This window comes from Zalophus californianus, chromosome 10, assembly GCF_009762305.2.
Source record: "Zalophus californianus isolate mZalCal1 chromosome 10, mZalCal1.pri.v2, whole genome shotgun sequence".
Lineage (NCBI taxonomy): Eukaryota > Metazoa > Chordata > Mammalia > Carnivora > Otariidae > Zalophus > Zalophus californianus.
In genome coordinates, this window is record NC_045604.1 from 47,151,892 (window position 1) to 47,296,070 (window position 144,179).

Below are 144,179 nucleotides of genomic sequence, written 5' to 3' on the forward strand. Positions count from 1 at the left end.
GAGATTGGCTTATGAGAAAAGCAGGTTTGGTGTATGAGATCATATCCTGTACCCAGTAAATGTGAGTTTACCTTCACACTCCTTTATTACATACCAAAACAATAGTTTTCACAAAACATTATACTTTGCCCTTTCTCGGATTTTTAGCTCTTTCTGTGTATATTCAAGGATGGATATAATATGATCTTGTAAGAATTAACTTCTATGAATTGCCATTAGCTTAAAAACCCAAGAAAATATTTGTAATAAAATTTGTACTCTTGGAGCGCCTGGGTGGCTCAGTTGGTTAAGTGTCGACTCTTGATTTTGGCTCAGGTCATGATCTCAGGGTTGTGAGATGGAGCCCAGCATGGAGCCTGCTTAAGATTCTTTCTCTCCTTCTTCCCCTTCTTCTAGTGCACACTCTCTCTCTCTCTTAAAAAAAAAATTCATACTCTTGATCACTCTATTAAGTCAGTAGTTCTCAGTTGGACAATTTTACTTCCAAGGGAATATTTATCAATTCCTAGACACATTTTATTGTCACACATTGGGGGAAGGGGTTATGTTACCAGCATCTAATGAGTAGAGGCCAAGGATGCTGCTAAATATTATACATTGTACAGGACAGCCCTCTACAATGAAGATGTATCTGTCCCAAAATACCAATAGTGCTGAGCTTGAGAAATTGCATTAAATAAAAGTGTTTTCAAGATAGATGGTGGGCTGTTTATGAGCACACTCAGTCTGATAACAAACTCATAGAGCAGCAAAAAACATGAACGCCTTTCCTTTTAGGTGTTCAGTCTCCTAGGGGAGCAAACTAATCATTAAAGCAATGTGATACAGGCTTTGATAAACGTGTACAAAAGAAATTTACACCAAGAAAAAAAAATACTTCAACTAAGATATTAGGAAGGCCAGTTGTTAGTGAAATTGTTTATATGATAAAATGTGGTGTAATATTTAGCTGCTCTCAGTTGCAAGTAGCAGAAAAATGTGTGAATAAAAGAGATTCACATAACTGGAAAGTCTAGAGGTAAAGTTAGCTTCAATGTTGGTTTGTTTCAGCCGCTTAGTGATGTCATTAAGGGAAGACCTGACATAATCCTTTCTTTCCTCTGCCTTCCTGAATGTCAAGCTTCAGTTTAAGATCCATTTTCCTTCATGTTCTTAAAATGGCTTACTAACTACACATCAATTGCAAGAGAAGAATTCCAGAATCCCCTGAGAAGAGTCAGGAAATATTTTTCACATAAACCTCACTTTATGTCTTACTGTCTCTACTTGGGTCATCTGAACCAGAAACTCTGAAACCAGAGTGTAAAATCATGATGATTGGCTAGAGCTGAGAGCTCAAACCATAGTACCAGAGAAGTTGGATATGTAAACAAAGTGGGGGTAGCTATTGAAAGAAACAAAACAGATGATAGCAAGGCAACTACAGTGTCTACTGTATGTGGGATGAACTTTCAAGGCAGAAGAGGAAAGAAAGAGTGCAGCCTATTCAAACTGGATCTCTAAAGCAGTCGATATGGCTGGAATCCAGGGTATATGGTAAGAAGTAGGAAGAAATGAAGCTGGAAAGGAAGACAGTGGCCAGGTTATAAAAGCATCTCAATATCATGGTAAGGACGTTATTCTGTAACCAATTCTGAACTGTTAAAGGATTTTATGCAGAAGAAAGACATGATGGGAATCATGCTTTTATAAAAAAATGTCTTTGGTGGTATTGAGAAGAATGGAAAGAAATTAAAAGGAATTTGAAAATGGAAGCAAAGAGAACTCTAAGTTGAGACAACTGGCTTAAATCTCCTGTTTTATTTGTAATATAATAACAATTATATGTTCTTGTTATGAGGATTAAAGTAAATATGGAAAATGTGTAACACATAGCAGGTAATCAAAATGTTAGTGATCATTTGTTCACATACTTGTGACCACTAGTTTGGCATTTCATCTGTACTACTTACTGTGTGAACTTGGTCAAATTAATTACCTTAAATGAATCCATTTCCTCTCTAGTCCACCTTACATGATTATTAGCAGCACTGAGTGAGATTATGTTTGTAAAAAGTATAGTGTAACTGAAGGAGACCATAATAAGTCACTATAATTGATTATTTGTAATAAAGGAGATGAAGAGGGCACCTGGCTGGCTCATTCAGTAGAGCACGGGATTCCTGATCTTGGGGTTAAAAATTCAAGCCCCATGTTACGTGTAGAGATTACTTAAAAATAAAGGAGATGAAGAGAGGTACCTAGAGATTACTTAAAATAAGTAACCTAGAGGTTACTTAAAAATAAAGGAGATGAAGACATACTTTAGAGAAAAAATCAACAGGGTTTGCTCTTTGACTTGATATAGCAAGAAACCAGGTATGACTCCTAGAGTTTTTGGTGTGAGAAACTGGGTAGATTGTGAGAACCGCATTTTATTTCATGGTTTGAATGTTTTAAATTTGAAATGCTAAGATATGTAAGTTGAGATGTCAGGGAAGAAGTTGAATGCACAACTCTAGAGCTTAGAGCTTAGTGGTGACGTCTGCACCAGAAATATAGATATTAGAGTTGACAAAACATCTGTAGTAGTTACACCAAGTGAACTATGAGATAAGTTAGGGAGAGTACAGAAAGGGAGGACATCAGGAAGAGTGAAAAATCTGAAGAAGTCTACTAGGGGTTGGTAAGAATGGAGGAATCAGCAAAAGAGACTGAGAAGTAAAAGCCAATGAGTTAAGGAAAAAATATTAAGAGCACATAAGTTTCTAAGGAGGAAGGAGTGATCAGCTGTGTCAAGCTCTGATGAGAGGCTGATTAAGGTGAACCCCAAATCCATTGAATTTATTAGTATCTGGTCTCTGGTACCCTTGACAAAAGCAGTGCCAGTGGACTTCTGGAGGTGGAATCCAGGCAGAAGTGGGCTGAGATGTGAATGAGAAGAAAGGAATTGGATGCAGCTAAGTAAACAATTCTTTAAAAAAATACTGGAAAGATTGAGAAATAGTGAGAAAGGTGAGAAAGTAATATCTCTTATTTTTAAAAAATGACAACAAAGGAAAATTCTCAAGTAAGCTGAGAAATGAGGATCTAAGACAGAATGTACATAACAGGAGGATTTTATTGTTGCTTTAGGATAAGAATTCTAGAACATAATTGCCTGTTGATGGAAATGATACAGCTGGAGGGAAAGGGACTAACTGAAGGAGAAAAGACCTTAAGCAGATATGAGTTCTCAGACCAGGGTACAAGTGAGAGGTAAGTTTTTGGGGAATGGTTGCATTCTCCTTTGGAACCAGATGGGAAGAAGGAAAAGATGGCACAGAGGCAGGAAGGCTTACAGGTTTAGAGGGGAAAATAAAGGAGGGCTTGTCATCACTTAGGTATGGGTTTTTTTTTTTTTTTTTTGGAGGAAAAAAATCTGATATTTACCAACAGTTTGGGGGGAAGTGAGATGCGAACACTTAAATGATGCAGTCCATAATATGGATCTGGAGTGTGTCTATGTCGGGCAGAACTTCTCCACATTTGGGGCAAGAATGAATTGGAATATTCCACTGTTGCTGCTGCCACCAGTTTCTGTCCTCAGCTCCTCTCTGAATGAGGTAGGCCTGCTGGTCGGGGTCACTGGTTCTCGCCCCATGATGGCTCTGCATCTCCATCAAGGACTGCCTGCCTCCATCTTCAAAAGCATTATTCTCTTTCAGCAGGATTGCCAGCTGCAGGGCCAGTTGCTCCTTTTCTTCATGTATCTTCTCTTTTGCTGCTTTTTCAGCATGAAAGTCCAAACAGTAAACCTCCATCTGAGCCCGAAGAACAGTCATGGTTTCCAGGTCCTCCTCCTGCTTGGCGATGGTCTGCTTCATCTCATCCATCTGAAGCTGCTTGGAAGCCAGGGCCTTCTCTGCCAGTTCCAGCTTTTCACTTAGTTCTTGCACTACCACCTTATCCACTTTTTCTGACTCTTTCCTTTTCAGTTCCTCGAGTGTTTTCAATGAATTATTGTATTCTTGAAGAAGCTTGTTTTGTGTCAACTGGAGAGTGGCTAACTTGGACTTTTCCTCTTCAGTTTTAGCTTCCTCCATTTTGATTTCTGATCACATGCTTTCCACTTGTAGCTCCAACTTTTTGTTGTTATAAACAAGCTCTTGCTTTTCATTCTGCTCTGATGGAGCTGCAGAATTTTTCCTGTCAAGAGCCTGACATTTCTCCTGAAGTCTCTTCTTCATCAGCTCAGCCTCACTGAGTTTTGTATGAGCCTCTTGAAGCTCCTTAAATAGAGTTGTCACCTGAAGGTTCAATGTCTCCACTTCCAGCAGTTTCTGGGCCTTTCTCCTCTTCTTTCTCCTTTTCTGTGCTACCCTCCGTCTGGGTCTCAACCTCAAAACCATCACTGGCTTTCTTTTCAAAACAGGAAACTCTTTCGTTGGCTTCCTTGAGTGCAGTTTCAAGCTTCTCTGCCTTCTGGCTTTCTTCCCTTAGACAAAGAAGGAGCTGGCTCACAGTTAATTTCTAAAATTCCAAATAATTCCTGAAGCTTTCTGTAGATTTGTTCTTGTCAATGGAATCAATTCTTGCGGGCCCAGGACTCGTCCTGATTTCTCTCACCGCCACATCTGCTTCTCCTTCAGCTATCCTGATTTCAACAAAGGAGTCTTCAGAGGGGCCGCCTGAGTTCAGCTTGAGCTGGAGTTCTGACACAATCCCCAGCAGATCTGCCTTTTCAGCTTGGAGATAGGCCACCTGGGTCTTCAGCTGTTCCAGTTCCTGGTCTGCTTCTGCCCTGGGGACTTTGGGGTCCCCAATGGGGTCCTGGAACTCAAGGGACTTTTCTGTTTTCCCTTTTAGTTTTTCAAGTTCTTCCTTCAATTTTTCATTTTCATAACTCAAAGCCATGAGGCGCTCCTTGGCTTCTTGGCTCTGTATCTCAAAAAAAGGCGTTCTTCCTTCTGTTTCTCTGTCCAGGCTGAAAGCTCTTCAAATCGCCCTTTCATCGCCTGATTATTTAGCTTCATGGCTTCTTTGAGCTGATGGTTCTCAATCAAGAGCTCCTTCATCTGCTGCAGCAGTTCCTCTGGAGTGAATGTGTCCAGGTTTGGGTGAGCCAGGTTGGGGGTTCCATTTCCTGTGGTTTAGTTGGGGCTGTCCCCCTTTTCAGTCAGGCAGCTAAGCGGTTGGTGGGACATGGCAGCAGGACCCCGCGCCCACGCTCCGGACTCTCTCGGGGTCACTGCTTCCTCCGCATCGTGCCCACTGGGGGAGGGCTCCGGACCCAGATGCAGACGCTGACCAGGGGACCGGCCGAGGGCAGCTGCGCGGGCTCGGGGAGCCTCTGGCTGACTTGCGGCCTCACGACCCCGCCCAGCGCCGCTCAGCTTAGGTATGGGTTTTTCTTCATTCACCTTCCTTGGCACTTTGAGCCTGTTCAAAGTGAAAACTTGTTTTCTTTTTTAAGACAGTTTTTTAAAACAGTTTTAGGTTTATAACAAAATTGAAAGTAAAGGTTTCCCATAGATCCCCTTCCCAGACAAATGCATAGCCTCCCTCCCATTATCAACATCATTCACCAAAGTGCTACTTTTTTTTCTACCAAGGATGAACCTACACTGACACATCATAATCACTCAATGTCTATAGTTTATCTTAGGATTCACTGTTTGTGTTATACATTCTATGGGTTTGGACAAAATATATAATAACATATATCCATCATTATAACATACAGCGTATTTTCACTATCCTAAAAATCCTCTGTGCTCTGCCTATTCATCTCTCCCCACTATTCATTTCCCCACTGCTACCCCTGGCAACCACTGATCTTTTTACTGTGTTCATAGTTTTGTCTTTTTCACAATATCATACAGTAGGAATGGTACAGTGTGTAACCTTTCAGACTGGCTTCTCTCACTTACTAATATGCACTTAAGTTTCCTTCATGAATTTCCATGGCTTGATAGCTCATTTCTTTTTAGTACTGAATAATCTTACATTGTCTGGATGTACTACTGAAGGACATCTTAATTGCTTCCAAGTTTTGGCAAGTATGAATAAAGTTGCTGTAAATGTACATGTGCAGGTTTTTGTATGGACGTAAGTTTTCAGCTCCTTTGGATAAATTCCAAGGAATAAGATTGCTGGATCATTCAATAAAAGTATAGTTTGGTTTTGTAAGAAACTGCCAAACTTTCTTCAAAAGTGGCTGTACGTTTTTGCATTCCCACCAGCAATGTATGAGAATTCCTATTGGTTCACATCCTTGCCAGCATGTGCTATTGTTAAAGTGTTATAGATTTTGACCATTCTAATAAGTGTGTACTGGTATCTTGTTGTTTTAATTTGTGTTGTTCTTATGACATGATGTGGACCATCTTTTCATATGCTTTTTTGTGTATATATGTAGTATATTGTACATATTTTTATGTGTATATATACACACAATTTGCATATTGTACATATTATATATGTCTTCTTTGGTGGGGTTTCAGTTCAAAAGTCTTTGGCCCATTTTTTAATTGGGTTGTTTTCTTATTGTTGAATTTTGAAAGTTCTTTGCATATTTTGGATAAGAGTTCTTTATCAGATGTCTTTTGCAAACTTTCTCCCAGTCTGTGGCTTATCTTCCAATGCAGAGCAGAAGTTTTTAATTTTAATGAAGTCCAGCTTATTAAATATTTCTTTCATGGATTATGTCTTTGGTATTGCATCTGAAAAGGTATCACCATACCCAAGGTCATCTAGGTTTTTTTCCTATTATCTTCTAGAGTTTTATAGTTTTGTGTTTTACTTCACTCCATTGTTTTCTATGTGATCTTGAATGGCTCACTTAACCTCTCTGGACTTAAACTGTATATTCTGTAAAGCAGAAATCACAGTGTCTGTCTTGGACAGTAATTGTAAGTATTAGCAATAAAGCACTAGCCTGGTAAATTCATGGAAAACTCAGAGTAAATAGTAACTATTACAATTAACACTACTATTATTGTTAATCCTACTACTACTTCTATTAACTGGCAATTTGGGATATTTTGGTTAAAATGCATATTAAAGGACTTTCCATGTTGACAATGACCATGAGCATATTTCTAGATGTTACTTACCCATGACAAAGACTTGTCATTTTGTTTTCTTTCTAACTCATTTGATAAACTGTAAGCAAAAAGCTAAATAATCTGTCTTTGTAGCTAAAAACCGTCTTAAAAGTAGTGATTCCGTGTTTCTACTTCCCAGTTCCCCACAATTATTGTTATACACTCTAATGATATGTAATATGGTACAAAGCATGGGTATTTGTTCTTTTTTTTAAAGATCATATGATCTAAAAAGATCTATTCATTTATTTTAGAGAGAGAAGAGCACACAGAGGGGCAGAGGGGGAGTCAGAGGGACAAGCAGATACCACACTAAGTATGAAGCCTGACACAGTACTTGATCTCACGACCCTGATATCATGACTCTGAGATCATGACCCTGAGCAGAAATTTAGAATCAGATACTTAACCAACTGAGCCACCCAAGCTCCCTGGGTCTTTATTCTTTTAAATGAGCTTCTGGTTCAAATGCTTTAAGTGAGAGAACACTGAAAAGCCAATGCTGTTTCTTGTTCTCTTTTAATATTTATATCTCACCATTTAGAGTCAGTGATGGTTGCTTAGTAGATTATATTGCCATTTAATGTAAATGCATAAAATATGACTAATAAACTGACTAGACTCTAGTGAAAACCTAAGCAGTAGTTTGAGCTAGTTAAAACACTTTCCTCCCAGGATTCGTAACACTTATTATTTAAGCAATGAATCTTTAATTTATTTTTCCTCCTATCTGGAAGATTTTCCTCTGTACCTAGTTAACCTCTGTTTCTCTTTAAGATCTCAGCTCAGATGCCACTCCTTAAGGAAGACTTTGCTGACCCTCCCCAGGCTAAGACAGGTCCCTTGTTAGGCTTTCTCATAATAATGCTTGTCTTTTCTAAGACACTTTGCAATTATTTGATTACTTGATTGATATTTGTCTCTTCACTAGAACAAAGGCTCCTTCCAGGCAGAGATCACCTTTCTTAGCAAACAGTAGATGATAAATAATTTTTAAAAATATATAAATGGCATTTGACCTTTAGACTGAAGCCAGGTATCTCTAATAAAACTGTAGTGTCAATCTTGGCCTCCAGAAAGATCTTCTTACTCATGACAGTTTTTTTTAAAGATTTATTTATTTATTTTAGAGAGAGTGAGAGTGAGCACGAGTGGGAAGGGCAGAGGGAGAGGGAGAAAGAATCTCAAGCAGACTCCACACTGAGGGTGAAGCCCAATGCAGGGCTCCATCTCACAACCCTGAGATCATGACCTGAGCTGAACCCAAGAGTCAGACACCTAACCGACTGAGCCATCCAGGTGCCCCTCATGACAGTTATGTTAAAATGTGTCCCATTACCAGGCATCTGGGTGGCTCAGTCAATTAAGTGTCTGACTCTTGGTTTCAACTCAGATCGTGATCTCAGGTCTTGAGATTGAGTTCTGCATCGGGCTCAAGCTGAGTGTGGAACCTGCTTGAGATTCTTTCTTTCCCTCTCCCTTTGCCCCTTTCCCCTGCACCCCGTGTCTCCCTCTAATGCTCTCTCTCTTTCTAAGAAAAAAAAAAATGTATCTCTTTACATTAGAACGCATAGGACCAATCCTTGGCAAGCAGAAATATAAGAATCCTCTTGGTGGTTAGGAATTATACTTTGAATTCAGAATCAATGAATGTGTATTGCCCACTTCATCCCACGCTAAGCATAACTTCTAAAGCCACACCAGATATGAAGTAAGGGGGAGAACACCTCAGAAAAAATATTTTTCTGACATATCCATATAAAATACACTCTAATATTTGGGCCCTTAGTAATTTTTGTTGTCATTGTTGAGGTTGTGTTATTTGTCACTGTGATGCTTAGTAACAGAACTAAAAGAAAAGTGTCCCATCACCAAGAATTCCTATATTTCTGCTTGCCAAGGATTTGGTCCTGTGTCTTCTAACATAGTGAGACAAATTTTAAAATAAAAAAGTGCTATGAGTAACAATTTCTCATAAACCCCTTCTAGGTTAAAGAAGAAAAAATGAATCAAAACAGGTAAATAAACAAATCATTGTAGAACCACAAGAATAATTATTATATAAATATTAAAATGATGTTGTCAAAGAATATTAATTGACATGAAAAATTACCAAAAATATAATGTTACATGAAAATAATTAGGTTGTAAAATTTCGTATCCTATAAAATTTCAATTTTGTCAAATATATATTACAGTAATTAAGAAAGACTGGAAAGTAATGTTATTATGGGTTATTATTATTTTCTTCTTTGTACCTTTCTATAGTTGCCAAATTTATTAAAATTAACATCTGCATTTTGAAGCAGGTATAAAATAATGAATAATATTAACCCCTATTTCATAACCCCTGTTTCAGAAAGCCTTCTTCAGCTCATCTCAACATAATAAAAATGAATTAGCTTCTTAAACCTTTTTACCTCCTTATCCCACAACCACTTCCTCCGTGTAGATTGCTCCTTATTCATGATCTATAAAATTAATCATTTCAAAATGTAAACTACTAACTTTCCAAATTATATCCTTTAAAATAATAGCCATACTTAACTTCATAACTAAGATCTCCTCATCTCTTTAGCAATGACATAGAGTATGGAAGATAAATGTTAGACTTCATGATGAAAAAATCTTCCACGAAATGATTCATAATCTTTTTACGTGTTATCTGACATCTTGAAATATTTATGATTTAGTCTTGTGATGTTAACCACTGAGTCTAACCAGGAAGTTCAATAGTTTACCATTGCATTTCCAATAAAATGCAAACTCCTTACAAAAACCTGTCTCTGCTTTCCTCGAAGGCTCATTTCATACCTCTTTCCTTTTTGCTCTTGGTACTAGTTACCCTGGTCTCTCTTCTCTTCCTAAAATAGACTCAAATTCTTTTGCTTCTTGAGGTCTTAGCATTTGCTGTTCCCTATAAATAGTACCCTTTTATGCAGGATTTTTCACATGGCTGGAGCTGTGCCTCAATTCAAACATCACCTCTTACAGAGATTGCATGTATTACATCTCTTATTTGTTTCTTTCTTAGTTCATCATCTTGCTTAAATTTGGTGCTGGTTTACATGTTTAACTGCTTGGTTTCCTCAGTGGAAAGTGAGCTCTGAGAAAAGGGAACTTGCCCCTCTTGTTCATCTCTATTTCCATAGTGTCAAGAATATTGACTGGTAGAGAGTAAGGTAGAGACCCCCAAAAATATGTTTATATTTGAATATATAAATAAAAGTAAATTGTTTTCTCATTCATTCCCTTACCCTCTAGCACACAGATTATAAAGAATTTGAATATAAAAAGTTGCTGGATTCAGATGTAGATGAAGTTTAAATTAATTCCTGAAGTTAAGCCAAAGGATTTTCAGTTTCAAAAAGAATAAAGCTGGATCAAAGTTGTCATAAAATAAATAGAGGAAATAGATAAAACCTAACCGTTACAGCATTATTTCTGAATGTGTTAGGACATCACAGGACTCCATAGGAACCCTAATATCTATTGTAAAACACTTTTTTGCAATTAATTTTATACTTTTTTATTACAGAGCCACATATATCGATTAGAGCAAAAGTCTTTTTTCTTTATTGATTGCAAATATATTCATATTTAGAAATACTTCCCTGGGGGCACCTGGGTGGCTCAGTCAGTTAAGCGTCTGCCTTCAGCTCAGGGCATGATCCCAGGGTTCTGGGATGGAGCCCTGGGTCTGGCTCCCTGCTCAGCAGGGAGTCTGCTTCTCCCTCTTAGCTCATGCTCTCTCTCTGTCTCTCTCAAATAAATAAATAAAATCTTAAAAAAAGAAAAGAGAAACTTCCCTGCATTCTTACATGGATTTCTTTGTCTTACAATATCTATATGGGCATGATTTATACCTGTGCTGATGACTTATTTGTAACTCCTGTTTGGATATATCCTTTATTTATTTTTCAGCTACACGGATTTTTCCATCACAATGGAAGCATTTGGTATTTTCCAATCTTTAATCTTCAAATATTTCCCTTTAACTTTCTCATGATGACATAATTACCTTGTGGGATGGTCCCATGATTCCATTTTATTAATGACACATTAGACAACACCTGACAAGGAGTATTCTCAGGGTCACTAAGATCCTTCTTTATACTTGTTGACTCACAAGTAACATTTCAGACCTAAACACCAGTAAAGGAGAAGCTACCCAACTTAACTATAAAACTGTCTCGCAACTACATCTGTCTTGGCTAAATTCCGTTTTCCTTTTTATGCAAAATACATTAATTCTTAGTTTCCTATGACACTAGAGGCTTTGTGTCAGCATGCTTTATAACACAATGACTTAGTATATGTTGAAATACACCTTATGCCTAATTCTTTAACAGAGATCACCTTCCATGTTAACTATTCAAAAAGTTATTAAAAATAAAGCTTTTTAGGGAAGGTATAGACTTGGAAATTCCCATCAGAATTGGGAGTTTAATGAGAAAGCAAAAGGTAGCAAATGATTCTTTTGCCCCTGACTTGCCCTATAAAAATTAATTTATGCCATGAATTTCTTTCTGTTCATTAGAAGAAATCAACATAATAAAGATTTAATAAAGTTTCAAAGTTTGGACAATAAAATCTTTGTCCAAAACAGAAGTAAACTTAGCATTCTTACAAACAAATCTATCAAGATACATTTTTAACCCTTAAACCTGAAAACTAGTTTAATATTCTTTTGTTAAATTACATCACACTTCTCCAAAATCATAGTTGCTCAGAAATAAGACAAAGATCAGAAAGTACCCAGAACTTTAAATAAGGTAGGATTTATTAAAGAGTCTGACAACAAGTTGATTAGACATGATGACACTGACCTTGCCCCTGAGTGAACACATTAAACCTGTTGGAAATTGCCTAGTGAACCCAAACCTCCTACCCATCCTAAGTTTGGGGAATATCCAGAGACTGAAGAGCATAAAAGGACTTGTGGCTCAACAGAAATAGTTATAAAGATAACATAAAGTGGTAGCTAGAAAAACAGTAAGTTCAAAAATCATTAGAAAGGAATAAGTTTAGAATGTGAACAATTTCCTGGTGTTGATAGAGAATTATTTCTCTAAAGCCCTTGGAACATAAATATGTATTGTGTTTCTCCAGGAGAGGGCTGTAGTAAACTGATTTTTTAAAACGTAATTGACCATGGAACAATTTTGCCCTGGGACATTTCATGGGACTAGTGCTTCAAAGCATGCCGTTTGGTAAATTCTGCTGTAACTATCAACTTTTGCTTATTTAGGTACTGATTGGCCAAATTTAAGATATCCTGTCTCTTTGGTCATCGTCTATTTCATATTGCTAATCATGCCAACAAGTCATTTCAACTAAATCATAGTTAGGGAAAGGAAGAGAAAAAATATGAAGCAGCTCATTTTGCTACTTATTTGTAGCTCTAGCTTTGTTCCTTTTTGGTTTTAACTTGGTGAATAGAGCACTTACTTGCATGGCTGATTAGAAACTGCCCTGCTTTTTCTAGCAATTTTTCATTCTCTCTCTCTCTCTCCGTTTTGTTTTTGGTTTGGTTTGGTTTTTGTTTGTTTGTTTGTTTGTTTGTTTTAAGAATTGCCTCTCCCTTCTCCACTACAGCATGGGAGCTATGCTGTTTCTACAGTAAGCTCCTGCTTCCTGGCCATAGTTGTTAGATTGTAGGTAGCCACTTGACCCAAGTTGGGTCAAAAAGAATATGAGACTGTAGGAAAAAGAGAAAAGTTACTTACTGAATGACTGAATCCCTAAACTTCAACCTTGGGCTCTGTTGGCAATGGTGTTTTCTGTCACGCAGACTTAGAAACAGGAAAAGTTGAGGGAGGGAAAACAAGGAAGGAGGGAGGGAAAGAGGAAGGGGAGTAGGCAAGAGGAGAAGAGGGAGAACAATGAAGCAGTTTCACAGAGCTGAGCAAAGGTGAAAGTTGCAGGGAGACTCCTGACTGGGTTAATTCCCGTTTCTGTGCTTGTGGTAGCTATAGCCTGTCCTCGTGTTCAGTAAGAAAACCGGTTACTAATAATGCAGTTCCCTTTTGCTTATTAACGAACCAGAGTCAGCTTCAGTTACTTATAACCAAAAAAATTATAATTACTTCATCTAGGCATAAACAGTTCCATTATTGAGTAAAATCAGAGGCTTTACATCTAACTTATGGCAATCCTACTATCCATAGAAAATTCATATTTTATTTTTTAAACTGGAATTTAATATTTAAATCCAGGTCTTTTTAATGGGCAAGATTTATATAAAATCCTAGCTAAGCTTTAATTTTGAGGAAACTAATATTTTTAATCAGTTGACAAAAATATTGAGCATATACTTTTATTACAAAACCCTCAGTCTTCTGTTTAGTCTGCTTTTGCTCTCTTGCTTTTTTCCCCTTCTCCTCTTCTGGATGTGCCAGGCATTAATAATAAGATGCTGTTATATTCTAGATAAAGATAATGAAATAACAATATGTAAGCCTGAATTGGTGCAACAAGTAGCATAGATCTTTGAAAACATGGGATTTGTGAGGCACAATGGAAGAAGACTTTGTAAAGAAGGTGGAATTTGAATAGAAACTTGAAGGATGTATAGTAGAAAAGGGGAAGGAGACATTCCAGGAGAGTTGCCAGCACAAAGAAAGGTAGAAAGGTATACAAGTGAATAGTATGTTCAGGAAATGATGAATGGACTCTTTGACAAGAATGTAAGAAATTGGAATGATATGACTGTGGAAAGATTGGTTGAAAACAGATTGCAAATGGCCATTGGCAATGGAAATTTGTAATGGTTTTTAACCAATAGAGGGACACAAATGATGCATTTTTAGAAAGATAACTTTGGGGTTACTGTGAAGGATATCTGCAAATGAGAAGATACTGAACAAAAAGTCTTATTGTTGATTAAGACATGATGAGTAACCAAACTAGGGCTACAACAGTAGAATTCACAAGAAGAATGTATTTCAGAGGCACTTTGGAAATATAATCAGCATAGTGTAATAACTGATGTTGAGAATTTGATGCTGGGAGTGAGAGAGAGAGAAGGTGAAGTTGTCTGAGGTCCTTAAACAGAGAAGTATATGGATGATGATATTAATACAAAAACATAATACAGAATTGAATGAAGAAGGAAATAGAAGTTTGTTTTGAACATCAGATTGTGATGCTTTGGAGGACCCAGGTTTACATCTACAATAGGCAGCCAGATGTATAGTAATAAATATTCTCCTTGTTATAAAAATGGTCAAGATAAGAAGTAGAAACATGGAAATCATCACCCTCAACTGAGGAACGAAGCAGAAAGAAAACAAGAGAGAATGACTTTGACAAAGACTAGGGAAAACAAAATTTCAATGAGATGGGGTCAGGTATACAACAATGAGGTCAAGCAAGATGAAAACTGAAATTGTGCAGTGGTTGGGAAAGACACAGTAGACATCCTATGCTAGCATTAGGGCATTCTATAGATAATTTTCCCATTCCTGTGAAGCAAAAAATCTTAGTTTGTGGAGCCTATCTCCTGGGTTCCCAATAGGATCCCAAGAATCCCATACTTGGGTTGTCTGTAAGACTGGTTTGAAAATACCCAAAGGAGTCTATTTGCATAGGTGATTAAGGGACCATCAGAAGCAGAACTCATTCTCAGAGAAGGGTGAGTTGGTCCCAAGTCAGAGGGTCAGTGTCATAATGGAAAGGTAATTCTGCATAAAGCTAGAGATGTGCTGCTGAGCTTGTCCTTTTATTTTACCCTTGTCCCCAGAGACTTGTGCCAGAGCCCTAAAAGAAGAGATGATAAAAATAAGTGATATATTTAAGAAATTGAGGGGCCAAGAAACATTTCTTTGCATCCTATGGAAAAGCGTGTAGCTTTCGTAGCTATGGAATAAGGGAAATTTCTCCACTCAGGATTGCTTTTGGAACAGGTTGACTTACGGACCAGGCACAATACCTGGAAAGGAGAAGATGCAGGAGAGAATGTAAACACTCAGAGACAACAGAAACCAAGGAGTAGAGGAAGAAAAAGCTTTGTGTTGTCTGTGCTAATAGTGAAACACAAATGTGACAAACTCGGATGCTTCCAAGCACGAATTGAGAGAATCTGGAGCCCCTGCATTTGTGGCTGAGAGACAAAGGCAGAGAAATACCATTTCATTACTATTTTTATGGCCTTTCCTCTTTGTTTAATCTGGGGAAATGCTACACTTGCTCTATTTTTAAAACCTAAGTGTATAATTATCTTCATAGAATCAACTTAAGAACAAAAAATGGAGAATTTTACCACTTCCCTTTCTCCTGAGTCAGGAGAGACTCATACAGTTGATATATTCTCTGAAAATTCTAAGGAAATTACACTCTGATAAAAAAAAAATACTATTACTCATGTTGATGTACTTTATTTCAGTGTTGCACCTACTGCAAGTTTTATCTTCTCATTTAGCAGGTCCTTCAAAGCCTTTAGTGTTCAATCACATTGTCCCTTAGGTGTCCCTCTGGATAGTATTCTGGAAACAAATACTCAGTTCACATATTAAGAATTCCTGATGTCTCAGTAACTTTTAAAGAGCTTTACACATATTGTCTGATTAATTCCTTCAGCAACTCTGAAAAGAACACATTGTTACATACATGTTAGAGATTGAGGATTAGAAGGTGAACATTTACCCAGGGCCATGCAGTTAATAAATAGCAGAGCAGGAATTTAAGCCAAGTTCATCTAGCCCTCCATGGCTTTGCTATACTGCAGTCAGACAAGCCATTAAATGTGTCTCAAGTATGTCAAAATTCCAATGTTGCTACACATTTTACTTTTCCGCCACTCTGAAATAAGACGCTTGATCATTCCTGTTTACTGGAAGTAATGGATTCTCCACATCATTCAAGGGCACTGCTTGGGAGACACTTCCACCATTAAACTAGAAATGTGTCCCTTTCACTCTGCCCTGTTTCTTTATAGCCAGAAGTTCATCCTGTAATATCTGCATCTAAGCATTATTCACTGGGAGGTTTTCCTGACAAAATCCTGAACTATGAATATTTTTATGAGTTTTCTTATTTCCTTTAATGTTGCTTTTCAATGAGTTAGAGATAACATTATAATAATCAGTCATTGCAGGGCTCTGGATAAATATTACGGCTATTATACCAACACCACACAAATAATACATTTAAATAATATAATGCCTTTTTATTTTTGTGAAAAGTGAATTTTACTCTTCACAGTATTCTATTTCTTTCCATTTTATGTGGACCTAGCAAAAGGCAAAGGTTTCAAAAGAGCAAATTGTTGGACTTTAATAGTAGAAGCTACCCTTACTTACATGACTCAGTTGGGGAAGTGTTTGGTATTACACCAAACCCTGAAGGTTAATAAATCCAGGCTAGGTTAGACTGGTGGAGAGGAGATGAATTCCAGAGTGAAGCAAGGAAATAAAGAAAGAATGACACGAGGAATATTATCATCAGATTAGAAAATAATCTCTTCTTGCTTTCCAAAGAGGAATAGGGACTAAAAGGAGTATATGAACGGTACAATAAAGAATAAAAAGCAGGACATATAAGTAGTATCTTAGAAACCACATTAACTTTGCACAAAATAGGGAAAAATCAACAAATAAGGAAATAGAGAAATTGGGTGGAGAAATAATGGATGAACATACCAATTTTATTGTTAAAAGGTAATTTGATTTCAGCAGTTTATTTTATTGTATTTTATTTTTTTAATTACTTAATTAATTAATTAATTTAATGCTACTGGATTCCCTAGCATTAGTTACAGAATTTCCCGAGTACTCTGAATATAATGAAAACTACTGAATTCTTAGCATTTTAAAAAGATTTTATTTATTTTAGAGAGGGAGAGAGAGAGCACGTGTGATTAGGAGGTAGGGTAGAAGGGGAGGGAGAGGGAGAGAATCTCAAGCAGACTCTGCACTGAGCATAGAGCCCCAGGTGGCACTGGATCTCATGACCCTGAGATTAATGCCTGAGCTGAAACCAAGAGTCTGATGCTTAACCGACTGAACCACCAGGCACCTCAGAATTTTTTTTAAGGTTTTATTTATTTATTCATTTGAGAGAGTACGTGTGTGAGCATGGGGCAGCATGGAGGAGGAGTAGAGGGTGTGAGAATGGGACAAGCCGACTCCGCCTGAGTGCAGAGCCCAACTTGGGGCAACTTGGAGCTCGATTCCACAACCCTGAGATCATGATCTGGCCAAAATCAAAGGCTGGACACTTAACTGACTGAGCCACCCAGATGTCCTAGCATTTTTTAGATATGACGAATATTTATTATTTTTGGATGCCTGATACCTTGTTCTATTTCTAACAAGAGATTCGCTTTTAGAGAATTAACCTTTTTCCCCTTGGATATAATATGACTGGACAGTAATCAGCTTTACTGTGCCTAACAAAGGTTGAGCATCTTTTGAACATTGAACAAGTACTTGGAGAGGATTTCACTCTGTGCGCTGTGTTCTAGATGCTGGGATTTTTAGAATTTTACCCTTAACAACAGGCATTTCACAAAAATTGTGCCAATTAGATGCTTACCTTGTAATTTGATCTTGAACAAAGTGACAGAGTAGGACCTTTTTCATTCTGAAAAAAATGAATTTTCATTCATTCAACATTGCTGATGCCTTAATGTTCTAACCAGAATTTTCTATATTTCCTAGCTTTTAGCCCTCAAAAATTTGCTTTGGTTTCCAAGTTTTCCTTAGCTTTCCTATAGATTTTGTGATCTCCCACTGGCCTTACAATACATTTCATTGCTTAGTTTAAAACCCTGCTAATTAGCCATAGGACTTTGACCCTCTTTCCTTATTTTAAACCCAGAGTCTTGATTCCTCACCGTCTCCTCAGAGATGGTTTCTATACTTAGCAACAAAGAACTCCAGCTGATATATACAGTATAGTTTTCCTGACATCATGATGGTTAAAGTTTGTAACTTTCTGGGAAGATTTAGAAACGAAGAATGTGAAAAAAGAATGCATTGAGAATGACAGAGATGAGTGAAGATTCTGGGAATATAATAAAGAAAGAGGATAAAGTTTGCATGACACATTAGCAAATTTCTTTAAAAATAAAAGGAACAATGTATATAGATTCTGATAAAAATAATTATGTATTTGTGTATCTTTTTCCCAGATATGCTCCAACTTTTTCCTTCTGATATGATTGCCTTAATTCATGTTCTTATTACTAAATGCCTTATTTATTAGCTTCTTCTAGTCCAATGACATCATTAATCTATAACCAGTCCTCTCTCCACTACTCCTAGCTCAACGCTCACACCACACTCTTTCCAGGATTCTTTCTACTGTAACATTCATATTAAGTTACCTGATCAAGATTTTTCTTGATCAAGTAGTTCTTCATTGCCTTTATAATATATGTCTGGATAAAAAAAAAACAATAATAATATATCTACCTTCTTATTCCAATTTCATACCTTGACACTTTCCCCAATACACTTACATTCTATCCCTTCAAAACTAATTGAAGTTGCTTGATTTCATCTCATTTTCTCTGGCTTCCTAGCCCCCCTCAACTCTCTATCTTTGGGTTGAGAGTGAGATTCAGTTAATCTTATCACTACCATATTGTAGTATCCATACTATAGGCCAGATGGATAAAGAAAAAAGAGAGAGAGACAAAAAGAGGGAGAGAACAGAGAATCTAAATTCTACTACATTGAGGGGATAGAACTCCAAAGTAACGTATGTAGATGTTGAATTTGCCCCATCCAAGTTCAACATTCAATTCTAGAATTAGCTATTGCTATATTTACTAGATAGAGTTACAAACCTATAAACTAAGTTTTGTGTGAAACAGGCCTCACTTAGTGCAATCATCTATATCATGACTCCAAATTCTGTAATAAATTTCATCAACATCTATTGAATATCATAGAAAATTTGGACAGTATAAAATTATATTGACCATCAATTTATTTTCAGATTACCAACCTTCAAATCAAACTTAGTAAGTATGCTCTTCTTCAATAGAGTATCAAAATTGGTCAAGTTTATATGATTACTTTCCAATATACAACCAAACTAATCAGACAACTGAAAAGTCAACTAGTAAAAATTTCAGTAGATACTACACTATGGGCAATCAAAATTCTTCACAGTTATAATTAATTGGTCAAAATAAATTTTCTAGAATTTCTCCACAGCACATAGAATGGTGGTTGTATGGATTTTACAGCTAGACTACTTGGATTTAAATCACATCCTAATCCTACTAAGAAATTACTTAAAACTTTGGGACCTGGTTTCCTCTTTTTTAAAATGGAATAATAGTAGGGTCTACATTATATAGTTATTGTAAAGTTTAACTGAATGAAGACATGGAAGGTACTTGGAAAAGTCCTCCTGCTTGTGCTCTCTCTGTCTCTCTTTCAAATAAATAAATAAAATCTTTTAAATAAATAAACAAACAAAATAAATATCATTTAGAGTTTCTGGATATTTTCATTAACAGGATACTACTTTAAAAACAACAAATAAAATGTCCAGTTAAACCCAAAGAAATGGGAAATATCAATAGTTATCACAGGAATAATGGATAAAAATGCATTTGAAGAGCTACTGTCTTTTAGTCTCAAGACTGAATGTAAGAAGGCAAAGAATCTCGTTAGGTATGTAAATACTAAAGCTTATCTTGAAACTTTATTTGAATAGAAGATGAAACAGTTCTAAATCAATACATTTGAATAAAATTCAGATAGTCTTGGAATGACCATAGATAGGTCATTTTGTCAATAAAAATAAGTTCCACATCCTTGATCTCTGGTACATTTGCCCCAACCCCGCTCCTTGAATTAGATGACTCCTAAGATCCTATAGAGTTCTCTGACTTCCATTTCATTATATCTTGTCATACTTTTCAAAAATTCCTTTTGTTTCTGGATTGTGGGATAATTTCTTGAGAATAATTTATCACTTTAATTTTTGACACAGCAATCCATTATTCACTGTCTTTGGTATTATCTTAACACATTTAAAAATATTTTGAGTATAGTTGACAAACAATATTACATTAGTTTCAGGTGTTCAATACAGTGATTCAACTTCTCTACATTAAATGGCATGTTTTAGAAAAATACTTTCTCTTTTAATCCTCATTTCAGCTCATTCCCATCTCTGGACTGCATACAGAAACACTATCATGTTGAATCTTGCTGAGAATATAAATCTGAAATATTCTGAAATGTTTTTCTTTTTCTTCCAATAGGTCCATTTTAAAAGTTAGCTGTTCTGTTTTTTTCCTGAGTTATCTCTTTCTAACTGGTTTTCTCTGGTTCTGTAATATCAGTGAAGGCTTGGAAAGAAAGTTGTTTCATGACACGCCACAGCTTTCCCTCTCCAGCCTGTTTCTAACAAACACACTTTAACCAATACACTTACATACAGGATTTAACAAAAGTTATGTTGAAATGAAGTTCAAGATTCTTCATTGTGTTTTGAGAGTATTTCTGCCATAAGCACCATTTATTTTTACTTAGAACTTAATTGACCTACAAAGGAAAACCGATGGTTTTGCCAAACTCCAAAAGAATTTGACCAGATTTTATACTTTTTAAAGTTAGTTATAATAAGATCAGAGAAATCATAGTTGGGAGGGTAAATAAAGCTCAGTACCATGAGTAAATATGATTTTCTTTTAGAAATTAAACATATGTGTTTAGGGTCTCATAATTAAAGTTATATAGTAACTAACATTCTCAAAAGAATTTCATGTGAGCAGACTACTCAATTTTATGATAATCAGGATACGTATAATTTTGTAAGAAAGGACTTTCACCTCTAAACTGGCTAATGTTTATATTCTTAGGTTTTCAAAGTATCAGTCATATATCTTTTACCCTTATTTATATGACAAGATATCACAGCTAGTTCAATGCAGTATAATTTTAATTTTAAAGTTTTATTTTCTAGTATTTCAATATGACAAAGTTCATATTATTAAAATTTGTGTTCTCTGATTAATTTAATTAAGACCACATGGAAAATTGTAGGCTTATGATTTCAAAAAGGTTTCTGTGAGAAGTCAGTAATGTAAGTCTTGGCACAAATGCTGATACCTAACAAGTGTCCAATAAATATTAGCTAATATTATTTTTATTGTTGTTATTTTCTTAACCTTACAGAAGATGGACTAAATATAAGTTGAATAGTTTCTCCTTCCAGGTAAATATTTTTCTGGTCTAGACTAAATGAAGAAGGAAAAATGTTATTCACAGTAAATAGACATAATATTAGACACAAAGCTTTTTTTTCTTCCAAATTTTCATTTAAATTCTAATTAGTTAACATATAGTGTAATATTGATTTCAGGAGTAGAATTTAGTGATTCATCACTTACATACAATACCCAGTGCTCCTCATAGCAAGTGCCCTCCTTAATACCCATCACCCATCTAGCCTCCTTAACACCCATCCCCCAGCTCCCTCCCTCCATCACCCCTCAATTTGTTTTCTATTGTTAAGAGTCTCTTATGCTTTGCCTCCCCCTCTCTCCTCTCTCTTTGTTTTCCCATCCCACATGTTCATCTGTTTTGTTTCATAAATTCTACATATGAGTAAAATCATATGGTATTTTTCTTTCTCTGACTGACTTGTTTCACTTAGCATTATACACTCTAGCTCCATCCATGTTGTTGCAAATGGCAAAATTTCATTCTTTTTTATGGCTGAATAATATTCCATATATTCCATATATATTCCATTATATATATATATTCCATATATATATTCTATTATATATATAAATATACATATAAATTTATATATATATATAAATCACATCTTCTTTATCCATTCATCAGTCAATGGACAAATGGACACTTGGGCTCTTTCCATAGTTTGGCTATTATTGATAATGCTGCTATAAACATCAGGTGCATGTACCCCTTTGAATCTGTATTTTTGTACCCTTTGGGTAAATACCTAGTAGTGCAATTGCTGGATCATAGGGTAGTTCTATTTTTAACTTTTTGAGGAACCTCCATACTATCTTCCAGAGTAGCTGCACCAGTTTGCATTCCCACCAATAGTATAAGAGGGTTCCCCTTTCTTGGCATCCTTGCCAACACCTGTTGTTTCCTGTGTTAATTTTAGCCTTTCTGACAGGTGTGAGGTGGTATCTCATTGTGGCTTTGATTTGTCTTTCCTTGATGATGAGTGATGTTGAGCACCTTTTCATGCATCTGTTAGCCATTTGGATGTCTTCTTTGGAAAAATGTCTATTTATGTCTTCTACCAATTTTTTAATTGGATTGTTTGGGTTTTGGGTGTTGAGTTTGATAAGTTCTTTATATTTTGTATACTAACCCTTTATCAGAGATGTCATTTGCAAATATCTTCTCCCATTCCATAGGTTGCCTTTTAGTTTTGCTGATTGTTTCCTTGCTGTGCAGAAGGTTTTTATCTTGAGGAAGTCCCACTAGTTCATTTTTGCTTTTGTTTCCCTTTGCCTCCAGCGATGTGTTTAGTAAGAAGTTGCTACAGCAAAGGTGAAAAAGGTTACTGCCTGTTAGATACAAAACTTTTTTTTAAAGATTTATTTATTTTAGAGAGAGAGAGAGCACACACAACTGAGAGAGTGCAGGGGGAGGGAGAGTAAGAGGGGAAGGGAGAGGGACAAGAACTTTCCTCATTGAGTGCGGAGTCCAATGAGGGCTGGATCTCATGACCCTGAGATCATGACCTGAGCTGAAATCATGAGTTGGACGCTCAACAGACTGAGCCACCCAGGCACCCCCATAAAAAGCTTTTTAACTTTGGCCATTTGCACCAGGCGTAAGTCTTGGTATCAACTGGTTTTCTGCTTGCCCTATCCATGGTGCCAGGCACAGATCTCGTTATTCCGAGATCAGCTGATGTGATCCAAAAGCTGATTTAGAGAAGCAAACAAATATAAAAATTAGTAGTCTCTCCTTATCTTTGACAAAAAATATGCTGTGGGGTGCCTGGATGGTGCAGTTGGTTGAGCCTCTGACTCTTGATTTCAGCTCAGGTCTGATCTCAGGGTCATGGGATTAAGCCTTGCATGGGCTCCAGGCTCAGCGCAGAGTCTGCTTGAGTTTCTCTCTCCCTCTTTCTCTGCCCTTACCCCCTGCACTCTCTCTCTCTCTCACCGAAATAAATAAATAAATAAATAAATAAACCTTTAAAAACTATGTGCTGTGTTTATGATGAAATTACAGAACTCTGTCCAACATATTTACCATAAAGGGTTAAATGATGAATTAGCCTTGATGCATTACACAATAAAATATTCTCAGCAAAGTGTAAGTGCCCCTTACATTATAGGGGCACCTGGGTGGCTCAGTCGGTTGAGCGTCTGACTCTTGATTTTGGCTTCAGGTCATGATCTCAGGATCATGAGACTGGGCTCCGTGCTTGGTGTGGAGCCTGCTTAAGATTCTCTCTCTCCCTCTCTCCCTCACCAAAAAAAAAAAAAAAAAAAAAGGAATCTTACATTGTAGTAGTCTCATATTTTAAGAAATTATATTGTTTTCGATTGACTACATGGACACAGGCTAGTATCAGAATGTAATAAAATTCCCAGTAAGAGGGTAGCTTGTTATATGTGAAAATCTCCCTTTGGGGACATCAAGAAGAAAATGTGTTTCTGAACATTTTTTCTCAGAACTTTTAGAGAAAGTAGCACATTCCCATTTGTCCAAGGTTTCCTTTATGTACTTTTCTTAAGATCACATAGATTAGATATAGTCATATATGTTGTTTAACATTCATTTTTGTTTTAAGACGAGCCCCATAAAAACTGATTTTTCACTCTTACACACTATACACACAGCTTGGGAAACTATCTGCTTAGATTTGACTTCCATGGGCTAAAAAGTATATTCTTTTCCTGGCACAGATATTTGAGAAATTGCAAGCATAGAATTCAATTTAATCCACTATGTGTTTAGCTGGTGAAAAATAAGTTTTTAATTAAAATAATGGTCAAATGGGCTTATCTAACTAACATCTTCTCTCATTGCTCACTTCATTAAAGGGTATGATCCTTTCAAACTAACATACAGGATTTGTATCTTCCCATGAAGGTTTAATGAACTATTTATATCTTTTCTTACATTAATCTTAGTTCTTTATACCAGTGCTAAGTTACAAACTTTTTCACTCAGTCAGAATCTCTTTCTGTATGTTTGTTTCTGAGTATAGTTGACGCACAATGTTACATTAGTGTCAAGTGTACAACATAGTGGATTCTGTATCTCTATATATTATGTTATGTTCACCACAAGTGTAGCTACCATCTATCACCTTACAACTCTATTATAATATCATTGACTATATTCCCTATGCCGTGCCTTTTATTCCCATGACTTATTCATTCCATAACTGGAAGTGCATATCTCCCTCTCCTGTTTACACATTTGCCCATCCCTCCATTCCCCTCCCTCTGGCAATCATCAGTTTGTTCTCTGTATTTATAGGTCTGATTCTTCTCTTTCTATGTTCTAATCTCAACTTTAGCACTTAAGTTTCTTATGGCTTCTCAGAAGACATCAAATACCTCCTTAAATTTCTATATGACCAATCCTTTTTTTCTCTTTTACATACAATGAAACTTTTATCACTGATTTGAAACACTAGGTTAACCCTCATGTTAAAGGCTCATATAGTATCCTTAACTTTTTCAAAGTTTTTTATTAAAATTATAATTCATGCATTTCCTTCAACAAATATTCATTGAATGTCTTATGTGTCATGCATAAATCTTGGTGGATTCAGCAGGGAATTATAGTGGGAAAGACAGATAATAAGCTAGGTATATAAGCTACATATATCGTACGTTACTCAATGAAAAGAGTTTAAGGAGAAAAGGTACAAAATAGGGATGATTATCATTAATCATTTGCACAATTATATGATGGATGCTTGTCTTCCCCATGAGATTCAGAGACTGTGTTAGTTACATTCAGAGCCATATCCCTAGGACCTGGTGGGACCTCGCATGTAATAGGTGCTCAGTAAATATTCACTGGATAAGTGAAGCACACAGAGAAAAACATTTTGAAAAAGCTTGGAATCATTAACAGTGTGATTGATATTTATTATTTTGTTCTAGCCAGTCAAGAAGAGCAGATTCCAAGGACATCATTCTTGGAGGAGGTGCAGAAAGGAGGAAAGGAAAGGAACGAAGATTAGTTGAGTCCCAGTAAAGAGCAGGAACTGCCCTGGATGCTTCATATTCACTCTCACATATAGTCCTTTAACAGCTGGAGCTATAAGGTATTATTTCTCTCATTTTAAAGTTGAGGGACTGAAATTATTTTTCAGTGATTTACTAAAGATTATTCTTTAACTAGACTAGCAATTTTAACTGTCATTTCCATCTTGTAATTTCTTGCCAGATAAGTTTTTATCTCTGAAGTTTTCAGTTAAAGTTATGAAACCTTATTTCCTCATATTTGGGCTTCCCTATTGTTTTCAGCCTGAAAAATGTTTATATAGAATCTGCTTTAATTAAAGTAGAAAATGTAGCAGTTGCATTTATGAACACAAAGAAAATTCCTGCTCTCTAGAATAAGGCAGTCATGCTTCTGAATAGTAATATTTGAACCATATTTTCATGACCAAATTTTAAGAAATACAGCCTGAAACCAACTTTTCCATTTTTCTGTTGAAGCTCTCCATCTTCATATCCAGATTAGGAAGCTAAACTATAGTTTAACATTATAATTATATCATAGTGTTGATGAAAGTTAAAAAAAAAAGTTGGCAAGATTAAGGAAATGATCAGCCACAGAAAGTATATGGGATTTCCCCTAATCTCACATCATTCTGGCTGTGTTAATGTATACAGAGTTCAAGGAGTTGTTGTGTGAGGTCACTTTATGAAGCAATAGTTTGTTATTAATTTATTCCTGGAAGAATAAAGAAGGTTGGAGATGATACAGGGGATTCTGGAATTTTTTTAAAGAAAGGTGTTGGCATCTGACCAAAACATGTGAAGAGGTCAGAGTTAGTAATCTCTATGGGCGGTTTATCATGATGTTGGAAGATAGCGCAAACACAGGAAGTATGTGTATAAACATGTTTTATTGCCTTACATTTACTTGCATACTTTCTCAGGTACCTGAGAAAGTGCCATTTGTCTTTTTCTTTGCAGAGTAACTATTATTCTATGGTTTGGGATTTTAATTTTTTGGCTTACAAAATATTTTTGTTTGGGGAAGGAATTGTCCCCTAGGTATTATCTTTAAAGGGCCAAGAACCCTCCAGGGTAATATGCTCAAAACCATGAGTTCTAAGAAGGAAAGGGTCATGTTCAATCATTTCTTTCTATTTCTAGCTCATAGAACAGTGTTGACATAGGGTAACAACTCAACATATATTTGTTAAATTAATGAATAATGTTATGTGGCCCAGTTGTTCTCGAAGTGTGGCCTGGGGAACCCTGGACATACATGAGACCAAAATCATGTATAGATAAAAGATTTATTCAAAGTGCAAGGTAAACTAATGGATTTTAATATAACACTATGAAAAGTTCGTTGATATGGTTTCAGAGTTCACATTGCAGCTCACCTCAGAAACTACCATTTATCAAGTTTTAGTATAATTTCAAAGAATAATATCTGCAATTATCTTTCTTTTGTTCTTTCTTTCTTTCTTTCTTTCTTTTTCTTTCTTTTTTATTTTTTTAAGATTTTAAGCCCACCTGGGTGGCTCAGTCTATTAAGCATCTGCCTTCAACTCGGGTCATGATCACAGGGTCCTGGGATCGAGTCCCATGTCCTTGCTCAGCAGGGAGTCTGCTTCTCCCTCTGTCTGCTGCTCCCCCTGCTTGTGCTCTCTTTCTTTCTCGCTGACAAATAAATAAATAAAATCTTTTTTTTTAAGTGCTATTCTATAGAAGGCCCACTGTTTACTTTTCTTTTTTTTAAAGATTTTATTTATTTATTTGTCATATATGTGTGTGTGTGTGTATCCCACATAAACAAAAGTATTTTTTAAATTACTCAATAATTTTTAAAAATAGAAAAGTATCCCAAGACCAAAAAGTTTGAGAACTGCTAATGGAAGGCCTAAGTTAATCGTTTGCTCAGGCCCCAGTCTGGGAGTTATTTCTCTTTCCTCACTTCTCATTCTCCATGTATAATTAATCAGCAACATGTATAGGCTCTATCTTACATTCATTCTCCTTCACTGTTCACAGCATCCATTGCTGCCATTTTGGTCCAAGTCAACAATATCTCTCTGTGGATGACTGTAGTAGCCTCCAGCCTTGCATAACCTATCTCTACTCTTGACTCCAGAGAGTTTATTATATATTTTTTTGTTTTTATTAAAGTATAGTTGACACACAAAGTTACATTTGTTTCAGGCATACAATATAGTGATTTGGAGAGTTTATTTTTATACAGCAGCCACAGTGGCTTTCTAAAGACATAAGGTAGATTGTTTCATTCCTCTGTTTAAGACATTCCAATGGATTCTCATCACCTTCAGAATTACCTCCTTATTCTGCATTATCTGCTGACTACCCACCCCATAACCTATCACTCTACTCCTTTTACACCATGATCCAGCCACAATGGAGGTTTGTTGTTAACTCTTTCCCATCATTCAGATCTCTGTTCAAATGCCACCTCCTCAGAGGCCTTCTTGATCTTGCTTACCCCAATAGTTCACTATCCCGATTTATTTTTACTCTCTAGTCTCTTAAACATTCATATTTTCTTCACAGCATTTATCACTATCCTTTGTTTTATATTTATTTTTATTATCTGAATCTTTGCTCTAGACTGTAAACTCCATAAAGACTTTATTAGTCTCGTTTACCATAATATTATATTATATTAACATAATAGTGTTTAAACTAGTGGTGGCTCACAGTTGGTTCTCAATAAATATTTATTAAATAATAAATAGAAAAACAAGACACACGAGCAAAACCATAAATACTGGATGAATTGGGACATGGTTAAATTAAATAGTAGTATATCCATCAGTATCAGAATCCAGTGAGAAGAAAGAAACCACAACAGTAATTTGAACACAGAAAATCTGATATGAAGAATTGCTAACCAGTAAAAGGTCGTTATCTACTAAAAGAGAGAAAGAAAACTGTAAGAAGTAGAGAAGTAGCAAATGCTTAAAGCATCTATTATTCCTTGGGCTGAAGGAGAGTGAAGAAGGAAGGAAAGAAGGAAGAATCTAGAAGAGCATCTTCCCTCTGCTCAAGACTGAGATTCAGACCTCCAGTGAAGGTGAGACTGCCACAGGAACATGCAGCCAGCTGGTGGTAAGAAACTTGCTAAGGGCACTACTGTTGGTCCCCAGACCAACCTTCAGGGTGGCAGAAAACCTTGTCAGAGTGTCCATGAGGTGAGCTGCTGATACAAGCACTTGTAGGCCTTTTCCAGGCCCATCAACTGGCTGCCATGCCAAAATGACACTCAGGAAGCAGGAAGAGAAATCCCTTCTTCCTACTCTGGCCTTGAGGTGTCTCTCCAGCACCCTCTATTGACAGACCCTAAAAATTGAGCCAGCTATCAAAAAGAAATGTTTAAAGAGAGACAGCTTCAGTATCACAAAATAGGGCAAAGAGTGGTCTTCGACCTGAAAGGCAATAAAATTGATAACTGGCATGGTATACTGTGGAAGGAATATGCACTTATTAGAAAGAAAATGTTATAGAACACATTTGGCATGTTTCAATGTGGGGAGCCAGCTCACCGGCATGATCCTGTTTTTGTTTGAGCAAACAAGAAGCTAACTGTGTATGTACTAGGGGATAAAATTAGGGCCTAAAAGGGGAGAAGAGTAATTTTACTATAGACACTACAGATGTCTTACATTGCAACGATGAGCACATATTGATAAGGAAAAATCTGTGTCCTAAGATGGCTGAGGGAGCCAGCAAGGGAGTCCCAGCCCCTGCCCTGGGGCTCTTCTGGGTTCTTCTCTCTGCTCTGCTTCCCATGGACGCCAATCCGGTTTCCTCTCCCTGCCCCGCTTTGCGCATGTGACGTGTGCCCAGTATGCAGAAGTGTATAAATTACCCCATTTGTTTGTGCTCGGGGCTCAGACCTCTGGAGATCACTCTCCTCTGAGCCTGCCGGCGTTAAATAAACCTCCTATCCTCCAAGATCTCCGAGTGCTGCTTGGTTCTTCCATCAGGCAATCCAGTCCAGGTTCCCTAACAGTATTACTTTGGAAACACCTACAAAATGTACAGACTTCATTTTTTGCCAGCACCAAAGCTATGTACACCCTCCCCTCCCTACCTCTGCCTTCATATTGACAGGGTCCCCAAAATGTTAGAAAACACACCCTCCTCCTTTGAAAACGTCTTGCTTAGTCCTTTGAGAATTGAAGTGGTCTCACTCTGATCCAATTCTGACCAATGATAAGTAGCAGTAATTGGCTTGGGAAAGGAAGGATTCTGAGAAGACTCTTTGTTTTTAAAAAGAGGAATCCTTGGAAACAGAATATCCCTTTTTCTGCCTTTACGCCACTGGTATGTGAGGACGTGCTGCTAGGAGCTTCATCAATCTCTTGTGACCATGAAGAGAACTAACTCACCCTTTGAGCATGACAAAACAGAAAGATGGCAATACTTTGGATCCTTGATTACTTGTTTTAGCCACGGATTTAACCGTTTCCTTATAGCCACATGGCTTCTAGACTCCTTGCTATTGTGAGATTAAAAATGCTCTTAAGTTTATTTCACTCTTGGGTGGACTTTCTGTAACTTGAAGGAGAAAATATTGTGTCTTATGACAATCATGCATATGGCCTTTTCTGTACATTGACTATACAAACAAAGCTTATTTCATACTACCCTTTTCACTCTATATGTGAAACAATAATATCAGTAATGATAGCTAATATTTATTGTCTGTTGTGTATCTGTATATGTGATAAGTGCTTTTTATTGAGATATAATTGACATATAGCATTGTGCACAACATAATGATTCAATATTTGTATATATTGTAAAATAATCACCACAATGCCAGTCAACATCTATAACCATACCATTATAAAATATTTTTTCTTGTGATGAGGACTTTTAAGATTTATTCTCTTAGCAACTTTCAAATATACAACACAGTATTGTTAACTATAGTCACCATGCTACATATTACATCCCCATAACTTATTTATTCTATATCTGGAAGTTTGTACCCTTTGACACCCTTTACCCATTTCGCCCATCTCCGCCTGCCTGTGGCATCCACCAATTTGTTCTCTTTTTCTAAGAGCTTGGCTTTTGTTTTGTCTGTTTTGTTGTGTTTACTTTTGGTTTTGGTTTTCTGTTTTTAGATTCCACATGTAAGTGAGATTGTACGGTATTTGTCTTTTTCTGTCTGATTTATTTCACTTAGCATAATGCCCTCTAGGTCTACCCATTTTGTCATAATTGGCAAGATTTCATTCTTTTTTATGGTTGAATAGTATTATAAATATCATAAATACGTTATCTCATGAAGTTCTCACAAGAACACTAATATGAGTATATTTAGTGATTGGATTACATAGTTAAAACATAATGTATACCCTGAAAAGGCCCACAAATCAGTGAGCAAACACACTATAATAATATAGTATGACAAGAGTTATAGTAGACTTATGTACCCTTCTATGTCCAGCACATTTCTGGTGGATTAGTTTCTCTTATTCTCAGTTCATAGTTAGGAGGACACTGACTCTACCTCATACTCCAGCACTAAGAGTGAGTATGTGACCTAGGCCTCGTCAGTCAGGTTATCTCATTGTCCTAACTAATGTGAGTGTTCAGTAAAACAGGCAAGTGGCCATAGCTAGTTCAATGAGAAGCTATCTTGGGATTTTTTTTTTTATCTTAGGAGTTTTGATGGAAATTTTAAGAAAGCAGCTGGTGACCTTCTTTTTTACCATGCAGTGATAGCCTACTTGAGAATAAGGGCAACATAGGGAAAAATAAAGATAAAGATGGAGAAAAATACATGGATTCCTGAGGACATTGGTGAAGCCACTATATTCAGCTATGCTTTAAAATTTACTTCCTGGTCTTTCCACTGGCTTTAACTTTTTTTAAAAAGAAGATTTTATTTATTTATTTGAGAGAGAGAGAGAGTATACAAGCTGGGGAATGGGCAGAGGGAGAGGGGGAAGGAGAGGGGAAAAGCAGACACCTTGCTGAGCAGAGCACCTGATGGGGGGCTTGATCCCAGGACCTCAAGATCATGACCCAAGCTGAAGTCAGCTGCTTAACCAACTGAGCCACTGAGGCACCCCTCCACTGGCTTTAACTTAATGCATTTTCTTTAATTCCCCCTTCCCTATTTTTAAACCTGTTTTGGGTTTAGTTTCAGAACTTGCAAACAAAAGTCCTGGCATAACAAATGTAATAAGGGAGGCAAAGATCTATGGATTCCCGAAGGAACTCGCCTATTTTAATTCTGGGTAATGGGGTTAGGGAGTTTCCAATAAGATAAATTTTGATAGAAGTGAAACAGATGTTTTCAAAGAAGAAAGACTTAACTGAGAAGAAAGGAGAAAGGGAAAATAATGGAAAGGTATGGGAAGAGAAAGTATGGCATGTTTACGAAACTACAGATTGTTGACTGTGGCCAGATCTTAGGATGCCTGTGGCATTTAGACAGAAGATAAGACTGGGAAGGGAGGTAGTGAGGGACCAGATTTTGTACAGCCTTAGGTTTGGATTTTATCTAGAAATTGGTAGGGAGTTACTGATTTGTGCGTTAGAAAGTTTGTTGTGATGGCATTAGGGAAGTTATGTTGGAAGCAATAAAACTAAAGGCAGAGGTCCAGTGAGACTATGATAGGAATCTAGATAAGAAGTGAAAAAGCACTAAAGTAATATTTAAGAAGCACTTAATAAATAGAATTGGCAAAACTTAAAGGTTAATAGATATGGGAAATGAGGGAAGAGAAAAGTTCTAGGAGGACTCCATGTTTTTTATCTGGGCAACTCGGCGGTGCCGTTGGCCAAAAGGGGGGAACATAGAGAATAAGAGTCTGTGGAGTCACGGGATGAGTTCAGACTGGCATTCAGGGGACAAAGGTCAGCTTAGTCCCGAAGGTTAGGATGCCAAAAGGTAGAAAAATTAGTTGAGGCCTTAACCAAGGAAGAGATGATCAGGGTAAGTGTATAGATCAAGAAGAGAGAGGGGCCCATGATGGAATTCTGTAGAGCATCAAGTTTAAATGACGTGTGTCCAAAATACACAAAAAGGAACTGGAGGTAAAAGGAGAACAGGAAGAGTGTGATTTCACAGAAGCCAAAGTAAGAGTTTCAAGAAAAATGCAGTGAAGAGTTGCAAAATATATGATGCTGAGAAATTCAGGTAAGATGCCTGAAAATGATCCCTTGGGTTTAGAAAAATGGATGGTCATTAGTGACCATCACAAAAACTTACACTGGAGTGACTGAGGCCAAGCCCTCAATGCTATGGCTTGAGAAGAATGTGAGAGTGAATAACTTAAGAGATGAAGATTGCTTTAAAAATGGAAGCAAATGATTGGTCAGAAACTGGAAAGTGATATAAGGATCTAGGCCTTCTATCTCTCTCCATAGACATTGTCTTTGTCTCTCTGTTTCTGTCTCTCAAGTTTCTATGGGAGAGACTTGACTTAAATTTAAATGATGAGGAGCAAAAGCTGGGTGAAAAGAGGGGCTGTTGATAGTGATGAACAGATCTAAATAGTGGAACAAGTTTCTGAGAGGGTTGGGAGATTAATCTTGGACCAGAGGGAGTTACCCTCTTATTGAATGAAAGAGATGCAGCTAAGCCTCTGTGCAGATACAAGTTGGAGGTGGGGAAGGAAGTTGTGAGTGTTGCTGTACTGGATTTTCAACTTGAAGTAACAACACTTTTTTTTTAAATCTGTTGCGTTTCTTTTATTTATTTATTTATTTATTTATTTATTTATTTATTTATTTATGAGAGACAGAGGCAGAGGGAGAAGCAGGCTCCCCGTGGAGCAGACAGCCTGATGTGGGACTCCATCCCAGGATGCTGGGATCATGACCTGAGCTGAAGGCAGTTGCTTAACCAACTGAGCCACCCAGGCGTCCCGTAACAACACTTTTAAGATCTGATATTCATTGTGACGGTAATTATAGGCAAAAATAATAAATGGTTATTTTCATTCCAATGCAAGAATAACTTATAAAGTATGTGAGATACTTTACATTCAAAAGTTACTTACAGAGATAAAATGACAGATGTACTGTTAAAAGAAGGAAGAAGAAAAATTTCAGGTGATAAGTAAAGCATTTTCTAGTAACTTCTACCACTGGTGAAATTACTGAAAAGTTTTAGAGATTTATTCCAATTGGCAGCTAACTATAAGAATGGAACCTCAGCAGTGAAATTTTGGTAAGTATGCAGATTTCTTCCCACAGAGCCTAAGTAAGCTTATTATTTTGAAATAGACTTTGGAAACATTTTGAGGTGTCTATATCCTATAAAAGGAGTGAACTGTTACCTGTAAAACATCCTTTAAAAATTACAGTGCTTGGGCGCCTGGGCAGCTCAGTTAGTTAAGTATCTGCCTTCAGCTCAGGTCATGATCCCGGGGTCCTGGGATTGAGTCCCACATTGGGCTCCCTGATCAACGGGGAGTCGGCTTCTCCCTCTGCCCTTCACTCTGATTGTGCTCTCTCTCGCTCACTCTCTTCTCAAATAAATGAAATCTTAAAAAAAATTACAGTGCTTTGGGGCAACCTCCTCGGGTCCCCTCCCTCCTTGGGAGCTTTGTACTATCACTTTGCTATCGCTCAATAAACCTTGCTTTGCTACCCCCCCCAAGAAAAACAACAAAAAATATATAGTGCTCTGAATGAGAGACAAGTCTGTGACAGTTTTGACTAAAATCGGCATTATCCAGGCTCAGTGGCAATTTCATTCATCAGCCACGATGACAAATGCCACTGCCTAGTTAAAAAAAATCCCCAAATTAGAAATCTATACTCTCATCGGGGATATTCAGAAAAACACAATGTTGCCTCCCTCTCTGATGAGTACTGGGTGTTATACTTAACTAATGTATCATTGAACACTACCTCAAAAACTAATTATGTACTATACAATGGCTAACTGAACATAATAACAAAAAAAGAAAAACACGATGTTGGTTTAGTTGGCAATTCTTTTTTTTTTTTTAAAGATTTTATTTATTTTTAGAGAGTTAGCGATAGCGAGAGCAGGAACACAAGCAAGGGGAGTGGGAGAGGGAGAAGCAGACTCCCCGCTAAGCAGGGAGCCTGATGTGGGACTTGATCCCGGGACTCCAGGATCATGACCTGAGCCGAAGGCAGTCGCTCAACCAACTGAGCCACCCAGGCGCCCCCTTAGTTGGCAATTCTTAATGGTGTTTATCAAAAATGTTTTTTTAATCGTGATTGGAATAAGGATAATACCTAGCCAAGTATCCTTTTTTTTCTTTCTTTTTTTTCTTAAAGACTTTATTTATCCATTTGTCAGAGAGAGAGAGAGAGAGCACAAGCAGGGGGAGCGGCAGGCAGAGGGAGAAGCAGGCTCCTCTCTGTGCAAGGAGCCCTATGCGGGACTTGATCCCAGGATCCCAGAATCATGATCTGAGCCGAAGGCAGACGCTCAACCAACTGAGCCACCAACCCTACCTAGCCAAGTTTCTATTTTCATGAATATAACACTAATTTACTTAAATTTCCAGTTCTGGTATGCTTGTTAAAATCATTGTTTTTATATAGTTATTTTTTCCTATTTATTTTGTTTTTAAATGTGTAACTTTGTTTTAAAATGTCTTTTAAACTATATGGATATATAAATACATGCTTTGTAAGACTTCAAACCATGTGTAGAGAGAGAGGAAGAACAAGAGCTATTATTTATATATCTAGCATATAGTTTTAATGTAGGTGATCATGCTACATGTTTTGTTCTGCAACTTGATTTTCTACTTAATATTATGTCATCAATATAGTTTCATATTATTATATCTCCTTATTTATTCATTTATTAAGATTTTATTTATTTGAGAGAGAGAGCATGGGCAGGGGGAGGAGGGGCAGAGGGAGAGGGGAAGCAGACTCCCCACTGAACAGGGAGCCCCTCAGATCATGACCTGAGCTGAAGGCAGATCCTTAACTGACTGAGCCACCCAGGTGCCCCTAGACTTCCTTATTTTCAATGGCTACATAATTTGCTAGAAATTATTTCACCACTCTTTTGCATAATTAAAAAATTAATATATGTTCACTCTTAAAAGAGTGCCTGGCACATAGTAAGCATTCTGTGTGCTAGATCTTATCAAACTATGTTATATTTTATTATGACTTATTAACACATTAACACAATGCAGATGAGAAAACATTGGAACCCAGGACTTTAAACTTTTACAAGAGGCAATAGTAATACCTTGTGTCAAGTTAGAAGGAGGGGGGGGAGGGGAGGGGGGAGGGGAGGAGGAGGAGGGGAAGGAAGAGAAGAAGAAGAAGGAGAAGAAGAAGAAGAAGAAGAAGAAGAAGAAGAAGAAGAAGAAGAAGAAGAAGAAGAAGAAGAAGAAGAAGAAGAAGAAGAAGAAGAAAGGAGAAGGAGAGAAATAAATGGAGAAAATGAAAGAAGAAATCTAAGCCAGAGTATGGGTGCACTGAGAGAAAAACAATTAAGTGCCTGATGGAGTGAGGAAAGGATTTCATCTGAGTTGGTGACTATTTCTCTGAGACTAAAATAAAAGTTGAGAAAGTGCATGTACATCCAGAGTGTTTTGAAGTAGGATAGACATCAGTGGATGGGGATTGTCAGGGTTTGGTGAGAAGAGAGGGAGCTGATTTGATTGAGGGGAGATTAAAAAAAAAGTGAGAGTTTTGTGGGGAATTGACAGGGATTCCATAAAAGATGAGAGAAGATTCCAAACAGCAGGCAAGGCAGAAGATGGGCTTGGCAGGACCTGTGTTTGAGGCAGGCAGAATCTAACACAGGCCAAGAGATGATCTAGGGCGAGGGCGGGCAGGTGATCTGCAGGCAAGGCTTTTAATAAACCAGTTTTGGGGAGTGCCTGGGTGGCTCAGTCAGTTAAGCATCCGATTCTTGGATTCAGCTCAGGTCCTGATCTCATGGCTTGTGAGATCCAGCCCCACTTGGACATTCTCTCCTCTGCCCCATCCCCCGTGCTCTTTCTCCCTCTCTCAAATAAATAAATAAATCTTAAAAAAATAAAAATAAAAATAGTTTTGGGAAAATACACTTTATCTAAAGCTGAATGTATTTTTAGATAATTGTAGTTTCAGGATTTCAAATTAGATTTTCAGGATAGAGCCGTGGTGAGTCTGTTAGGAGCAGACTCGGTGCCAAGTGTGGTTCCACGGCCTTTGGCAGGTGAGACACGCATTACAGACAAGATGCCTCTCCTAGCACATGATGCACTATAAAGGAAATGGAGGCAACCCATGGAAGGGGGAAGTGGTTAAGTGATTGAAAGCAGTTCAGGACTTGTGCAATGCAAAGCCATGGTCACAGAAAACTCCAAATGCGTTTTAATTTTCAAATGCTGGATTACACAGAGAATTGCACAAGGACAGTCTCAGAAGGCCCCCAGCCAGACAACCATGATCATCCTGACGTACCTTGATTCCCACTCCTTTTGCCTCCAAGAGCACATTTGGGACATTTTAAAAATCTGCCCCCAGAGACAAAGAGGAAGCATTTTGTTGTGAAAATCTGGCTTTTTTTTTATTGGACAAGGAGATCTGCATGTACATTTAATTCATGAACTTAGTATCATCTGTCAAAAACATCTTTCATATAGTAGGGACTGAGGTTTATTGTTTTTTTTTTTTTTAAAGATTTATTCATTTTAGAGGTGGGGAGAGCCAGAGGGAGAGAGAATCTCTCTGAGCTGAGCACAGAGCCCCGATGCTCAGCTCAATCTCCAGACCCTGAAATCAGGACCCTAAGATCACAACCTGAGCTGAAACCAAGAGTCAGGCACTTTAACCAACTGCTCAACCCAGGAGCCCTGGGATTGCGGGTTTTTAAAAAACATTTCTCTACGGGCTTAACTAATGATTCATTTTATTTATTTTTAGTGCCCTTGTTCATCCTTTAATTTATTAGTGATATACTCAGAGATGTTGGCTCGTCACATCTTTCTTTCTCAGAAATAGCCCAGCTTGCCTCAAGATGAATTAGAGCGTTCACTATTTGAGAGTCCTATTGATTATAATTTTTTTGTTTTTCTTTTTTTTTTAAAGATTTTATTTATTTATTTGTCAGAGAGAGAAAGAGAGCACAAGTAGGGGGAACGAGGGCAGAGGGAGAAGCAGGCTCCCCACGGAGCAAGGAGCACAATGTGGAACTCTTTCCCAGGACCCCTGGATCATGACCTGAGCCAAAGACAGACGCTTAACTGACTGAGCCACCCAGCCATCCCAGATTTTAATTATTTTCATCATAAAAATTATATATGCAAATATAAATGATATATAAATTCCTTACACTTCACTATAGCTTTTATATAGCATGAAACCAAAATATTAAATCTATAAAAAGTAAACTCAAGCAAGATTTCAATCATTAATTTAATCAGATGAACAATGTTGTGTTGTGCACAATGGAAAATCAGTGCTGATTGCTATGGCCCAGGTCATTTTGCATTTGACAGGCTTAGACTACATTTTGCCGTCTGTTGAATCAGTTCTGCTGGAGCTTTTCTCCCATTGTCTCAAAGAGAGGTGACAAAGCGTAATGGGTAAGGGCAGAGGCTCTCGAGCTGTATTTCCCAGGTGGTTTAAATCCTCCTTCTGCTACTACTTATTGGATCTATGACCTCAGGCAAGTTACTTAACCATTTTGTGTTTCAGTTTCCACATCTGGAAAAAGGGAACAATAACAGTCCCTACAGCACTGGCTTGTAATAATTCTGTGACTTAATGCCCAAAAAATAGAACACACAAAAAAATGCAATAAATACACTAGGCTGTGATGTCATTTGGCAAACACACATAACTTAATTTTCATAAGCCAGTGTGGTGGCTTTGCAATGTGTCAACTTGGCTAGCTTGAACTACATTTCCCAGAATGACCTTTCTTGTATGTCTGTGGTTAGGGTAAACCACAAGGGATATTCTTGTGCAAGATTTGGAAGGCAGGAGTGAAGCAGCAATTATTTTGTAGCTCATGTACATCATCACTTATAGGCTGGCTCACGCAACTCGTGTAAGCCAGGTGCTGGGTCTATAACTCTTCCACCTCCCGTTAGATCCTCCCATAGCTTCTCTGACTCCTGGGACAGATGTATTTGCTTAGCTTCATGGTGGAGTCCCCTAACCACCCCAGTGATATGATACCCATATCACTAAGGGCAGAGGAACAAAAACTGACATCAGTTTCAGTCCAACTTTGCAGATTCTTGCTCGTGCTTATGGGTGTTAGTTTACTCTTGGTCTCCCTGACTTTACATCCATCTTCTCTTCCTGACTGCTTGCCTCGTGGATGTCAAGCTCCAGCACTGGATAGAAAGACAACAGACTTATAGAGACTGTTTTTAACCAGCTCCTACAATTGTGTAGGGTCCAATCTCTATAACAAATCCATAGACAGACAGATAGATAGATAGATAGATAGATAGATAGATAGATAGATAGACAGACTCATAGACAGGTCCCTAACGGCCCCGATTCTCTGAATGAATCCCTGTCTGATAAAGCCAGGAATAATTAAAATAGTTCCACTTTACAACAACATGGTCATAAACACAAATGAAAACGTGAACAATAAAAACACATGAATATCTGGTTATAAGTAGATCATTTACAAAATTTGAGTAAAATTAATTTTTAGGTTATTATGAAAATGAAACTTCACATTTAAAAAAAATTCTCATAAGGTGTCCTAGATTTTATTACCTTTGTAGCAGACATTGTAACCTTGAACTTTTCTAAAAAAATATCATAAAGGGGCACCTGAGTGTCTCAGCTGGTTAAGTGTCTGCCTTTGGCTCAGGTCACGATCCCAGGGTCCTGGGATCCAGCCCCACATAGGGCTCCCTGCTCAGCGGGAAGTCTGATTGTCCCTCTCCCTCTGCCCCTCCCCCTGCTTGTACTTTCTCTCTGTGTCAAATAAATAAATAAAATCTTTAAAAAAATATATATATATATATATCATAGATAAGATTCCTTGACTTTTTCTGTCTCCAAACTTATCTCCTGAGTCAAAGGAATCTCACCTATCTCTCACTAACTCTCTCATTCTTTATTCATCCAATCATTTAAATAAAACATTTTCGAGGATTTGGTATGTGCTAGACATGGGGTTGTTGCCACATATACAAAAACAAGTAACAGTCTTTTCCTTAAAGGATCTGAGTTTTTAAAAGGGGACAGAAGCAAGCAAACTAGCAGTGTGTTGAGTGCCATGATGGAGCTGGGCAAAGGACTCTCACTGAAAAGCCTGTCAACGCACAAAGGGGAGTGGGAGCAAGCTATCTAGAGAGGAAATATTTAAGTTGACTATAAAAATATAAATAACGGTTAGACTGTAAAGGGGAAAGATAGTTCAGATAGAAGTACATGACTATGAAGTTCTGGAGGCTCATGGAAACATGGACTATTTAGGGAAATGCCTTAGGAGGGAATCATGAATTTGAAGGTCAGGAGCAGGATCAGGGTTAGAATCACAGCCATGAAACTATTGTAACTCTGGAGACAGTTAAAGTTATGGATGAGAGAATACAGACTGAGCACGTATAGAAGAAAGATAATTGTAGCCAAGGATGGCACTCAAAAGAACCACACCATTTTGCAAGAGAAGCGAAAAGAACCCTTAAAGTAAACAAGAGGGGCCAGACAGGAGGCAGGAGAGAGTTATGTCCTAAAATCCAAGGGATGAGAGAGATTTAAAGAGAATGTGATCAACAATGTCAAATAGTGAAGAATATGAAGATAAGACATGGATGGATTGTAAAGGGAAATCATGGGTTATGGGTGCCTTTCAGGGTGTACTTTCAGTAGAATAGAAAGACATGAACAAGTGAGCCTGAATGATCACCAAGAAAACCGAACTACTGAAGTAGATAGGAGCTGTGAAAATGTCTTACCTTGTCCTGGAAGCATTCTTTTCCCTTCAAAATTTGCTATGGTGATCAGTCTAACACAAACGTGAATCTGCTGCTACCCTTACTTATAGAAACCATTCATTAACTCCCCAAAGCTTACAGTATAAAGTTTCTGTGTTATCAATCCCAGTTGCATACTTCCCTTTCTTGTAAAAGGATGATATAACCCACCATTTGGAAGTGACTTACAGTGCCTTCTATAGGATGAGTTTACATGCCCAGTCCATTATGTTGGGCTTGCTCATGTGACTTGCTTTGGCTACCGAAATATGAGCAGATGAAATGTTTACTTCATTCAGGCAGAAGATTTAAGAACCATTGCATGTGTCCAGCTTCCTGCAACGAGAGTGCATGTCCCAGATAAGGACTGATTCTTAATCCTGGGTGCTCTGAGAGGCAGCTATGTGGAACAGAGCCATGGCAGATGACCCACAATCATCGATATGTTACACAAGGAAAATTTAATGTTTGTCGTTGAGCCACTGAGACTTTTGAGTTGCTTATCACTTCTGCAAAGCTGATTAATACATAATTTGCTAATGAATGTGGAGTACTGCTATTACAAAGTACCTAAATAAGAGAGTAGCTGATGCAGAGTTATATTTAAGATTGATCGCATTAGCAAATTTTGGACACAAGATAATGCTTTGATAGGATGAAACATCTTTATTTATTTTTATATTTTTTAAGTAGGCTCCATGCAGCTTGGAGCCCAGCCCTGGATTTGAACTCACAATGCTGAGATCAAGAGTCAGATGCTTAACCAACTGAGCCGCCCAGGCCCCCAGGATAAAACATCTTTATAACCCTCTCTCTATGTCAGTGGTTTTGTATCTTCTTTTTTTTGTTGTTTATTTTTACAAACCCTTGTGTCGAGGGCTGACTTTCAATAGATCACAGCGAGGGAGCTGCTGGTTTTGTCTCTTAACTATGTAGATTCATTACCGTGTGGCGTAAAGAGACAAATTCATTCTAGTTTTTCTAATGGATTTTTACCCTCATCCTCTTCTCTTGAGTAGTGATATTTCAACATGACAATTATTTTTTTTTAAAGATTTTATTTATTTATTTGAGAGAGTGAGAATGAGAGAGAGAGAGAGAGAGCACATGAGAGGGGGCAGGGTCAGAGGGAGAAGCAGACTCCCCGCTGAGCGGGGAGCCTGATGCGGGACTCGATCCCAGGACTCCAGGATCATGACCTGAGCCAAAGGCAGTCGCTTAACCAACTGAGCCACCCAGGCTCCCAACATGACAATTATTTAGTTGTCATGGACATATAGACTTTCATATTGATTTTGCAACCACAAAATTTAGGTACTCATCTTTTAAAGTTACCATGTAATGTATGGGTGGCTAGCTGAAAATTAATAATATATGACTGTTCTTAGACTTTGCCCTTTTCATGTACACTAGAGAAGGCTCTCACCCACTCTACACATGGAGAGCATTATGCAGAATTGGAATTGCCCTTAAGATTTGGGAAACAACATAAATAAAAATCAGAATTCTTATTTTCCTGTTCTTCTACGAATACAACACTGTTCCCAACTGAACCATGTGGGTAATGGTTTCAATATGGATTAATATTCATGATAGCCTACCCCTTTATGACCCTCAGCCCATCTCTGACCCCCACTGTCCCTGAGCTTTACCTGAGCAACACCTAGTCTCTCCTCCTATCTCCAGGTAGAGCTTCATCTGCTCCCCTCCCTATTCCTGACCCTACCAGCTTCCCAAGTCTCACTTCATTTCACAAATTTAACCATGTCTTAATGGTGAAATTTAAGAATGGGATTTAGATGTGGGTAGAGATGAAGGTGTTTGCGGCATACATTATTGAATGATTTTTTAAAGTAGTGGGTTTCATTTAAGGTTTTATCAAAATACGACATAAAATTCTTGTTACTGTGTCAAAACTGTGATATCAAATACTTTCTATTTCTTTCTGCTTTCCTCCTTGTAACCATTTTTGATAAATCAGGGATGCTTCTCTGTAATTTGAAATAAATCTTTAAAGGAACATATCCGAGGTTTCTGGATTTTGTCCTTGGCCTCTTTAATGCCATTAATAGTGAGTTGGTCTGAGATATAAAGCTTAGTACAGAACAGAGCCATTCAGATTGGATCTGAGAACTGTTAAATCCCAACCAACAGATTATGGATTGGTTAAAAATTTTTATTAAAAAAGAAATTAATGAATTCCCTTTTTTTAAAAAAAATTTTATTTTATTATGTTATGTTAGTCACTATACATTATATCATTCGTTTTTGATGTAGTGTTCCATGATTCATTGTTTGTGTATAACACCCAATGCTCCATGCACTCTGTGCCCTCCTTAATACCCATCACCGGGCTAAACCATCCCCCCACCCCCCTCCCCTCTAGAACCCTCAGTTTGTTTCTCAGAGTCCATAGTCTCTCATGGTTCATCTATCTTCTTCTTTTTTTTTTTTTTTAACGTATAATGTATTATTTGTTTCAGAGGAATTCTTAATCTTAGGAAACAAACTGAGGGTTGCTGGAGTGGTAGGGGTGGGAGGGATGGGGTGGCTGGGTGATGGACTACTGAATTTACTTTAATTCTAAACAAGTTACATTACTTTCAGCTAATTATCTGGGTTTTATATAGTCAAAGTTTAAGCAATAATGTTCAAAGAATAGTGCAGGAAAATTATATTTTATATATATATATTTTTCCCCCTAATTACACCATTTAAGAGTCACAGATTTAGAAAGGTTTTCCCTGCAACACCTCTCTCTCAAAACCTTCTCCATCAAAACTTCCTCCCTTCTTTCCTTTCTTCCTCTGTAGCCATCCCAAGAATTAAATTCTAAGCAAGCTTCTTTTGCATTAATCTCTTCTCCAACTGAGCTTCTGCAAATTTCTTATCTGCTTGCCCAGAGTGGCACCGCAGTTCAGAAAAACCTTGTTCCTTAGTTTGTCTATTTCTTAGTGACATAGAGGTATTAAAATCTAAATACAAATTCTCAACATAGCCTAGGTCAATGAACAATATTCATACCAATTAATTCCCAGCGCTGTGACTCTAGTTCTCTGAACTTGGCTGCAGTTATTCTCAATTATTTTTCTGATTGTGAACTCACATTTTATTGCTCTTCTGCCACTGCTTATAAAATCATTTCATAATCACTTTATAGATGCCTTGAGCAGTATCTCTTCGATTAAAAATACTTCTTTTTCTAATTATAATATTTTATTTTTAACCCTCCCTAATTAGGGGCATTTAATGTTGTTTATCCTTTTTTGGGATATTCAGTAAAACTGGTATGCTATTGCTATTTTAGGGCAGCCCCACGTACAGTTGCTCAGCATGTTTATATGACCTAGGTTATTTGTGCTTCATTGACAAAAGCCAGACCTGCTCATATGTTCTCGTAGGAGATGCCAGGGCTCTTCAGCCTTGATCTTAAATTTACAGTCAAACAAACCTGGTATTTTTCAGGGTAGATCACAACAACTCTTACAGATTTTAAATTCTTTTCTGAAATTCCTTATCTCTATGATACCAAAACAAACAGTGATACAATGAACCAAGTAATTGGTTTAATCAGGAAAATTGATTTGACTACAGTTTTTACTTTCAAAATGATGGGAAAATATCAATAAAATAATTCACTTATTATGTATTTTGAATAGTTTGGGATCAAAATTACTGAACATTTCCTGTCTAGTTCTCTATGTAAACTAGACAAGAATTTTACTAAAGTTGTTCATGGAAGCAGGATTTTTTTGCTTTGATGAAATATGACTCAATGAATGTATTAGTTTTTCTTTTAAGCCATCAATTTACTTTTTTCTCCTGAGGAAAGACTTGATTTTTTTTCTTGATGATGATTTTACTAAATTTTTTTTTTAGAATATAAAAACAGATCATTTATTTAAACAAAGTTTTTATAGAAGCCAATAGGAAAATATATACACCTTTAAGTACTTTATTAGTTTTAAAATAGTTATTAAATAGCATAAATTCAGTGTAAAATATAACTGAGAATAAAGCTGAGAGTGGAAACAAGTTTTTTCCCTATCAATCTAGTGAAAAGTTAAATGTGCTCCTAATACAACTTAATAACAGACCTCCATTTCCCCCTTTAGGTCTTTTATTATCATATTCTTTCTAAAGAAATGTATTAGAAAAATAAACAGAGTATGAAACAAAAACTAAGTGCAAAACAGTTTTCCTAATTTTCTTCCATTTTTATAAAACTTCCTAAAAGTATGACATTTCTCATATCTACTCTCCTCTTGCCTCAGAGAAACTGTAATGTGTGTGAGAGAAGGCCAGTTTCTATCAGTTAGTGAAAATGAATATTTCTATAATCATCTATTATTTACACAAGACTCGTATGTGATAGTACTGAGATACACACCCATGTCTTCTGATGGCCCTCAGGCTTTTCTCAATACTTTTTTTTTTAAGATTTTATTTATTTATTTGACAGAGAGAGACAAAACAAGAGAGGGAACACAAACAGGGGGAGTGGGAGAGGGAGAAGCAGGCTTCCCGCTGAGCAGGGAGCCCAATGCGGGGCTTGATCCCAGGACCCTGGGACCATGACCTGAGCCGAAGGCAGACCCTTAATGACTGAGCCACCCAGGCGCCCCTCAACACTTTCTTATCTCTGCATTCATTGTTTTGTTTTTTGAGAAATATGCGATTATCATGGCCTGTATACAAAAGTAAGGTTCAGCTATAGACTTAGGTAAATAAACCCTACATACCCTCTAAACTTGTTATATTGCAATCCTTCGGGGGTCAATGCAGTAGAAACATGTTACAAGTGAAGCAGTGTCAAAGGAAAGCCATTCAAGAAATTTAGATCAGGTCCAAAAATGGACCTTTTACTCCTATTAGGATCTATTTATTGCTTATTATATCCCAGGCAGTAGACACTAGGAAACCCATGATGAACAAGAGATTGTTTCAACTGCCTCAAGGGGATATATTCTAATGAAGAAGATGCATAAGAACACAAAACTAAAAAAAAATTATGATACAGTAAATTAAGTATTATCATATGAAATGCAGAAGAGTAGCAGGAGAAAACCTTGGGTGCTCATGGCAGTGGGGAAAGGGAGCCACTTCTAAATGAGTATGGGAAGAAGAGGAGCTTTAAAGAGGATGTCAGCAGCGCCTGGGTGACTCAGTCAGTTAAGCGTTTGCCTTTGACTCAGGTCATGATCCCGGGGTCCTGGGATGGAACCCAGTCCTGGGATCAAGCCTGCTTCAGGCTCCCTGCTCAGGGGGGCTCCTGCTTCTCCTTCTGACCCTCCCGCCCTGCTCTGCTCTCGCTGACTCTCTCTCTTTCTCTCATGAATAAATAAAAAACCTTTTAAAAAAGGTAATAAAAAAATAATGATGATGTCAGCAGAGTCTGTGAATGGGGTGGGACAGAGTATGGTGGGCAAGAGGAATTGCTGGGGGAAGGTACTGGGTAATGGGAGACTATGCTGTAACAAAGACCAGGCAACAGTGACTGAAGCAGGTTTAATCCATTTCTCTCTCATCTAAAGTTCTAAGGTGGGTGGTCCCTAGCAAATAGGGCAGCTTGTACCATGAAGTTCACCCGAGGACCCAGGTTACTTGGGCATGGCTTTTGTATTGTGTTCCAAGGTGACTGTTTCACATTTGACCAGCAGGAAATGGAGAAGAAAGTTGGGTATACTCTGTTTTTTAAAAACATGAATAGAAGCTTCATACATTAATTCTGTTCACATCCCTTAGCAGAACTTAGTTACATGGCTGACCACACCTAGCTACAAAGGAAGCTAAGAAATGGAATCTTTAGCTTTGCAGCCATGTTCCTACCTGAAATTTCTATTGCTATAGAAGAAGCAAAGAACAGGTATCAAGGACACAACTTGCAGCCTCTGCCAAAGTCTGGCACTTTGGTGACCCAAAACTCTTGAGTGTACTAATTTTTTTATAAACAGAACACAGTCACCCCTATGCAAGAAAGAGAATCCCTAAGTATTATCTGTTTGCTGCATTAGTTCAAAATCCAGGATTGCTGAGTAATACAAAATCCAGTCTCTGGGTGTTATGTGTCCTTTTAATTAGGACTGAATGTGGATTTTATGATCCAGTGACCTAAAAACTGAAAAAAAAAAGTTTTCTCCATAAACCTCTGCCCAGATCAGTATACAAAGACGGGATAGGACTCAAATAACTACAATAAAAACTCCTTTTCAGAAAATGAAAGAATTGGAAATGCATGAAAATCATGATTTCTGCAATTTTCAAATTCTAGTGGCAGAAATTAGAAAAACTCCCTACTCCGACAGTAAAGTAAGTTTGGTTATTCTATCTTTCAACCCCCATTCTGCTCTCTGAGAGGGATTCCCCTGTCCACTGTTTTCTGTGGTTATAATTGAAGTAGGTAGTGGGGCCATGCCCTCAGTGATTAGGAGGCTAAACATCTTTCACACCTGCTTCCTGATGGTGCAGATTTGGAGATCCAGAGTTTGCTTTAGAGATTAAAAAAAAAAAAAATTACACACTTTTGTGAGCCAGGCTTACAAGTTATTTTTAGCAATAAATTTCCCTCAAAAACTTGGTGTGCTTCTTGTGTTTCTAGATAACCACAGCAAAGCAGATCATCTAGGCATAGGGTGATTCCAGTCTCTGGTCTGCTCTTCGTGCTCACTCCACACCTGCCACTTACCCCCAAATTGATGCTGTCTGGATCAAAACCTTCAGTTGGAAGGCAGCATTTTCGTTCTGGCTTTTGTCACCAGGAGGAAGTTCCCATTATCTGCCTGCTAAGTCTTAATGGGGATGCTTGAGAAAGGCTGGGCTATGGCTTAGTTTTCTCCATGCCTCCTCTTTAGAGCCAGAACCACCTCTTCTAACTAGCATAAATTCATGACTCTCTCACTTTGGTAAGAGGCAAGAAGCAGCCAACTTGCATTAACAGGAGTTTTTCCAATTATTTTCACTTTAATTATAGGCTCTGTCAGCATATGGTTGGTATGGTTGGTATGCAAGGTGTTGCAAGTGACAGTTTTACAAAAACTTTTTGCACTATAAAACAAGTATGCCTAAGTTTTCACTCTGTGATATCTACCATTTTTGTCACCAACTATCCAGCCACCAAGCTAGTACTACACATTTTCATTTTTGTTGCAATAATGCCCAGATTCTAGGATTCAAATTCTCTGTCAATAAAGTTTTAATGCAAGAAGCAGAAAACATTTAGTTATTTTAGACAGAAAGGGGTTGAATCCACTTAATTAGACAAGACTCAAGGAGATTAACAAATCGTTATATTGACTAGAGAAATAGATTTCAGGCAGAAATGACTTTCTAGAGAAGCTCTTAACTCTGATGAAATCAGGAAGAAATTAAAGAGATCTCTCTCTCACTGGAGATCTTGAGTCCAAGAACACACCCTTCTATCTGTAATCCAGAGATAGGAAACCAAAACCAGGAAGTTATCAGTACTGAGGTCACATTGCTTCTCATCATCTCTGGAGCTGGAGGGATGATGCAGAAAAACCAGAAGAAACCGTCAAAACCGCAGAGGATGGTTTTCACCCACTTCTGCCTTCTGAATCTCTTGCTAATGCATTTATTTGGTGGAACTTAACGCACATATAAAACCCAAGAAGCAAGGGAGTCTGGGAAATTATTTACCTTCCAGCCTCTGTGGTACACAGAGACACACTGGATGATCCCTTACATATCCCCTACTTGGCTGATGAATGGAGGGCTAGATGCTGACTGAAAATTATAATAAGGAAAGTATGAAAAAAACTTTAGGTAAGATATGAGAACCATCAGCAAAAGGATGGTAACTGAAGCCAAGGAGAGGATGTAATCAAGGGAAAGAGGGCAGTGGAAGGAAAGTATGGAGGACAGAACCAAACCAAATTTAAGGGATGAACAGAGGAAGAGAAACTCCCAGAGAAGGCTGGAATGGAAAGGCCAGAGAAGTGGAAAGAAAACCAAGAAGAGTGTGTTGTCTTTGTATGTACAAGAAGGGAGCATTAAAAGAAAACGTTGACAACAGAGTCAAAGACTGATAAAAATTGAGTAAGAAAGGATTGAAAATGGTAACTGGATTAAGAAAAAAGGCATAACCTTGGTGGTGATGGTGTTTCATTGAGTGATAGGAGTAGGAGAGTCCCAGACTCAGTGAGTTGAAGAAGGAGAATCAGGAGTCAAGGAGTACAGACAACTGTAGTATTAACTTTGCCCATAAAACTATAGAATAGATGTACGTATTAGCTCAAAGTAGATTTGGGGGAAAGCAGATAAATATTATTTTTCTTGCTCTTTTTAAGGTAAGAGAGTTGAGAATATTTAAATATTCAGTGGGAATGATAAGAAGAAATTGAGAAGTTGAAATATAGAAGGAAAGGCAAAAAGTAATGGAAGATGGTTCTTGAGGGCAAGAAGAAATAGAACCCAGTGCAGGTGTGGAAGGAATGCTGTGGGTGAGAAATAAAACACCTTTTTCCAGCCTTTTTTCCATCCAACACCAGACTTGAATTCATAACATTGAGATAAAGACCTGAGCTGAGATCGAGAGTTGGCTGTTTAACCGACTGAGCCACCCAGGCACTCCGTGGACACCTTTTCCATTGTTGTAGAAGAAATAGTAAAGGATGGGTCTAGATGCAGGCAAGATTGGATGGTGACGCATGAGCTTCAAAGAAGCCCACTGGGCAACCTCCTTAGGGCCCCTTCCTCCATGGGAGCTTTGTACTATCACTTTGCTATCACTCAATAAATGTTGCTTTGCTGCCCACGACAAAGAAAGAGAAGAAAGAAAGAAAGAAAGAAAGAAAGAAAGAAAGAAAGAAAGAAAGAAAGAAAGAAAGAAAGAAAGAAAGAAAGAAAGAAAGAAAGAAAGGAAGGAAGGAAGGAAGGAAGGAAGGAAGGAAGGAAGGAAGAAAGAAAGAAAGAAAGAAAGAAAGAAAGAAAGAAAGAAAGAAAGAAAAAGAAAGAAAGAAAAAAAGAAAGAAAGGGAAAGAAAGGAAAGAAAGAAAGAAAGAAAAAAAGAAAGAAAGAAAAGAAAGAAAGAAAGAAAGAGAAAGAAAGAAAGAAAAGAAAGAAAAGAAAGAAAGAAAGGAAGAAAGGAAGGAAGAAAGAAAAAGAAAAAGAAAGAAAGAAAAAGAGGAAAAAGCTCACTGATATTTCCTTTTTTCCCATATGTATAAGTAGAAAAGTCTCTTTGTTAAATTGAGGAGACACCTAGTGAGTTACAGTATTCATGAAGAGTTGAGAATATTTGATTCTAAACTAATATCACAGATCAATTACTTTCTGGTGAAATTGACTGAAGTTCCACGAACTAGATGGTTTTAAACAACAGAAGCTCATTGTCTTGTAGCTCTAGAGGCCAGAAGTCTAAAATCAAAGTGTCAGCAGATCTGTGTTTCCTCTGAAAGAACTAGGAATGGATCTGTTCTAGATCTTTCTCCTAATTCCTGGTAGGTTCTTGGCTTATAGCAATGTAATTCCAAGCTTCATGTGGCTTTCTTCCTGTGTGTGTCTCTGTCCAAATTTCCCCTTTTTATATAAGGACACCATATTAGGGGCCCACCCTACTCTAGTATGTTCTCACCTTAACTAATTTTATCTGCCATAACCTTAGTTTCAAGTAAGATCAGATTCTGAGGTACTGGGAATTAGAACTTCAGCATATGAAATGGTGGGGGCGGGGCACAATTCAAACCATAACAGAATGACACTCCCAGATGCCAGGGGATGGAAAGTTGCTAACAGCAAACCCTCTAACTCAGGAAGGGGTGAATACTGTGTTAGATGCAGCTGAAACTAGAGTGGCAGAAGTGGAGAGTGGAGTCATCCCTTAAGAATAATAATGCCAAGTCCTAGGGTTATTATGAGGATTAAAGGAGATAATACATATAAAACATTTAGCACAAAACCCAGACTATATGAAAAGTCCTCAATAAATGGTTAAGGATCCTGGCTTCCTTTCGATAAATAACAGTTACTACTATAAAAATAACACTAATAGGGATGTCTGGGTGGCTCAGTTGGTTAAGCATCTGCCTTCGGGTCCTGGGATTGAGTCCCACATTGGACTCCTTGCTCATCAGGGAGACTGCTTCTCCCTCTGCCTGCCGCTCCCTCTGCCTGTGCTCTCTCTGTCTCTGACAAATAAATAAATAAAATTTAAATAAATAAATAAATAAATAAATAAATAAATAAATAAATAAATGACACTAATATTAGTAAAAGTATTCTTCAATTTATTTATAATTTATAAACTGCCATCTGTCTAGTCCCTGTTTTAAGAGTAAGAATATAAGGTAGAACAAAGATGCAAATGTAGGAATCTGAAGGGGTACATGCACCCCAATGTTTATAGCAGCAATGTCCACAATAGCCAAACTGTGGAAAGAGCCAAGATGTCCATCGACAGATGAATGGATAAAGAAGAGGTGGTATATATACACAATGGAATATTATGCAGCCATCAAAAGGAATGAGATCTTGCCATTTGCTATGATGTGGATGGAACTGGAGGGTGTTATGCTGAGTGAAATGTCAATCAGAGAAAGACATGTATTATATGACCTCACTGATATGAGGAATTCTTAATCTCAGGAAACAAACTGAGGGTTGCTGGAGTGGTGAGGGGTGGGAGGGATGGGGTGGCTGGGTGATAGACATTGCGGAGGGTATGTGCTATGGTGAGCGCTGTGAATTGTGTAAGACTGTTGAATCACAGATCTGTACTTGTGAAACAAATAATGCAACATATGTTAAAAAAAAGAAAAAAGAAGATAGCAGGAGGAGAAGAATGAAGGGGTGTAAGTCGGAGGGGGAGACGAACCATGAGAGACGATGGACTCTGAAAAACAAACTGAGGGTTCTAGAGGGGAGGGGGTGGGGGGATGGGTTAGCCTGGTGATGGGTATTAAGGAGGGCACATTCTGTGTGGAGCACTGGGTGTTATGCACAAACAATGAATCATGGAACACTACATGAAAAACTAATGATGTAATGTATGGTGATTAACATAACAACACAAAAATTTTAAAAAAAGTTTTTATGTAAATTCCAGTTAGCATAGGGTGTTATATCAGCTTCAGGTGTACAATATTGTGATTCAACACATAACCCCGTGCTCATCAGACAAGTGCACTCCTTAATCCCCAGCAAAGCTTGTGTTCTTGACAACATTGATTGTTAAATGTTCAAAATGAGAATTGGATTATAAAAGGCTTCTTCTCTTGAAAAAAAAAAAAAAGAATATAAGGTAGATTAAAATTAAATATTTGTTGAATGAATGAATGATCTTATAGTGTAATGGGGCAGAAAGTCATTATAGACAATTATGGGCCAGTGAAGAAAATGCAAAAAGGCATACAGAGTCCTCTGGGAAGGATTGGAGGGCTAGGGATGGCTTCAACAAGAGATGATAGTTGAATAGTTACATAGGCCTGCACACCTCTGGAGTGGTAGAAAGTAGGCACCACAATGATCATAATTTTTACATCATTGACTCAATTACCTCATTGAAATTGACAGTGTGGCATCTCTCCCCAGACTATGTTAGCATGTTTTTATATTGGCAGTTGCGTAAGGCTAAGGGATAGATTTTCCAATTTTGGAAGGTCTGAGTCAGAATATAGCTTCAAATTATAAAGTATTAGAAGTAGAACCCATACATAATTATAAGTAATATTTAATGAGAATCATTTTGAAACATATCAAGTTTTAAAAGTTTAAGGTTTTGGGGCTCCTGGGTAGCTCAGTCGGTTAAGCAACGGCCTTCGGCTCAGGTCATGATCCCGAGGTGCTGGGATCGAGCCCCGCCTCAGGCTCCCTGCTCAGCAAGAAGTCTGCTTCTCCCTCTGCCCCTCTCCCTGCTCATGCTCTCTCTTGTTCTCTCTCTCTCAAATAAATAAATAAAATCTTAAAAAAATTTAAGGTTTTGATTACAAAGAAACAGGGACAGATGATCATGTTTATAAAAACTAAGAAATAGTGAATAACACCTAGAACTAACTCTTAAAATAAAGACAAGAGGAATATTCGTTATTTCTCATTTTCATCCTTCCCTTCCCTACCTCTTGAAGCCACACATGGAGTATCCCTTACTTGGCTGATGAAATCTGAGTAGAAAGGATACTTGTCATTTCCACACTGATAAGTCAGTGTGTGATAAACCACAATGGCTTTTCCTATCTCAATGATCAGAAAACATTGCCTAGATAGTGGTGCCCCATCAGCCTGTGTGTCTGAATGACAGCAATCACCAAAGACATGTACAAACCTACACTGCACAGGTAAATGAGAAACTTTTCTTATGCCAAGCCACTGAGATTTGGGTACTGTTTGTTAATACAGCATAACCTAGCACTTTCTACTAATACAATAATTGAGGTTTAAACCAGCATTTAATGCATCAGTATCTTCAAGGGCACAGTTAGAAGCTGTTTTCTTTCCTTCCCTCTTACCATGAAATCTTTGTCAATTAATAGACAAATATTCCTTACTATAGAAAGGACCTCTTAATATCTTGTAAAGTATTTCAGAAAGTTTGTCACCTCCCTAAACTATAAAATTTGTTTTTGAGTTTTGTGGCCATGCAACTTTTTTTTCTGGTGAGAACTGTTCATAATTTTTATCTAGTTCCTCAAGCAGCCCACAACATATACAAGATTAAGAACAGCCACTATAGAACCTGATATTTATAAGTTCCTACATCAGTGAATATAGTTGCATGACAACTTAACATTAACCAGTAAACAGTAGCTAGTCAGGATGTGAGTTGGAGAGAACACTGTTTTGGAGAGTTTAATAAACAGTAACCATGTACAAATTTCTAAATTAATTAACACTCTGGTTTTCTGATCTTTAAAATTGTTAAGTTTTTCCATCATTAATAGCTCTCCAATTTATGGTAACATTTCTTTAAGATGACACTGGAGTATTGTTTTATCAGTGGATTCTGCATACCAGTTCCTGAATTGGGTCTATGCAAAACACACATGAACACACACACATATGTACACACATGCATATGCATACACATGCACCTGGTAGAAATTCAATCAAAAGGTTAAACTGAAAACTTCTCAGATATTACTGTAGAGTTCATGGTATGTTCTGTGGAGCTCTAGGTGCATCATGGGCAAGAGAAAGGTAGGTCTGGGGGCTCTCTGTGCTCCCAGTCCTACTCCTGCTTCAACTAGAGCAGCTCTTCTTGTGTGTTTTACCCTCTTCCCCCACCTCACCAGAACTCCTGCTTTAAAAATGTTCAAGAACCACTAATGTAAACTATACATGAGAGCATAGTGAGCTGTCTCCAAGAACTTGGAAATGAGGCTGACTTCTGAGAGTTAAACTATGAAATCCAAACTGAGGAATGAGACAAAAAATAAAAATCATTTTGAAGAAAGAGGATGGTTCTCAGGTCTGAATAATATTTGACTCACCCAAGTAATAATATTTATGTTTCTAAAGAAATAATGTGCCCCTCAGAAAAGACTGAAGAAAGGATAGGTGATCAGTAATAGACCATGGAAAAAATGAAAGAGAAAACCTCTCCCTTTCCAGTCTCAAACAGAAAAACTAAACACATGGATCCATCAGGTTAAGTTTGTTGAGCTCAAAATTCTCTCCCTACCTCCTGACATACTGCTTTGACCCGAAGTGAAGAAATTTTTCTACCAAAGGAAGAAGGAATTGATAATTAGATTGGTTAAAGTCATCTTTCATCAATTCCCAACGCAATGACCTGGGAATGCATCTTTGGGACAATTAGGGCTCACTGGCTCTGTGCACATATGTGACAAATGGGAATTAAATTCTGAGAGATTAGCTTGATTTGCTAGTGAGCCCTGACTCATAAAGTTATTAGGTTGAACCATATGAAACTGCTGATATCCAACCATCTTTAGCCTATAAAGCTGGAGGTTGCATATGGTTCTACATAGTACTCATATGGACCGAGTTCAGATTGAGTCTAGCTCCAAAGCTTGGCTCTTTTCACTGTGTAGCATTGCCGTTTCTGCAAAATGTCTGAAATGTATTCACTGGCGATTTTTGAGAAGTATATTTTCTTATTCTCTGTGGTTAAATAAGGAAAATCTTGAGTTAGTCTTTTTGATATTTTGCTTTGCAGTCTATAGGACCATTGGAAGAGGCAAAGAGGTGTTTATAAAGACTCATCTGGAAACAGTGTGTAGGATGGATTGGAGAAGAGGCTTATGTAGAGAGACTAGGTATGAGAGGAACCAGTAGACTGGGGGAAGCAATGAAACCAAAGGGAGAGAAAGGACGAGAATTCAAAGGGGAAAAAAATGACCAGGAAACAACTTCTCCACCCTTGGCAGAGGGCCACTAAGGAGATCACTCCTTGCCTTTTGGGACAATCCAGCCTTGCCCAGGTCTTTTTAAAGTACAATCAGTAAGTAATCAGACCTGATATCCCATCTGATGACTCAGTTATTATGCAATGAGAGTGAGTCACTTCTCTCCTGTCTACATTTTCTCTCTGGGCTGTCTTTTCTTATTCCATAGCCTAGACTGCCAATTGAGTGGCAATGATTTGCAAATCTTTATCTCTTGCCCAAACCTCTCTCTTGGCCACAGATTCCACCTAAAGGACAATGGAAGAGCTTCACCTGGTTGTCCCAGAAGCACCTCCAACTAATAGCTGAGCTCATAGATTTCCCTACTAATTGGATCTTTCCTGTATCTCTGTAATTTGTTAATAGCATGCTAGGGCTTCATCTTAGATGATTCCTTCTCCTCCATCCTCAACATCTAATCTGTTCCTCTAACCTGTGTTTGTTTGCATTTTTAAATCTCCTAAACATCTCCTTCTATTTCCATTGCCAATGTTCAGTTGCACACTAATTTTTACAACGGCTTCTTTACTAATCTTTCTTTTAAAATACACTCTTCAGGGGCGCCTGGGTGGCTCAGATGGTTAAGCGTCTGCCTTCGGCTCAGGTCATGATCCTGGAGTCCACTGATTGAGCCCCACGTCGGGCTCGCTGGTCAGTGGGGAGTCTGTTTCTCCCTCTCCCCACACCCCCAATCCCCAGCTCATGTGTGCTCTCTCTCTCAAATGAATAAATTAAAAAAAAAGTCTAAAATACACTTTCAAATAAACTACAACTAATTCCACCTTTAGAAATCATCAGAGACTCAGTTTCAAACTCCTTACCATGCCTTATTTTCACCACCTGTTTACTGCTAAATTTTCTAGCTTCATCTACGTGAATTCTCTCCCATATATTTTTTTATTTCTCTTGTGACTTCTAGGCAAAAAGAATTGTCAACTCCCCAAACGTGTATATTTTGCCATGCCTCCATGCATGTATGCAGATTTTCCTTCCACCTAGAATGTCCTTTCCTCCACCTCTGCCACACCTCGTACCCTGCCTCGTCCACCTGGTTCTCTTAGTCATATTGAAAACAGCTTTTCCATCTTCTCCTTTGAATCCTTCCCACACCTCCTTCCTTTTCCCCCAGGCAGAGTGACTTGCTCCCTCTTCTCTACTCCCAAATACCTTCTTTAACATCTATATTGCATTAATTACCTCATTATATAATAACTCTCTGCTCCATAGATTGTATCTTCCTGAGAGTCAGATCTTGAATGGATGAATGAATGAGGGAGTCTCAGCCAATTTTATTTCCCTTTATGATATAAAAGTAGTTTAAAACTGAACCGTTGAAATGTAACTGGTATTTTCAGGAATCTGTGATCTCTTAGTTACTGTCAGTTATGCTGATTTTTACAAAGAAAAAAAACAAAAACATTTGATTTTTGTCCTTTTCTATTTCATGCTGTCATAGAGAAGGTCTTCCATCTTTGTATATATAAAAATATTCATTGATGGTTAATAACTGTATTTCTTTGATTAGTTGAGAGCTAAACCAATAAACAAGATCTTTCAAAAAAAAAAATCTATTCATTTCTATTACCCAGAGTTCTCATTTTCAGGAAGAGAGATAGTTTCAAAAATGTTAGGCTTTTCTGGTTAGGTCCTAAAAACATAATTTTTTAGAGTGCTTAAAGGCAAGAACTCAAAATTTCATTATTATTTTTCAGACATTTTTGAGCAATTATTATTTCTTGATTTGTTATAGAGCTACTTTTTTTTTTAAGATTTTATTTATTTATTTGACAGAGAGACACAGCGAGAGAGGGAACACAAGCAGGGGGAATAGGAGAGGGAGAAGCAGGCTTCCCACGGAGCAGGGAGCCCGATGCAGGGGCTCGAACCCAGGACCCTGGGATCATGACCTGAGCCAAAGGCAGACGCTTAACGACTGAGCCACCCAGGGACCCCTAGAGCTACATTCTATTTGTCTCTATTTATAGGCTCAAAAGGTTCTTGAATCACTGTTTGGGAAATAGAGTAGAGAAGGATCTCTTCTTCCTTCTTCTAAAGAAATGCTAATCTTCCAAGGGAATATTAATCTAATTGGAGCCAAATCTTAAACACTGTTGGACCACATTTTCTTGTTTTTTTTTTTTTTTTAAAGATTTTATTTATCTATTTGAGAGAGAGCATGAGAGGGGGGAGGGTCCGAGGGAGAAGCAGACTCCCCGCCGAGCAGGGAGCCCGATGCGGGACTCGATCCCGGGACTCCAGGATCATGACCTGAGCCGAAGGCAGTCGCCCAACCAACTGAGCCACCCAGGAGCCCTGTTGGACCACATTTAACTAGAGCCAGAGAAAGTGTTGAAGGGTCTTTTCCAAAGGTAATCCTAGTCATCCTACTCTCTTTCTTTGCGGCAACCACAAACATTCTCATCTCTTTAATCTTTTGTACCAAGTGGTCAACCTGAAGTTAGTAAGACACTAAACTATGGATCTATACTTAAACTAGTGAAAAAAGCACTTAAAAGTAATCCTTTTTACCAGGTCACATTCATTAACACAACTAACCAGAGATCTCTGCATTGGAATTTAAGTACGGGACCAGCTAATAATAGACTGGTAACTTTTTTGCCATTTCCCCTGGATCCTTGTGAATATTTCTTCTATGTGGAAATCATGGGAGAAGAAACAACTAGACAAAGACTAGGTTGAAGCATTCCTGGGTTTCTTGGCTATAATACCATATAAGAATCCCCCGAACTCACATGATCATTCATAATAAGTTTTTGGGGATGGTTTTATTTACTTATTTTTAAGATTTTATTTATTTATTTGAGAGAGAGAGAGCACAAGGAGGGGGAAGGGTCAGAGGGAGAAGCAGGGAGCTTCTGGGCAGTGAGCCTGATGCAGGACTCAATCCTGGGACTACCAGATCATGACCTGAGCCAAAGGCAGTTGTTTAACTGAGTGAGCCACCCAGGCTCCCCTGAGATGGCTTTAAGTGTAAGGCTACCAGGAAAGGATAGTGACAGAATAATAATGGTAAAGATCATTATCATAATAACATTAGCAGCTGACACTTCTTGGATATTTAGTGTATGTCAGACTCTGTGGTCATTGTCTTATATAGGCAATTTTACTAAATTCTCAAAACAACTCTATGAAGTAGGTACTATTTTTTCCATTACATAGATTAGAAAACTAAGGGCTAGAAAAGTTAGGTAATTTTCCTAAGGTCCAAAATGACACTAATGTTCAGTATTATGTTAATTTGAGCATTTGAAAGGAAAGTGATGACTTTATAAATCTTGTTTTGAGATGTATGTTCTCATCAATAGTACAAGCACAATTTGGAAAGGGGCTAAACACAAATATAACTTAGTGGAATGTTTTGGTAAGACATATTCATTCAAATAAAATACTGACTTAGGTATCTACCTTTATTTGGAGATACAGTATTCTTTTATTTAGACTTATATCCTAATTAAAGTTATAAATTGTTGAATTTCAATTTTGCCTCTAGCTCTGCTTACTATTAAAGCCTATGGGTTTCTTTTAGTGCATTGTATCTGAACTCCAAAGCATTTATTAATATGTAAAAACATCATACTCTTTGCTATACGTTTCTGGACTATTTTCTTTTTTTTTCTTTTTTTTTAAGATTTTATTTATTTATTTGAGAGAAAGAATGAGAGAGAGAGAGAGAGCACATGAGAGGGGGGAGGGTCAGAGGGAGAAGCAGACTCCCCGCCGAGCAGGGAGCCCGATGCGGGACTCGATCCCGGGACCCCAGGATCATGACCTGAGCTGAAGGCAGTCGCTTAACCAACTGAGCCACCCAGGCGCCCTCTGGACTATTTTCTTAAGAATATGTAGTCTGTGCATTTTTAAAGACTTTTTTTCTTTGGGTGAAACCTTCCAGATTTACCAAGTTGATCTTTGGAATTATACATTAGCCTACATTGAAAAATATTAACAAAGCATTCCTTTTTTGTCACACCACATAGGGTTCACTTATGAACTCAAAACCAGCAATAGTTGGGCCTTTCTTGATTGGAGTTTTATAGCCATTAGGCAGATTTATAGTGTCCCAGTGTTATTGTGTACCAGTAGTAGGAGAAATGGAGTCATGGAATATTTTGGTACTCTGGACTCTGGTAGAAATATTTCTAACAATTATTTCTTTGACATGTCAAGATCTTGATCAGTAATGCTATCTATGATAACTTGGTGAAATGGAGAGATTCTTTAAAGGTGCAATATAGTAGAATTATAGAGATTATTTTTAATAATGAGTTTCAAGTTCTTCATCTTAGAAGCTCCCTATAAACTCCATCGCCTCCACTGCTGTATATCATCACCTATTAACTGTTTCCATTTCCAATATTCCAATGAATATTGTTAAGAGCCATTAAATATACTTTTTTTTAGAAATATAATAAATGATCTTGTGGAAGAAACAACTGAGAATTGGATACGAAGACATGTGCTTAACTACAGTCTAGTGTAGGATTTTCATCAAAGGTCATTTTTCTTGTTAGGACGATCATGCATTGATGAATAACATAAAGCAGCCAGGGCAATGTTTGTATGTTTACATTTTATATTTCAACTTCTCTAACACCACTAATAGAAATTTTTATCATGATTTTTTTTGCAAAGGGATTTATCTGCATAAAAGATATGCAAAATAAGGTTAATAAAATAGAAAATCAGAGCAAAGGGAGAAAAGAAAATGAAAATATCCTAACTCTATAATAATTTACGCAGTTGAACTTCACATTTATTTCAGAGCTTCCTGACATACAAGGGGAAAAAAAGGAAAATATGGTCAGTTACAACAGGGCTTTTTACCTATTATATCAAAACTGACATTATATTACAAAGTGAACATTATAATTATTTTAAGGGACATGGCAGGAAACAGGCGCCTGCATTATCTACCCTGGGATCCAGATAACCTGAGGGCTGAAAAGATCAATATTTGGGCACACCTCTAAACACTCCAGGGTATACTCATGAGCCAAGGCATTGTGGTTGGAAACTTTGTTACGTAGTTTATATTATTAGAGAAAAAGGTGTCTCCTAGTTTCCCTAGGGGGAGGGATGGAAGTACTTTTCCTACATCTAAATTCTAAAATGCTACATTTATCACACTGAGAATAAATTAGAATAGATTTCTTAGATTCACAGTTAATATCTGCACAGTCATTCACTTTTGGTGTTACTTAATGTTATGATGTGCCATTAATAAAGAGGATTTTGTTTACATGTTTGTTTGGCTTTCACTGTTTCTAGGCACGGTCTCATTCTATGTGGCAGGTTACAGCATCATCCAGTTCTCCAAAGGAATTTCTTAGAGTAGGGGATGTAGGACTTCCCTCCTTGCTTTCTGATAGAAGACACATGATTTCCCTTGGAGAGTGTCAAGACCAGCCAGTTCTTCAGCTATGGCAATTATGTATGAGTATGTGTTCTGCCATTGCCCTACACTTCCAAACCTTATGAATGGCGTGAAAGGGCAGAGCGCTGCAACTTGATGCCTGCAGGAAAAGGGAGACAGATTTTCGTGTAAATGTAGACTTTTGCATAATGAACTGATATGTAAGCTTCCAAGTTGTGCAAGTTGTAACGGGTAGTATTTTGAAAACAAACATACAGGTATAATCAGCTACTAAGATACATAAGCAGAATATGTGGAAAACGTTTTTACTCCTAGAGGGCCTTGTGAGGGGCGTGGAAAGGAGCTTTTAAAATGAGGGAGACACTAAATCCTGTTGCCATGCAGGATTGAAAAAGTAAACAGTATACAGACTCCCAAGGGCTTTTCTTTAAAGAATCTGCATTGGAATGAGAACAGCAGATACCACAGCCAACTGTCGCCATGAAAAGCAGAGGAACTAACCCAAGCCAAGAAGATTCATGTCAACTGATAGCTTGGCTAAAAGTTAAGGGAACACTATTATAAGAGCTAATATTTATTAGGTAGATGATATTTCCTCCCAGATATTTTTTAATAGTTTGGTTTGAAGTAATGTGATTTAAAAAAGAAAAAAAACCAACAAGTTTTTTTTTTATTATTAGATTAGAAAACTATCTTCATCCAGTTGGAATATCCACTGCTCTTTTGAATCATCTTAACTTGACTGTACAAATCACCACATTCTGAAGAATTGGTGTTCAGAGTGTTAAGGCCTACACTGTGTTGCTCCCAGATTCATATGTTGAAATCCTAACCCTTAGTACCTCAGAATGTGACTGTATTTAGAACTAGGACCTTATAGAGGTAATTAAGGTAAAATTAGGTCAGAGGGGTGGGCCCTAATCCAATATGACTGGTATTTTTTTAAGAAAAAGAGATTAGGACACAGACATGTCCATGCAGAGAGGAAAAGATCAGGTAAGGACTCAGGGAGAAGGCAGCCATCTGCAAGCCAAGGAGAGAGGCCTCAGAAGAAACCAAACCTCTGGCACCTTGATTTTAGAATTCCAGGCTCCAGAACTGTGAGAAATAAATGTGTGTTGTTTAAGCTACCCAGCATGTGGCATTTCGTTATGGCAGCCTTAGAGAATGAACACACAGGGTGTGACATAAAAAAAAAAAAATGACCTAGCAAGTATTTCTGATTTTTAAAAAGAATAATTTTCAATATGTCTGCTTTAGAGAATAAAATTCATGGGGCGCCTGGGTGACTCAGTCAGTTAGGCATCTGCTTTCTGCTCAGGTCCCTATCCCAGGGTCCTGGGATAGAGCCCTGCATCAGGCTCCCTGCTCTGCGGGGAGCCTGCTTCTCCCCCTCCTTCTGCCTGCTCTTCTCCTGCTTGTGCTCTCTCTCTCTCTCTCTGTCTAATAAATAAATAAAATCTTTAAAAAAAAAAGAATAAAATTCACAACTTTCTTCTGAAGTTGGCTAAAGATTCAGAGCTCCTCAATTTAAATAAGGGTTTCCCTGGCTGGACTGTAAGTTCCTTCAAAAAAGGAGCTGAGCCATGTTCTTGTTTTCTGTGCATTCTCTAGGTGATAGCATATAATAAGATCTCTTGAACTTAATTCCTTGATTTTTCATAAAGAAGAAAGTGAATTCTGCTAATTATAAACCAAGAATCTTGCCCTCAATTTGAATCAGGAATCAAGAAAGAATTTATACAAAGATGATTAAAATTTAGCATGATACCACTAGTAATAAGGAGTGTGAGCCCAATCAATCCTTCTTTGGGTAATTCATTCAATCACATTGGACATTACTGTCTAGCTCTTGAAAGACTCTCCAACTTTGACTTATACAACATAGTTTTGATCTCTCTTACCTCCTTGACAAGAGCTTCTCTGTCTCCTTCCCTTGCTTTTCCTTTTCCAGGCTTCTTTTCTTCTTCTTCTTTTTTTAAACATTTTATTTTATTATTTATTTGAGAGAGAGAGAGAGAGAGCACAAGAGGAGGTAGGGTCAGAGGGAGAAGCAGACTCCCCGCTGAGCAGGGAGCTCGATGCGGGACTCAATCCCGGGACTCCAGGATCATGACCTGAGCCGAAGGCAGTCGCTTAACCAGCTGAGCCACCCAGGCACCCCTTTTCCAGGCTTCTGTCAAAGCTGTTGGAATAACCAATACATTGAATAAGCACACCACTTGGCATAATCAAAATATAACTTTTGTTATTAAAAGAACCTCTAACATTTACTTGTAGGGCAATCTTCCCCTATCCTGGATGGAAATTGATGGTGCTCACACCCCTTTTCTGCTACGTCTTAGAATTTTAAGTACTTAGAAGGTGAGCAGTGATAATGCTGGGACTCACCTTTTCCTACTTGATTTGTTCCACTGTTCTCTTTGGTCAGGCTTTTCCATCTGCTTCCTGCACTCTGAGATCAATCCTTATGGCCCTAGGAGTTGAGAGAAAAAAGACATTCTTATTGATCTGGATTTACAAGCCAATTCCAGGTTAGGTCATATGCCAGGTTTTTAGCAACTCTAAACTTAACATGCTGCTTTGAGGTGTGGGAGCTGGGACTCAGCAAACGACATTTCTCAGATTCTTTTGTCAGCTAGTTTCTTATCAGCTTCTCTGAATGAGAGGCACTAGAGAACATTAGAAGGTAACAGGAGAGAAGAAAGGAATTTCTTCCCCTTTCCCCAGTTGCCATTTCATCACTCCAGCACCTGGGGAAAGTGGCTCCAGCTTCCAGCTTCTTTCTGAACTCCCTTCACTGTGTTCCTTAGAGGAACCAGCAGCTACCAGGACATATTCCCTCAGTAGTAGGAGCTAACAATTGTTCTGCTTCATGTTATCTACCAGGCCAGCAGGTGCGGCCAGCCAAATCTCAAAAGTCCACACCCTAGTTGGAGATCTTCTCCCTACAGCTTAGAGCACCAGGTCTACAAAGTTTCCTCCTGTGAACTCCTGTGTCTCTACTCCTCACCCCCTTTTGCTTCTGCAGACCAAGAGTTATTTGCTCCATGCTATGGAAAGAGTTCTCTGGGTTAACTCCTCTCTCTCTGAAATACCCAGTGTGGTTTCCGATTACTTTATTGGCCTCTGAGTTACACGGGTCAAGGGGCCAATCACCAATTGCTGAAGCCAGAGAGTGACCACAGTTGGTCAAGCCTGGGACTTCTGTAGCTGAGAGCATGATCTTTTATTAGGAAAAGGTGGCACTAGAGGACAGCTATGAGACAGAAACTACAGTTATCATAGTAAAAAATAGCTTTGTATTTTTTCATGGTAAATGAGGGAAAAGAAGAAGGAGAATAGTAACTGAAAAGTAGAGAGTGAGAGTAAGGGAAGAGTTCTGTTCTGAGATAAACGCGGATAGGAAGGACTAAATTACATGCAGAGACAAAAGGACCAGAGAGAGAAGAGATAATGGATGGTGTTGAACTCAAAAGAGAGTGGGAACCTAGATTGAGGCTAAGCTTTGAATAGGAAACGGGGCACATTTGCTGAGATAAGAGTGAAGAAGGAGGTGCAGGGACGATTTCTAGGTGCAGGAACTTGCTGGAGCTTACCTATACTGACCTCTATGTTCTCTGTTAAGATGAAGGTAGGTCATTTTCAGGGAGGAAGGGGGAGGGTGGGTCTATGGCGGAAGTTTGAGGAGAGAGAAGGTATAGAAAAACCCTCTTGTAAAGGAGAGAGAAAGGTGGTCAGAGAAACACAATGGGGTTACCAGAAATAGTGAAGGCACCTTTAAATTTAGTAATCATAAATTTGTAAGAGTACCAGCTTTCTCTCCTGTGTACCTTTTTCATTTGAATTCTGGTACGTGAGTGTGTGGAGTAAGTGCAGAGAAAGTATGAAGAAAGTGTGGAGTTAGCATGGAGAAAATGTGAAGAAAGTGTGGAGAAAGTGGATATTTAGTTTCTTCAAAAAAGGGGGATGGAAAGGGACAAGAGAGCTTGAGGTTTTGGCAAAAGAATTATTGAGGTGGCAAACCATTATATTCTGGAAAAAGGGAGAACAAAAGGCAGAAGGGAGCTGAAGAAAAGGGGTACAGCAGAGACTCAAAAGACTGGAGAGCCCAAAGAGATAAGCAACCTGGAAGGATAAGAAAGGATAGGGTCACAGAGCACAAGGACTTTAAATGATGATTATGGAAATGGGCCACTAAGGTAGAAGAAAATTTATTGAAGAAGAGAATGTCAAGGAATCAAGAAATATATATTTCTTTTTTTTTAAGATTTTATTTATTTATTCATGAGAGACAGGGGGAGAGAGAAAGAGGGAGAGAGAGAGAGAGAGAAGCAGAGGGAGAAGCAGGCTCCCAAGGAGCAGGGAGCCCGATGCGGGACTCGATCCCAGGACCCTGGGATCATGACCTGAGCTGAAGGCAGACGCTTAACCATCTGAGCCACCCAGGTGCCCAAGAAATATTTATTTCTAATTGCTGGGATAAAGCCTTGTGTATATGCTCATTGCTTGATACATCCAATATTAGTTTTCTCCTGTTAAACTGTGAGCTTATTGAGAGCAGGGTCTGTGTCTAAAATATGCTTTGCTCATCTAGAGCCTCACAAAACATCTTTCCCATAAAATACTTTGAAAGAACAATAGATATTTTTTTAATTTTTAAATTTTCGTTCCAGTATACTGAACATACACTGTTATATTAGTTTCCGGGGTATAATATAGTGATTCAACAATTCTATACATGATTCAGTGATCATCATAACTGTACTCTTAATGCCAATCACCTATTTCACCCATCCCTCTACCCACCATATATATATATATATATATATATATATATATATATATATATATATACACACACACACACATACACTCATAGCACACTTTTATCCCTTCATCTATCAGTGGACACAGGCTGCTTCCATAGTTTGGCTATTGTAAATAATGCTGCAATAAACATAGGAGTGGTAGCCCTTCAAATTAATGTTTTTGTGTTCTTTGGGTAAATACCAAGTAGTATGATTACTAGATGATAGGATAGTTCTATTTTTAATTTTTTGTGGACCCTCCATACTATTTTCTATAGTGGGTGCACCAGTTTGCATTCCTACCAACAGTGCACGAGGTTTCCTTTTTTTCCACATCCTTGCCTACATTTGTTTCTTTTTTTTTTTTAGATTTTATTTATTTATTTATTTGTCAGAGAGAGAGAGAAAGCACAAGCTGGGGGAGCGGCAGGCAGAGGGAGAAGTAGTCTCCCCGCTGAGCAGGAAGCCCAAGGTGGGATTCGATACCAGGACCCCAGGATCATGACCTGAGCCGAAGGCAGATGCTTAACTGACTGAGCCACCCAGGCGTCCCTCAACACTTGTTTCTTGTGTTTTTTGTTTTTAAACCATTCTAAAAAGTATGAGGTGATATCTCATTATAGTTTTGATTTGCATTTCCCTGATGATGAGTGATGTTGAGCATCTGTATGTGTTCTTTGGAGAAATGTCTATTCATGTCTTCTGCCCATTTTTTAAAAATATTTTATTTATTTATTTATTTATTTATTTATTTATTTATTTGAGAGAATGAGATAGAGCATGAGAGGAGGGAGGGTCAGAGGGAGAAGCAGACTCCCCGCTGAGCAGGGAGCCCGATGCAGGACTCGATCCTGGGACTCCAGGATCATGACCTGAGCCGAAGGCAGTTGCTTAACCAACTGAGTCACCCAGGCGCCCTCTTCTGCCCATTTTTAATTGGATTGTTTGGGAGGTTTTTTTGGTGTTAAGTTGTATAAATTCTTTATATATTTTGGATATTAACCCCTTATCAGATATGTCATTTGCAAATATCTTCTCCCATTCAGTAGGTTGTCTTTTAGTTTTGTTGACTGTTTCCTTCACTGTGCAGAAGCTTTTTATTTCAATGTAGTTCCAATAGTTTATTTTTGCTTTTATTTCCCTTGCCTGAGGAGACATATCTAGAAAAATGTGACTACAGCTAATGTTAAAGAAATTACTGCCTGTGCTCTCTTCTAGGATTTTTATGGTATCAGGGCTCACATTTAGGTCCTTAATTTTTTTTTTTTTAGCTTACTTTTGTGTATGGTGTAAGAAAGTGGTCCAGTTTCCTTCTTTTGCATGTAGCTTTCCAGTTTTCCAACATCATTTGTTGAAGAGACTGTCTTTTTCCCATTGCATATTCTTTTTTTTTAGATTTTTAAAATTTATTTTATTATTTTTTAGTCTTTTAGATGAGGTTCTAATTTTATTTATTTATTTTTTATTAGTTTCAGAGGTAGAGTTTAGTGGTTCATCAGTTGCATATAACACTCAAGTGCTCATTACATCAAGTGCCCTCTTTAATGCCCATCACCCAATTACCCCATTCCCCCACCCTTATGGTTTGTCTCCCTCTCTGATTTTGTCTTAGTTTTTTTTTTTTATGTTATCTCTACACCCAACATGGGCTCGAACTTGCAACCCCTAGATCAAGGGATATCTGCACGCTGATTTTATATCCTACAACTTTACTGAATTCATTTATCAGCTCTAGTAGTTTTTGGTAGAATTTTTAGGTTTTTCTATATATAGTATCATGTCATCTGCAAAGAAGTGTTACTTCTTCCTTACCAATCTGGATGTCTTTTTTTTTTAGATTTTTTATTTATACATTTGACAGAGAGAGTCACAGATGAGAGAGGGAACACAAGCGGGGGGAGTGGGAGGGGGAGAAGCAGGCTTCCTGCGGAGCAGGGAGTCTGATGCGGGGCTCGATCCCAGGACCCTGGGATCATGACCTGAGCTGAAGGCAGATGCTTAACGACTGAGCCACCCAGGCACCCCAATCTGGATGTCTTTTATTTCTTTTTCTTGTTTAATTGTTGTGGCTAGGATTTCCAACACTGTGTTGAATAAAAGTGGACATCCTTATCTTGTTCCTGATCTTAGAAGGAAAGCTCTCAGTTTTTCACCATTGAGGATGACATTAGCTGTGAATTCCTTATATGTGGCCTTTATTATGTTGAGGTATGTTCCCTCTAAACCCACTCTCTTGAGGGTTTTAATTATGGAATGGTTGTATTTTGTCAAATGCTTTTTCTGCACCTTTTGAAATGATCATATGGCTCTTATCCTTTCTCTTATTGATGTGATGTATCACATTGATTGATTTACAAATACTGAACCACCTTTTCATCCTAGGAATAAATCCCACTTGATTGTGGTGAATGATTTTTTAATATATCATTGCATTCCATTTGATAATATTTTGTTGGAGATTTTTGCATCTACGTTCATCAGAGATATTGGCCTGTAGTTGAAAGAACAATATTTTAATAAAATAGTGAAAATGGCAATTCAGGGAATTTTTTTTTTTTTAAAGAAGGCTCCATGCTGGGGCTTGAACTCACAACCCTGAGATTAAGACCTGAGTTGAGATCAAGAGTCAGACACTTAACTGACTGAGCCACCCAGGCGCTCCTAAGGGAATTTTTTTTACCTGTTTCATTGCCTTCAGGATGATAAGATATGAATATTCTCTGCAGCTTTAGCAACTGAAGGTCTAGATGGGGTCAACTATTTACCCAAGGTGAGCTAAAGTTAACTTCAAATATATAGAAACTTCATTGAATTAAAAGAACACATTCTTCTGAATTTGTTATAACACAGAGCATTTCCTTTTTTCATTTGTTTGTTTTCTTTCCATACATGGCTTTGTAAAATCAATAATGCAATGGCTGTTACTCGGCATAAACTGCAGACTCAATGGGGTGTGGCACTGAAAGGTAATGACAGTCCAGCCACTTGTCACTTGAGGGAATTGAGGTGTAAATGACTCCCGTGTTGTCATCTTTCCTGTTTCAGAACCACAGGAAAGATGGTGCTCTGCTCATTTGCACACATTTCTCCCTGTCATTCCTCCTCCTTACTCCTATATAACATTTCAGTTGGACCAGCCCTCTTTCCCTCATGCCCACCATCTCTGGTCCACTCGCTGCACAGCATCCTGAGACTTGACACATAGTTTAGGATTAAGCTATCAACTAACTGGTGCATAGAGAATTAAAATCCCTGTAAAGTCATATTTACTCAGTGACATCCCATGTGATGCTCCCACTTCTGACTGCATTTATCTTGCTGAGAAACTTTTTTTTTAAAGATTTATTTATTTATTGGGGGGGGCAGGGGGAGAGAGAAACTTAATCCGTCTCCTGAGCATAGAGCTCAGTGCAGGGCTCGATCTCACAAACCTGAGGTCATGACGTGAGCCAAAACCAAGAGTTGGATGCTTAACTGCCTGCACCACCCAGGCATCCCATTGCTCAGAAACTCTTAATGAATCTATCACCCCTGAGGTGGATTGAAAGTTATTTACAAAAGTGAAAGACCCAAGGTTTACAAATGATTTACTTTTTAAAAAAATAAATTTGAAATGGAACAACTGAAATGTCTTTCAGTGGGTGAATGGTTAAGCAAACACTGGTATATTCATGCAATGGGATACTGCTCAGCAATAAAAATGAATGAACTATTGATACATGCAACAATGTGGATGGATCTCAAGGGCATTATGCTTAGTGAAAAAAAGCCAGTCTTAAAAGGCTATATACTAATTTATGATTCCATTTACATAACATTCCCCATGTGACAAAACTATGAAGGTGGAGAATAAATTAAAGGACAGGGACAGAGTTGGAGAGGTATGACTATGAAAGAGGGGCATGACGAATTCCTACATGCTGATGGAACAGTTTTGTATCTTACTGTTTTTCATCATCACACATAGTTAGAAATTTTTTTCTTGTGATGAGAACTTTCAAGTGCTACTTTCTTAGCACCTTTCAAATATACAATACTGTACCCCCTCCCTCTGGCAGCCACCTATCTGTTCCCTGTATCTATGAGGTCCTTGTTTTTCTTTTTAGATTCCACATATAAGTGAGATAATATGGTACTTGTCTTTCTCTGACTTATTTCACTTAGCATAATGCTCTCAAGGTCCATCTATGTTGTTGCAAATGGCAGATTTTTCCTTCCTGTTTTGTGGCTGAATAATATTCCATTTTGTGTGTGTGTATATATGTTTGTGTGTGTGTGTGTATTCCACATTTTCTTTATCCATTTTCCATCACTAGACCCATAGGTTGTTTCCATGTCTTGGCCACTGTAAATAATGCTGGAATGAACATGGGGCTACAAATACCTTTTCGAGTTAGTATCTTTGCTTCCTTTGGATAAATATCCAGAAATGGAATTGCTGGATCATATGGTAAGCTGTATTTTTAATTTTTTAATGAAACTTCATACTGTTTTCCATAATGCTGCACCAATTTACATTCCCATCAACAGTGCACAAGGCTTCTTTTTTCTCCACATCCTCACCAACACTTGTTATTTTTTATCTTTTTGATAATAGCCATTCTAACAGTTGTGAGGTGATATTTCATTGTGGGTTTGATTTGCATTTCCCTACTGAATAGTGACGTTGAGATCATTATATGACAATGGTCATCTGTATGTCTTCTTTGAAAAAATATCTATTCAGATCCTCAGCACATTTTTAATCAAATTGTTTTTTTTTTTTGGTATTGAGTTGTACAAGTAGTTCTGTATGTTGATTTTAACAGTGGCTACATAAATTTGTTTATGGTATCAAAGTTACATAGAAGTAAACACACATACATAAACACACACATACAGGCAAATGAGTGCATATAAAAGCTAGTAAAAACTGAATAAGTTATGTAGTCCAATTAGCAGTTGTATTAGTCAGGATTCTCCAGAGAAAGAACCAGTATTTATATATTTCACATATATGTATGGGAGCTGGAGAACCAGGAAAGCCAGTGATGTAGTTTGAAGGCTTGGGAACCAGGAGCACTGAGAACAGGAGGGTCTTGTCTTCAATCAGCAGTCAGGGAGAGGGAGGGTGAATTCCACCTTCTTCCATCTTTTTGTTTTATTCAGGTCCTCAAGGGATTAGATGATGCCCACTTATGTTGGAGAGGGTCATCCGTTTTACTCAGTCTACTGATTTAAATGCTAATCTCCTCCAGAAAGACTAAAGAGACACACTCAGAAATAATTTTTAACCAGCTATCTGGGCATCCTGTGACCCAATCAAGTTGACACATAAAATTAGCCATCACAGCAGTATTGTACCAATGTCAGTTTCTGGTTTCGATATTGTGTATGTAAGATATTTATATAAGACGTCACCATTAGGGGGTGTTAGGCAAAGGTTACACAGGACTGTATGTACTATTTATGCAACTTCCTGTGTCTAGAATTATTTTTTTAAAAGTTTACAAGTCAGTTTGAAAAGAGTTAAGATTACTTCCAAAATAATATCATCTCATACTCTGGTTTCTCTTCAAAACGCATAAATCTTTCGCCTTTTACAAAATAATATCATCTTTACTTATTTGCATTCTGATTGAAAGGTAAAGGGCCCCACTCTTTTCTAAGAACAATTCTCTCTAAGATTATAAGAAAGTCCAGAGAATAGCTCTCAGTAGAGCATTGAATGAATCTTGCTCTTAGTTACACTCTGATCCTATTAGACTGGTTCCCTTTTAATTGGATTCCCTCATTTACTGAATTTTCTGCTCCCAAACTTCCATTTGCCAATGTCTAGGTGTGATTGAACATTCCAGACACTGACCACTCATCTCTCTGGCTCTCAGCTGATGCTTCATTATTGTTCCATCTCTACTAGGCTGGATAATGGAAAGTACAAAGTTTGTACTTTCTGATTATGTTATTTGCGTATCATCCCCAGCTTAAGTGGCTTTCCTTATAGGGCCTTTCCTTTGTTTACCATTCTCAATTCGTCAATTCTGCCCCATCATTCTCTCTTGGAGTAAGAGTACAGGTATTTTCTATCATCACACTCACCACACTTTGTACTCATATCATACTTGTTTGTTTATGTATTTAATGCTCATCTCCTCACTAGACTATGAGCCCAGTGAAGACAGAGACCTTGTCTATTTCCTTCCTTAAGGGGGGAGGAAGCCATGTTTATGCATGGGCCTACAGTGCTCTTGGCCAAAAGTGGGAAAAGCAAGGACAAAGAATCTGAGGTAGAAGATTTCTTGGAAGTTTGAAGAAAAGTAATGAAGCCAGTGTAGCTGTGTAAAGTGAGCCCAGGGGAAACCATAGGAAATGAGAGCAGAGAGACAGAGACATAACAGAGATTGGGGAGTGGGGAGGATGAATTTAGGGCTGTGTAGACCTATAATAACTTGGCTTTTACTCTAGCTGAGTTGAGAAATCTCTGAGGCTTTTAAGCATAAAAATGACTTGACATGTTTTTTAAGGTATTTCCATTTTATGATTCCCTAATATCTCTTTAAATTAAACAAACTTAAAAGGGGAAAAGAGGGATGCTATTTATCAATTCCCTAAAATCTCATGCCTGGTACCTAGAAGACCCCATGCCAAGTGTTTTTCTTGCATCATTTCCTTTGGTCCCCTTATTTACCACATTTAATGAATTAAGAAACTAAGGCTTAGGGAGGTTACAAAAATTACCTAAAGTCATAAATAGTAAATTGCAAATTTCTGATGCAAACTTAGATTTGTTCATCTCAAAGCACATTCCATGAACTATTCTGCTATACTTCCAGAGTATGATATAATTCTGGAATGGAAGAAAATAAGGCTATAGAGGTAGGCAGTCTTCAGATTGTCAAAGATTTTGTATGCCATATATAGTAGATGCTTATATATTTCATCTGTCTAGTTTTCCCTCCCCTTCCTGCTCAGCTATCCATCATAGTACCTTCTTCCCAGGGCTGGGTTGGGTACTTGACTTGTACCTGGCCTCTCAGAGTGACTCATTCATTCCTCTAGCTCCAGTGATTGAGCCAAAAATGAACATGTGATCCCAGCCAGGCCAACCCAAGGCTTTCACTTGGGAGTTTTTTATTGAAACTAGAGAAGAGGATTTCTCTTCTGGATCTTGGAGATGGAAGTATATAATCAGGAAATACCATCAATCATCTTTCTTGCCACATGGAAAAACTAGTCCACAACAGGAAAAAAATAATTTGGGTGTAATACTCTTTATTGTCAGTCAATTCAAGAATGCTTTGTAATATAACCTAGAGCAGGGTGGAAAGATGGAATGAATTTCCTTTTCATACTTATATGAGGCATATTAATATTAGCACTCACAATATAAAGTCAAAGACTTGTAAATGCGTAGAATCTCTCAATCAGCAATAAGTTCCCTAAAGAAAATCAGTCTTCTCTATTCTGAGCTATTTGTGCATTAAGACAAAATGGTCCTCCATCTGGACTGAAGACTTCCATCTACCGTTCTTTCTCTCCTCCAAAATCACCCTATTAAATCAACAAACATTAAGATCCTTCTCTTTACAAAGTCAGCAGAAACAGGAGAGAAGAGATGTCAGAGGCTGTGATTTGTGAGAATTAAAAAAGTAGATCCACAGTGTGTAATTGGTGCTTGTCACACCTCCATTCAAAGCCCCCAGACTCTCCATTACATTTAGGATAAATCCAAAGTCTTCACCATGTCCTACAAGGCCCTAGATGACCAATCTGCAGCTTCCTTTCTGACCTATCTTCTACTGGTTTCCTTCTTGCCCACTCCACTCCAACCAACTGGGTTCTTGCTGTTTCTCAAACACTCCAAGCCCTCCTACTTCAGAATGTACACTCTGTTTCCTCTATCTGAAACCCTCTCTCTCAAACACCCACATGGCACTCTCAACGTCTTTCAAGTCTCTGTTCAGATGTCACCAAATCCTTAAGGCTTTTACTGTCCTCCCTAAATAAAAAACCTACCCAAACTTATGCACTATTTTCCTTATAGTACTTATCACTACCTATTTGTTTATTTGCTAATGGTCTGTTTACCTTCACTGAAATGTAAGCTCCATAAAAGCAAGGACTCTATTGCTTTGGCCATGATCCGCCCCCTCCCCCATTTTATGGCACATAGTAGTAAGTGCTTGGTAACTACTCTTTGATTGGATAAATGAATGTAATTTGATATTTATTGTGATAATGTGCTAATAATTGATTTGTAATTATTGCTGAATTATTCAGAAGTTCCTTGAGTCTTTTTATTCTTTTTTTTTAAGATTTATTTATTTGAGAGAGAGAGAATGAGAGATAGAGAGCATGAGAGGGAAGAGGGTCAGAGGGAGAAGCAGACTCCCTGCTGAGCAGGGAGCCCGATGCGGGACTCGATCCGGGGACTCCAGGATCATGACCTGAGCCGAAGGCAGTCGCTTAACCAACTGAGCCACCCAGGTGTCCCGAGTCTTTTTATTCTTAAATTAACATCACTAAACGTTTTCATTTTCTAACATGAGTCATACACACACACATACACAGGTTTAACAACCACTGGTTTCTTAGAAGGGTAAACATAGTTAAGAACACTTTGGTGATTAAATGAAGGATAGAATTGAGGGAGATAAAATTGTTAACAAACTGTTGTAATTCAAGCTTTGAATGTATAAATATTGAATTAGACAAGTGAAAATGGATAAAGGTGCATATTTTTAAAATGTAGGTAGTAATATCAACAGAACTTGGGAAATGTCTGTCAGGAATGAGTTAAAGGGAATAGTTAAGGATGACTCCATATTTCTAGGTCGGGGTGGGTGGTTGGTGATAATGCTACCAGTTGAGAGAGAGAATACAAGAGGGGTGATGTGCAGGTGGTAATAATCATCAAGTTAGTTTTGGCAAGACAGACTTGAGATAATGGTGAAGAAGACATTCAAGGAAATATGGCCAGCAGACTACTGGACATATAAGGGTGAAGGTCAAAGGCATAGTCTGCAGATTTGGATTTTGCTGTCATGTCCAACAATTCCAACCTGTGAAATGCCCCCCAATGAAATCATCACCATTCCTCTAAAATTGCCCTTGCTCTTCCTTCTGTGTTACTCTAGAGCAATATATTCAGGTTTCACCATCTTATGAGTGGAAAGATATATGAAGTAACTTTAAAAAAAAACAAACTTTTTTTAAGTACTCTCTACACCCAACGTGGGGCTCAAACTCATGATCCCAAGATCAAGAGTTAGATGCTCTACTGACTGACCCAACCCTTCCCCTGAAGTAACTCATTTTTAAATTAAGTATAGTTTTACTGATAATGTAAATGCACAAAGTTTGCTTATCAAATAAGAAGTCACAAAGAGAAAAACTGTGTCCCTATCTGAACCATTACTACTCCCCTGAAACAACCTCTTTTAGTTTTTAGTTTTTAATTATAGGATTAATCTTTAAATTTCTAGATATTATACTATTTCTTGGTTTATCATTTTACACACTTTCTATTAATTTCCTGTAATGCAGTCCCATCATCCTAATCTAACTTTATCACAATTTGTGGTCACATCAACAGAATGTTTACATTTTTGTGACTATATAAAAACTTCAGAACCAAGCAGTGAACATACAGCATAATTAGCTCTTCTTGTTTGGTCCAAATTTAGCTTTTCTTTAAATTTACTTAGCTTTTTCATTTGCTTAGGTTTTTTTTTTTTTAAATCTATTCTTCATTTTTGTAAATATTCCATTATGTTTATTAAATTTTTACTGTCCTCTCTAAATAAACTGCTATTAATATTATTTTTCAAAATCTCCAACATGTCATATAATCTCTCAATTCCATGTTTCTTCTGTAGACAACCCCCAAGTCCTTTGTCATCTTGTTCCAATTTAAGTATTTGCTTCTAGGCCTGCTGAGTGTCTCATCTTGGCCCTTTAAGCTTTATCTTCAGAGTAGAACTGAGTTTTGTCATTTTGCTATATTGGATATCTAGTTTAACAAGACCCATTGTATTCCTCTTTCCTGTTTTATGCCCTTATTTTACTGTAGCAATTGTCTAATAGCTTCTTATAAAGGAGTACTTAATAGGTCCATTTTTTTTCCACTTCTGTTTTTCTTTTTTGGTTCTTGCATGTCTGAAAAAGCCTTATTTAGCCTCACATTTGACTGGAATTTGGCTAGCTATAGAATTTCATTTTGGAAATAGCTTTCCCTCAAGTTAACAGTACGTTTCCACTGATTCCTCATGTCTAATGCTGTTTCTGAGAAGTCCAATGCCATCTGATTTTTTTTTTCTTTTAAAGATTATTTATTTATTTAGATAGCATGAGCAGAGGGGAGGAGAGAGAGAGAATCTCAAGCAGACTCAGCGCTAAGCATGGAGCTTGGAGCTCAGAGCCTGTCTGGAGCCCAACATGGGGCTCTGTCTCACCACCCTGAGATCACAACCAGAGCTGAAATCAAGAGTTGGATGCTTAACCAACTGAACCACCCAGGTGCCCCTGATTTTGTTTTCTTTTAATTGTAACTTAACTTTTCACCTTTTCTCTGGAAATTTTTAGGTTCTCTTCTTCATTACTTCATTCTTCATCACTTCATCACTATGAAATTCCAGAATTTCATAACACTATGGTTTGGGTCTGTTTTCATTTCTAGGCTGGCACTCATTAACCTCTTGTCACTATAGGACATTTTATTTATAATTTAAAATTTATAAAGTAAAATTTCCCTATATTGTTGTTGCTTTCTCTTTGCAAACTTCCTATTTATGAGAAATTGGATCTCCTGGATTTCTCTAATTCTTTCATCTTTTATTTCCCATCTCCCTCACATATCTTTTATGCTACTTTCCAGAAGATTAGATTATCTTGAGTTTAGCTTTCTACACATATTGAATTCTTTTTTTTTAAGATTTTATTTATTTATTTGACAGAGAGAGCACAAGCAGAGGGAGAGAGGGGGAGAAGCAGGCTCCCTGCTAAGCAAGGAGCCCAGTGTGGGACTCGATCCCAGGACCCTGGTATCATGACCTGGGCCGAAGGCAGCCGCTTAACTGACTGAGCCATCCGGGTGTCCCCACATATTGAATTCTTTACTGCAGGCATCATGTGGTTTGTTTTTACAAAGTCTTTTTTATTTGATGCTTGGTTCATTCTATAGCATTATCTTTTATTTTAAGAAAGTCAAAATTTCTCATCTGAGCATATTAACTAAGGTAGAGGTTTTGCTAAGGGCGGGATGGTTGCAGAGGGTAAGGAAGTGAGCCAGTTGATGTCCTATTAATCTGCCTAACCTATGCCACCTCCTTCTCAGCTGCTTCTCAGCTATTAGCTTGCAAAACAGTTTTCTCTCAATGAATTCCTGATGTGTTGAAGGCCCACTTGTGAAATCCTATCTCACCCCAATTAGTGGGATAAGATGTAGACTTTACAGTTGAGGTAGTTTTCATCAAGACTTAAAATTATAAGCAATAAATAATTCATGGTTTCGAGTTCATAAAAAAGAAATAAAATTTCTGTTCAAGTTAAGATACTACTATAATGTCCTTATAGACCAAAATATTAGGAATAGTTATCTCTGGGTGATGAGAATGCATGATCAGGAGGAAAAAAAAACTCAAAAGAAAATTGGCCAAATAAAATCAAGGAATAAGGGATGAGGCCTACATGAGGTAAGAATGTAATGAGGTATGAGTTAAGGTGGGAGAGAAGTGGTACAGAAATCAGTGGAAAGATCATGGTTTAAATCTGATGAGCTAGCGGGCGCCTGGGTGGCTCAGTTGGTTAGGCGACTGCCTTCAGCTCAGGTCATGATCCTGGAGTCCCGGGATCGAGTCCCACTTCAGGCTCCCTGCTCAGTGGGGAGTCTGCTTCTCCCTCTGACCCTCTTCCCTCTCATGCTCTCTATCTCTCATTCTCTCTCTCTCAAATAAATAAATAAAATCTTTTAAAAAAATCTGATGAGCTAGTAAGAGCTAAATGATGATAATGGTTGCCTTGTGGGGGAGATGGTGATTGAAATGGAGTAGTATTGAAAACCATGGACCATTGAATGGGTTATCTGTACAGTCCTTATAATCTTCTAAAGAGTGGGCAAGAGTTTTGGTGGAGGGGTAGGGCAGATGTACAAGAGTCTGAGCCATGTATTAAAATACTTCCTGTCTAATTAAGAATTGTCCAAAGATAATGTGGACTACAGAGATGGTAGACCACACCTCTAGGATTTGCTACTTTATTCAATGAAATATCACATTGTACTCACCTGTAACTAAAGTGGGCTGTTTGTAAGTGGCAGCTCTTAGGATCAATTTAGGAAGAATCATATTTTTAACAAAGCATTATTATTATATTTCTCCTCATTTAGCTTCATCTATGTGGTAGACATTTTATGTAGTGTTGAAAATCTCTACTTTCAGGGTGCCTGAGTGGCTCAATCGGTTGAGCATCTGCCTTCAGCTCAGGTCATGATCTCAGGGTCCTGGAATCAAGCCCCACATCAGGCTCCCTGCTCAGTTGGGAGTCTGCTTCTCCCTCTCTCTCTGCCTTTTCCCCATTCATGCTCTCTCTCTCTCCTTCTCAAATAAATAAATAAAACCTTTAAAAAAAAAAAAAAAGGAAAATCTCTACTTTTTTTTTTTAAGATTTTATTTATTTATTTATTTGACAGAGAGAGAGAGAGAGCAGCAGGTAGAGGTAGATTCCAGGACCCTGGAATCATGATCTGAGCCAAAGGCAGCCGCTTAACTGACTGAGCGACCCGGGCGTCCCAAATCTCTACTTTCTTACTAAATTGCTCTTTAGTATTTCAGACGCTTAATTTGCGTGCATACCTAATTGCATCAATGAATTCAGGGTAAAGGAAAATGAAAAGGTGGGGACAGGCTCTGAGATATGACGAGCAACCTTTCAAGTCTAAGAAATTTTATAAGTCCCCTACTGATTTACAGAAGTCTTTCAGTTGTTTACAATACCAACTGATTGTCTTGTCTGCCCCAGGTCTGGCTGACCCACTTCCTGGTTTGATAAAGATTGCTTGGAAGCCAAGAAAACATTGGCAAGATTAGTCAGATTCATTCAGAGGAAGTTACTTAAGAACTCATTTTATTTATGTTCCTTTATAAATATTTCCACACCCACCCTTTACCTAAACTGTTCACACTGCAGCCCCTCCAAAAAAAACACGAAACCCTGGAGTTATAATGAAAACAAATTTATATTCTGGTTCTCCATGGGTGGTCCTATGTTTGTGATCAGTGCCCACAATTAGTGCAGAGTTTGGGACTGTTTTTTTCCCCTCATCACATGCAGTAAAAGTAATCCTGCTAGTATACCCCTCCCTTCAGTCCTGAAGTTCATTTTTTCTTCTGATTCCATAGTCCTTTAATATTCACTCAGTATTTTGTAGGCACTAGGATTCTGCCTAATGGGGTCCAGGAACCCATATGGTTTAAATAGATTGAATTACCTGCTTTAAGTTAGGAAAACATCCAGAGGAGACGATTTGCTACCAGAATTCTTTCAATTCCACTGACTTCGAGTCCCCTAAATTCATGAAAATGCAGACTGATTTTCATATGTAACACACACACACATACATGCATATGTACATACTTTTTTTTTATTTGAGATAGAGAGCGTGCATGCGAGTAAGGGGAGGAGCAGGGGGAGGAGCAGGGGGAGGAGCAGGGGGAGGAGCAGGGGGAGGAGCAGGGGGAGGAGCAGGGGGAGGAGCAGGGGGAGGAGCAGGGGGAGAGGGACAAGCAGACTCCATGCTGAGTGCAGAGCCCAACATGGGGCTCGATTCCACAACCCTGATAATGGAGGAGAGTCAGAAGAAAGGCAGGCAGGGGAGGGCAAGGGTTCCCCGCCCCGCCCCACCCCCGGCCTAAGAGGAAACTATCCTTAAAAGGAAAAAGACCCCATCCTGTTATTCTATACCACCCTGGAAGGAGCCCTCCACTCTTTCCCATGTAAATAACTACCTGATAAGTAGATGAGCACGTGGACAAAAACAAAAACCTGATTGGGTGACAGGTGCAGGGAGGGTTAATCAGATTAAGACAACCCCCACCCCAGCATTCTCATAAAAACCCCTAGATTTAGAAGTGCTAACGGCAGCCCTCTCTGGTCCCCTCCCTCTTAGGGAGCTTTGTACTGTCACTCAATAAACTTTGCTTTGCTGCCTACCACTCTTCATCTGGTCCACTTCATTCTTCCAAGCAGCTAACGAAGAACCACAGGCAACAAAGGAAAAGAAATCCTGAAACACGGAGATCATGACCTGAACTGAAATCAAGAGTGGGATGCTTAGCTGACTGAGCCACCCTGGTGCCCCTATGTACACATTTTTTCAAAAAGCAATTTTTAGCTTCTGCACGATAGAAAATTAATAGTCTGCCAATATCCCCTCAATATTACAACTATGTTTTTGTCCTTGACAAAATGTGAGTTTGAGTTTCTTAATAGAAGCACAGATTCAGGGGAATTATATTAATATGGCATTCTGGGAATATAACTTCCCAGTGGGTCAGAGTTCTGTTTTACCTTAAAACTGTGTCAGTAATGCTGCAGACACATTTTTGCTTGTCAGGTCACCTCTTTCTGAACTATAAACAGAGCACATCCCTTTGGTTGATAGAGTCTCTTCAGTAATTTAGAAGCATCAATTAGGCCACAGGTTTCTGTCCCATTTCTTCATATTTTATGAGATTTCTATGCCCTTGCTTTCTTGTTTCTGCAGTGATTTGTGCAGATAGCAATTTTTACCCAAACAGTAAGTGTGAATTTCATAGCAGTATTTCATAGATTCTTAGATGCACATTGTATGTTTGCATTTTACATATCAGAAACTAGTATTTATGTTATGGTTGACTGGCATTGTTTTCATTTTCTTGGTTATACAGAAAATAATGGTGCATCTTTGATTCCATAGCATCTTAGGTTCTATGAAACATGGCATGTATTAGAAGGTGGTCTTTATTACCAGTACTTGGATCTCTTTTCGGTACCTTCGGTTCTTCAAAATTTTAGGGTGTTACAGAGTGTGATAGTTAACTTTATACGTCAACTTGACGGGCCTCAGAATGCCAAATTAAACATTATTTCTGGTCTGTGAGGATGTTTCCAAATGAGATTAGCATTTGAATTGGTGGACTCCTTAGATTGCCCTCCCTCATATGAGTGGAATCATCCAATCTGTTGAAGGCCTAAATAGAACAAAAAGCTGGGGAAGGAGGTATTTGCCCCTTTATGTTTCTTGCCTGCCTGCTTGAATTGAGAAATCTCGTCTCATCTTCTCCAGGCCTAAGACTGGAATTTACACCTTCAGCTTCCCCGGTCCTCAGGCCTTTGGAATCAGACCGAATTACATCACGGGCTTTCCTGGGTCTCCAGGAATAATATAAATATAATTTCCTATTGGTCTGTGTCTCTGGCAAACCCTGACTAAAACAGAGAGGATACAAATTTGATTCACAAGACCTTGGATACTTTATTGTTGTTATAATGCTGCTTTGCAAGAGTAAAGCCACTGATATTTCTTGCCAAGCATCATAGGCATATATACTTCATAAAGATTTATATGTTACAGAAGCTCCATATCTCATTTCAACAATGCAGAATTCCTTTCTAGTTTGACTCCTTTCTCATATAATTGAGAAATAGGGCATCAACCTCTTCCTAATTTAGAAATGTTTATTCTTGGAGATCTATGTACCTGGACCATACAACTCTAGCTCTGGATAGAATTACTTTAACAGAAATAACTTTTAATATTATACAGATAATTTTTGCTCTGAAGTTTTCTAAGCAGCAACCATCTTTGGACAGTCTTTGTCTTTGGTGAAACTCTTTCCCAGACCATCACAAATTAGGTTGTTCAAAACCACTTAATGGTGATGTCTGGGTGGCTCAGTTGGTTAAGCATCTGCCTTCAGCTCAGGTCATGATCCCAGGGTCCTGGGATCGAGTCCCACATTGGGCTCCTTGCTCAGCAGGGAGCATGCTTCTCCCTCTGCCTGCCATTCCCCCTGGTTGTTCTCTCTCTCTGACAAATAAATAAATAAAAATCTTAAAAAAAAAACTTAATGGAAAACATACTGAAAAAATTCTGTCGAAGAGTAGAGTTAGCTTAATTTTGTTTTTTTTTCTTTTTCTTTTTCTGTGTTTTACTTTAGTCTTGTATTACTAGTTTCATTTGCTTATTATTAAACTTTTTTTCATCATTCCTAATTGTAAGTGGCATCAAATTATCTTTGGGAACATGTTGAGGTTATTTATTTATTTATTTAAGAGAGAGAGAATGAGAGCACGAGCTGGAGGGGTAGAGGAAGAAGGAGAGAGAAGCTCAAGCAGATGCCATGAGGATCACAGAGCCCGACATGGGAATCAATCTCATGACCCTGAGATCAGGACCTAAGCCAAAATCAAGAGGCAGACACTTAACCAGCTGCACCACCCAAGTGCCCGGGAACATGTTGAGTTTAAATCAATTAATATAGACTATAAAAAATTTCACACAGGGGTGCCTGGGTTTCTCGGTCGGTTAAGCATCTGTCTTTGGCTCACATCATGATCGCAGGGTCCTGGGATGGAGCCCTGCATCAGGTTCCCTGCTCAGCAGGGGTCTGCTTCTCCCTCTTCCTCTGCCAGCTGCTCTCCCTGCCTGTGCTCTCTCTCTTTCTGTCTAATAAGTAAATAAAATCTTAAAAAAAAATTCACACAAAGCATGTGTAAATCTATATATCACCCAATGTATAATGAAACTTTTATAATAGGACAAAACAAAGTCAAATTATTTTTCTAACTAATTGAATTGTATAAATATTGAATAAAATTGTACATGTGGACACAGCATTTTGTTAATTTTTCCAACAAACTTAGAGGTGCTTTCTGCCGTTTGAACAGAGATGTATGTCCTTTTTTACTTTTCCTTCTATTATTTTTTTAATTCTTTTTTTAAAATATTTTATTTATTTATTCATGAGGGAGGGAGAGAGAGAGGGAGAGAGAGAGAGAGAGAGAAGCAGAGGGAGAAGCAGGCTCCCAAGGAGCAAGGAGCCCGATGCGGGACTTGATCCCAGGACCCTGGGATCATGACCTGAGCCAAAGGCAGATGCTTAACCATCTGAGCCCCCCAGGCACCCTCCTTCTATTATTTTTGTGCATAGTTATAACTCATGAGTCATATGAGTTCCTCAACTCAAATGAGGAACATTGACATAATTTTTGTATTTATTCTTATGAAGATGTCTTTATAATTAGTGGTTTTATAATTTTTGTGTGAAATTATGTTTTTTCTTACTTTATGTGAGAAAATAGACATTATAATCAGTATCTTTTTTTTTTAAAGATTTTATTTATTTATTTGAGAGAGAGAGAGTGAGAGACAGAGAGCACGAGAGGGAAGAGGGTCAGAGGGAGAAGCAGACTCCCCGCTGAGCAGGGAGCCCAACGTGGGACTCGATCCTGGGACTCTGGGATCATGACCTGAGCGGAAGGCAGTTCGCTTAACCAACTGAGCCACCCAGGCGCCCTCCTTCTATTATTTTTGTGGATAGTTATAACTCTTGAGTCAGGAACATTTGACATAATTTTTATATTTATTCTTATGAAGATGTCTTTATAGTTAGTGGTTTTATAATTTTTGTGTGAAATTATGTTCTTTTTCTTATTTTATGTGAGAAAATAGATATTATAATCAGTATCTTGTCTTATAAAGGTAATGACAACCAAATGTCTTATTTTGAGTGACAAAGTGAATGTCTAGGGTATAAAGATATTCTGTAGGCTTACTGCTTTATTCAGGAAGTTGGACAATTTTTGTCATCAGGTTGGAAATTTGTAGTGAAAGTTTCACACCCAAAATTTGAAAAGATTTAGAGAGGTGAAAATATAATTGTTGAGGCCATTTTACAACCCAAAAGTTGTTGGCATAGTTCAAGGATGTGTTTTAGCAATATAAAAAATTTTTTGTTTTAGATTTATTTTCTCAAAATGCAAAGAAAAAAAGAATTTTAAGATATTGTCAAAGTAGCTAAAAGAGGAGGCACTTGGTAGCGTATTAAATGTTGCTCATTTTATTGGTGTCTTTTCTGTAACAATAATCTTTTTCTTTTTTGGGGCTATCATATTTTCCTTAATTTAAGGCATTGGGATGTCCTAACTTAGCCCTGACTGTGGATGTAAGAACAATACTGTTTTTCAACTTTTTGATCACAAGTGCCAAGGAGGAACAGTGATCCACATTGCTTTATTCAGACCACTGTTTTAAAGTGATACATTGAAAGGCATTTTAAATGATGCTTTCTTCTCTCTTAAATGATCATCTTTAGTCAATCTAGTACAAATTTTTTTCTTAATTGGTAAAAGTACATTCAGAGATAGGAAAGTTTGCCAAATATAGGAAACCTAATACGTGATACCCCAAGGAGTCATTCTGCAAAAGATGCAAAGGATGCCCATCTCTAGTTGTTTCTTACAATGGGCCTAAATTGGACTGTTTAGAGATTATGGAAATAGGAATGATACTAAAACCTTAGGGCTTATCCAAACGTATTAGTCAGCTTGGACTGTCATAACAAAACACTACAGACTATTTTATTTTATTTTTTTAAAGATTTTATTTTATTTATTTGAGAAAGCGAGAATGAGAGAGAAAGAGCACATGAGGGGGGGAGGGTCAGAGGGAGAAGCAGACTCCCTGCTGAGCAGGGAGCCGATGCAGGACTTGATCCCAGGACTCCAGGATCATGACCTGAGCCAAAGGCAGTTGCCAAACCAACTGAGCCACCCAGGCGCCCACAGACTATTTTAAACAACAGAAATTTATTTCTCAACATTGTGAAGGCTGAGAAGTTCAAGGCCAGCAAATTTGGTTTCTTATGAAGGCTTTCTTCCTGGCTTATAGAAGGCCACCTTCTCATTTAGTATTATGCATTCAAGTTTTGTCCATGTTTTTTCATGGCTCAATAGTTCATCTCTTTTTAGCACTGAATAACATTCCATTGTCTGGATGTACTGACTATAATCCTATTAGATCAGGGCCCCAACTTTATGACCTTGTTTAATTTTAATGACTTCCTTAGAGACACCATCTCCAAATACAGCCCATTGGGGATTAGAACTTCAACATACAGATTTTTGGGGAAATACATTCAGTCCATAACACCAACACTCTTATTTTATAAAGCAGAAAAAGATCCAGAGGATGATAGAAACTCAAGATTAAAAGAGACCTAAAGATTATGAAGATTCACCTTTCCTCTGATGTTTTCTACCAAAACCTTTTAAATAACTTGTTAAATAAATTCATGGCAAAACTGGATTACTTAGTTACTTGATTCTCAGTTGAAAACTTTTTCTGTGATATTACTACCCTCTCTCCTTGGACATGTCTCTTAAGTCTCTTCCAGGTTGTTGCAGATTCCCGTTTATGGCGGGAGAATCCACTGCTCTGAGGTTCTTAACTTGGATCATGTTCAGGGGCTTAAAGAACTATTTGAAGTTTTATGACAATTTTTGTGTTGTTGTTATTTTTTGTTTTCGATATGTAGCTTTCATCAGATTTAAAAATAGTCAATGATAACAGAAGAGTCTGTCCACTAAGCAGTAACTTTCTCTGTCTTACCTGAGTGACTTAGTCTTCCAATTTACAAGTCTCTTGTTGCTAGATATGGCATATCCACTCAAAAAAAACAAAACAAAAAACAACAACAAAAGCAAACTAGTAAGAAGTATTTTGGATGTTCAAAGTACTGAGCTTCATGCTAAGAATAGAAAAATGAATACCACAATTCTGTAATAAAGACTTAGTGAAAGACAGAATAAGGAAGTGTTGAAGAGAAGTAAATTTATTGAACACACAAGTTTTTCTGGCTCTAAAAACTGTTTGTTTGTTTTTTTTTTAATTTCACCATGTTGTGATAATCCCCAATTTGACTTGCCTCCTCCTTCTGAACCTTATTAAAGCTGCAGGCAATCGGGCATGAAATATCTAACCAGTTTTTTTCTCATTCTGAGCTGACATTATGTTGGGGAAAGGATGCAGTTTAGTGGTGTTGCATTTATTTTGCAAGTGGACAAGTGGAGGCTTTCATTTTCAATCTTTTTTTAATTTGAAGTATAGTTGAACACATAATGTTACATGAGTTTCAGACACATAGCATAGTGATTCAACAACTCCATACCTTATGCCATGCTCCCACAAGTGTAGCTACCATCTGCCACCATGCAATGCCATTGACTACATTCACTATGTTGTACCTTTTATCCCATGACTTATTCATCCCATAACTGGAAGGCTATATCTCTCACTGCCCTTTACCCATTTTGCCCATCCTCCCCTCTGGCAATCATCAGTTTGTTCTCTGTATTTATGGGTCTGTTTTTGCTTTTTGTTGATTTGTTTATTCATTTGTTTTGGTTTTTAGATTCTACATATAAGTGAAATCATGATATTTGTCTTTCTCTGTCAGACTTATTTCACTTAGCATAATATCCTCTAGGTCCACCCATGTTGTCACAAATAGCAAGGTCTCTTTTTTATGGCTGAGTAATAGTCCATTGTGTAAATGTACACATCTTCTTCATCCATTCATCTATTGATGGACACCTGAGTTGCTTCTATACCTTGGCTATTATAAATAGTGCTGCAATAAACATAGAAGCTTTCATTTTCAATTTTAATTCCAAGAAAGAAATTATATGTTCTTTTTAAAAATATCCAATGCATGGGCGCCTGTGTGGCTCAGTCATTAAGCATCTGCCTTCAGCTCAGGTCATGATCCCAGGGTCCTGGGATCGAGCCCCGCATCTGGCTCCCTGCTCCACGGGAAGCTTACTTCTCCCTCTTCTACTCCCCCTGCTTGTGTTTCCCTCTCTCACTGTGTATCCCCGTCAAATAAATAAATAAAACCTTTAAAAAAGATAAAAATCTCCAATTCATACACAATAGACTAGAGTTGATCCTGACAGAGTTACAGCAGAGAGTGAGCATACAGTTAAGAAAGATAATCAACTCTACAGCCAGTATTTGCAGAGAAAATCCAAAAAAGGGGAAAATTTCTGAAGAAATTCAGTGATGATTATATTAACTTAAAGACTGTACTTAAAGCAAATGTGTAAGCCAAGATCTAAGACAAATAAGTAATAAGGGCCTTGAAGCAAGATTCACATACCCTGCCAGTTTATTGGGATGCCAGAAGAAGGTTCAAAAAGGACCAAAACATTAACATGTACTAGAAAGAGACTGAGCTCAAAATGCACTGTATAATTTGTTGTACATATTTTCCTCGACTTATAATGGAGTTACATCTAAAAGCAGCAGCTCACTGCTGCTGCCCAGCATCACAAGAGAACATTGCTCAGGAAAAAATCAAAATTCAAAATTTGAAGTGTCTACTGAATGCACCATCATAAAGTTGAAAAATCATTAAGTTGAACCATCGTAAGTGGGGAACCATCTATATATACCTATGTTGAGTAATGTATATGCATACTTTCCAGTCTAGGAGGTGGGTCCCATTACTCCCAATCTATCTTCTCTTGTCCTCATTAACTGCTAGGACTAACTAACTAACTAGGTTAGTTTCCTATTGCTGCTGTAACAAGATTACCTCCAGTTTGGTGGTTTTAACGATACAAATTTCTTATCTTACAGGCCTGTAGTTTAGAAGTCCTAAATGGGTCATGTTGGGCTAAAATCAAAGTGTGCCTTCCTTTCTGGAAGCTCAGTGGGAGAATAAGTTTTCTTGCCTTTCTAGCTCCTACAGGCTTCCCAACTTCCTGTGTCCTGGTTCCTCCCATCTTCAAGGCCAGTAATAGCTGGTTGAGTCTTTCTTACATTGCATCACTTTGACACTGACTCTCCTGCCTCCCTCTTTCACATACAAGGACTCTTGGGATTACATTGGATAATCCAGGATGATCTTTATTTTAAGGTCAGATGATTAGCAACCTTCATTCCTCTGCAGCCTTTGTTATGTAAAATAGGACAGATTCCAGTAATTAGGACATGGACAGCTTTGCCGAGGTGGGACGCATGATTCTGTCTACCACAACTACCAAGGTAAAAAAACTTTCTAAGTAATGTTTCCTATAATAATATGACAGGGTAAACCTTTCTGAGCTGTAAAGCTTCTTATCCTCAGTCTCTTATACCCATTAAACTGACTGAAAAACAAAGAACTGCATTGTTACCATAGGACACGTAGATATTAAGTTAATTTAGGAGTCAGATGTGAGATGAGTTATGTAGCCTTTTCTAAAACTTCTCATACTGTAATTGAAGAAAATGAAACCCAGAGGGATTTCTAGTTCTTCATGTCACAGATAGTCAATGTTAGAGCCTCAAATTACTTCCACTTTCTCTGATTTATTTTCTCAGTACAATATTATCATTAACACTATTTATTATATGACTGGAGAAATGAAAAAAAAAAGAACAGTCATTTGCAGTGAGTTACAGTAGGCATTACTGTCTCCATTTCACCTTTTAAAGGTGAGGAACATGGGACTTTTATTAACCACACTGCCCAGAAAGTGGCCGAGCCCAGATGTGCCCAATTCCAAAGCCCATGCTCTGGATGCAAGCATCTAGCAGTCCACCACCATGTCATTATCATCAGGAATGTGAAAAGTCATGTTCTTGACTTGTAAGATCTAAGTTAAGTAAAATTTAGTCTAGAAATTCACAGTTGTTTTATAATTCCCATGCATATCTCTAGGTATTTCAACTGATGCTGTAAATTTCTAAACATAAAATAGAAATCACGTTCTAAATTAACCTATTTATGCAAATTCACTTTTTAAAAAATATTTATGATATATATCACATTTTAAATAATAAAGAGAATTAATATGAAAAAAGGGAGAGCTGCTGCATCAATCTATTTGGTGTTAAATTCCTCAAAGTTGGACCTTTAATACAATTATACTGTTTCTAACATTCAAAGGCTCTCATTCCCTCTCTCTCTTTGAAGCAGCCTTCTTCCAACTTAAACAGCATTTCAGGTAACCCAATGTTTAGAACATTACTCAATAGTGTTAAGTCAAGTCTAAGTAAAATATACCATGATAATGTTACAGAAAATTTACATTTTAATGGTAAGTTTCAGGGTGTGGGTGAAAGAAACATTCTTGTCCTTTGCATCACCTCCAACTGTGTTTTGCTTACAGAGAAAGATTGTTTATGGCTTGGACTTGCTTCCTTGCTTCTTTCCGAGTACTGTGTGAGTGGAAAACACTCCTTCAAGGGCATGTAAAACATATCCCACCCTGGGTTTTGTGAATGTTGTCACTGTGCACAGGTATTGAGTAATAGCCAGGGAAAGTCACGCAATGATGCTTCTATCTCACCTATTAGGAACAATCAGGAACATGAAAGAGCAAGTGAGTGTTCTCTGGACAGAGTTCACTCACACAAAGACACAGAGGCAGGGAGAGCCAAAGCAATAGAGGCCCAGGCACAAGACCAACTCAAATCTTAAGCATCTTCTGTTTGGTTTCAATGATGAGATATATACAAAAGAAATGGGGACATAAACTGAAGATAACTCTTCCTGTGATCTTTATTTTATCAAATAATGATCTTTTCTCTGAAGTTTTTTCCATGGCTTCAGCTCATAGGCAGTGTGACCATTTCTTTTTCTGAGTGAATTTACATAGAATGCTGAAATAAATTTTACTTAATTTAGGCATTTAAATTAATTATTATAGTGAAAGCAATATGATCACTTTTGAATGCCAGTTGTGTTTATTGGGGGGTCCTTGAAAGTAGTGATTTATGTCTGGCTTAAAAAACAGAATGATTTACCAGACCGTTTACTGTTTATCTTAAACGACTCCCCTCTCCGTCAGAGCCGGTCTGTGGCTAAACTCCACAAAAGTTTTGAGTCCTTAATAGTACATTGGAATTGGAGATGGAGTTGGCAGACAATTGTGATTTCAAACCTTTTTTTTTTTTAACTTCAAGTATATAGGAAATAAAACAGCTCTGAGTTCCCTAAGTCTGTGATATTAAGTTCTTGAAATATAATTATTAAATAAATTTTAACACATGTCAAAGATACCTATCTATATCTATGATTGAAGGAAAGTGAGGGAACATCAGAAGGTCAATTTTGAAAGTGATAGGTAACAGTTTCTTGATTACTAAAGTGATCATGCAGATAGTGTGAAATATGGAACAGCCACATATAACTCTAGATTTTAATTTTGAAGGGTGTATTTACTTTTCTTTTTTTAAGTCTTCCTAACTACCAGGCTACCAGCAAGTGCGGCATCCAAACAGAAATTGCCTTTCATTGGGGTCCTGATGTGCCTTCTTGTGAATAAAGTACATGAACTGTAGCACATGAAATTTATAGCAATTATTTTAACTTTGTAACAGTTTGCTTTGAATTTTCTTTATTCACTCAATTAATTGTTGTGATTATTAAATAAGGTGCTTTCATATAAGTGATGTGCATACTTAAATCTATATACAGGAATTGGTTACAATATGCCAGGAACATTTCCATTTATAAAGAATAAGGTGGCCCATGTACATGCCACCTAATCTTAGCTATAGGTCTAACATACTACAGTTCTAACGTTTCACATTAAGAAAAAATGTCTGCATAAACTGGAAATCTAATTGATATTTAGTGTATAGTACATCCAGGACACATAAAGTACAGATATTAATCCACATGGTTTTAGAAGGAGGGATAGAGAAATAAGGTAGGACCCCACTTTAAGTTATGGAGCTAAGCTTTTTGGAAGAAGGCCGATACTGGGGACATAATTCTGTGTGTGTGCCTATGTGTTTTAACTCATTTGTTAAGCTGTGTTAGGGAAGGTAAATGGATATAAAGCAGTCACATTTAAATAATGGAACCTAAAAAAAAGATAGAAAAGGAAAATCATTATTTCTCCTGATAAGAAGAAAACGGAAAGATATGATAATAGCTGCATTCAAATATATAAGATTTGCATTTCATTGACTTCCCTTGTTAGCTATTTTTTCATATCTCTAAAGGCAAAATAAAAGGAAGTGGTTTGAGGGATGGTAAGTCTCTTGTTAGACAAAGTTTTAAAAACCGATGTTTCCAGTGACTGAAGGAAGTCATGTCATCTCTTTATTCAATTATCTTTAATACAGTCATACAGTTACATAATTGTGATATTTCTCAAGAAAAGAAGAATGCAAGGTAAAAACATGATCTTTTTTTCAGGCAGGGAAATATTTATGTAACTATTGAAATATTAATAAAGGATCAATTTTGTCCATGCTGTGCCTTGTAGTTGAAAGAGCTTTGAAATTAAACAGATTTGAGCTCTGTGGGTACTTGGGTAAGTTACAGAATGGGTCTAAGCCTGTTTCCACCTTAGTAAAATGATAGTAACAATATTTTCTCCATGGGACTGTCATGCAAAATAAAAATAGCATTTACAATAAGGTGATGAGTATAATAGATAGTAGGAAATAAATGTAGAACAAAAAAAGTATTGTTTGGAATTATCCATTAAGTCCCAGCATATTTTCATTTTTTATTGGGGTATAATTTACATTCATCAAAATGCACATGGTTATGTGGACAGTTCAATGAGTTTTTAGGACAGATATACCCATATATACTGCAGAAAGCTTTGTTATTTATTCACCTTCCCAAGTAATCCTTGCTACTCCCTCTTCCCTCAACCATGATTCTTGATTACTTTCCTTCTAGATAGCTCCTTATAGAACTTTATATAACTGGAGTCGCACAGTATGTATTATTTTGTGCCTTTTTTTTCCCTCTACGTGTTTTTGAGATTCATCCATGTTATTGAATGTATCAGTAGTTCATTACTTTTTACTGATGAATATCATTCCATTGTGTGGAGATACCACCACTTATTTATCCCTTATCTTGTAGATGGAAATTTGCCTTGTTTTCAGTTTTTTGATATTATGAAGAAAGTGGCTATGGACATTCCTGTGCAAGTCTTTTGTGTATACTTCTGTTCATTTCTCTTGGGTAAATAGCTAGAAGTGGAATTGTTAGATCATAGGGTCCAATTTTGTTTATGTAAAACTGCCAGATTTGTTTCCAAAGTGACTATAATATTTTATACTACCATCAGCAATTATGAGAGTTTCATTTATTCCAGTCTGCGAACATGTGGTACTGTCGATGGACTGGTTGCAGTTCTCCAGAACCAATAATACATATTGGTTCTATTTCTCTCTCTTTCTCAATCTCTCGCTTATTTGCAAAATTGCGAAGGAAAGTAAGGGAACCTCAGGAGTTCAGTTTTACAAATAAGAGACAGAGACAGAGATTTTAAGGGATTGTGGAGGCTAGGTTGTCTGAAGTCAGCAGGGCAGGCCAGCAGGCTGGAAATTCAGATACAAGTGGATGTCAAATCTAAATTCTTCAGGGCAGCAGGCTGGAAACTCAAGTAGAGCTCCTATGCTGCAGTCTTAAGGAGAATTCTCTTTCAGGGAACGTCAGTCTTTGCTTCTTAAGACTTTCAACTGATTGCATGAGGTTCACCATATAGTATAGAGAATGATATGCTTTACTCAAAGTCTACTGATTTCAATGTTAATGACATCTAAATATTCTTCCACAGCAACATCTAGACTGGTGTTTGACCAAATGGGTGCCATATCTTAGCCAAGTTGACATATAAAATTAACCATAATGGTTAATCTTTTTAAATTTTAGTTAATCTTTTAAATTTAGTTAATTAATTAACTAAATTAACTAATTAATTAATTAACTAAATTAATTAATTAAATTTAGTTAATCTTTTAAATTTTAGTGAACCTAATAGTTGTCTAGTAGTATCTTACTGTGGTTTTAATTTTCATGTCTCTGATGACTAATGATGTTGAACATATTTTCATGTACTTATTGGATATTAATATATCTTCCTCAGTAAGTTTCTGCTTATGTCTTTTGTTTATTCTTCCTGTTATTATTTTTACTATTTAGAGTTATTTATATGTTCTATATTCCAGTCCTTGTTAGACATGTGTGTTATGACTATTTTCTGAGTCTGTGGCATGTCTATTCATTTTCCTAGGATCATCTTTTGATGAGCAACTTTTCTAATTTTATGAAGTAAACTTCATTAATCTTTTTATCTTTTAGGGTTAGTACTTGATTATCTTAAATTTGTTGCCTACCCCAGGTTCATGAAGATATTATTCTGTATTTTTTTCTAGAAACTTTATAGTTTTCATTTTTACCTATAGATCTATGAACCATCTTGAATTAATTTGTGTGTGTTGTTAAGTACAATTGAGTTTCCTTCTTTTTATGTGGATGTTCAATTGTTCTCAGGCCATTTATTTTTTTTTTTAAAGATTTTATTTATTTATTTGAGAGAGAGAGAATGAGAGATAGAGAGCACGAGAGGGAAGAGGGTCAGAGGGAGAAGCAGACTCCCTGCTGAGCAAGGAGCCCAATGTGGGACTCGATCCTGGGACTCCAGGATCATGACCTGAGCTGAAGGCAGTCACTTAACCAACTGAGCCACCCAGGCGCCCCTCAGGCCATTTATTGAAAAGACTTTTTTTTTTGTTTATTCATTAGATTGCATTGCCACCATTGTCAACTACACAATTGTCAGATGGATCTAGAATCTCCACCCTAATTCTAAATTTTTTGGAAAGAGAATTTTATTTTCCCTGCTTGTTTGGGTGTCCATTCTAGGACAGTCTATTGTGGCAGTTTGGATAAGGGTCAAGGAAATCAAATGATACAAAAGTGGCCTATAAACCTATTCTTGCCACCAAGAATAGCATCTCTTCCTTTAAAAAAAAACTTTTTATTTTGAAATAACTATAAATTCACAGGAAGTTGCAAAGAAATTTAGAGGGAGGTACCATGCAACCTTCAGACCACCTCCTCTGATGTTGACATCTTACATTATAGTCCAATGTCAAAATCAGGAAATTTACCTTAGTACAATCCATAGAGCTTTTTCATATTTCACCATTTATACATGCATTTGTGTTGAGTGTGTGTGCATAGTTCTATGCAATTATGTCACATCTGTAGCTTTTTTAACTACCACCTCGATCAAGTTATAAAAATATTCAATCAGCACAAGGCTCCCTCATGCTACTCCTTTATAGCTATAGATAGCTATCCCACAATTTCTTTTCTTTTTTTTTTTTTTTTAAAGATTTTATTTATTTATTTGAGAGAGAGAGAGAGAGAGAGCGAGAAACAGCATGAGAGGGGAGAAGGTCAGAGGGAGAAGCAGGCTCCCCGCTGAGCCGGGAGCCCGATGCGGGACTCAATCCCGGGACTCCGGGATCATGACCTGAGCCGAAGGCAGTCGCTTAACCAACTGAGCCACCCAGGCGCCCTATCCCACAATTTCTAATCTGGTAACCACAGATCTGTTCTCCATCCTTATAGTTTTGTTATTATTTCAAGAATGCTTTATATTTGGGGCGCCTGGGTGGCTCAGTTGGTTAAGCTGTTAAGCAGCTGCCTTCAGCTCAGGTCATGATCCCAGGGTCCTGGGATCGAGCCCCTTGTCTGGTTCCCTGCTCAGCTGAGAGCCTGCTTATCCCTCTCCCTCTGCCTACCACTCTGCCTACTTGTGCTCTCTATCTCTCTGTCAAATAAATAAATAAAAATCTTAAAAAAATGTGTTTTTTATATATATGTATAAATAAAGAATGTGTTTTATATATATATATATATATAATCATAGAATAGGTAACTTTAAGAGACTGGTTTTTTTTTTCACTCAGCATAACTCCCTTGAGTTCCATCCAAGTTGTTTCATGTATGATTAGTGATTAGTTGTGTTTGTTTTGCTGCATAGTACTCCGCGGTATCGATATACCACAATTTGTTTAACCATTAACCTTTTGAAGGATATTTGAGTTATTTCCAATTTTGTGCTATTATGAATAAAGTTGCTATGAAGCTTCATATACAGATTTTTACATGAATATAGATTATTTTTCTGGGATAAATGCCCGAGAGTACAATTGTAGATTGTATCATGTGGTAGGTAAAATAATGGTCCTCCAAAGTTTTCCATGCCCTAAGCTCTAAAACCTGTGAATATGTTGCCTTACATGGCACAAGGGACTTTGTATATGTGGAAAAAAAAATTATGGATCTTGAGGAAAGGCGATATTCCTGGATTATCTTCATGGACCCAAAGACCCTCCTTATGGGAGGGAGGCAAGAGGATCAGAGTCAGAGATACTAGAAAATGCTACCCTGCTGGCTTTGAAGGTAGAGAAAGGGACCATGAGCCTCTAGAAGCTAGAAGCTAGAAAAGGCAAGAGACAGATTCTCCCCTAGAGCTTCCAGAAGAAACACAGCCCTGCTGACACCTTGATTTTAACTCATAAGATCTATATCTTACTTCTGAACCTCCAGGACTGTAAATAATAAACTTGTGTTGTTTGAAGCCAGTAAGGTTGTTGTGGTAATTTGTCATATCATCAGTAGAAAACTAATATACATGGTAAGGGAATTTTTAGTTTAGAAGAAACTGCCGAACTATTTTTCTGGAGTGGATATCTCTGTCTTCTAAGATCTTACTCTTTCTTCAAGTATCGCCACATATTCTACTTCTTTCATGAAGCTTATTCTTATTCATTTATTGAGTATTTTGTAATGCCTTTTAAGTACCAGATACTGTTCTGAGACCAGTGAATAATGCAAACAAGGTCCTTGCTTTCATATACACAATTCTACTGAGAGAACACAGATAATAAATAAACATACAAATCAAGGTAATAACAGAAATAAATGCCATAAAGAAGATGAAAGAGCTTTAGTAGTTGGCTTTTAGGTGGCTGGAGAAGGCCTTTCTGAGAGGGGAAATTTGAGCCAAGATTTGGATGTTGAGAAGGAGCTAGCCTTGTGGAAATCTGAAGAAGGAACATTAGAAACAGGAGCAATAGCTTGAGAACCCTGCTGGTAAGCAAATCAGAAGAAAGCAGATGTGGCTGGAGCACAGTGAACAAGGGTAGGAAATTATGGTAAGTGAGATTAGATAGTTAGGCAGGGGACTGATCACTGAGACACTCTGGGATAGGATAAGGAGTTTAGGTTTGTCCATTGTGCAATAGAAAGCCAATAGGAAGCCATTCAAACAGGAGAGGAACATTATCTGATGTATGGTTGAAAATGACCCCTCTCATCATAAGGAGAATGGTTTGGAATGAGGCAAGAAGGAAAGCCAATTGAGAAATAATTACATCAACTAGGTTGGTAGTATTGGAGTTAGAGAAAAGGTGACAGGTGCAGAATTTGCGGGTTATAGTCAACAAGATTGCTGCGTGATTGGCTATGGGCATGAAGAAAAGAGGGGATTCTGCTTGAGAACAAGGAGATGGTGGCGTCCTTAACTTTGGATGATTATTATTTTGGGTTTAAGGTGCACAGTGGGCAAAGACTGTAAAATAAGCCATTAAATTTATTTGGGTAAGTTGTCAATTGAGATTGTTCTGGAGAAATAAGTTTGGGAGTGATAATGTTTCAGTTTATGAGCTTGGATTAACCTGGAAGAGAGCAGATAAAGAGGGGGATCAAGACACTTCAATTTATAGATACAATGGAGGATGAAGAGATTTTTAAAAAATCTGAGAAACAGCACTACATGAAGGCAGAGAAAGACGAGGAAGTATCAAACCAAGAAACCAAGAACAAAATACAACCTTTCAGTAAAGAACTATTGACATTTGTGCTGAATGCTACTAAGTCGTCAGATTAGGAGGATGGCTGAAAGGAAGTTGTGCCAGTTAAGTACAATGGAGGGAGAGTAGACAGGGAATGAAGGTGTGATTGTAAGGAAATGAGATAAACGGGGTAACGAATAGTAAAGAGGTCAATGGATCAGTAGGCTCAGTGAAACTAGAGTTTACATGTTGAAGTGTGCGTACTAAGATAGGTGAGTTAGGTGAGTCAGGAAGATGCTTGAAATCAAGATTTTGGTAATGGTATAGCAATTGACAAGATGAAGGTATATATAGTCATAGGAATATGGTAGAAGCCATCACAGGAATGAAGTCCAAGGAAGAGAAAAGCCAGGCAGGATGTTAAATAGGTGGTTCATGTGGATAGTGCTATACCGAAATATCAAGATTAGGAGTACAATGGAAGCCCACAAGCCAGGTATCAGTGGTTTGCCCAGCTCTTTGAACTTATAATTTTGTACCGCCTTAGCCATTTTATCTTATTCTTTGCCTTCTGTGTGCTTGGTTTTTTCCTTCTTCCAGATTAAGGCAATGAAAACAAGTTTGTTGCTATCTCCTACACCTCTTCCTCTAGGAAGCCTCTCTATGACTGAGGGAAGAACCATTTCATTAATAGCTAGTCTAGTCCAAATGGTATACATACAGTGTTTTAGAGAAATCATAAGTCATATGACAAAGATACACAGAAACAGCCAAAATTTATTTTAGAAGAGATTTTTCCATTCTTAAATAGTATAAAAATAAACAGGCATTTGTTTCAACACTTACATTTTACATAAGTTAATTTAAATACACATTTGTCTGAGGCACCAAAACATTCGTATTATATTCCAAATTCCCAGGTTCAGTCAGCAGGTTATGTTAATACAAGTTTTTTAATCAGTGAAGTTAAAGTTTTTTATATAAATCTAATATTGACTATTTCTTAACTAAAGTTTTTATAAACATAAAATCTTAAAAATTCCCCTGAGTTATTTCTTTTAAAGAAATTTCATTTTCTCTACCTAAGACACTGCTTTTTCATTATTTACAAATACTGATGTTATCTGTAATCAGTGCTTGATTTAAAAATATTAAAACCCAAAAAATATTAAAACCTACAGTGCTCTGCACGTGTCTCCTCAGTAAGTTATAGCTGAATTAATGAAGGATCCATTGGTCCTTCAAAAATATATAAAAGGTCAGTCTTATGGTACATCTAGGCTAATGAGACACACTGTTTCTCTGTGAGCTGGTATATAGGTAAATCTTCTGTATTTCAATTCCAACTTAATATATTTCAATATACCAGAGTTGGGTTCCTGAAAATCTATTCATGAATCTTAAACTAATAATTTTTTATAGTTTACATATTAATTCAGAGTTAATCTCAAAGAAGATATGCTGATTCTCACATAATGCAAAAAAAACCCTAATTTATATGTCCTAACAAAACATAAATAATAATCCTCAATAAATTAAGTAGTATACAGTACCAGCAAATGTCAGCTGACAATGAGATGTGGAAAAGAAACATTATCTTCCCGGGAACTATTCAGGATTTGTTTGGTTTTGCTTTTAAATGGGAAAGGACATTCATTAGAATAGAAATACAGCTTTCTTCTATCATCAACCCCCTACAGTTCTTTGTAAGGCATTAGTCTCATTGCAGGCTTCTTCTGTTACAGTTTATAAAGTTCTCTGCCTTTCACGTAAAATGCCTCTGGGTAGAGGCCTTTAAGGGCTGGGTTTTTTTTTTTTTTTCTTTCATTCCTCTTAAGAGGAGCTAAATTACTAGTAGTCCTGAGTTGAGGTTTTCCTGAAAACTTGCAAAAGTTCAGATAAGTACAGAGAGTCTAAAGAAAGATGAACTCAGATCTTAAAAACCAAGAAAACAAAAAAGAAGTAAACTAATCAGAAGAGAGTTTCTCCCAGCGCAGTGGCTAACAGAAGAAAAGGAGCAGTGTGCAGGTAGTTGCTTCTAACGTATCATGGAAGATACACTAGAAAATCCCGATAGTGTGGAAAAAAACTTGCAGCATTTTGCCATCTTGGAACAACGTTTAAATGTCCAAACATCTTCCCTTTCTTATTATATATAAATAATATAAAAAGAAATTCAAGTAAAAGGATGTCAAACTCATTTACAAAACAGAATGAAAACTGTTTTCCCCTTTAACCTGAAGACATCTTTAAAGTAGTGACATGAAAATCTTCACCAAGTATGACCCTTCTCTTCTTAATAGACGATGTTAAGTAACATAAGGAGTTTAACATAAATATTAAATAATTAAGTTAAAAGAAATCGTCCATATAAATAAATAAATATGATTAACAGGCTTTTACAGTTCAGTGGACCGTTCTTTTAGTAGGACTGTGGGATTGATATCATCTAGTCCGGAGTGTGAAGAGCTTGCATTAATGGTGACTGTTTTGGTGAGCTGTGGGTCTTGAACACTGAATGCAGTAAAAGGACAGCCCTTCACGTTATTGCAGATGAGAGACTGAATTGAGGCAGTGTTGATGATTTTAAAGCCTACTTCTCCACCAAAAGTGCTAGGCTTCCAGTAGTCAGGGGAACAGATGGGATTACCCATAAGTCCTTTCAAGGAGAATGGCGCTCCCATTTCTACCATGGTCTCACCAAAGATGGCATCTGGACGAGGCTTTTCTAGCAGGAGGGCAGGATACAGTTCCATGGCATCAATATCACCATAAAGGGCTTCTAACCCCGCAGCCATTTCCTTCTCTCCTGTGAAGGTGACAAAGACGTACAACCAATGTAAAAAACTTTACAGAAAAAGAAAAGTTTTAACCCTTTGCTCAGTTCCCTTTCAACTTCTCTGTTGTTTCCATTTGACCCTTGATGCTTCAAAGAAGTTTCTCTCACCTGTAAGTTCTTCGAACGAGGCATAGGGCTTCAGCCGAAAGCGTTTGCGATACTCATTAAGAGACTGGTATTTCATCTGTCTGCTCTGGTCGATTGAGGCCTTTGCTACTTGTTGTACTGCAGCTGGAACATTCCTACCACCAGCAACCTGTGGAAAATAAAATGGTAGAACAACTTAATGATGATTTCTACTTTTAAAAGAAAGCACTCACTCCCTGGGTCCAGAGTAGTGAAGACTGATGTTCCCAGCTGAGACCTAAACTATCCAAGTTAGAAATATTACTCGTTATTGGTAAGTCTGAGAACAATCATTTCAATGGCGGAAATTCTAGTTACTGAGTAGTCCTTTGTTTTGTTTTTCAGTAACAAGGCTTACCCTGCCGGCAATCTGCCTGCTGAATGACTCCACAAACTGGGTAAGCCCATGTTCCAGCAATATAGAGTTGTTGTAGATAAACTGCTGGAAATTGTACTCCTGGTCATCTATTTGCAAGGTGTCAGGCAGAAGGGGATGCCAGTGGTAGAGTGTGTTAAACTCAGCAGCAATACGGTTTTGGTACTGGAATTGTTGGTTGAAAAGCAGCTCTGGGTCAAACTTCAGCTTGAAGTAATAGCCGCTCAAGTGCTGTACGTAGTCTTCAATCACAATCTTAATGGTTTCTCCTAGTTACACAAAATAAAAAGAAATTTAGAGCATTAATTCTCTGATTACCAACTTTCAAGCAACTGAAATGCTGTGAATCCGCTCTTCCTTCACTTCTATTTTTGTCCTTTATACCATCAAAACAAAAGGTATTCGTATTTCCATTCATGCTCAAGGATTGAACTGAATTAATATGGAGGATGTGACTTTACATTCACCATGTTCTCCCAGAATTACTGAAAACATATCAAAGGTATCAAGTTAGTTTTCTCTGCAGAAGAGGGTTTTATTTAAATATATTCTCTTCTTGCTTACCTATCAGTATGAGCCTGCTCGTCTGGAACAGTCGCTCATCATCCCACTCTGGATGCTCCTGTTTAAGCACATCGCACACTCTGTTGTGTTCCCGTAGCCAAATTGTGGCGTACATCATCAGACCAGGCACCAGCCCGAAGACTTCCTGGCCCACAGCAAACCGTAGGTGTTCAGGAACATGGGGTGGGTAGATCATCTCCACCTGAGTATCTTTGACTGTGGGAGGATACACCTCTCCATCAATTACCTAAAAAACAACAGTAATAAAAACATTAAATTTTAATCAGTATAAGTTTTTTAAGTGGGTAAGTCGTGAGTCATAACTAATTCTTAATATTCAAATAGAACAAACCTGATATTTCATTTTGCCATCCTTGAAAAGGCGCAGTTTATGTTGTCTATCCAAAGTTTCCCCATAAATATGGCTTAAGTCCACCTAGAATATTATGGAAAAATTTTAATTTGTTGCTGTTGAAGTGTCTATACTATACCATTAAATAATTTGATAACATATTGAGATACTAAATACACAAGAGACATAGGTTGGTAGTGTCAGTGGATAATAAATTTAGTATTTTGTGGCTGTGAGAAAAATATGTTATCAAATTATTTAACTTGTTATCCACTGACACTACAAACCTGTCTCTTGTGTATTTAGTATCTCATAGTGAAGTATAGTATATATTTAGTGAAAAGGTATTTAGTATCTCATATGGAGTTATAAGTATCTAATATGCTTCACTATAAACTATTTCTTTTAACAAGAATCAGAAAATATATTATTAATATAAAATTCTTACTGGCAAATTGAAACTGTCATTGAACTCCAAGGGATAATAATGCTGCAAAAATCTCATAATATTTAAAGTAGTATAATCAGGGTACAAATGTTTTTGAAGACACCACTTTTTGCAGGGCTAGTATTTTAAACTAAAATGTAAGAGCCAAATTACAAATATTATGTCTATGTGTGTACACATGTGTATTTTTACTAAACCAGTGAATCAAAAATAGAAATTCCATTAAGGTTTTTATAGACAGAGCATTTTTTTAAAAAGAGGGTAAATCTGGTATAGCAAATACACACACACACACACACACACACACACAGCACTCAGTTATGATTTTTACTATAATTTCAGTTTAACTCTGTCTTACCCCATGGCCCAGTCCTTTGGTGAAAGCTGGCCCTCGCTTATGATCTGTCTTGAAAAATTGATGGGTGAAGTGCTGGGCAAAGAATGCAAACATCATATTTGTGCCCTGGGGATCAGGAATGAACTTTCTTCTTAGAAGAAATTTTTCCACAATCTCTTTTGAATCAGGAAGCTCTTTCTTGCCTGAAAAATGAGAAAAGCTTAAGATAAGAATTCATTTACAAATTCAAGGAAGCAGCTATTTCCTATGGGGCCTTCTTCACTTACAGGAGAAATACAAGTGTGAACAGGATTAGAATATAAATGGAAGTTCTAAGAAATGGGGAAACACCTTCTTAATGAATAACTTTACCTATTTTGTTTAACTAGCAAAGTTAATTTGGTTTTAATGAAAGAATTTAAGTGAAGACATTATACCAAAATGTCCATTCACTGGAATAGTTTACAAAAAAAATCTCCACAGATAATCCTTAGGAAAGCCAACAATATGCTTTTATTAACAAGAGAGTTCAGGGCTGAATTTTCTAGGTAGCAATCCAATCCCTACTGCAGTGCATAGGGCTGGGACCTGCCTCCCGCACACTCACCTTTCACACCCATGGGTGTTGGACAGTCGTCAGCCACAGGGGGAAGAGCTCTGGTGTAGTAGGAGAGATTGGAGAAGGCTTCCCAGCTTTTATAGCCATAGTCCACGTTGTAAGTTGGTGGACTCTCAATCAAATGTGACCTGGCTGAAATTTAAAGAAAAAAAACTTTGTTTTATTTGTGCCCACATCAATGTTCCTTTTTATTGTAAAATGTGCAAAGTGGCACAGAAGACTGGATTTAATACCAACAAAGCTAACCTACTGTAAAACAGTTACACTTCAAAGTCTGCCACTTCTACTAAAAAAAAAAATCAGAATGATTCATTAAAATGCATCTTTAATAAAGTAGATATACTTTTACATAAAACATGATCAAGCCGTCTTGATTTTTCAAATAATCATCCACCTACTGCTTAAGAGGCCTATGAAGGAATGTCTGGGCAAGACACTTGCTTTAGTAACAAAGTTATTTTCTTGCTGACCCAAATCCAGATTAACCAGATTATTTTACTAGGTGCAATTCTGTGATCCATGGACGTTCAGTAAACTGGACCACATTTCCTTCACAGATTGGCAAAAGCAGTTAATTTAGAAGAGGTGTACAGGATTTAAGTAGAATTCTGACTGTGAGACAGAACTTTACAAACTTAACGGGACTGAGATGTATTTTGGACCGTGAAGACAGAAGGCAAACTAAAAATATCTGTTTTAAAGTAAGTCATTTTGACAAGGTTGAAAAGAGATTTCGGGATTAGGTTTAATAATCTCAAGTTTTATAAAGAACATTTTTCCTTGAGGAAACTGAAAACCTTGAAAGAGACTTGTACTTACATGTCAACACGTATTTCATAATTACATTTCGCAGGAAGGGAATGTTATTGACAATGTTCCAGACTCCCTTGAAGTGGGTAAGTATGTAGTGCACTGTATTTGGAGTGGGTTTCAGGAATAATTTTATTCTTGTCAGAAATTCAGCTGCAAAGAGAAAAAAAAAGGGGGGGGGAAGATTAACAGGACCCATTCTAAGACACTAGAGTGTAAAGTGATAACTACATGTATCCCCAGTCCAAATAAGGGCACCCAAGGGCAAACTTACGTGTTGAACAGTTTTCGCCATAGAATCCGGTTCGAGTGCAGTCACATCTATACTGGTCAAATCCTATGCTCATACATACACCTTGGTTTTGACATGGGTTGGAACAGCACGGATTAGCTACAATAAAAGTAGACAGTAAGAAGTCATTCTTTACTTCCATAATCTTGATTTAAACATTTAATTGCTTTATATAGTATGGGTCAACTTTACATAAATTCAAGAAATATACAGGTAGTCATGGAAAACAATTTCTTTAACCTGTGGCACAGAATGATTATAATGAATAAAATACCAACTTCCTATTCTAAATAAGGATAACAATATTCAACCAGGGAAGTGATGTTGCTCAGTTTTTTCTTTAGTAACTTTTCAGATGTTCAAATTACCATTTTTAAAGAGCTCAAAGAAGTAGCAGTTTCATAACTAAAGTGGACGTATCTAGTACAGTAATCAAATTTAGGGGAAATTTCAGTGTAAAAACATATCATTGTTAATATTTTGCTTATCTTAAATAACCTGGGTTTTCCTGGGTCAGAAAAGGCACTAATTTTTTTTCTCATTCAACTTTTGTTCTAATGGGTAGAAAAGCACTAATTTTGAAACAATGACTCCCATTCCCTAATAGTGGGCACCACACACAAACATTTCACATATATTGATCGATCGTGTCTTATCATAATAACAACCTGCAAATTATACACTGTTCCTATTTAGCAGATGAGAAAAGTGAGATCCACACCGGTTAAGTTACTGGCTCAGGATGATCAGAGCTGGTGGCAAAGCTGGGGTATTCACCCCTTTCTTTTGGACTCAAAATGGTCCAAGCTCTCTACCCAGTCGAACATCGTCTCCTTTCCCGGACTGTTCAAAGTACCGGGAGGATCCGGGAGGTCAGAGCGGAACCTCGGCGAGGAGTCCCCGCTGCGGGGCGCCAGGTACCCACCTGCATTGCAGAGCGCCAGGGCGGCGAAGAGCAGCAGGGCGCGAGCAAGCATCTCGGCGGCGGGAGGAGCGCGGGCGGGCGGAGGCGTTGCCGTACTTGGGCTCTGGGCTGCGGAGCGGGAGCAGTCGCTGTGCGAAGTCCCCGAGCGTAACCCTGACGCTTGCTGCAAGTTGTTTGACAACTGGAAGCTAACGGAGAGAACCTTCCTTTTATGCGTGAAAACTAAGCCCACGTGACAGCATGACTGTTTCTTTCCGCCTTTTTTTTTTTTACCCACTCCCCCCACAACTCTCCCCCTCCCCCTGTCTACTTAAATAATTGCGTAAGACCCGGGTGGGGGCAGGATTTTTTACCCACGCAAATGAGAAAATCGGAAACCCGGGAAGCTGCCCTCGGATTCCCCAAGGCGGGTGCAAAGCAAATTGCCCCCCTCCCCGCTGCGATCTCCTGGTTCTCCTCCCCCAGTTCCTTAGCTCCGGAGTGCGATTTGCGCCAAATTCCCTTTCTCCCAGTATTTGACCCGGAGCTTTCGAGAGAGGGTGCCTCGGCGGATCCCACTGCGGGGAGGGACAATACTACACTTCTCCCGGAATCCGAGCGGCCCGAGGTCCCAGAGCGCAGGGAATCTCCCTGCGCGGCCGTCCCCATGTCTCATCCCCAGGTCTTTGGGGGGCCGAGGAGTCACGGTCTGGACAGACTGGGCCAAGAAAGACTTTTTTACACGTCATGTATTTCAAACATGTCATGATTTTAGTGACCAGCCATGACCTAGTGTATATGCAGCACATACATACATTACATTTTTTTTAATTGGCCGAATTAACTATAATAGCTATCGTCGATGTACATATCTGTAAAATGTGAATTCCTCTCCACAATAGCTTCTTACCAGTTATCCTGTAAATAGTCCATCTGAGGCTTGAACGACCACCATTATAACGTTTCCTCTCCTCTGATGAACAAGGGAAGGGAAAGGGCCCAGGATCTTTCTGGGATGCTAAATGTCCAAAACATCTGCTTTAATGCATTTCTTTCTCTGCTGTGCGGTTTTTACCACTTTGGTCACCCACCCTCCACAGGAGATACACAAAGAAGACACTAGGTTTTTAAAGTTTCGGTTTTTTTTTAATCTTTTCTGCCCACTTTTCCAAGATGATGAATATGGCAATGGATCAACCTACAACATTGCATTTACTTTTAAATTGTCCGGGCTTAATAGTGCAAATTTTCTATTCTCATTTTGGAACAGAGTTTGATGAGGAATTGAGTGGAATGGTTGGAAAAGATGGATAAGTTTGACAATTTTGAATTTCATCGTCCTTTGCCTTTATTTAGTATCTTTCGGTGGTGTGAGTATGACATTCAAAAAAAAGAAAGAGAAAGAGAGAAGAAAGAAGAAAGAAAGAAACAAAGAAAGAAAGAAAGAAAGAAAGAAAGAAAGAAAGAAAGAAAGAAAGAAAGAAAGAAAGAAAAAGTGACCAGCATCAAAGTGGAGAATAAAAAGTTCAGTTAAGCCATAAATTCTTAGTTCTAATGGAAAAACTACACCAGATACCTCAATGTGTAGAAGTCTTAAAGAAAAAAAAAGACTCACTTGGAATTTTTTTTCTTACCATTTTGCTTAAGGAACACATTATCTGATTTTACATGAGACACAAATGACTAAAATTCCATCTCATCCAAGAAACCTTTCTCCTCCTCTAGTCATATTTAATCATTCAATTTGTGACACTCCCATTTATTGTGCTAAGTCCTACATGAAACTTTAACTAAGAGCATAATTTTTTCATAATAATTCAATTTTCTGTTAAATGAGTAAGTTGTATCTACTCAAGTTTTAAAGTGATATTTAGTACGATGCATTTGAGTTTTTTAGGTGTCATGTAAGATTCCATGCTCTGACTCTGGTACTGCACTCAAATTCTACATTGCAATCCTGAACTCATGTTGAAGTCATCATCATCGATATCCTTGTTATCAAGTCTTAATTGTATACTTACTGTGTGCCATTTCTTGTTCGCAGACAGACTGAATTCAAAGGTGAGGACAAAACTGTGTAGAGAATAATCACATTTAGACTACTTGGAATGTAAAGAAATTGAACTCTCTCTCATAGTGAAAATTCAATGAAAAAAATCTATTTGGCTAACTTACTTGGTTAAACCTGTAATTTCAATGACATGGTTGAGTGGAGAGACTTCCATGTACTTACACAGTCAGAAAAGAGTTCAAAGAGAAAATGACACTTTAAGGATGGGCACAGTTTAGAAAGGAAGTCCAAATATGGGCTTGAGGAAAAACCATTATGATATGATTTATTAAATAATTTTGACAAGTCTGAGACCATGAAATAGAATGGATAGTACATTTGGGGATGCTGATCATGAGGAGATATTAAATGTCCCAACCAAACCCAAAAGGCTAAACCTGTTTTATGTGGAAAAGTACCAGGATTGTTGTGCCTTGATATATCACACCATAAAAAATAAGGTCTTGATTATGTAAAATCATAGCTCTCACTTTTATATACATTTAGTGTTTCTGTGTATATTTTAGACAAATATATATATCTATGGTACAGTCTTTTTTTTTAAATTAGTCTCTAAAATGTGTTGGGAAATTCTCTGTATGAAGGAAAAGTAAGAAAGCATATTAGAAATCTACCAGAGCATTCTGTTGAGTTTTACTGCCCCCTTCTGCTGCTTTAATTTCTATCAACTTCTTTTTCTTTATTATGCTGTGAGGATTGCTAGGTAGATTTTGGGTCTGAAATTATAATGTTCACAAAAGTCCACATGTGCAAGCTCATTTTAGATTTAACTCATGAATATACTGAAAAGGAATGAAATATTAATTGAAGTGATAAGCCATCTATATGAATTAAAAGAAAATAAAAAATAAAGACTCTTAATACCCCAAATTCCAAATGAGCTAACATTTTTTTTAAGATTTTATTTATTCATTAGAGAGAGAATGGGGCCGGGGGGGGGCGCATACAGAGGGAGAGGGAGAAGCAGACTCCAGGCTGAGCAAGGAGCCAGCTGTGTGGGGGTGCTTAGATCCCAGACCCTAGGATCATGACCTGAGCCAAAGGCACACGCTTAACTGACAGAACCACCCAGGTGCACCCCAAATGAGCTAACATTTTTGAGAGAGACATTTCTTACTGTTGAGCAGGGTTCCACCACTCAGACATGCAAGAATTCTCTGATCCACTATCTCAGGCATGGAGCCTCTTCCCATTTCCCTCCCTTCTGCTTTGGTTGATTTAGTGATTCATTCAGAGGGAGTGGAGATTGCCCCATGTCTTTTCATTCATGGCATGTTGGCTAGAAGAGTTTTGCCATCCTGCATCAGGGTTATCCTTAGGAGATATTTTAGCAAAGTTATGCCACAGAGTATATCTGTACCTTGAAAGACAGAAATGCTACTTACAGAAGGCCTGTAGTTTAGTCTTTTAGTAAATCCTGGTTGTGCACCCATTCCTGGCTATATAAGATAGAAGTTTCAAAAGCTCTAAAGCACTTTTTTTAATTAAAAAAATTCTTGTCACATAAACCAATGAAGAAATACCAGATACTATCCATTTCTGAGTTCTATTAAGAAAAAAAGGTTGGGGGTGCCTGGGTGGCTCAGTTGGTTAAGCGACTGCCTTCGGCTCAGGTCATGATCCTGGAGTCCCGGGATCGAGTCCCGCATCAGGCTCCCTGCTCAGTGGGGAGTCTGCTTCTCCCTCAGACCCTCCCCCCTCTCATGCTCTATCTCATTCTCTCTCTCAAATAAATAAAATCTTTAAAAAAATTTAAAAAAAAGAAAAAAAGTTGGTCTCCTTTATTTTTGTCAAATAACTCAAGTCCCTGATAGATTTTTTTTCTTCATTTTTCATGGTTGCATAGTATAAGTACTCAGACGAGCCAAGGTAGACTGAACACAGTCCTTGTGTTAGAGTTAGAAATCTCAAAGGAGACTAAGGAAGTGCAGGGGAGTGTGAGCAGGGTGAACAGGGGTGGGCACAGTGAGAACACACTCACCAATTAAATAGCAGGATTAGGACTTCCAGTCTCTGTTACAGAGGAGAGCTGGAAGGAACTTCAAAGTTGCCACTTCATCCTAACAACAAATCAAAACCTGAACAAACTGAAAGCTCAGTACTTTTCTTTGATCTCTTAGAGCAGTGAGGTGACAGACTAAAATGCTGCCCCCAACATTTGAGAGATAGTCCATACAGAGAAGCACAACTTAGCAGAGCAGAAACTCATAGGCAGAAACCTCCATGGAAACCAGTACCAGGATTGGAAAACTCAAGGTGTAATTGACAAATTCTGGGTGCTCAATGTGGATAAGTCTGAGAGTTAAAAAATCCAAGAGAAGGGGACCCATGCTTTTGTGTTTCACTTCCTGAAGCTCTACCAGGTTCCCACAGTGACTATCAGAAGAAAAAAAACAAAAAACAAAGACCTTGAGAACCCTTGAGAGATTGATAGGAAAAGAGGAAAAGTAACCATTTTGAAATATGCCAGAGCATTCTGTTCTTTTCAATAAGGCCTGCATTGGAGAGAAACTATTTCATCAGAACCAGAGCCTAAACTATTGGGATTGTATCAGAGTGGAACTAACCTGGGGGAAAGGAAATACCCACCTCCAGCTGCCTCTAGCCTTCCACCCATCCAATTACTCAACTCCAGCCCTCGGGCCATCCTTCCCCTAAGATGTGGGATTGGGGGCCTGAAAAATGCTTCTGACATTTACAGATGAAGGGCATAGGTTCACTAAAATACTGAGCCCTAATCATAGGACTATAGATCCCTTCTCCTCACCTCACACCTCACCACCACATTGCTAAGGTCCTATTTACCAGGGTTCCTTTCACCCCACACACCATGTCCAGCTCTCAACAAAAAATTACAAGGCATGCTGAAAGGCAAAAAACACAGTTTGAAGAGGCAGAACAAGCATCTGAACCAGACTCAGACAGAATAGAGATGTTGGAATAACAAATTATTAATTTGAACAACTATGATGAACATACAAAGGTTGCTCATTAAAAACAAAGTAGATAATATGCAGAAACAGATGATATAAGCAGAGAGAAATAAATTCCAAAAAGAATCAAAAAGAAATGCTAGAGATCAGAAAACACTGCAACAGATATAAGAATGCCTTTGATGGGCTTATTAGTAGGCTGGACATGGCTGAGCAAAGAATCTCTGAGCTTGAGGATATGTCATAGAAGTTCTCAAAATTGAAAAGCAAGGAGAAAAAATACTGGAAAAAAAAAACAAAAAGCAGAATATCCAAGAACTGTGAGACAACTGCAAAAAATGTAACATATGCATAATGGGAATATTTTCCTGAAATTAATGTCAGACACCAAGCCACAGAGCCAGGAAACTCAGAGAACACCAAGTAGGAAAGTGCCAGTCAAACTACACCTATGCATATCATAGACAGAAAATAAAAGAGAAAAAATTTTGAAAGAAGCTAGAGAAAAAAACACCATCATTTAGAGGAACAAAGGTAAGAATTACTTTCTACTTCTCCTAGGAAACCATGTAAACAAGAAGGGAATGCAGTAAAATATTTAAAGTGTGAAACAAAGAAACAAAATCACCAACCTAGAATTCTGTACCCTGAGAAATTATCCTTCAAAAGTCAGGAAGAAAAAATTTCTCAAACGAAATTTGAATAGAATTTTTGACCAGTAGGTCTGCTTCCAAGAAATGTTAAAAAGTGTTCTCTAGAGAAAAGGAAAATGTTAAGTCAGAAACTCAGATCTACATATAAGATATATAAGATTATAAGATCTATATAAAGAAAGGAAGAGCATTAGAGAAGGAGTAAGTGGGGGTAAAATAAAAACTTCTATTTTTCTTATTCTTAATGGATCTAACAGATAACAGTTTGTTCAAAATAATAACAAAAATGTATTTGAAGATCAGAGCTTATGTAATAGTGAAATAAATGACAGCAATGATACAAGAGGAGCAATTAGGAATATTTTGTTATTATGAAGCACTTGTACTACCCATGAAATGGTATAATGTTATTTGAAAATGGAGTTGGATTAGTTGTAAATGTACATGGCAAATTCTAGGGCAACCACTAAAAAAATTTTTTAAGAAGCATAATTGATACATTAGGAAGAGGAAATAGAATCCTGTAAAATTCTCAATTAAAATCACAATTAGCAGAAAAAAGAGTGGAAGACAAATATAGTAATACAAAACAAAGGCAGCAAGTAGTAAACAGCAACAAATATGGTAGATATTAATCTAGCTACATCAATAATTACTTAAAACAATAGAGATTATCAGGGTAGATCAAAAAAGAACAAACTATGTAATTTTTACAAGAAACCCATCTTAAATGTAAAGACACACATATAGGCTAAAAGTAAAGGGATGGAGGAACATACAGCATGCTAATGCTAATTAAGAGAATGCAGTAGTGGGGCGCCTGGGTGGCTCAGTCGTTGAGCGTCTGCCTTTGGCTCAGGTCATGGTCCCAGGGTCCTGGGATCAAGCCCCGCATTGGGCTCCCTGCTCTGCAGGAAGCCTGCTTCTCCCTTTCCCACTCCCCCTGCTTATGTTCTCTCTCTCGCTATGTCTCTGTCAAATAAACAGGTGAAATCTTAAAAAAAAAAAGAGAGAGAGAGAGACAGTAGCAGATATATGAATTTCAGACACAGCAGACTTCAGAACAAGGAAAATTATCATGAACAAAGAGGCACATTACACAATGTAAAGGAGTCAATTCTATAACAGGATATAACAATCCTTAATGTGTATGCACCTAACTACATAGCTTCAAAATACATGAGGCAAAAATTGATGGAACTGCAAGGAGAAATAGAGGAATCCACTATTATAGTTGGAAACTTTAACACTCTTCTATTGAAAACAGATATTCAATAGATAAGAAAATCAGTAAGAGCAGAGCTGAACTCAATAGTACCATCAATCAACTGAATATAATTGACATCTATAGACTTCTTTATTCAACAACAGGATACACATTCCTCTCATGGTCACATGAAAAATACACAAAAATAGACTATATTCTGGGCCATAAAGAAACACCTTAACAAGGGTGTCTGGGGGCTCAGTTGGTTAAGCATCTGACTTTGGTTCAGGTCATGATCCTGGGGTCCTTGGATGGAGCCCTGCATAGCAGGTTGGGTCAGGCTCCCTGCTCAGTGAGGAGCCTGCTTCTCCCTCTCTCTCTCTCTCTCTCTGCCCCTTCCTCCCTGCTCGTGCTCTCTGTAGTGCGTGCTCTCTGTCTGTCTCTTTCAAATAAATAAATTTTTAAATAAAAAACCTTAACAAATTTAGAATAATATAAATCATACAATGTGTGCTCTCACACCACAAAGGAATTAAACCAGAAATCAATAACAGATAACTGGAAAATCCCCAGATACTTGGAGATTACACAACATACTTCTAAATAACACATGAGTCAAAAGAGAAATACCAAGAGAAATTTAAAAATATTTTGAAGTAAATGAAGATGAAAATACAATTTAAAACTTGTGAGATTCAGCAAAAGCAGTGCTTAAAAGGAAATATATACCATTGATTACATATATTACAAAAGAAGGAAGATCTAAAATTAATAATCTAAGTTTCTCCCTTAGGAAACTAAAAAGAAGAGCAAATTACATCTAAAGTAAGCAGAGGACAAGGAATAATGTATATTAGAGCAGAAATCAATGAACTTGGAAATTGGAAATCAACAGAGAAAGTCAATGAAACCAAAAGCTGGTTGTTTTAAAAATCAATAAAATCAATGTCTCTAGCTAGGCTAAGAAAAAAGAGAGAAGACACAAATTACTAATTTTAGAAATGAAAAAGGGGACATTACCACGTATCCCATGGAAATTAAAAGGATAATAAAGGAATACTATGTATGACTTTATGACCACAAATTTGAAAACCTAGATGAAATGGACGAATTCCTTGACAGGCACATCTACCAAAACTCACACAAGAAGAGTTAGACTATATGAATGGGCCTATATTTACTAAAGAAATTAAATCAATAATTAATAACCTCCAAAGCAGAAAACACTAAACCCTGATGGATTCACTCATAATTTCTACCAAACACTTAAGAAATTCTCTACAATCTTTTCCACAAGACAGAAGCAGAAGAAATACTTCTTAACTCAATCTATAAGGCCCACTTTACCCTAATACAAAACCACACAAAAACATTACAAAAAAGTAAAACTACAAACCAATATCTCTCATGAATATGGGTGCATAAATTTGCAAGAAAATATTAGCAAATGAAGTCCAACAACATATAAGATAATTATATACCATGATCAAATGGAATTTATCCCAGATATGCAAGGCTAGGATCTAAACAAAATCAATATCAAGAAAACTACAAAACTATGATGAAAGAAATCAAAGAAAAGCAATAAATAGGGGAATATTCTGTGTTCATGGATAGAAAGACTTATTAATGTCAATTAGTCAGTTCTTCCTAACTTGATCCATAGATTCAATGCAATCCCAATCAAAATTTCAGAAAGTTATTTTGTGGATATAGACAAATTGATTCTAAAAATTATATGGAAAGGAAAAGGCCCAGACTAGCCTGCTCAATACTGAAAGAGAACAAAGTCACAGGACTAACACTATTGGCCCTCATAAACTTACTATATAGCTATAGTAGTCAAAGCAGTGTGAGATTGGCAAAAGAATAGACAAATAGATCAAGAGAAAAAAATAGAGAGCCCAGAATAGAGCCCCACAGAGTATACTCATCATTGACAGGGAGTAATGGCAATGTAATAGAGAAAAGATAGTCTTTTCACCAAATGATGCTGGAACAACTAAACATTCATATGCAAGAAAGAAAGAAAGAAAGAAAAAAAAAAAAGACTCCAGACACAGATTTAATTTCCTTCACAAAAACTAACTCAAGGGGTGCCTGGGTGGCTCAGTCGTTAAGCATCTGCCTTCGGCTCAGGAAATGGTCCCAGGGCCCTGGGATCGAGCCCCGCATCAGGCTCCCTGCTCAGCGGGAAGCCTGCTTCTCCCTCTCCCACTCCCCCTGCTTGTGCTCCCTCTCTTGCTGTGTTTCTCTGTCAAATAAAATCTTTTTAAAAAAAACAACTAACTCAAAATAGAGCTAAATGTAAAATGCAGAGCTATAAAAGATAGATATAAAAGAAGATATAGCAGAAAACTGAGATGAATTCTATTATGTCAATGAAAATCTAGATGACCTCTCTTATGTCAATGATTTTTTAGATACAACACTAATGTCATGATCCATGAACTCAGAAATAATTGATAATCTGGACTTTACTAAAATTAAAAACTCCTGCTTTTTCAAAAGACACTGTCAGGAGAATGAGAAGAAAAGCCACAGACTAGGAGAAAACAATTACCAAAAGACACATCTGACAAAGGACTATTATCCAAAATAAGAAGTCTTAAAAATCAACAATAAGAAGACAGATGACCAGTTCAAAATATGGGTAAAAGATCTGAACAGATTCCTCACCAAAGAAGATATTCAGATGGCAAATAAGCATGTGAAAAGATGTTCCACATCATATGCCATCAGAGAAATGCAAATCAAAGCAACAGTGAGATTACCCATACACATGTATTAGAATGGCTAAAATTTAGAATCCTGACAACACCAAACGCTGACAAGGATCTGGAGCCACAGGAACTCTCATACATTGCTGTTGGGAATGCAAAATGGTACAGCCACTTTGGAAGACAGTTTGACAGTTTCCTATAAAACCAAACATACCCTTACCATATGATCCAGCAATGACACTCCTTGGTATTTGCCAAATTGAGCTAAAAACTTACATCCACCCAAAAACTATATGCAGATGTTTATGGCAGCTTTATATATAACTGCCAAAACTTGGAAGTAATTAAGATGTCCTTCAGTAATTGAATGGTACTTCCAGACCATAGAACATCATTCACTGCTAAAAAGAGGTAAGCTATCAAGCCATGAAAAGACATGGAGAAAACTTAAATGCATATTACATTAAAGGAACTGATCTGGAATGGTTACATACTGTAAGATTCCAAGTATCTGATATTCTGGAAAGGCAAAATTATGGAAACAGTAAAAGAGTAGTGGTTGCCAGGGGTTAAGGGAGAGGTAGGGATTAATAAGCAGAGCACAGAGGGTTTTCAGGGCAGTGAAACTATTCTATATAGTACTACAATGGCGGATTCATTCATTAATGTCATTCATTACACATTTGTCAAAATCCATAGAACCTTCAAGACCAAAATGAACCCTAATGTAAACCATGACTTTGGATGATAAGGATGTCTCAATGTAGGTTCATCAATTGTAACAAATGTACTACTCTGGTGGGGGATGTTGATGGTGGAGGAGATTGTGTGTGTGTGTAGACAGGGGGTATAGGGGAATTCTGTGCTTTCTGCTCAATTTTACTGTGACCTTAAACTGCTCTAAAATTTAAAATTCATTAATTAAAAAAAAGAACCTCAGCCTATAAAAAAGGGCTTTTGATTTTAGCTGTTTTCTTTTTTACTTGTTAACATATTAATTCTACTCACTTCACAGATGTTTCACCTCATTTTTAGTGTTATAAGAAAACATCCTCCACCACAGGAGCCACAAGACTGTTTTGCTGGAAGCAATGCATATTTGTTTACTGATTATTCATTATCATTGGTAAACATCTTCAAGGTTGAATGTTGCAGGATGAATAATGTCAGATGCTCATTTCTTAACTAAGATCTCTCTCTACCCTAGGGACAACGATTCCCTTGCAAATATCTGAAGAATTTGTTCCTTCTTTCATTCCTTTCCTATCCAGAGATAGCATTCACAAAAGGCCCCTTTCTCCCTTTGTTGAAAATCTATTCTCTCATCTTAGAGGTTTGCTTCCTTTCCAATTGCTTCCACAGGAGCTTCAGTTTCTTGCTTCTAAAGCTATAGCTTTACCTCGTAATCGAATCCAAATCTCAAACCCACTTTTCCAACTGGATCTTTTCATTTGACCATACTAAAAGCCAAACTTATCCTCAACAAAAAGTTGTTTTCCTTTCATATTCCCCATTGAAGTTAACAGGCTTACAATCCACCCAGGGTTATCATTTATTAGCATTAATCAACATCTCACATGCTACATATTTTACTTGAATATGTTGTTTACTGTCTTTCTCCCCCACCAAGTATGTGAAATTTATGAATATAGATGTTTGTCTGCTTTTTTCACTGTTATATTTCAAATGTGTAAAACGGTGCTACTAGTAATCAATACATTTTTTGTTAAATAAATGGGTGAATCTATCTTTTGTGAAATCACCTTTAAAAATGAGATGACCTTTATTTTGTCTTGTAATCATTTCCTAAAGTTGGAATTTCCAAATCAAGGGAATCTACATTTTTTTTCAAGATTTTATGTATTTATTTGACAGAGAGAGATACAGCGAGAGAGGGAACATAAGCAGGGGAGTGGGAGAGGGAGAAGCAGGCTTCCCGCAGAGCAGGGAGCCCAATGCGGGGCTCAATCCCAGGACCCTGGGATCATGACCTAAGCCGAAGGCAGATGCTTAACGACTGAGCCATCCAGGCACCCCAAGGGAATCTACATTTTTAAGGCTTTTTGTAAAATGCAATGGTTATGGCAGACACTGGGGGAGTCATCTATCTGTGTGATACCTGGAACTGCTTCATCTTGTACAAGTCAGTATATATTAATGATATAACAAAGGGAGGTTAAGAAGAACCTGGGTCCTTGATGGTATTATTGAGATAGAGTCCTGGTCGATTTCCCCTAGAGTTTGCCCTACCAATGGATTTCTTGCTAAATGAGTTCCAATAGCTACACATATGAACTGAATTGTGTTGAACTCAACATACATCAATTTTACTATTCCTTGTTCTTAAATATATAGTCTTAAAAGTGATGATAACCATCATGTCCCATCTGTTAAGTCTCACAGCTCTTCATTACTCTTGAAATAAAATCTAAACTCTTTACAATGGCCTGTAAACTCTTTCTCACTCACTATGATCCAGTTACACTGGTTTTGTGTGTCTTAACCACATCTAACTTTGTTGCCCAAAGGCCTTTGCATTTGCTGTTTTTTACCCAGAGTGGTTTTCCTCTATATGGCTAGGTTTTGGGTTTTTTTTTTAATTCTCAGCTATCAGCTCAAATATTGTACCCCCAGTTACTTCCTCCATTATATGTTCTTGTTTTTTTCATTATACTTTTTACAATCTAACTTTTTAAGTTTACTTAGTTGCTTATTGTCTTCCTCTCTCAAATATACTCATTATAAGAGTATCATCCTTGTCTCTTCAGTTCACCGCTGTATCTCTAACACCTAATACATATGCCCAATTCATGGTCTGTGCTCAAAATATTTTTTGAACAAATGAATAATATGTGATGATCAAGACAAAGGTTATATGAAAAACATGTTAACTAGATAAAATCATTTTAAATACTTAATGTATTTTTTAAATGCCCACAACAAAAAAAAAAAATTATGCTAAGGAAATTTTATCTGTTAAATGTAATATTTAGTAAAGAGAGTACACTCACAAATGAATAAAAAAATCTAAACATACCAATAGGTATACAGGCAAAAGCCACGATCAACTAATTCAATAAAGAATTGCTTAGTGATCATAAGAAAATATAGTTTGCACTAACAAAGAAATGCAAATAAAATTAAGAAATCATTGTTTGAAAAATTAATAATTTAGTAGTGTTCATGTATTGAGTTGTCACTATATTCCAAGAGCTATTTAGTCTTTTTTTATTTTTACATACATATCTTTTTTTTAGAAGGAAAGCAATTTTTTTTTTAATTTTTAAGAGATTTATTTATTTGTCAGAGAGAGAGAGCAAGCACAAGCAGGGGGAGCATCAGGCAGAGGGAGAAGCAGGCTCCCCAATGAGCAAGGAGCCTGATGTGGGACTCGATTCCAGGACCCTGGGATCATGACCTGAGCCAAAGGCAGACGCTCAACCAACTGAGCCACCCAGATATCCCTACATACATATCCATAAAGGAGAGAAAATGGTCGCTGTTAGAAATGTTCAAGGAACAATAAGAAGGCCAGTATGCCTGGTAGGCAGGGAGTCGAGGAGATCTTGGGAGATGAGGTCTGTGAGATAGTGTTATATATGGTAGACAGTGAACACTTAACGTTGGTTTGAGGAGCAACTATCTCTTACTGGTGCTACTGAAGGTAATTTTAATTTTTATCTTTTTGCTAATCTTTTTATATATTTTTTAAACAAATGCATATTACTTTTATGATAAGAAATAAGTATTTTAAGAAAAATTTATTTAAAAATGAAATATCAAAAGAGTGTGACACAGTAGATTGTGTTCTGTTAGATACTAAGAATGCGTAATTTTCTTCATAGAAATTCTTCTATTCTTCCTCATAGGCAATTCTTTTTCTTTTTCTTTTATTGGGGGGTGGGGGTTATTGCATCTTTATTGGGCTGCAAGGATAATTTTTCACGGTAATGGACTTGAATGGTTCCACTCACTATAAACACATATATACACCAGAATTTTTAAAATTCCAGTATAATTAACATACAGTGTTATATTAGTTTCAGGTGTACAATATAATGATTCAACAATTCTATACATTACTCAGTGATCACAATAAGTGACTCTTAATGTCCCTCAACTATTTCACCCACTGCCCCGCCCACCTCCCCTCTCGTAACCATCGGTTTGTTCTCTAGTGTTAAGAGTCTGTTTTTTGGTTTCTCTATTTTTTCTGTTTTGTTTCCTTTTTTTAAAGATTTTATTCATTTATTTGGCAAAGAGAGAGCACAAGCAAGGTTAGTAGCAGAGGGAGAGGGAAGCAGGCTGCCCGCTGAGCAGGGAGTCTGACACAGGACTCAATCCCAGGAAACTGGGATCATGACCTGAGCGAAAGGCAAATGCTTAACTGACTAAGCCACCCAGGCACTCCTCTTTTGTGTCTTAAATTCCACTTATGGGTGAAATCATATGGTATTTGTCTTTCTCTGACTGCCTCATTTCACTTAGCGTTATACTGTCTAGATCCATGTGTTGTTGTAAATGGCAAGAGATTTTATTCTTTTATGGCTGAGTAATATATACACACAACACCTTCTCTATCCATTCATCTATTGTTGGACACTTGGGCTGCCTCCATATCTTGGCTATTGTAAATAATGCTGCAATAAATGTAGGGGTACATCTGTATGTCTTCTTTGGAAAAATGTCTATTCATGTCTTCTGCCCATTTTTAAATTGGATTGTTTTGGGATATTGACTTTTATAAGGTCTCTACATACTTTGGATACTAATCATTTATCAGATATATCATTTGCACATATCTTCTCCCATTCCACAGGTTGCAATTTAGTTTCACTGATTTTTTTCCTTTGCTGTGCAGAAGCTTTATTTTGATGAAGTCCCAATAGTCTCAGTTTTTCACCACTGAGAATGATGTTAGCTGTAGGTTTTTCATAAACGGCCTTTATTGTGTTAACATATGTTCCCTCTAAACCCACTTTGTCGAGGGTTTTTATCATGAATAGATGTTGTACTTTGTCAAATGCTTTTTCTGCATCTATTAAAATGATCATATGGTTTTTATTCTTTCTCTTGTTGATTTGCAAATATTGAACCACTCTTGCATCCCAGGAGTAAATCCCATTATTTTTTTAAATATATTGTTGGATTCAGTTTGCTAATATTTTGTTGAGATTTTTGTATCTATGTTCATCAGAGGCATTGGCCTGTAGTTCTCTTTTTTGTAGTGTCTTTATCTGGTTTTGGTATCAGGGTAATGCTAGTCTCATAGAATAAAACTGGAAAATTTCCTTCCTCTTCTATTTTTTGGAATAGTTTGAGAATAGGTATTAACTCTTCTTTAAATATTTGGTAGAATTCACCTGTGAAGCCATCTGGTTCTGGACTTTTGTTTGTTGGGAGTTCTTTTGATTCCTGATTGAATTTCATTGCTGGTAATTGGTTTGTTCAAATTTTCTATTTCTTCCTGATTCAGTTTTGGGAGGTCATCTGTTTCTAGGTATTTATCCATTTCTTCTAGGTTGTCCAATTTGTTGGCATATAATTTTTCATAATATTATCCTCTAATCTTTAATGCCAGGCAATTCTTTGCAGTATATTTACATTTTGTCCTTCCATCTTCTTATCATGTATTCCTTATTTTCATTGCCTAATTTGATGTGATCTAAAATATTGAAATCTTCTTTATAGCAATGACCCCATCATTATTTCCAACACAGTTTAATGAAAGAAGCATTTAATTTTAGAGACTGGCCTTACAACCTTGGACAAATCTTTGTTTGTTAGTCCTTCGTTCTTCCTCTACTCATAAGTTGGTAATGAAGATAAATAAAATATGTGGACTTCTTTGAATTATCAGAAGGTATCTAACTCCAATACATTTAGGTTTTCTGACATCCTTTTCTTCAAATGCAATCTGGTTATTATTGTGCCCTGCCATTGAGACTTTACATGCCTTTGCATTTCCATTGTTCCATTTTCATGTTTTTAATTTTATACTTTGAACTATTCTCAGATCAATCTTTGGGCTGCTGGCTGTTGTAAAAAATTTTTTCTACAGAGATGATCATAGGCTGATATGATGTTCAACGGTCCGGATCATATCTCCTTTTTGCAGTTTAACTTGATTCCATTTTGGTATTATTGGAAGAGTTGAAAATACTGTTTTTAAATTTACATTTTCCATTTGGCATTTAAGCAAAAACTTGCTCTGTATATCAGATGTCTTCACTTATAAGTGATGCATGTAATCTATTTTAGAAGCAAATGGAAAAAAATCTATTTAAAGAAGATATCCACCCCCAACTTCCTTACCAATTTTTGTTAGTAAAAAATAATTTAGGAAAACAAAATAAAAATGGTAAAGTGACATAATGGGTACATTTCATATTTACGAGACCATTTATTAGCCATTCTCAAAATTTAACTTTAAGCAATCCTAACATTAAGCTAAATCTTGTATCTATTTTATATTTCTTCATTGTATGCAATAACTGTTCTTTTTGATTGCTGTATATATTTTCACAAAATACTTATGAGATGTATTATGTGCATAGGAGATACAAAACTTTTATCTGAGTCAAAATTCAGAACTTGGTTTTGAATCCAGCAAATCAATCAGACAGTAAAGGACTGCTTTTATGAATAGATATGCCTGTGGGGAGGTGGGTAGTTGTAAATCTCTGGCTCTTTGTAATTACTCAATAGATGTTTGGCAAATAAGAGATTATGTTGGCTTTTATTCTTCTGTATTTATTCTTGGAACCATGTTCACTCAGTCATCTATTCGATTATCACTGTTATCAAAAGTAAGGGCCCAGCTTATATTATGGAGGGGAAGGCAGAAGGTAAACTAGTAAGGAAGAAATACATATATTTACAAATTAAAGTAAGGTATATGAAGACCTTGAATAAGTTTCAGTGATTGAGAATTACAGGTTGGTCAGAGATGGTCTGTTTATGCAGATAACACACCTTTGTTCTCTGATGAACTGTATTATGAACAGATGAGCAATTGAAACACACTATATGTGGCCATTTTAATACAAAGTTTTTGAACTAAATTTATAGTAAGAAGTTATGTAGTTAGAAGACAAAGAAAGCTATCAACTTAAGTCACAAAACATCATTCCTTCTTTCATACTGTTTCATAGAAGACACTTAAAACATTATTGTCATGGAGTCGTCACTCTTCTCTAGGCCAGTAATTGTTGAGAGAGAAAAATATCCAGTATCAAGTGTTTATTGTGTTCCAGCAATTTAAAACAATTTAAAGAAGTTAGTCAGGATCATAGTGCTTTAATGAACACTTGTGTAATTATTAATTTCATTATACTATTTATTTGTTATTTATTTATTTATTTATTTATTTTTAAGTAGGCTTCATGCTCAATGTGGGGCTTGAACTCATGACTGCAAGATCAAGAGTCAGATGCTCTACTGACTGAGCCAACCAGGCACCCCCATTATACCATTTATTGAATATCTATTTGAGATGAGGCATAGTATAGAGCATAATTTTATCTTCACAATAGCTCTAACAGATGCGTAATTTAAAGTGCATTCTATTGGTAATAATACTGGGCCTCAGAGAGGACTAAGACCACATACCTAGTGAATTATTTACATCTTTGTTTTTCCAGCTCTACAAAATTAAGTACCTACCAGCAGGGCCCTGTATAGTTAAGAGCGTGGGCTCTGGATTTAGGTGCTGCTAATTTCTTGTTGTCTGGCCTTTGAAAAATATATACCTTCTCTGTCCTTTAGTTCTCTCCTCTGTAAGTTTGGGATAAAAATATAATAATACACATGAAACACCTAGAACAGTGCCTAATACAGAGTCAACACTCTAAATCTTAGGTGATTTTATATTTATGTGCATTATATGTAGGTGTTATTAATGTTCATCACAGATGAAATCTATCTTACTCTTTTTGCATGCAAACTATGGATAAGGCACTCTATACATGTGTTCTAATGTCCTTAATGTTCAGTATCTCTCTGCATTCATGGGACTATGTTGCAGGTGCAAACACTCTAAGAAGCGTCTCACATGCAAGAGATTCCAGGAAATTCATACCATGTAATATTGAGTGCAAACACTCCCATTAGCGTCTCACATGGAAGAGATTCCAGGAAATTCATACCATGTAATATTGATTTGGGGATTACATCAGGCTTTGCTAGAGGAACTCTCCTCCTGCTGTATTAAATACACAGTGTTTATGATTCTCATTATTGTTAATGTCATGTAAATTTTCTAGAATTGCTCTATAATAAGGTAAAAAAATCAAATTTCTTTTGTACTGAATGATGAGTTTTCTGAGAATGTCAAGTTATCACACGTAGGGACTAACCTTAAATATTTTTTGAGTAGACAACAACCAGACTGTACAAACTTGGGGTTTCTCTCTGTGTCTTGGGAGGAGCCTATATGAGTGAGGGACACTAAAGCTTAAACTTTGTTATCTTCACAGTAAGTCAACTTTGGTGTAAGGCCACATAATTTAATTTCTGTGTTCTAAAAATTATTTTGGGTAACCGGACCGAAAAGGATTTAAGATTGTGGAGCAAGAAATGTAGTGGTCATGGATTTTCTTTGTTCCTTGCTCAGGAACTACATGTCCAGTCCAAGCCTGCTATTTCACAAATTTACAGTCAGGGGTGAGAAAGGAAATTAAGATGATGCTGAGCAATTTCATCATTAGGGCTTCAAAAATTAATTCCATCCATGTAACTAAGGGTACTGAGTAAAGATAAAGAATGCACATATGTTGGAGATGAGGAAGACTACAAAATTGGTTATTCTCACAGAGGGATACATTTGTCCCAAGGGTGGTAACTATTTGGAAACAAGTAGGTGCTCAATAAATCTTTATTAAAGAAGGAATAATCTGGACCACTAGAGACCTCTCCGGTTATTGTATACATCAAGAGCATGGCCACGTCTCTGCCCAGCTGGCCTTTACTTAGGCTTACAGTCTAACGGGTCCTCTTATAAGCTTCCTCATATTAACTCACTTCATTTCTAGAACAACTCATAGAGATAGGTAATATTATCATACACATATTACATATAAGGACACTGAGGCATAGAGCGGCCACCTCATTTGTCTAAAGTCACACATACATTAAGTGGCAGAACTGGGATTTGAACCAGAACACTGTGACACCTCAGTATGTGCTCTTTAACATGTGCTAAGAGACAAGGGCATGAGCTCCTTGTTCTTGATTATAAAATAGGCTTTGGGCCCTGTTAAGTTTTTAGAGAAAGCTTTAGAGATATATTTTTTAAACATTCTATTTAAACAGAAATATAAACTCTTTTAGGGAAAAAAGTAGAGCATTTACCTAAGAATTTAATAGAGTCCTACTAGAACACTTAATTTTTCTCAGGATGTTTGTATCATGACATAATAGTATTATATTATATATATTATGTTATATTATTATATTATATTATTATATTCTCACTGGAAAAATCACCCTAGATAGCCCAGGTATAAACTACACAATGGGTGATTACTTTGGCCATGTTCTCTGAAAATAAATTTATACTAGATGATTAATATTTGTCTTCTCACCAAACCACAATTTAGTTCTAGCTGGTGAGGAAACTCATGCCAGATGGAATCTAACTGAAAGACTATATAATACCGAAGACAACCCTTGACTGCTTGCTAGCAGCCTCTAGTCCTAAGTAGTGCTAAATCTTTGAGAATGCTTTTAATCTCTATGGGCCAGAGTCCTCACATCAAAAATGTTTTCTAAAGTTTATTTCAGCTTTAAAAATTCCTATGCCTCTACTAGAAGTAAATAACCACCGATTAAAAATATTGATAGATATTGGCCAATTGGTTGAAAGAATTTTTTTTGGAAAAAATTTCAATTTTAAGGAAATTAAAATTTAATTGTCTTATTTGTTTATTTATTTATAAGGTTTTATTTATTCTACTTTATGTCTCTTTGGCTATCATTTTCATTATACAATTCTACACTTTTAAGTTTATTCATAGATATTTTTGTTGTTGCTATTGTAAATCAAATCTTTTCTTTTACTACATTTTCCTAATAGGTTATAAAGAAAGTCATTGTAGGGAGCGCCTGGGTGGCTCAGTTGGTTAAGCAACTGCCTTCAGCTCAGGTCATGATCCTGGAGTCCCTGGATTGAGTCCCTGGATCAAGTCCCTCATCGGGCTCCCTGCTCAGTGAGGAGCCTGCTTCTCCCTCTAACCCCTCCCCCCTCGCATGTACTCTCTCTCTCTCATTCTCGCTCTCTCAAATAAACAAATAAATCTTTAAAAAAAAAAAAGAAAGTCATTGTAGGAAAGCTGTTGATGATATTTGCAAATTAATTTGTTTGTAGCCAGAATAATTATTTTTATTTACAACCAAATATCAGTTGATACCCTTGAGTTTATAGACATACAAACTTACCATCTGAAATAAATGACATTTTATCACTTGTTCTTCAATTTTTATGACTCCTTTTTTCTTTTTTTTAAGATTTATTTCTTTACTTTAGAGAGAGCGAGAGAGAGCCAGGGAAGGGGCAGAGGGAGAGAGAGAATCCTGAAGCAGACTCCTCCATGAGCTCGGAGCCTAACACGGGACTCGATCCCAAGACCCAGAGATCATGACCTGAGTGAAATCAAGAGTCCGACGTTTAACGAACTGAGCCGCCCAAGGGCCCCTCTTCCTTTTTCTAATTACTTTGTCCAGTTCTTCAAAAATTATGGTAATAATTAAGGCAGTGGGCATGCTTATCTTGTTTCTGATGTTAGTGAGAGTAGAATATAGTTTCCCTGTTCAGGTATGAGGCAATTTGAGTTTGCAAAAAATATGTTAAAAAAATATATCCTTCAAGATTTATGAAGATTGCATTTTAAATCACTAATGGATGTTTAATTTTATCACATGTCTTTATGGCATCTATAGTGATGATTAAATGGTTTATTTCCTTTGACCTTTTAATTATATAAATTATAGCTGATTTCCTAACTGAGAAATCTTTGGGAAAACCCCTCTGAGTCATGATGAATTATTCCTTTTATAAGCTGCTAGATTATATTAAATGATTTTTACATTAACATTGATACTTGTATGTGAGATAGATCTATAGTTTTAAAAGATATTTCTATCAGCTTTTGTTACCAATATTTTATTATGCAAGTCTGGATTTTTTTTTAATTTTAAAGATTTTTATTCATTTATTTGAAAGAGTGAGAGACAGCATGAGTGGGGGGCAGGGGCAGGGAGAGAAGCTCCCTGCTCCCCACTGAGCAGGGAGCCCAATATGGGGCTGGATCCCAGGACCCTGGGATCATGACCTGAGCTGAAGACAGAAGCTTAACCGAGCCACCCAGGAGCTCCAGAATCTAGGTTTTATACCAGCTCTAGCTGCAAAGGAGCCTGGGAAAATGAATGACTGGCGTTTCTGGTTTCTATAGCAGAAGTGGTTGGTTTGGTGAATGGAGAATGCCACAGTCAATGCAGAAGGTTACAATGTTGACTGACAAAACCAGAGGCCCTGGTCCATGAAAAGTAGGAAGCCTATTTTCTGTTATTCTCTCTGGAATAAGTAAAATATTACTGAAGTTATTTGAAAAACTGCTAATTTGTTTAAATTATGTGAGTGATTTGTGAAATAGTGTTTATCTGCTACCGTTTTAGGAAACAGGTCTTTGACCATTTGCTCATTTTTTTCTATTATAATCTGAATTTGCTGTTTTTTTATTTCAAATATGGTTTATATTTTCTGAACCCAACAGATTTTTAAAATTCAGATATTCAAATGTTTTGAATAGAATCAAGTATTTAATTTTTATTATTGAGATTTCTAGTACATAAGTGTGGTTATTTTTTCTCTTGTTTAGATTTTTTATTGTTGTTTGGGGGATTTTTCCTTTGATCAGCTATGCTCGCTAATGGTTGATTAATTAGTTTTTGTTTATAAAAGTAGATCATGGGCTTATTATTTGTTTTTCCCTTGCTCTTATCTGGTTATTATTTCCTGACTCTATCATGTTGATTTCTTCCTTCTGCTTTCCCCATGTTTTTGCTATTAAGTCTTTTTCAAACTTATTGTTTATATTAATTTATTTGAATTTGTTTTCTTATTTGCCAAGAGTCTTTATATGTAATATTTATACTATCCTTATCTTTTAAATATTCTGCAATTTTGATTCTGAGAGCTTTTTTCTTATTTAAATATATTTGTTAGTGTTTTGGAATTTTTAAGTTTCTGTTGGTATTATTTTTAATTTTATTACATTGGGATTAGAGAATGTATGATAAGTAGTACTGAACTTTATCATTTATTGATTTTTGTCTATTTTTTAACACTTTATTATGAGAATTTTAAAATATACAGGGAAGGACCCATTATCTAAATTCTACCATTTTAATATACTCGCTTTTTCACATATCTATTTATCTATAAATCTATCTATACATCCATCAATTTTATTTTTCCATGCATTTCAAAGTAAATTGTAAAAATCAGTCCATCTAAATACTTCAGCATGCATTTCATTAACTAGAGTTCAGCTCTCATTCAAAGACTTTTTTTTCCTCTTGGGGTAAAATTTACCAATAACATATTTCAGAAGTTTTAATGTACTTTGCCTAAAGTTTGACAAATTGATACACTGGTGTAAAGCTGACCATATTAAGATACAGAATGTTACCGTTCCCTTAGAAATTTCCTTCACGCCCCTTCCCAGTTAATTTCCATCTCCCACCCTTAGAAGCAGCCATTATTCTGATACTTTTCTACCACAGTTTAGTTGGCCTCTTGTCTAAATGGAATTAAACGATGTGCTCTTCTATATATGACTTTTTAACGCTGAGCATGTTTTGGAGATTCACTCATGTTGCTGCATGTATTAATAATTTCTTTTTTATTGCTATGAACTTTCCATTATAGGAATATACCAAATTTCTTTATCCATGCTCCTATTGATGTACATCTGGATATTTCCAGTTTAGGGAGATTATTAAGTCAGCTATAAAACATTCTTATACAAATCTAGTTATGGGCATATGTTGTCATTTCTCTTGGCTTTTGTCAACTTCTTTAAATAATTTTTTTTTTAAGATTTTATTCATTCATTTGAGAGAGCACAAGCAGGGGGGGAAGGCAGAGGCAGAGGAAAAAGCAGACTCCCTGCTGAGCTGGGAGCCAGACATGGGGCTCTATCACAGGACCTGGAGATCATGACCTGAGCCGAAGGCAGATGCTCTACCATCTAAGCTACCCAGGTGCCCCAAGGTTTGGTTAATTTTTATAAATACTGCATTACCACTTGAAAAAGTCATATTTTATACATATTCTTGTTATTTAGTTATATTAGATGGTATCTATATATCTTTAGCCTGTCTATTATAGGTTGGGTAAGTGTTACTGGTTGGATTATATCCCCTATGAAAGATGTTGACGTTCTGAGTTCCAGTACCTGTATGTTTGACCTTATTTGGAAATAAAGCTTTGCAGGTGATCAAGTTAAGTCTCTAAATCCAGAATGACTGTCCCCTTACCAAAGAGGGAAATTTAGACACAGAGGTAAAGACACAGGGAAGATGCCATTTGAACATTGGAGGTATACTGCTACAAGTTAAGAAACACCAAAAGACTTCTGGCAAACCACCAGAAACTAGAAGACAGGCGTGGAACAGATTCACCCTTATAGCCTTAAGAAGGAACAAGACTTCTTAGACTTCTTAGACTTCTCTACAACTGTTAGATGATACATTTCTCTTGTTTAAGTCACTCAGTTTGTGGTACTTTGTTACAGCAGTCCTAGAAAACTAATACAGTGAGCAAGTTAAAGTTTCTTAATATTTCCTATGTATTCATCCTTGCATTAAATTTATTTTAATTTTGCCCTATAACTTTCAACACTATTTTATTTCATGTATAAAGTTTCAAAACAAATGAATCTTCATTTTTACTTGGCCTCTGTTATAATGAAGTTTTCTTCTTTTTTTCAGTTAATGCTTTCTGTCTTGTATTCAATTTTGGTTGATATTAATACCTTGACCAATTCTTTTTCTTTGCATTTGCCCGCTATGTCATTCCCGTCCTCTTAGTCTTCCTTAATTACTCTTGTAAAAAATATGTGTTTTACATATTGCAAGTAGATGGGTTTTGTTTTTATAATCTACCTGAATTTTATACCTCTCACTTAACTTTTAGCTGACAAATGTACTTATCACTGAGAAATTTTGAAATCTCTTCCCACATGACATTTTACAGTTCAGGGAATCTAGGATTCTGTGCATGTGGTATTAGCAGCTGGTGAGAGAATTCATTGTCTAATTTGAGAAGTATAATCTGGGAGCCTGGCTTTCTATTTTAGTTGGTACCTCTCAGGATCCCAAAATTCCTTTAAGTTTCACATGCCTCGATAACCATAAAACATTTTAGAAATTAAATATATGGATATAAATCTTTATAGTAATAAAAGAGGCATATATTATGCAAGATGGAGTAAAATAATATATCAAGTTTGCACATTTTTGAGACCTTATGATACTCAGTAGTACAAGTTGCTGTCAATCTTTTTCTCTTTTATTTTTTTAAAGATTTTCTTATTGGGCAAAAAAAAGATTTTCTTATTTGAGAGAGAGAGCAAGCGCTTGTGCGCACATGGGGGGTGGGGAGGAAGGAGCAGAGGGAGATGGAGAGATGCGGGAGAGAGAGAATCTCAAGCAGACCACCCCCTCCAACCCCGCCGAGTGCACAGTCTGACATGGGCTTGATCTCAGAGCCCTGAGATCACGACCTGAGCCAAAAGCAAGAGCTGGACATTTAACTGACAGAGCCACCCAAGAACCCCGATCTTTGACTCTTTCAAATTGCCTTTTGAAACAACTCTCATGGCTTTTCTCCTCTTTCTCTGTTCCTCCTCATTCATCTTTTTAAATTCATCCCCCCTTATCCTAATTTGTACTTCCTCCAAACTTGATCCTACACCCTCCCTTCCCCCTTCTTTGTTCGCTCCCTATGCTCAATTATTTACAAATGGCTCAAGACTTCCCTGAGCTCCAAACTTGAATATATGAAGGCCTACTTAGTTCCCTTGAATGTTATGATGCCACCTCCATCTTGGTGTACCCCAAATGGGACTCATTCTTTAAGCCTCCTGTGCCCTCTCCCTATCATCAAATCTGCTTGTCTTTTGTTCCCCTTTTGAGTGAATTATAGTATGATCCATCTAGCTAGAAAAGCCTTCTTTTATGATTTTACTTCCTAAATATCTTCTGTGTTTGTGTAATTGTTCCAAATCCACCACCACTATTCTGGCTCAAGGCATAATTTCCTCTCACTTATACCTTCCTTTTGTCTCCTTTCTCTATGTTCCCTTCTGCAGCCAGGATGATCTTTTTCAAAAACAAATGTGACAGTTCATCTCCTTAAAACTCTTCATAGATGCTCTTAGGATAAAGAAAGAATTCTTCACATAGCTTACAAGGTTTGTATAACCTGGTCTCACCTACTTCCCACCTCAGCTTCCTCTCTGTTACTCACACTTCCCTTTTTTTAGTTTTTTGTTAGAAATGAGCATTTACACAGACTCTTCTTTTTGGCTGCATATTATTCCTATCCCTCTTTACTTGATGAATTTTATTCATCTTTTAGACCTCATTTAGTGTCACTTTCTCATGAAAATCTTCCAATTATAACCCCTCATATTAGTTGGCATTCTCCAAGAAAACAGAACCAATAGGACACATAGGCCCTCACTGGATTAAATGCCCCCACACTGGGGAGGGCCATCTGCTTTACTCCATTCACTAATTCAAATGCCAGTCTCTCCCAGTAACACCTTCCTATCATACCCAGAAATTGTGTTTAATCGAATATCTGAGCATCCTGTGACCCTATCACGTTGACACATAAAATTAACCATCGTACCCTTCATGGTACTGTATACCTTTTCTTTATGGTACTACAAAATTACATTTAACACTTATTTGTGTGATTATTTGAATAAGAACCATCTCTCCACCTAGACTGTAAGCTTCATAAGGAGGACCTTGATGGTTTTATTCATCATTATATTCTTTTTTTTTTTTAATGTTCTGTTAGTCACCATACATTACATCATTAGTTTTTTAATGTAGTGTTCCATGATTCATTGTTTGGGTATAATACCCAGTGCTCCATGCAGTACGTGCCCTCTTTAATACCCATCACTGGGCTAACCCATCCCCCCACCCCCTCCCCTCTAGAATCCTCAGAGTCCATAGTCTCTCATGGTTCGTCTCCCACTCTGAGTCCCCCCCCTTCATTTTTCCCTTCCTTCTCCTAATGTCCTCCACGCTATTCCTTATGTTCCACAAATAAGTGAAACCACATGATAATTGACTTTCTCTGCTTGACTTATTTCACTTAGCATAATCTCCTCCAGTCCCATCCATGTGGATGTAAAAGTTGGGTATTCATCCTTTCTGATGGCTGAGTAATATTCCATTGTATACATGAACCACATCTTCTTTATCCATTCATCTGTTGAAGGACATCTTGGCTCTTTCCACAGTTTGGCTATTGCGGACATTGCTGCTATGAACATTGGGGTGCATATGGCCCTTCTTTTCACTACATCTGTGTCTTTGGGGTAAATACTGAGTAGTGCAATTGCTGGGTCATAGGGTAGCTCTATTTTTAATTTCTTGAGGAAACTCCACACTGTTTTCCAAAGTGATTGTCCCTGCTTGCATTCCACCAACAGTGTAAGAGGGCTTCCCTTTCTCCATAACCTCTCCAACATTTGTTGTTTCTTGCCTTGCCAATTTTTTTTATTCTAACTGGTGTAAGGTGGAATCTCAATGTGGTTTTGATTTGAATTTCCCTGATGGCTAATGATGATGAACATTTTTTCATGTGTCTGTTAGCCATTTGTATGTCTTCTTTGGAGAAGTGTCTGTTCATGTCTTCTGCACATTTTTTGACTTGATTATTTGTTTTTGGGGTGTTGAGTTTGAGAAATTCTTTATAGATCTTAGATATCAGCCCTTTGTCTGTAGTATCATTTGCAAAAAACTTCTCCCATTCTTTGGGTTGCCTCTTTGTTTTGTTGAATATTTCTTTTGCTATGCAGAAGATTTTTATCTTGATTAAGTCCCAAAAGTTCATTTTTGCTTTTGTTTCCCTTGTCTTTGGGGATGTGTCTTGAAAGAAGTTGCTGTGACCGATGTCAAAGAGGTTACTGCCTATGTTCTCCTCTAGGATTTTGATGGATTCCTGTCTCACATTAAGGTCTTTCATCCATTTTGAGTTTATCTTTGTGTATGGTGGAAGAGAATGGTCAAGTTTCATTCTTCTGTATATAGCTGTCCAATTTTCCCAGCACCATTTGTTGAAGAGACTGTCTTTTTTCCATTGCATATTTTTTCTTGCTTTGTCAAAGATTATTTGACCATAGAGTTACTAGAACTCATATAGCAATTCAGTAATGTTGCAGGATATGAAATCAATGCACAGAAATCAGTTGCTTTCTTATATAGTAACAGTGTAACTGTAGAAAGAGAAATTAGAGAATCAACTCCATTTACAATAGCACCAAAAACTAAGATACTTTGGAATAAACCTAACCAAAGAGGTAAAGGATCTATACTCTAGGAACTACAGAACACTCATGAAATAAATTGAAGAAGACACAAAAAGATGGAAAAACAGTCCATGCTCATGGATGGAAAGAATAAACATTGTTAAAATGTCTATGCTGCCCAGAGCAATCTCTACCTTCAACACCATCCCGATCAAAATACCAATGGCATTTTTCAAAATACTGGAACAAACAATCCTAAAATTTGTATGGAATCAGAAAAGACCCCGAATCGCCAAGGTAATGTTGAAAAAGAAAAACAAAGCTGGGGGCATCATGTTGCCTGATTTCAAGCTATATTACAAAGCTGTGATCACCAAGACAGCATGGTACTGGCACAAAAACAGACACATAGACCACTGGAACAGAATAGAGAACCCAGATATGAACCCTCAACTCTGGTCAAATCATCTTCATCATTATATTCTTAATATAATATGTATTCTCCATCTAATGATGACATGAATAATTGAATGAATGATAAATGAGTTCTATCCATGTAGACATTAAACTATCATGTTCAAATTTAACATCAGAAATATCTCATTGTAACAGTTACACTTTCTACAAAAATGGTACTCTGCAACATGAATTATAGGTAAATTACTACACATTTTTGTGATTGTATGGATGAGATGTCTCTGCCTATAAGATATGATTTTATTAAAAAGGGTTAAGTTGTTGAAGCTTCTACTTGAAAATTACATCTATACTAAATATCATTAGAAGAGATGATTCACGGGCGCCTGGGTGGCTCAGATGGTTAAGCGTCTGCCTTTGGCTCAGGTCATGATCCCAGGGTCCTGGGATCGAGTCCCGCATCGGGCTCCCTGCTCCTTGGGAGCCTGCTTCTCCCTCTGCTTCTCTCTCTCTCCCTCTGTCTCTCATGAATAAATAAATAAAATCTTAAAAAAAAAAAAAAGAAGAGATGATTCACTTTAGGCAAATGATCTACATTCAGAAGCCCAGTCTTGAGAAATAAGTAAACAACCATGGTCCTTAAAAAGAAAATCTAACGATTTACACAATGCTGTATATTTCCACTCTATTCACCTCATGTGGCATTAATCAGAATCAACAATTTTATGGTTCAGAAGTACGTCATTGTTATAATCACATTAACTTTTGAGAGCAGTTTCAGTGACAACATATGTTATAACTGCAGCCAATATGAATATGTGGAAACATGGTATGTGAAGTGAAAATACATAGACTGACTTAAGTTCTAGTTTTGGCTCCATTGTTTATAAATTCACTAAGTGTTAGTTTTCTTTAATTTGAGAAAAATAATTTCTATCTCATTGTGCTGCTGTGATAAATCGCTGCTGAGTGCTTGGTCTGGTTTCTGTCTTATAGGAACCATTTACTTCTCTATATTCTTTCTATCATCATTTCAGTGCCAAAGCAAGAATAAAAGACATGTTTATATTCTATGAATTAATCAAGGATTTCCAAATCTGGCTGTTCATCACAGTTACCTAAGGAGTCTTGTAAAAAGACAGATTCCCAGACTATCTATAGGTTCAGATTCCATAGGTTTGGGTTGGGGCCCAGAGATCTATGGTCTTCCAAAGCTCCATAATGGATTCTGATGATGAGCCAGAGTTTTCCATCTCTTCTGGGGTAGTTAGCTCTTTTTATAACTGCCATTTAGTAAGTGATGAGCCAGGTACTTTACCTTTACTACTCACTACTGCTTTAATTCCATGAAATTTCTGTGATACAGAAAAGTTGAATAATTTGTCCAAGTTCCCAGAATTAGGAAGCTTAGGAGATAGGATGTGCATCAAGTGTTAACAAAGTCCAAAGTTCATTTTCTTTACTATACTATATAGCATCTCCTCTCTCACTCACTTAAAAACATATTCTTGAGGCACCTGGGTGGCTTAGTGGGTTACAGCTCAGGTCATGATCCCAGGGTGCTGGGATCAAGCCCCACACCGGGTCCCTGGTCATTGGGGAGTCTGCTTCTCCCTCTGCCCCTCCCCCTGCTCGTGCTCCCTCTCCCTCTTATCTCTCCCTGTCTCTCAAATAAATAAATAAAATCTTTTAAAACATTAAAAAAACATATTCTTGGTAACTTGCTCAAGTTCTCTACAATGTGTAGGTTCTAGGATGATGTCTGAGAAGCTGCTGTTCGCTGGGAACATGAGGCAGCCTTTAGGGAATTAGTAGTACCAGACTCTGGGCAGAAGACCAGGAATGAGTCTTACTCCTGACACTCTAGCTTTGTGGCTTTAGGCAAATTTATTAACTTGTCTGAGTCTTAGCTTCCTCGGTTGTGAACATAGATAATATATGAGATTACAAAATTTTTCATGAAGTTTATTGTGATCATGAGAGAATGACACATGAACATAAGGTGTATTATTATATGGGTCTGTAAATCTTACAAAATATATACATGGATCCCTTGCATTAGCTTGGGAATTAAGGACTAAAGCATTATAATTAAAATAAACTACACATGCAAAGCAATATGGCTCCTTATTTACATTTTCATTTATTCAGGCATTATTCTAATATGAAAAGTGTGTGTGTGGGTGAGAGAGAGAGAGAGAGTGCACGTATGTATATGTGTGTGTTTTAATTAGTAGCTGGCAATTTTACATTCTTTCAGTTTCCTCATCAGTAAACACTTCCTAAGACTTTAGAAATGGGCTGGTTAACTGAACATTTAAATACGTTTTTACAAATCATCATCTAGCATTTATTTTCAGAGACCTAAATACAAACTCATGGGTGTCCAGGGGTCTTTCTTAAACTTGAAATGATAACAGAATTCCTGCTGTGTATGAAACTAGTGACCCAGATGGGAATGTTATTTTTGCCCCTGAGATAAACAGAAGCACATCCTTTCTAGATAAAGAATGAGGAAGGAAGTTAACTGGGGAGAGAGGGGGTAACTACACATTTTACATTAATAATTTAGTACTAAGTTTATAAGGAGAGAAGAAAGCCCTTGGCTAAAGTCGCCACCTTTTGTGATGTGCTAGAGATTGGCCGTCATAGATGGTTTAGATTTTTCAGAGGCTTCTTGAAGGTTTCAGGAGTGAAATCATCTGGTAACCTTAAGCTGTATTTACTATTTAACGTGTATATTCTTGTCTCTGTGTTAAACATTATAAAGTATTATAATTGTTTTTTAAATCGATGGATATAAGCAACAGATTCAAACTTTTGAGCCCTCTATATCGAAAGCTGTTTTCAGATCAGTTACCACCATCCCTAAGAATCTAACAGCTTTATGTAAAAATTTAGAATGATTGAAACCTTTTGAGAAACTTGGAAATATGATCCTTAATATTTATCTGACTCAGCTGATAGGCACCAATTTCCTGTGATCTACTGTGTCCTCTTTAGAGAACATAATGCAGTAAACCAGCTGGGATTTTCCTTCAAGTATGATCGTTCTGATGGGACATTAATCTCAAGATAAAATTATATGTAAAAGTCCAATTAATCAGAAATGATGAAACAGAGAGGAAGAGGCTCATAAGGGGAATAAGAGAAAATTTTCTTCATACACTAAAATGCTGATAGATCATTGTTGAAGGATATAACCTTATAATACTGAATAGTAAAGTTGAACATGGATATTTTTCCTATTATGGCTTAATTTTTTATTAGAAGATATTGTGACCGACTATAAAATATTTAGTCTCTCATAATATGTATCAAATGCATTAATCTGGTTTCTAACTTCTTAGAGTTTTCAATGTCTAAGAAAATATATCTTAAGATTTCTTAGGTGATAGTAAGAAAATTTTAAAAATAGTTGTTTTCATTGTGTATGAAGTTTAGAATGAGTTTTATTGCAGCATATGTTAATTATGTGGCAGGGAGACACTGTGCTTGTCCTATAAGCATTAATACAAAGTTCAATTTTTAAGCAAGGTATGGTGCCCAAAGTGTATGGTATCAGAACATAGATTTTTCAGGAAAAGAGCAACACAGTTTTAAACACCAGGTCCTAATGCATGAGGAGTGAATAATGAGAGAGAATTCTAGGGGATGCTATATTTGAAAACCTTGGCTGCCTAGCAATTTTTTAGGGCAGGAAAATCAGAAAGCAGGAAGTGAGGCTTTAATTCACTTAGTGGATAATCTTTCAGGATCACAACACTCTGAGTAGAGGGCATGGTTAGCAAGAAGAGAGACTTAGGCCTAGGATGGGGATGTCCTAGGATAATGTTGTCATTATTAGAAGGCAGAGTCTGGTCCAAAGTAGAAGTTTAGCTATAGGGTGCTGGCCATAAGGTCAGGTATAGTTTACCAGTAAGAATGGATTGTTGTGGGCACCTGGGTGGCTCAGTCGGTTAAGTGTCTGCCTTGGGCTCAGGTCATGTTCTCAGGGCCCCGGTATTGAGCCGCGCATCAGGCTCCCTGTTCAGCGGGGAGTCTGCCTCTCCCTCTGCCCCTCCCCCCTGCTTGTGCGCCTGCACGCGCTCTCTTTCTCTCTTTAAATAAATAAATAAAATCTTTAAAAAAAGGAATGATGCAAAATCCAACCATGTATTATACTCGTTTAACATAACAACACCTGATTTTGAACCTTGGCTCCACCAAATCACAAGCTGGTCCCTTCAGACAAGTAGCTTGTCTTTTTAGCCTTATTTTACTCATTTGAATTCCTCACAGTAATCTTTAGATAAATAACTATTAATTTATAATTCCTTTTTTGCAAAATGTAGATTATACTTTACAGAAATGTCTTGAGTCTTAAATGTCATAATACATGAAAAATGCCCGGTGCATAATAGACTCAATGACTAGAGTACCCGTCCTCTTTTCTCCAACACTATTTGATCTAGTCAGCTTAGTCCTGAGGAGCAGAGAATGGGATAAACCTGCAGGTTCCATATTTAAAGCCTTCGTCTTTCAGACCTGTATAGGCCCATACATGAAATATAGACTTCAAAAGAAACCCTGAAGCAAGAAGTGTCTGCCGTGGTCACTTGCTATAGTAACTTACACATCATTTCCTTGATCTCCAGTTTCCACACAACCCTAATCCTTGCTTTCACTTGTACTTAACATTTGTTCTGTTTTCCCACTATCAGAAATGGGCTTGTGCCATACTCTATCTTCAATCCATAGAAACAATTTTGACACTTGATCTACCCCTTCTTTTACTTCAATTTGAATCCATTCCTCTTTTTGGAATTCCTCTCACCTCTCTATTTCCTGGACAGAGGTTGACAGAATGGGTACTGTCTCCCCAATTCTCCCCAAACCCTTGGTACATGCCTAGGACCTACACAGGAAAGCACTCTCCACAACTCTTATGCTGCATTCTGAAGGGCCATCCAGAGGCCATTTTCTAGGACATTGTTGCTCCAACATGAAGTGCCATTTGGGAAATTTATTCAGAACTAAGTTCTAGGAAAACACTGTCTAATGCTATTGTTTTCTCCATTTAATGCAAAAGACCTAAAATGTATGCTATATCCTTTTCTATTTGTTTGCCAGTAGCTTTAAAATCAAATCTGAAACAACACCTATGTATGATCTATGTACGAACTACATATTTGGGTTTCTGATTTTGACACACTAATTCAATTCACATTCACTTGATCCTGATTTTTTAATTTATATTTAAATCTTACACTTTGATTCTAGGTTGCTTTTGTTTTTGTCTTTTCCTTAAAATTGCATTTGGTCCCTTACAGGAAGAAGTAGAAGATCACCAAACAAATGATTCCATCCTACTATCATTCTTATTACTCTAAGATTTTATTTATTTATTTATTTGACAGAGAGACAGCGAGAGAGGGAACACAAACAAGGGGAGTGGGAGAGGGAGAAGCAGGCTTCCCGTGGAGCAGGGAGCCCGATGCGGGGCTCGATCCCATGACCTGGGATCATGACCTGAGCTGAAGGCAGACACTTAACGACTGAGCCACCCAGGCGCCCCTGTGAAGAGGTTCTTAATGAATCTGTGTTTTTCCATTCTCATTTGAACACGGTAAGAACTTGGAAAATGGAAAATTCCAAATCCTCAAAGACAGTTTTTTTAAGAAAATTATTTGATTAATAAAAGTGTGTGCTTTTAATGATCTCAAAGATTTATTGCTACCAACATGCTCTAGCAGTTTTTTCATTATAAATAGTGGAGGGAAAATTTAAAGCTTCACTTCACACAGTGATTGCGGAAAGAAAATGGTTTTAATGAAGCTCTTAATATACTCACAATCTTTCCCTCCTTTGATAGTTTGATTTATTAAGTCTAGTACGGTAGATGCAACACTGAATTATATCTCACTTCTTTGCTCCTGCCACTAAGTCCTGTGTCATTTTCTTTATTTAACTTCTCTGTGCAAGGTAAGACTCCTGTGACCTTAAAAGTCTCTACAAATGTAAGGAATTGGCTTATCATCAAGGTTGTGGTGGAAGGAGCCTTATTTATTGTATGGATAGAACTGGGATTTTTTTAAAGCCAGGTACAATACCGTTGTAGTAATCAAAGATGCCCCAAATCATAATTTAAATTGGAGAATTTTATTGTTAATGTACCCCATTCCTTCTCAGTACCCCTCTTCTGGCTTCTACTCTGTTTCAGATCATTTTTATTTTGGAGCCATTGGCCAGGCATTTGAGGGATTTTTCTTTCCTAACTTTACTCTAAAGTTAAAAAAAAAATTCTGTAATAAAAATCTTACTGGAATCAAAATGTAAATTTCCAGTTTATTATTGGTCTATGATACATCCATGATGCATTTATATGACATCACTCAGTGCCCTTTTCCCCTACTCCCAACTAATCCCAATCTATTCATCCTTTAAAGTTCAACTTCAAATGTCACATTTTTCTGAAATACCTGTTTGTTTCCTTTTGCTTTCTGCTCTCGTTTCTTCTCTGTCGGGTAGCTTCCTTCTTGTCACCTGACCTGTCAGCTGTCATTAGACTGTTAATCTCAGGAGGGCAGGTACCATACCTTGTTCACTGTTCAATACCAGATGCACCCTGACATTCAAAATAAGCTCCCAAAATATTGAATAAATGAATAAACTAATGAATTAGGCACACTGAGTATTGTCTGAAGAGGTTTTTCTTCAGTACATTCTCTTTCCAGAAATGTATCCAGCGTGCCCTTTATTTCTACTAGGCCCTATAATGTATACCTATTGGGAAAACAATTCTGCTAAAATTGAAAGGTAAAACTTATGCTCCAGCCCAATATATTTATTGAATGAATGAATGAATGGTGAACCAATCAATAAAACCGTTTCCTAGATATTTATGAATCCTTTTTCATTTCTTCTGCACTCCGCTTATATTTCTGTTACTCAGTTACAAGCAAATGATGTTGGGTTGAGCATGGTCTGCTCTAAGTACAAGGAAAATTGTGAATTTGTTGTGGTAGATAACAAGTATTAATGAATATTCTGACCTTCAGAGGGAGCTCAGAGAAACATAAGCCTCTGCTAGGTCTAGAGCTTTTAAGGGGGTAGTAAAGAAGTTGTAAAGAAAAGTCCCCAAATCTTTCTCTTACACTTCTGTGTCATGTAATTCTTGTGGAATTGTAGGTAGCCTATGGGTAGGTTCCTATTCAGAGTAACCATTTCTGTTCTTGCAAAACTAGAAGGGACTAGTAGAGTCCAAGAGAAATACTGATTAGATTCAAGGTAGTCCAGGCTAAATGGAACAAAACTACATTAGAGTAGAATGAGATTGGGACTGGGACCCAAGCCTTGAGCTAAAAATAAAGAATAAAATACATTTTGTTGCTCTTTATTATATTGTTCTTGCATTTCTGGCTGGGATATCATTCACTTAGACAAACAGGTAGTCAAGAATTAGTGAATTTGGGGCACCTGGGTGGCTCAGTTGGTTAAGTGTCTGTCTTCAGCTCGGGTCATGATCTCAGAGTCCTGGGATAGAGTCCAAGCTGGGAGCCTGCTTCTCATGCTCTCTCCTCTTTCTCAAATAAATAAATAAATAAATAAAATCTTAAAAAAAAAAAGAGTGAATTTGTCCTTAATTACCTCTCCCAGGAGATATACCTAATAGTAGGATATCTTGGTACATTTTTTTAGATTAAAGAGTGATATGATGAAAACAGTGTGCTGCAAAAATTAGTCGTGTAGGGGCGCCTGGGTGGCTCAGTCGGTTAAGCGTCTGCCTTCGGCTCAGGTCATGATCCCAGGGTCCTGGGATCGAGCCCCACATCGGGCTCCCTGCTCAGCGGGGAGCCTGCTTCTCCCTCTGCCTCTGCCTGCCTGCCTGCCTACTTGTGCTCTCTCTCTCTCTCTCTGTCAAATAAATAAATAAAATCTTAAAAAAATAAATAAATAAATAAATAAGAAATTCTCTTATAAAAAAAAAAAAAAAAAATTAGTCGTGTAGCAGTGTTCAGGGACAACTGAACGAAGATGATACTGGAACTGCGAAATTAACCAAGAAGTGGTTGCAGAATGTGGTAATGAGCAATCAAACCCATGAGCTCATGGGAATGGAAATGAAAAGTAAATAAAATGGGGCACTGTGATTGCATGAACACAGGAAATAAAGACAAAGACAAATACTATTTACTCTAATTGCCCTTTATGCAACAGACTAGATTGTAGGCAGAAAATTCACTTTTGGCTTAAGGAAAAGTTTGAAGAAGTTTTGAAATATATGCTATTTCTTAGTCAAATATAAAAACACATTTTCTTAATTTACCATGTTTCTTAATTTTACATTCCTTCCATATTTATTTCTTAATTCTTTTATCCAACTTTAAGAGAAATACATACTAACTTAATATGAATTTTCAATGATTAGTGTAGCTTCACAAAGCTGTAAGCAACATGTCAGGGAATATGTATGAAGTACCTAGAATAGGAACTGGCATAGAGTAAGTATACAGTAGTAATCTATAAATGTTAATTCTCCTCATACATTATGCCTGTAAAAGGCACTATTAAATTGGGACTTGATATATCTCCATCTGGGCTAAGACTTCAAGCAATTAGCATCAATTAATCTCAAATTCCAAAATGAGAAGTTGCCTTCTTTTGCCAGACTTCAAAGATGGTATCAAGTAGTTCTGCTATTCTTAGCTCCTCATCCCCACTCAGAAAATGGTGAAAAGTGAAGTGGCTTGGAGTTGCCATAAATTGAGGGTTTTTCTGGGGGGAACTATTGTTCTATGAGGCCCACCCATGCCAAGGGATAAATGGAGGTTCTTTCCCCTCACTTTAAGCACAGTAAAAGAGAATTTGTGAAGATCATCTGAAGAGCTTTCTGTGGATCCCTTGGGTAAAGGGCCACAGAGACTTATATTTGATTCATTCATGAAAAAAAGGAAGTTCATACAACAGAAGCTGGCTAAAACCTTCCATGACGAAGGAGCTGAAGGGTGTTTGGAAATGCATCCTCCCGAGAGTGTCAAAGAGTAATGGTTTTTTTAGAGATCAGTTGTGGAATGTGAAGTAGGAATTTTAGCCTGGAATTGTTTTGAAAAGGATCCCCCTGCAGAAGCCTTCTTATAAGGAGCTAGGCAACCTCAGCAGAAAAATCTTAAAGTAATCTTTTGGATGCAGAAAGGGCTCATATATTATTAGCTGAAGAGTGTTGCCTGAATCAAGGTGCAAGTCCCACTACAGTGCTCAAGAGGAAAAGACATCGGTTTTTTTTTTAACATTTTTTTAAATGTTTTATTTATTTATTCATGAGAGTCAGAGAGAGAGAGGCAGAGGCAGAGGGAGAAGCAGGCTCTCCACCCAGCTGGGAGCCCGATGTGGGACTCGGTCCCAGGACCCTGGGATCATGACCTGAGCCGAAGGCAGATGCTTAACCATCTGAGCCACCCAGGCGCCCGACATTGTTTTTAACTCTGGCATCAGACAGAAGAAACCAATATCCAGTTATATTGATGTCAGTCTACTGAGACATTTACTACCTCTTACTTCTGCTATCTGTCCATCCCTTCTTCAACCCTGGAGGAATCAGAGACAGCCTAGTGAATGGAAAACAGAAAATGAAAATCCAAAGTGCGATTTCCACTTCCAGTGATGGTGGGCCTAGGAAAGCAAATCAACCTTCTCACTGACAGCAGTGAGAAAGCATGGTGAAAATATTTTTAAATGATCTGCTTAATAACATGAGAAAGCTGATGAGGCATTCAAGATGGATAAGGCCAATCTTTGGGAGAAGCAAGCACATAGAGAAAGCCCAGCATTTGGGGCTGCCCTTTTCTTAGAGGTATCTTCCAATTCCAGAGGAGGTGGCTGAGAGGATGAGAAGAGAAATCTACTTGGACAATCTCTCAGGAAGAGTTAGGTCTAGATAGATAGATAGATAGATAGATGATAGATAGACAGATAAGAAACATAGAAGACTAGATATATTGGTATATATGCCAGCAAAATTTTTAAATGGCTATTTCAAGCAGATTCCATAATTTATATGGAAATACAAAAGGCCTAGAATAAGCAAAACAAGCCTGAAGAAATGCAAGTTGAGAATACTACCATATTTTCAGACATGCTATAAAGTGATTAGTTTTGGTTTACTTGTGGAAAAATAGACCAACGGAACAAAGCAGAATCCAGAAATAGACATGCATCTACCGTCATTGACTTTTTTACAAAGGTGCCAACATAATTCAATAAAGGATATTAGAGCAACTGAACACCCTGATGGAACCTCACACCACACATGCTAGACCTAAATGTGAGGGTTAAACCCATGAAGCTCTTGATAAAAACAGAATGTCTTTTTGACGATACGGTAGAAAAGATTTCTTGTCGGAAGGAGAATTATCCCAGTTCTAAAGAGAGGTTAGGCAAAATTAAAGCAAAGAAAAGGATAAATGTAGGGTAAATCTAAATGGAAAATGACTGCATGAAACCACAATGACAATAACAACAATAATATGGTTGGTAATGTATAATATATGAGTTAAAATATAACATAGCAGTGGCACATAAGTTAGGAGGGGAACAAATAGAGGGAAGGATTCAGATTTAATCTTTAATGATACAAGGCCAACTCTAGATTTACCATTGAAACAATAATAAAAGAGCATATAATGCCAAGCTGATAATGGGGAAAGAAATGAATAATTTTTAAAAATTCATTGTAAGAGAAGACAAGAGAAAAAATGTAAAAGAGACTAGACAAGTATAAAACTAATTTTTTTTAAAGATTTTATTTATTTATTTGAGAGAGAGAGAGAGAGAGCACATGAGAGGGAAGAGGGTCAGAGGGAGAAGCAGACTCCCTGCTGAGCAGGGAGCCCGATGTGGAACTCGATCCCGGGACTCCAGGATCACAACCTGAGCCGAAGGCAGTCGCTTAACCAACTGAGCCACCCAGGCGCCCCAAAACTAATTTTTAAAAAGGCAGATTTAACACATGTATATCAGTAATTATATTAAATGTAAATCCAATTAAAAGACTGAATGTCAGATTGGATAAAAAAACAAAACCTAACTCTATACTATGCACAGTACAAACACGATACAAATACAAACACAAAGATACAGAAATATTGGAAGTAAAAGGATGAAACAAAGATAAACTACAAAAAGCCAAAAAGGCCATGATAGCCGTAGTAGCAAATTAAGCAGACTTTAAGGCAAAAATTTACCATAGTTGAAGAGGATCAGTTCATCATGATATAAGGCTCCATTCATTAGGGAGATGGAGTAACTCTGAGTTTGAATGCATCTCACAACATAACTTTAAAACATAATAAAGCAATTGGGACACCTGGGTGTCTCAGTCCATTAAGCGCCCAACTCTTGATTTCGGCTCAGGTCATGATCTCAGGGTCCTGAGATCGAGCCCCCATTTCTGGTGCCATGCTCCGTGCTCGGTGGCAAGTCTGCTTCTCTCCCTCCCCCTCTAACCCCCCATAGGTGCTCGCTCTCTCTAAAATAAATTAATTTTTTAAAAAGATAAAATGTATACAGCAAAAATTTATGGGGCCATAAGGAGAAATCCGGCAAATATACAATTATAGTAAGAGACTTTAACACACCTGTATTAATAACCAAAAGAAGAAGCGGGCAAAACTGTAGAAATATCAAAGATTTGAACAGTGTGATTAAGAAACTCAAACTAATTGACATAGGTAGAACACAGTACCTAACCATTGTAGAATATATATCTTTTCTAGTATAGAAAGAACATTTGCAAAAATTGACTGTATCCGAGGACCATTAAACAAATTTCCAGGATTGAAATTATTAAGAGAATATTCTCTGAGCACAGTGCAAGTAAGTCAGAAATCAGTAGCACAAAGATAACTGGAAACACCAGGTAGAGAAATAGGAAGGAAGGGAACCAGCCCCTCTTCCTTTTTCCTTCCCTACTTTCCGGCAGGCTCTTAACCTGAGGCCAGGCAGAAGTTAGGGAAGGAACCAGTTCAAACTTTAACTGCTATTGGCATTTAATTCTGGATATGTTAATTACAAAAACAAAACTATTTTAGATAGTAGAAATGACCCTTATATTTATAAAAAAATAAAGAGACACATCGTCATACTGGCTAGATTTCAAATGATGGGGTAGAGCAAAGGAGAGAACAATATATAAAGCAAAAACGGGACAAGTAAGGAAAAATGAAATGCTATTTCTTTAACTCAGCACCATTTGAAACCCTTTTGTCCCAACTACCAGCTACATTATGGCTCTCTACAGTTTTACCAAAAAGTATGCTAAATGGAAAAAAAGTAAACCAGATACTTTATATTCCCAGTACTAACAATTCATAGCACTTTGCAAGTAGCCATTTGATTGCCAAGGTTTAGTGCTGTAATCGTAGCATTTGGTAATAAATAAACAAACTGTGGTAACAAGCCACACAGAGATTTTAGCAAACCTAACTTTAGCTCAGACAGCAGTATAGTTAAGTGTGTAGTGGTGAAGAAGCTGGAATCTTGAGGCAGACTGTCTGTGTTCAGAACCTGGTTCTGCCACTTACCTCATGTGTGACTCTGAGGAAATTTCTTAATCTTTCTGGGCCTCCATTTCTTAATTTAAAATGAGATAACAGCTGTAGAATTCTGTTGGGGATTTTAAAGAATTTATGGAAAACATTGGCATATACTAAGCATTTGGTAATTGGTTAGTATTTGTTACCATATCACCTTGAGGAAATCCCTCTACATTAATTTGTATAACTCTAAGTCATTATTTTCAATGGCTGCATAACAGACCATTGTATGGATGTACCGTTGTGTGGAACATCGTCTCTTGATGGAAATATTCAGTTATTTGCAACAAAAAAAGCACTGATCATGAAATGAATTGCTATGACTCACATACCTCATCACAGAGACGAGTCCTATCGTGTAGTTATTGCAATGATTTAGAATAATTTTAGTATGAATGTATTCCTGGCAAGAAAAAGGGGACTGATGATAGCCCCTCCCAACCACACCTTCAGCAGCATCTCTTGAGTGATTAGTGACAGCCCCTGTGCAATCACCTACTGCTTTGTAGAATGAGAAGTGGGGGAGGGGATGACGGATTTATAATTAGCCAATAATGCAGCTCTATATCTTTAAGGGCAAGACACTGTTTACAAAGTGGAAAAATAAACAAAGGTTTTGGCATGAAACCCGACTTATTTTCCTTGATTGAATTTGAAGTCTTTTCTTTCAATTATTATTCATTTTCTCTTGCCTAGACTCAAAATCAATCCTATGGCTTAAACATGTCTTCCAAGTCTTCTATCTTATGTTATGCCCTTGCCAACCTGGCACTTTGTCTTTTCCCAGCATGCTCTTTCCTCATTTGGGATATCCCTTCACCTACCTGGGCAGGATGAAGCTCAAGGGCCAGCTTCTTCAAAGCTTTTTGATCCCTGCTTCATTCTCAGTAGAGATCTCCCTTCTTGCTGACTTGTGTTACACAATACATCTCTCTCATGACTTCTTGTATATTCTATTTGGGTTTGGGGGCAGTGTGGTTGCATGTTATTGCTTCTGTTAAATTATAAGCTTGTTGAAAGCATCTCTTACTCT

The 144,179-nt window shown here is 37.3% G+C and overlaps 1 protein-coding gene, 1 long non-coding RNA gene and 1 pseudogene across 2 annotated transcripts; 1 reads left to right on the plus strand and 2 right to left on the minus strand.

Moving 5' to 3' along the window:
* Window positions 1-3,390: 3,390 nt before the first annotated feature.
* LOC113933516 lies at window positions 3,391-5,165 on the minus strand (annotated as a pseudogene).
* Window positions 5,166-25,168: 20,003 nt separating this feature from the next.
* On the plus strand, window positions 25,169-99,391 carry LOC113933517. Its single transcript, XR_003523373.2, has 3 exons — window positions 25,169-25,328; window positions 98,659-98,711; window positions 99,261-99,391. It is a non-coding gene; the product is annotated as an uncharacterized LOC113933517 (long non-coding RNA).
* Window positions 96,112-103,206, minus strand: PTGS2 (prostaglandin-endoperoxide synthase 2). The gene is made up of 10 exons (XM_027613700.2): window positions 103,037-103,206; window positions 102,094-102,210; window positions 101,829-101,972; window positions 100,998-101,141; window positions 100,412-100,593; window positions 99,606-99,689; window positions 99,254-99,500; window positions 98,672-98,958; window positions 98,296-98,443; window positions 96,112-98,157 (listed from the first exon to the last, which is right to left on the minus strand). The coding sequence occupies exons 1-10, from the start codon at window positions 103,086-103,088 to the stop codon at window positions 97,748-97,750; spliced, it is 1,815 nt and encodes a 604-aa protein (XP_027469501.1). The 5' UTR covers window positions 103,089-103,206; the 3' UTR covers window positions 96,112-97,747.
* Between the last annotated feature and the right edge of the window lie 40,973 nt (window positions 103,207-144,179).

What these genes read in the sequence shown, in the direction of transcription:
- PTGS2 (XM_027613700.2), bottom strand. Translation starts at nt 103,088, where the DNA reads ATGCTTGCTCGCGCCCTGCTGCTCTTCGCCGCCCTGGCGCTCTGCAAT. An exon ending in ATGGCAAAATGAAATATCAG is followed by an intron (nt 99,501 to 99,605) that starts GTTTGTTCTATT and finishes GTTGTTTTTTAG; the next exon opens with GTAATTGATGGAGAGGTGTA. An exon ending in GCAGGCAGATTGCCGGCAGG is followed by an intron (nt 98,444 to 98,671) that starts GTAAGCCTTGTT and finishes TATTTTCCACAG; the next exon opens with GTTGCTGGTGGTAGGAATGT.